The sequence below is a fragment of the Chlorocebus sabaeus genome, chromosome 16, assembly GCF_047675955.1.
Source record: "Chlorocebus sabaeus isolate Y175 chromosome 16, mChlSab1.0.hap1, whole genome shotgun sequence".
NCBI lineage: Eukaryota > Metazoa > Chordata > Mammalia > Primates > Cercopithecidae > Chlorocebus > Chlorocebus sabaeus.
The window spans coordinates 76,257,414-76,383,257 of NC_132919.1; the positions used below are offsets into that span (position 1 = coordinate 76,257,414).

At 46.6% G+C, this 125,844-nt stretch overlaps 1 protein-coding gene across 5 annotated transcripts; it reads right to left on the reverse strand.

Moving 5' to 3' along the window:
• Positions 1 to 10,742: 10,742 nt before the first annotated feature.
• On the reverse strand, positions 10,743 to 114,036 carry CYTH1 (cytohesin 1). 5 transcript variants are annotated; one of them, XM_008013113.3, is made up of 13 exons: positions 113,909 to 114,036; positions 43,900 to 43,982; positions 42,458 to 42,522; positions 37,103 to 37,169; positions 36,689 to 36,807; positions 36,250 to 36,330; positions 34,908 to 35,020; positions 33,353 to 33,501; positions 32,798 to 32,909; positions 26,969 to 27,045; positions 16,365 to 16,436; positions 15,590 to 15,744; positions 10,743 to 12,862 (listed from the first exon to the last, which is right to left on the reverse strand). In XM_008013113.3, the coding sequence occupies exons 1-13, from the start codon at positions 113,928 to 113,930 to the stop codon at positions 12,784 to 12,786; spliced, it is 1,194 nt and encodes a 397-aa protein (XP_008011304.1). In that variant the 5' UTR covers positions 113,931 to 114,036; the 3' UTR covers positions 10,743 to 12,783. The 5 variants fall into 5 exon arrangements, with proteins under 5 accessions (XP_008011304.1, XP_037849422.2, XP_008011302.1 ...); XM_037993494.2 differs by lacking the exon at positions 113,909 to 114,036 and adding an exon at positions 107,029 to 107,126; XM_008013111.3 differs by lacking the exon at positions 113,909 to 114,036 and adding an exon at positions 95,968 to 96,037 and having other exon boundaries at positions 26,969 to 27,047; positions 32,797 to 32,909.
• Positions 114,037 to 125,844: the final 11,808 nt, after the last annotated feature.

Genomic DNA, 125,844 nt, shown 5'->3' on the forward strand with positions numbered 1-125,844 from the left:
ACCAGCCTGGCCAATGTGAGAAACCCCGTCTCTACTGAAAATACAAAAATTAGTTGGGCATGGTGGCAGATGCCTGTAATCCCAGCTACTCGGGAGGCTGAGGCAGGAGAATCGCTTGAACCTGGGAGGCGGAGGTTGCAGTGCACTGGTATTTCAGGGAGGCGCCCACTCAAGTCTCCATAGTATCCCCTGGGCCCTGAACAGGGGGCTAACTTGTCTGCACCTTGCGTGAGGCCAATGGGCTCGGGCTGTGATGTGTGATGTCTGCTGTCACCGACGGTGCCCAGCACAAGGTGAGAACTTAGAGGTCTCCACCCCTTTTCCTGTGATCAAAAGGGTGCAGCAGATGCTATGGAGCAGACACACAAAAGTTGCCCTTGAACAAGGCAGCGTGCAAAGTTTAGAAACCAGTAGCACAAGCTTGGGGCGGGGGTGCTGCTCTGAGACATCATCAGCATGAACAGGGAAATACCTGACAGGTGTGAGTGGATTCGGTTCAGCGTGAGTTAATCGCTTCGCGTCACACAAGCACCTGGACAAAGCTGATGACATCAGGGGCTCTTGGGTGAAGGAAGCTGGGGTCCCGGTTTCAGGGGGATTCCTCCTCCAGGAACCCTGCCGGCGTCTCTCTTTGCCACCCAGCCCTGGCTTAGGAGGGAGGGCCCTAGGCGGGGTTCCTAAGGCCCTGGTGATTCCCTAAGGCGGCCGCCATCCTCACACATGCACACTTGTCTGTCTGCGGGCTGTGTAGAGCCCCTTGAACCCTCCCACGGGCCATCCTTATCTCTGTACCCACAGAGAGGGTGTGCATTAGAGCAGTGTTCCACCAACAAAGGAGAAGGCGCTTTGAAGAATTAGCAGGTGCTCCCCTGGCTGGGAGAGGGTGGGTGAGACCCAGAGCTGGGAATGGGCAGGGCTAAGGCAGCGGCATCCCAGGTCCCCTCAGTCCCATAGCTGGGCGGAGCTGTCAGTGGAGGCTGCAGAGATGGAACGGGGAGGCCAAAAGGGACTCCAGCCTGGGAGGTGCAGTCTCCCCCTCCTAAGGGGTTTGGGGCTACCCCATTATCGGGAAGGTATTTTGAGGGGTTTCCAGGAGGTGGCTGGTGGGACACAATCACTTTATCTGAGTCCCGAAAAGACCGTTGAACACCACGGGAGACTGGCTGGACGGAAACCAGTGTGGAGCCTACTGTGGTCCGGGGCAGGACAGCAGAGCCTCTCTGGGGTGTTTGAGGCTGTCTGTGGTGTCCAAGGCACCAGGGACAAGGCTACAGAAGGGGCACCTCTAGCTCATGGCGGCTGGTTCCGACACGGCAGCCGTCAGATGCGTTAAATCACGTAGGGCATGGACCGGGAAACATGAAATCCACCCTCAGCTTCAACTGTACCAGTAATTGTTTGTTAGCTCAGAAGGTTCGAGACGTTTGGAACAGGCCCAACGATGATGTCAACGTAGTTCCCGTCTCTGAGTCTGTGGTGGAGAAACCTGGACACTGGAAACAGGGTGGGTTTGGGGATCCGGCCGACCTGGGGCCCAATTCTGACTTCCCTGCTTCTGCAAGTCCCTGGATACGTATGTTTCTAAATATCTCTGAACCTCCGTTTTCTTGTCTTTGTCATTCGTGCATTCATTCATGACATCATCATTCATTCAACAAATGTGTATTGAGCGCCTACTATCTACCAGGCACTGTTCCAAGTACGGGGAATACAGGTGTGAAAAAAAGCTCCCACCCTCACTGACTTTACATCCTGGGACAAGGAGACGGAGGAGTGAGTCGTGATGCGCCATTGGGCAGGGAAGGGGCCAGGGAGAGCTGTGGGCGGCAGCGATCGTGGTAGCAATGAGCCCTGGCAGCACTGCTTTCCTCTCGGGGCTGCTGTGAGGACTGAGTTAGAGAACGGGTGTTAGAAGAGGGCTGGCCCATGCCCGGCTGGGCATATCATCCTGCACCAGCCTGGTGGGAAGGCTTGATTCCGTTCCCTTCAAGTATCAACAAGCATAGAAGCTAAATCTCGACCAGACCTCGCAAGGAGATTTAAAAGGAGAAAAGAAAAAAGGCATCATTCTGAATAATTATTGCTCAAAGCCGTCCCTGCGGTGTGCTGATAACCTATCAGGTCACATGTGGCAGTTTACTTTGAAGGCAAAGGGGCTTCCAAATGAACCTGCCCTGTGGGGAAGCTCTTGTCGTTGCTGGCGGCATCCCGTCCCCCAGTAGAGAATCTTATCATGACTTCCTCAGGTTGTTGACATTCTGATTAGTGTGCGGTCCACAGACATCAAAAAGGATGAGGACAGAGTCTGAAACCAGGAAGTTTTACTGACGGTCTTGTTCGCAGGCATTTTAGCCTGGAAGTTGTCATCTTCAACCAGTGACTGTAACCTCTGTATTGCACCCTCCAATGACAAGGACAGCTCCAGTCCGAGGAGTCCCCCTCTATACTCTCCTCTAAAAGCCTTCCAGCTTGGAGCAGGCCCCAAGACACACCCAGCTTTGCTGGCATGTTTGCTGTGGTTCATCCTCACTTCTGGTTTCCAATAAACCAGATCTCAGTATTTCTGCCTCGGCTACTCTCTGCCTCCGGGGTAACCCGGCTCTGTCAGAGCAGTCAAAAAAGAAAAAACATTGGAAAAACAATGTTACAACAAAAATACGATTTCTGCCTCAAGAGTCTTGATTTTGGTCAGCAGGAGGCTGCAGTGGGATAGCTGGGGGCACGTTTGGGGTGGTGTCAGGTGTCACCGTGGAGGGGGGTTGAACTTGATCCTCTGGATGTGGCACTGGCCGCTGGTCTGGGAGTGAGGGTGGAGAGACAGGCTGGTGGCTTGATTAGCGCCAGCAGCTCACTGCTGCACTCAGGTCAGAGCTGCCAGAGACAGCCCTCAAGGGCCCGTTGCTGGTTGAACACCCCAGAGAGTGCGTGTGGCCCCAGAGCAGCCGGGCCCCAGGGCCAGGTAACTTAGGGTATGTCTGCTACCTGAACCCTGAAGGCCAGGTGGTGAGCCCAGGCCATGGTGCCCAGCTGTATTCGTTCTTTTTCACTCTGCTGATAAAAACATACCCGAAGCTGGGCATTTACAAAAGAAAGAGGTTTAATTGGACTCACACTTCCACGTGGTTGGAGAGGCCTCACAATCATGGCTGAAGGCAAGGAAGAGCAAGTCACACCTTTCGTGGATGGCGGCAGGCAAAGAGAGAGCTCGTGCAGGACAACTCCCATCTTTTGAAACCATCAGATCTGGTGAAACCCATTTAAGAACAGCACAGGAAAGACCTGCCCCCATAATTCAATCATTTCCCACAACACGTGGGAATTATGGGAGCTACAAGATGCGTTTGGGTGTGGACACAGAGCCAAACAATATCACCAGCCAAGGAGCAGGTGTCCCTGAGAAACCAGACATCCCAGGGAGGCCCTGAGCCCTGGGGCTCCTTGCCCAGTCCAGGGCAGGATATGAGCAGGACCTTTCGACAGGGAGGCAGAGAAACGATTCCCGAGATCCTCAGAGGGTGGGCTTGGGAGGGGCAGCCAGAGCTCTTCCCCCTGGGCCACGGATTCGTGCATAGTTTGTGTCCTGCAGCTTTGCCAAATCCACTTATTACCTCTACCTGTTTTTTTGTGTGTGTGTGTGTGGAATCTTTAGGGTGTATATATATATATAGAAAATCATGGCATGGTGAACAGAGATCATTTGACTTTTTCCTTTCCAATTTGGAGACCTTCTTTTTCTTGCCTAATTGCTCTGGCTAGAACCTCCAGGACCGTGTTGAGTAGAAGTGGCAAAAACAGGCATCCTTGTCTTGATCCTGATCTTAGAGGAAAAGCTTCCAAACTCTCACCATTGAGTATGAGGTTTGCTGGGGGGTTTCCATAGATGGCCTTGTATTGTGACAGGTCCTCCACCAGGGTTACTTAAGGGCATATGTCTGTTGCCTGAACCCTGAAGGCCACGTGGTGAGCCCATGCCATGGTGCCCAGCCAAGGAGCAGGTGTCCCTGAGAACCCACACAGCCCAGAGAGGATCTGAGAACCCGCCAAGGAAAAGTCCCACGGCACACACACACAGTAGGCAAAGAGCCAGAAAATCAGCATAAAAGCAGCCTAGAGATGGGGGTGGCGTGGATCTCTAGAGCTGTTCTGCTGCCGTCCAGCAGTGCCCTGCGTGTGGGTCCTCATCAACTCTGCTACTCACCAGGCTGGACTTGCCCCAGTCCCTCTTCGGTCTCTCGGCGCCTTCCAGCTGGGGAAGGAGGGGACGATACTGTCTCAAGTGTGTCTGGCAGTAGGCCTTGCTTGTGTTCAGAGGGTTCCTTCTGCTCCTGCCCTGTTGGGTGTTTTTCCTGGTGAAGTGGAGTTTCATTTCGTCCAGTGCTTTTCCTGCATCCATGGAGATGATCACCCGGTTTTCTCCTTCATTCTGGTAACGGTGTAGATCACACTGGTAGATGTTTGTGGGTTTGTGGCAGGCCAGGCTCACTAACCCCGGCCTCCATAACAACTGTTTCAGCACTGACTGAGTGGTGAAGTTAAATATTAAAAGCTGGCCGGGCGCGGTGGCTCACACCTGTAATCTCAGCACTTTGGGAGGCCAAGGCGGGCAGATCACGAGGTCAAGAGATCGAGACCAGCCTGGTCAACGTGGCAAAACCCAGTCTCTACTAAAAACACAAAAATTAGCCGGGCGTGGTGCCACACACCTGTAATCCCAGCTACTCGGGAGGCTGAGGCAGGAGGATCGCTTGAACCTGAGAGGCAGAGGTTGCAGTGAGCCAAGATCATGCCACTGCACTCCAGCCTGGCGACACAGTAAGACTGTCTCAAAAAAAATAATAATAAAATAAAATAAAATAAAATAAAATAAAAAAAGCTGAGAGAGCCAGCCCCCTTATACAAAGGCTCGGATGTAACAAAAGCCCACCAAGAGTTTTGCCCAGGCCTTTCCTGGGCCTTAAAGCATGACAGAGTAACGAAGGAATTCTTAATATGACCTGTTCAGGGTTAAACAAGTTTTATGGAGGCCATGAACCATGAACCCTTCCCCAGGTGGGCCACTGGGAAGCCACAGGTCACCTGTAGGTGGTCACTCATCTTTCTGCAGAGCTCCCAACGTGACCAGCCAGCTCCCCACCTGCTGGCCATCATAATAGTCATCCTCATCTTGGCACCTCCAGAACAGAACCTGGATTTCCAGCCCAAACCTGTCCTTCTCGGCTGCCCAGGCCCAACCCTGAGGACTCATCCTGATGTCTCCTTTTCCCTCCATTTCTACCTCCAAGTTCTGCTGCTCTTCCCTTGAAGGCACATCATGAATTTTTAATTGTCCCCTACCTCTCTCACGGTTGTCCTGGTGCAATCCCCATCACCCCCAACTGAGTCAGGTCACAGCCTCGTGCTGGCACCCTCCTCCCCCAACAATCCTCCCTCCAGCAGCCAGAGTCCCTCCCCAGCCTCCATGCTCCACGCCGCCTCAGACATCCCCTACCCTGGCCCTGGCCCCGCTCCACCTGGCCCCTGCTGACCTCTCCTCCGCGTCTCCTGCCACCCCAGGCCTCATCCAACCCATCCCAGCAATTCCTTCAGGCTCCCTCCATCCCCCCACTAGCTACCCTACCCTAAGCGGCACCCCGCATCCTTGCCTGGTGGTCTCCTCCTCAGCTCAGCAACCTCTTCTCAGTGGGGCCTTTCCTCATCAGCCTGTTCAAGTTACCCCCTCTGCTTGCTCTTTCCAATAGTCACCCACCTATTTGCTCCTGGGGTTAGCCACCCACACCCTGGGATCACCTCACTCAACTTCCTCATCTGTCTCCTCTACCCAGACTGTGAGTGCCAGACACGGGCCCTCATCACTCCCACTCTCCACAGCCTTTCTGCTGACCTGGTATCCATTCTCCACCCTCTGCTTGCCAGCGTCCGGCCCACGGCACCCCAACTGTGTCTGTGGGACATGTGCCCAAACCCAGTGAGGCATCAAATGGGCCTAAGTGGAGGATTGGCCGAGAGGTGGAGACGAGACCCAGTGTGATGCTGAAACATAAGGACATGTCTGCAGGGAATCCGGGGGAAGACATTTCCTCCTTGATGAAGGAAGGCAAGTGTGGGGGACCCTGGCTGCCCGTCGCTCCCTGCTCCTCCCTCCGAGTGCCACTGCGTGAGGATGTGGCGTCCCCTCCTTATAACCGTGCCGTGACCGAGTCAACATGAGTGTTCCAGGAGAGCGGGGAGGAGGAAAGGTCCCGGGTTACAGAACGACCTGGAGCGCACACTTGGGACTTCCTGTTCTTATTTGTGTCCTCGAGTCACGTGCCCACTAGGTGAGTTCTCTGTGACGTGCAGCTCCACGTGCACTGATGGGCACGAAGCCCAGTGCTGGGCGCGTGGGACCTGTTCCATCAGGTTAGAAGCAGGGAACAAACGCCTCATGACTCCTGCTCCCAACACAACCACGGAGACAGGCATGTCCACGTGAGCCACCCCAGACCCGACTGGACTCACTGCTCAGGAGCACAGGGGCCCTTCAGCCTGGGGAAAAAGCTGGAAAGCTGGGCAAATCCAGGGCAACGTGAGGCTTCAAAGAATGAGAAGGTTTTGCACAAAGAGGCAGGCAGAGGAGATGGCAAAAGGAAGTCTCAGGAGCAAAGCTATCAGCTATTAAACGGTGGCTGTGGAGCAACAGCTTGGAACGCAGGGCAGGGAGGGCGCCGTGAAGGATGGACACAGCTAGAGATAAGGCAGAACAGAGCCTGAGGGAGAAGGCCCTGAGCGTCACGCAGATTCAGGTTCTCTTCTGCAAGGAAGGGGACAGGTTCTGTTTGCTTGTTTTGCTAAGTGGAGGAATGACATGATCAGTGGATCAAAATTCCACAGCCGCATCAATCACGGAGTAGAAGATGGCAAAGCTTAGAGGTCCGCACACCAGTGGGGAAGCCGCCCCAGCGGGCCGGGCCTGTGATGAAGGTCTGCCTCAGGGCAGCAACAGTGGCCATGCAGAGCCACTCCAGAGGTCCACAGGCAAGGCTTGGGGATGCCTGGGTGTAGGGAGAGAGGCAGAGACACATGAGAAAGGGCTCCAAGCCTAAACAGGCTCTCTGAGGGTGGCAGCAGAGGCCCCAGGACAAGGAGCAGTCTTGGGGCTATCGGCTGTGGACAGGCTGAGCTGGGGGGGCCCGGCAGCCACTCTGGGGGAGATGTCCCGCGAGCAGTCAGAGGTGGAGAGGGGAGCCTGGAAGGGGTCGGAATTGCACAAGCACACACACGGGTCCCCAGCAGGTAGCAGCAGGGTCAGTCACGGGACTGATTATCTGTCAGGGAAGAGGGCTTAGGAACACTGGGGACTAGAATCCTGGGGGATGTCCAGCAGCTGGTGGGTGGGAAGGGAGGAGAGGCCAGGGAAAGCATGCACAGGGAGCCGTCAGAGAGGTAGGGGAGCCCAGGTAGACTAATCCACCCGAGTCGAGAGGAGAGAGGACGGAGGCCCCTGGCTGAGGAGTGAACGAAAGTGAGGACGTAGATGCAACAAGGAACTGTCAGAATCCCTGTTAGAAATGCAAAATGTTTGTTCCCTGGTGTCACAAGGAAAAATTAGCATTTAGACAAAAAGTTCTCTCAGCAAGGCAATTTTTACTTGCGCAGAAAGGGTGTCTCTTGCAGATGGAACAATGGGGAGGGCACACACAGAATAAAGAGACACCAGAATATTTATTCCATACGCGTGAGCTCTCTGTTGCTGTGTCCTGTCTTCACTGACTGGAGCCAGACCTCACAAACTAAATTAAAACCCGACTGGCTAATAATTTATTCTCAAATAAAGAAGGGGCATAGGCTGTGAGCTGGAACATGCCTGTGAGCACGTCCAGCACAGATACCCTGGTTAAGGTACAAGGACATAAAATGTACTACGTGCCTTGAGCATGTCTAACAGCCACATAGGATAGGGCTTAACAAAGAGTTACTAGCACAAAGCAAGGAGGCTTGAAGGAAGTTCGTCTTTAAAAGAAACTCTTATTTCTAACACTTAGGATTTATTCTTTAATAAGAAGGGAAAGGTTGAAGAGCAACTTTTTACTTTTACTTTCTACAGTCCTGTAGCCACACAAACACCTGCGAGGAAGGCAGTGGCAGCAGGCCTCCTAACAGCCAAAAGGCAGGAACAGCCCAAATGCCCACTGATTAATGAATAACAATGTGGTCTCCATACAATGGAACATTATTTGGGCATAAAAGGGAATGAGGCTCTGACACACACTCCACCGGATGAGTCGTGTAAACATAACGCTAAGTGAAAGAAACCACGGCCGGGCACGGTAGCTCAAGCCTGTAATCCCAGCACTTTGGGAGGCCGAGACGGGCGGATCACGAGGTCAGGAGATCGAGACCATCCTGGCTAACACGGTGAAACCCCGTCTCTACTAAAAAAATACAAAAAACTAGCCGAGCGAGGTGGCGGGCGCCTGTAGTCCCAGCTACTTGGGAGGCTGAGGCAGGAGAATGGCGTAGACCCGGGAGGCGGAGCTTGCAGTGAGCTGAGATCCGGCCACTGCACTCCAGCCTGGGCAACAGAGCGAGACTCCGTCTCCAAAAAAAAAAAAAAAAAAAAGTGAAAGAAACCAGACACAAAGGCCCACGTAGTGTATGATTCCATTTGTATGAAATGCCCAGAAGAGGCAAGTGCATAGACGGAAACATTAGGGCTGGGGAAAGAGGAGGAGAGGCTGCCGACGAGTAGACAGGGTGTGCTTTGGGGTGATGAACTGTTCACTGTTCTAAAATGGATTCGATTGATGGTTTAATAACTTTGTGAACATATTACTATTACTGGACTTTTCCTTAGTTCAGCTAAACACCTCTTCAAGAGCCTACCTTTTAATATTGTTACAATGGCAGTTACACTTTTTTCTTTTTGGAGACAGAGTTTCGCTTTTGTCGCTCAGGCTGGAGTGCAATGGCGTGATCTCGGCTCACTGCAACCTCTGCCTCCCGGGTTCAAGCGATTCTCCTGCCTCGGCCTCCCGAGTAGCTGGGATTACAGGCATGCGCCACCACACCCGGCTTATTTTGTATTTTTAGTAGAGACAGCGTTTCTCCATGTGGGTCAGGCTGGTCTCGAACTCGTGACCTCAGGTGATCTGCCTGCCTCGGCCTCTCAAAGTGCTAGGATTACAGGTGTGAACCACAGCATCCGGCGGCAGTTACATTTCCACGAGTTTTGGAGGGAACAAATATTCACACTACAGCATTCTGCCGCAGGTTCCCCCAAACTCATCATTCTCAGCATAAAATGCATTCATTCCATCTCAACCACCCCGAAAGTCTTAACTTGCTCCAGCACCAATTCAAAAGTCCAAAGTCCAGAGTCTCCTCTAAATCAGATATGAGTGAGACTCAAGGCTCGATTCATCCTGAGGCAAATCCCCCTCCAGCTGAGAGCCTCTGAAATTTAACCAGTTGTGTGCTTCCGAAATACAGCGGTGGGGCAGGCACAAGATAGATATTCCCATTCCAAACGAGAGATGAGGGCAAGAAGAAAATAACCAATCCCAAGCAAGTCTGAATCCCAACAGGGCAGACAGTATGACATCGTAAGACTCCAGAATCATCTCTGACTCATCTTAATGGGGTCCCCCAAGGCCAGGAGAAGCCCCAACCCCTGTGCTGGCTCTGCCCACGCCGCAGCTCTCACAGGATGGCGTCTAGTGCCCACATACAGCTCTCCCGGCTGGGGCAGCAAGCTGGTGGCCCCAGTTCTGGAGCCTCGAGAGTGGCCCTGTTCTCGTGGCTCAGCTAGGCATTACAAAGTCATGTTACCAGCAAATACATGTAATCTTCCTTCTTCCTTTCCTAGCTGGATGCCTTTCATTTCTTGCCTAACTGCCCTGACTAGAACCTCCAGTACAATGCTGAATAGAAGTGGTAAGAGTGGACATCTCTGTCTTCTTCCTGAGCTTAGGGAGTTTTCAAATGGGATGGGCATTTCTGTGGTTTGAGGGAAAGAAATTAATGGGGAAAGAAACTGGGGATATGTACAAGACAGAGGATAATTGACAAGAGATGGATCCAGGGGAGACAGGAAAAAGGGAGGCCACTTCTTCCAGCGATGGGAGCGAACAAAAACAATTCAGGAGCGACTGACATGGAAAGCTAGGAATGCTGCTCTTCACACCTAACGGTCATCCCTTCTCAGTCAAGTGGGGCGGTCACCTGGGGGAATGGTCAGGGTAGACTGGGGGCTTGAAGCAACGAAGAAACATCAGACATGACTGCTGTGTGGAAGAATGCGGACCAGCCCGTGGAGACAGACGGACCCACAGAAGGGGCCAGTCTGGTGCTTTGCTGTCTGTTTGGTGCCAGTTCGCCAAGTGCCTTCCCCTGCTTCTGGGTTCTAGCCCACCGAGACTTTTCCCTGTTTATTCCCTGGCATTATGAAGTCATCTCTGGAAACTGAAATCATACTGAAAATGTATTGCATTGACTGAAGGCGTATTTCTTGATCTTAATTTAAAACTGACGTTTCATGTTTCTTCTTCTAAAAAAGCAGGAGCAGTGCAAAGGCTAAGTTTCTTATCTTTTCTGACTAGGCTCTTCTTAACAGAAGACAGAACCCTCCTCCCACTTTCAAGGTGTTTCGACTGAACTCAAGGTGCAGCTGGAGTGGCACCTTGTGCACAAGCGTCTGCTCAGCACTCCTTTCCTACCTTGAGGGCCCACCCCAGCCCAGAGACGCCACAAACAACAAAGATGGCTTGGGCAGATCTGGAGTTTATTTGCTGCAGTTCCTTGGCGCTAGTTTACAAGGCAAAAACAAATAAACAAAAACAATTAGAATAATTATAATTTCTTAAAAACCCTGTCAACAACTTTCAGTCATTTCTTTATATTTTCGTATTTTGACAAAACTTCTTTTAAACAAATACAAAATAATCTAAAAGGAGAAAAACTATACATAGATTATTTACACCTCTGATAAATAGACTAATACTGACCCATGTGCCTCTCTGTCTAGGAAACACTTGTGAGAACCAGGCCAGGGCCCGGGCCAGCTGGACAGGCTCCAGCGCCAGCCCAAACACGCCCAGACCTTGGCAGGCACCGCCTGGTCCTCCCACCAGAAAGTTCAGGTTTCCAGCCTGGACCCTCTTCTGTCACCCTCACAAGCTCCAGCACAAAAGTGCCTAAAGCCATTCTCTCCAGGTAGGATCTACACAAAGTGGCGGGGACGGGGAGGTGACAGACTGTCCCCCTCCATTCCTCCCACCACTCCTCTGCAAAAGCTATTTCCAGAGATGCTCGCCAGCCCTAAAGGATCAGAGGAGCCGTGGCGACCCGGCCCTGTGGAAACCCGCAGCTCCTCCACCTGCCTCCTCGCGGCCGCGCCCTGCACCGCCCTGGTCCAGGGTCCTGTGGAGGGGCGGGCCGAGACGGCCAGACAGCCAGCCACCTGCTCTGCCTGGACTGGCATGCTGGCCCTGGCGGAGTGGCAGGAGCTGCCCTGAGAGTCCCTGAGAGAACGGCAGGAAAATGCTGCATGTCATGGCTCCCTTCATACTGTAATGAGGAGCGGCAGGGCCAGCTCACACAGTGCCTGCAGGGGAAGACAGATGCGAGAGGCGGCCTGGTCACCCCCCTCACTCCAGTGCACCCCCCAGAGCAGATAAAGGCCCATCTTCCCCTTAGGGGGCCCACCACAAAACGCATCCAGAGTAGTCCAGTTAGGGCCGGTTTTGAGGCAGAAAAAGCTGAAGCCCTACGGGGATCGGGGAAGTCCTACTCCTTCCTCTAGAACGAGGACTGGAGCCTGGGGAAGAGGAAGAAAACCCAAAATGAAACAGGTTATCCGGAACCTCTGTCCCGATAACCTTCCTCACAGTTTTGGTTATTAGGTATTTAGCTCAAGGAAAATGCTGACTTTCTACTTTAAAGCCCAACAAGAACTTGGATTCTGGAGGAGGAAAATAACGTAAGCGTCCAGCCAGTTCTCTCCTCTCCTCGGCGCTCCGCAGGCACTTGGGATGGAAAAGCATCCGCGGGAGCTGCCGGACCGCACGCAGCTGCCGGCTGCGCCCCTGGCCAGGGCAGGCCCCCGAGTCTGACTGTGTCGTCTGAAGGCCCACTGAGCCTTTGCCCTCTGCGCCCTTGACCTCACCTGTCTCTCTCGCCCAGACAAGCACCAGGCAGCGAGCTCCCACAGCACAGGAGAGGTGGGCCAGGCCCTGCCGCGGGCCCAGGCTGATGCCCCTCGGCCACAGCCCCGGGTGCTCTTCTCCAGGGAGAAGCTCCCCAGCGCAGCCAGGGCAGAGTGCACCTGAACAGCACTACGTTCTCTCTTAAAAAAAAAAAAATAGATCTTTATAGTATGTGGCTTCTCTTCCTTTCCACCGTTTTTCTTAACATATAATAATATATGGATACATGTATTTATGGTGCAGGGTTTGAAGACTTCTTCACGGGGACAACCAAGAGGTAAACAGTTGGCTCCAAGCTCTGCTGCCAGAACACTGAGCAGAGAAACTGGCCAGGAGGCTGCCCTGCCGACAAGAGCTCTGCCCTGTGAGACAGGAAGGCTCAGGAGCCCATGCTGGACAGGCGGCCGGTCCTCTCTTCCCCAGTGATAATTGCCCACCCTTCTCCCACTTAAAAAAAATAGCAAAAGCTGAAGCTAGTCTCTAGGAATCCAGGGCGGGGCCTGGCAGAGGACGCTGTGCTCGGCAGCAGTGCACCCGTGGAGAAGCGGGAGAGGAGCGGGAGCTCCAAGGCCCACGCAGACCAACGCCCTCGGCTGCACGCTCAGTGTCGCTTCGTGGAGGAGACCTTCTTTTTCCGTGCTGCGAGCATTTCGTAGAAAGGGTCCCTGCTGATGGCCGCTCTGGAGCACAGAAAAGGGAGAAAACAGAGACGTGAGGGACAGAATCAGAAGAAACACACCTCCGGGCAGGGGCTTGCTCAGGGGCCCCTTGTGCCCCAGAACCCCTGTCCCACCCCACCATCACTGCAAAGGCCAAGTTAGTGCCGTCCACCCTTGCTGTGTCCACACAGTGACCTAAGGTGACACACTTCGAAAGAGACACAGGAACATGTGACAAGATAATTTTGGGGTTTTTACCTGTTTCAACATAATAATCAATTTACATGTAGGAACAGAATCATGCCACATTCTTGTGGCTATATTCTAATTCAGAGAAAAAAACTGGTGCTTGAGTTTCCATGATGACATCTGGTTTTGCTCTGCAGCAGCGAGTGCCACATCATCAAGCTGTGTCACAGGCGGTCCTCCGGCACGGGCTGTGTGACAGCTGGCGTGGTAAATGCAGTGGGGCCTTCCAAGCCCCCCATGTGCACCTGCTCAATAACTAAGGCTCCATGACTCTGCAGGCAGCACTGCCTGGCACGATGCTGCTGGTGGGGGGCCATGGACAGACCGGCTGGACCTGGCTGGGTCTCCGGTGCACAGGGAGGGGGCCCGAGCTCATGCTTGTGCTACAGCCTCAAAGACAGCAGCACAGGCCGTGCCGCGGGCTGGAGCACCTGCAGCAGACTGGCAACACCACAACCCTATGTCTGCCATTCTCGACTTTCAAGAAAGTTATGGTCTCAAAGTCCTGATACTTCATTTCTTTCCAGGGAAGCAGTATCCTCAGTGATGATTCTAAATGTGACTTTGAAAAATGCTTAGTTTTTCTGACTATAGAAGTAAAAACCGTATGAAAGACACGTGTACAAAACCAGCCAAAACTTTTTTGAAAGACCAGTGAGGGGAGGACAGGGAACCCGCCGGCCAGCACAGTCAGAGCACACCATGATGCTGCAGGGGGAGAGGCAGGCGGTGCTCACACTGGGAGGCACAGCGGAGCGGCAGGTGCATGCCGCGTGGCGGGGGAGCCGGGTACACTCTCAGAAGAGCACATTAAATCAGTGGGAGCGACGCAGATGAATCCATAAATGGCGTCTGCACCACCAGCTATTCATTCGTGAGAACAAACTTACAACCCTTCCTTCAAATCTTACACAAAAAATACATTTCATAATGATTCAAGAGTTTTTTTTTTTTTTTTTTTTCAGTATGTTAAAAAAAGGATACAGGTCCCCCACAACACTGCTGTTTTCTTCCCCAGAACACAGGACTGGTGCCATAACTGGCAGGGGACTCTGAAAGCACTGTGGCGCCGCGTCTGCTCAATGGAGGGTGGGCTGGCCCCTGCTCAGGCCCACACTTCCCGGGATGGCTGTCATGTCAGGGAAGCTGCCAAACCCCATGCCCACTACACGATCTCATTTAATCCTCAAAAGAACCCCGGGAGGCAGAAATGACCAGTATCACACGGAAGATAAGTTACCCGCCTACCAGGCACAGCGCTCAGAAAGACAGAGCGAGGACTCGGCACAGTGTGACCTGGCGCCAAATCCTTCCTCTCTTCAGCTGGTTCCTGTTTTCACTGCATGAATTTTCAGATTACTTTTGAGGGGATAAATCATCTATTCCTTTCCCTCCATCACATCATCTCCATCTTTAGTCAGTTTTTAGGTATTTAGCCTGGGTCAAAACCTACACTGGTCTGAGTAGAAATACCAAAATAAACGAAGGCTAGAGGATATTGCACTCCCTCGGGAACGGGGCTGGAGTCTGGGCGAGAGAAAGCCCGTCACACAGTACACAGAGGACTTACAGGGGCCTTGGCATGAACCTGTGGGTACATTCTCCCTGTTTTCCAGGTGAAGTTACAGGCAGCTGAAGAGTCTTTCTCAGGAAAACAGCTGGGTGTACGCTCATGGATGAAGCACCCAGGAGGGAGAGGACAAGGTTGTGCTCTTAGGAGAACAGATCACTGAGAGAAGGCACAGTCAGAATGCTCACTGCTGACCCTTGCACAGGGACTGGAGGGACAGCCAGGCGGACCAAGTCCCAGGGAACAACATTAAGCAAGAGAAGCCAACTGGCTTTAGAAAGCCATGTTTCCAGATACTTGCCACATCAGGAAATTTCCAGCCCTGTGATACACCTTACATGGCGTGGCCCAGTGGAGCCGACAGAGCCGAGACTCTGACTAGGAGTCACAGGCCTGGACTCGGGAGCTCCATTTCCTAGCTGTGGAACCCTGAGGAAGCTTCTTCCTCCTCCCAGACCTTGGATCACGGTATGTGACTTCCAGCAAATTTCTTAGCCTCTATGGGCCTCAGTTTCCTCATCTGTAACTAGGAAAATGGTGTCTCACAGGATTCACAAATTATAGAACATGACTACTATCTCCTCTGAGCTGTCACTGTGAGAATGAGAGCAGCTTTGTCAGACATGGAAAGACCAGTTGAGAAGATGGCATCTGTGCCGGTAGCTCACTCGCCTCTTCCTATTTTGGGTCTATGAGGACACCTGGGGAACGCAGATGGGACATGTTCTCTTACATATGCTGTAATAGCCAAGAATCCAAAGGCCTCCTGGGAAGTCGTCAGCTGGGAACCAGGACGAAGCTTCCCTAAGAATGTAACACTTGCAGCACAGAAGAGATGCGGGTGGCGTGTTTAACCACGAAGACGATGAATACCTGGTGAGGTGAGGGCCGCGTCAGGCGTGCACTTCCCTTTCTCAGTAGTCACTTACTTAATGCACTTAATCCACTCCTCCTTCTCCTCCGGCGTCGGAGCTGAGATCCGATAAACAGTGTGGTTCCCCTCCACCACCCGCCCGTCAGCCTCGGTCTTGCAGGCCTTGATAACTTGGTCTTTATTGTCGGGGATATAAAGCTCAAAGCAGTTCTGAGAATGAAAACAGAGAGGGAGACAGTGGAGCAAAGGAAGCTGCTGACTGAGAAACATGCTGATTTCTTTCCCCAAAGCCCCTTTATTCTGTGCTTCACAAAATACGAGCAATACATATTTTCCTGTGGAAAAGTGAAGCCTAGACGTGGAATTCTGGAGACTGTAAATTATATATAAATAAGTCTTGTTAGCAAGCATATCAGTCTGATATGTTAGCTCCACTTCCGATGCATGTAAAATATGCAGAGAACTGCAGGTTACTTAAGACTTTTTAAAGTCAAGCCAGTAATATCATGACAGTCCAAAACAAAGGAAAAATACACAGCAGGTGTCCCAAAGTTACAAGCGAACTAGCCCACTCAAGCATGCTTGCCGCTGCCACTGAAGGAGGGGCAGCTTCCACACCTCATGGGATATTCACCAAGTGAAACTATAAAGCGGACGGATGGCACAGGAAGTGATTTCGAGTCTCATCTTTGGCTTGAACAATATAATCAAAAATCAGACTAAATAAAAGCCTGATACGTGTTTCAGGTTTTTGGTTTTGAGTTTTAAAAAAAATCTTTGGAATGCCCATCCCCTTTCTCCCCTCAAAATATCCCAGCAAAAATACTCACTGGTTTTTTGGAGTCCTCCACTTCCCGGATACTCAGGTTCTCTAAAGGGATGATTCCACGGGGCTCCTTATCCTACAGAACAGGTGAAGAGAGGAAGTCTAAGATCACAGGTGAAGGACACACACTGCCAGATTCTTCCCTGGCAACTCATCCAACTCTCCTGCCTTCTCCCAGGACATGAAGTTCACAAATCAGCCTGAGGGAACTCCTTCTGTTCTAAACAAGAACAGCGACAAGAATGTGTGCGGATTGTCAGTATAACTGCAAGTCCTCTGTGAGTAGAAAGCCCAGAAGATTCAACAGACACCTCAAGAGTGTGGCCGGCGGTGACCCGGGCACGGTCCTCAAGCAGGGAGCGGGCCCTTTCCCTCTTCCCTTTGCCTGGCTCTCCCACTCTTCTCCAAAGCCTCAGTTTTGGGGCAACAACCCCAGGAAGTCTCTCCTAGGTTCACCCTAGTGCCCCTGGTGCCTGGGACTGCAGCTGTGGGTCAGAACATTAACCACTCACTGCCTCTGACCATCGCCTCACCGCCAGACAGTACAATCCTCAGAGACGCCACCAGCCTGACAACTCCACCTGCATTTCCAAAGGCACCTCAACTCCTGTCCAGAACAGAGCTGCACCCGCCAACTGGTCCCATCTCATCTGCAGAGGGCACGGCACCGCAGACACTTCTAGCACACGTCTGATGGCAGCCTCACAGTCCCCTGACATCCAGCCACCCCATGGCCAAGTCCTAGCACTGTTAAAAGTCTTTGCATTTGGCCAGAGTTACACATGCACCAACTGTTAAAAACAAAACAAAAACAAAAACAAAAACAAAACAAACAAAAAACAACCAGTTCTAGGAGTTCTCTAAAAGTGAAAAAGAGTCTTTCAGTCATTTCCCATCCTGAGTAGCAACCATTTCCAACTTCTTCAAGCCAACCTGCTTGGTCTTTACCTCTGTATCTCACCCATCTCCAAAATACCATGTTACAACTGCTGCCTTTTGAGTGCTCGATTTTAGATGTTATCTACAGAAGAGGACTGAGCTCCTCCTCTTACCTGGGCATATTCATATTCCCCATTCTCCTAAATAATGACCTGGTCATCTGAATTAGGGTTATACACAGTGTCTTCATTAATACCACATTTCTCTTCCAACCTGTGACATATATAATGAACTTCCCAATTTTTTCCTTCCTGAAAAGCTTCCTTCCCCACTGGAACCAAAATTAAGGAGGGTGGAGAAGTGGGCTGTTCCTTTGATTTTTATTTCTGTGTCCTTACCACCAAAACCAATTGCAAATGGTTAACCTCTTAGCAAAATCTCCTTCCTAATGCTAATTTGTATCAGGCATCCTGTTAATTTTAATTTCTTGAAGTAATTCTTCCTGGAGCCTCTGAAACCTGTTCCAGTCTGGACTGGTTGCCTTGATACCTGGTAAATTGCTTCATCCTTAAGCTCAGCACTCTCCATTCCAGAGTACTCTTCCCTCCTCTCTTGAAACAAGAGGTTTCAAGATCTCTGGTTTCCTATAGCCAAGGCTTTTGTCCTCCACCAGCATCCTGAGAAATGGTGTGTGGGTGGTAACATTTCTGAGATCTCACTTGACTAAGAATGTTTCTATTCGACCCTCACACCTGGCTGCTATCTGGCTGGGCCTAACAGTCTAGGCTGGACGTGACCCTCCTTTAGGACTGGGAAGCCCAGCATTCCTGCCTTCACCATTTAATATCACCCCGTACAAAGCTGTTCCAGTTGCTGGTGCTTTGCACACGACTGCAGTTCTCTGTGTCCTTGGTGTTCTGAGGCCCCTCACGAGGCAGCCTTGGGGTGCATTCATTTTCAGTCATCATGCAGGGTATTCGGTAAGCCTTCCAACCTGGAAACACATCCGTCATTTGGGGGAGGTTTTTAAAAATTATTTTGTCAAGGGTTACCTCCTCTTTGTTTTCTCAGCTTCTCTGGAACATGCTAGACTAGACCTCCTGGACTAGTTCTTCTTTGGGGAAAAAAAAGTGTTTCCTTTATTATTTTCCCTCTGCCTTTTTATTCTTTCTGGGAGATTTTCTTAATGCCTTTCTTCCAACTTTTCCATTGAGTTTTCACTTCTACCATGCTTTGAATTTCCAGGAGGGTTTAATTACTATTTTTGTTCCTTGGCTTCATACAGGATCCTGTTCTTGTTTCACAGCTGTAAAGTCACCTGAGATGACTGAGAGTCTCTTTATAGCCAGCAGTGAAGTCTTTCTTCTTCCTGGACTCCCTCTCTCATCCAAGTTGCTCTTTGGCTGTTGGGCTGCGTTGGTCTCTACTTGCTCTCAGGCTGCAGGAATCCTCAGGTATCTGGGATTCCTTGGTTGTGCCATTTGAAGAGTGGAAGACTAAGAGCTGACTGGGACTCCGAAGCCTGTGGACTGTGACCACCTACAAGGGCCCTCCCACTAGGCTGTCTGCTGGGGAATCTGACTAAATATCCTTACGCATCTCTTCTTGGGCAAAGAAGTTTCCCACTCTGTCTGCAAGCTACAGACCTGGCTACCTGTGGTTCTGAGAGCTGAGCGAGGAGAAGCTGGGGGTGGAAAAAGTCCTCAGCATTCAAGAAGCCTGAATTTACCCAACACTCCTGTCTGGGTAAAATGCCCCCACCTTCAACCAGGCCTAGGACCCCTCATCCAGAAACGCTTGGTGTCCATCTCTTCTGTGAGCGAGCACTCAGACTTCTGCCTGGGTGGCGGGGACAGGCCCTCAGGGACATGAGGTGAGGGAGACAACTGGTCTGTTTCCTAAACAGTTCTCAGTCAATTCTGCTTCTAGTTTTTACCCCCACCATTCTCACTTCTAGGGTTTAATTGGTGCCGGCACCTTTTGAGGATTCCGCTGGGTTAACTGGGTTGAGGCATCCCCAGGCGAGCGAGTGGGTGGTCTAAGAGTAATCACACTTTGGACCTCAGTAAGTATGTAACATAATGTATACTCTTTGACTGGTGAGGCCTGCGGCATCCACGTTACATATGCATGATGCATGTTCTCGATGTAAAATGATTTGAAACCAAGATGATGTACACCCATGGTCTTCGGTCTGGAGTGGGACCAGGTTATAAGAAGACCCTCCTGGTCACCGGGAGAACCCACTGGGGATTCTGGTATCTTTCCTGGCCCTGCCTCTTCCCTGCTCCATCCTGCACAGCGTGGCCCTCCTTGCTCTTCTCGGCACACTTATCCTGCCACTTGAGAACTGGCTCGAGTGAGCCAGCATCGCTGACTGGTGCTCACCCTATCCCTCAGTGCTGGGGTGAAAGAGAATGAGAACCTCTGGTGGAAACAACTAAACGTTAAGCTCCTGGGCAGCAATGTAAAAATCCCAAATATTAAAAAGACCCCTGTCTAGAACTTCACGTGGACTCTGGCAGGCCTAAGAATAGGCCGGCTGCACCCTCACTGATGACCCGTGTGTGCTCAATAATCGCCCACTTCCGCCGTGAAGAGGGAAATACCCGAGGGCAACGTCTTTGGCTTTTTAAATTTGTCTTTAAGAACACTCATTGTTTTTGCAAAAATAAGAATTGCTTTTCATAAATAACTAAATATTGTAGAAAAGAATACAGGTGAAAGGTTTAGAAATACTCCAAATCCAATCACTCCTAAATTATCATTGCTGACATTAGGTGAAGACGTGTTGTGTGTGTACATAGAGAGGGAAAGAAATAGGTTTTATGAAAATGGGATATTTCAAGTAGTATTATTTTCATAAAACACATTCTATTTTAATTGTTTATAATTTAACAGGGGGGAAAAAGGAAGCAGAAACTGAAGAAGTGTTGAACCTCAAAGTAAATGTTTCTTTACCACAAGAGTTCCTAAGATGACCTTATTCAAGTTAAGACAAAGATGTTTACGAAAATAATCCCAGCACTTTGGGAGGCCGAGGCGGGCGGATCACGAGGTCAGGAGTTCGAGACCAGCCTGACTAACATGGTGAAACCCCGTCTCTACTAAAAATACAAAAATTAGCTGGGTATGGTGGCACATGCCTGTAATCCCAGCCACTCAGGAGGCTGAGGCAGGAGAATCGCTTGAACCCGGCAGGTGGAGGTTGCAGTGAGACAAAATCACACCACTGCACTGCAGCCTGGGTGACACAGCAAGACTGTCTCAAAAAAAAAAGACTGTCTCAAAAAAAAAGAGGTTTTACTCATTCTCTTAAAAAAATACAACATGCTTCCATTTTAACATTTCTTGACTCTGCATTTTAAAAAGTACAAAATCTTCTAATTCTTCACATCGTTCCTCCTCCTACCTCCTGATTTTTATTATTTCACTTTTACATTGCCCAGGTTTATAACATTCATGGTCTGTCCTGCAGCCATAATTTCTAGTTAATTAGTATTAGTTTTATATTTGAGCATATTTTAGTATTAGCTCTATATTTAAGTTTATTTAGCTATTACTTCTATATGAGGTATATTTAGCTATTAGTTCTATACTTAAGTATATTTTGGTATTAGTTCCATACTTAAGTATATCTTGGTATTCTGTACTTAAGCGTATTTTACTATTGGTTGTATATTGAAGTATTCGCTCTGTATGTAAGTGAACAGTGGAATGCTCACTGCCAGGCTTTTACTTTCCGGGGCCTTTCTTATGATTCCGTTTCTTACTGGCTGGAGTTTTTTTTTTTTTAAGAAGTGTTCCAAAGTGCTGCGTTTCACATGTTTTCTTCATGAGAGTGCTGCTAGTTGTGCTTTACTTAAATGATAATGTGGCTGGACAAAGGGTCTTGGGTCATTCTTCTCTTCAAAACTGTGCAGACCTTGATACTTCCAATTTCTGGGACAAAAAGCTGCTGGAGATGATCTGCTTTTTCCAACAGAATGACCAGAGACTTGGCTCCAAGTGTAATGGTCTAAAGGGGCCAGGCTTTGGAGCCAGCCTTTCTGTAACAAAGTTTCCTGAAATACAGTGTACTCTGATTTGTAGATTCAGGGCCTTTTCCTCTTTCTCAGGGAAATAATCTCATGCCACATCATGTCTTTGATTTTGCAGGCACCAGTCACTCTGGTGTTGGGATCGTCTTCTGATCTCTGCATCCGCTAGCTTTTCTCTGTTTTAATACTTGTCTTTCTCAGACATAATCTTTGTGATTGGCTCAAGCATTTAGGACCAGGGCAGGGGAGGGAAGACGGTTTGGGATGATTTGAGCACATTACATTTATTATACACTTTATTTCTATTATTACACTGTAACATATAATGAAATAATTATACAACTCATCATAATGTAGAAATCAGTGGGAGCCCTGAGCTTGTTTTCCTGCAACTAGATAGTCCCATCTGGGGGTGATGGGAGACAGTGACACCCACAACGTGTTGCTTATGTCCAGGCTCCTCTGTGATCACTCTGTGGTCGCTGTCACTGCAGAAAACACTGCTTCACAAAGACAGGAGGCTGGGCATGGAAGCGGCTTTCAGTGCATCTGTGGCAACCTCAGGATATTCCGCCTTGACTTTCATCCAGAATGTATGGAGATCTGAAGTTGTCTCCAACATACTTTTAAGGCCACTGTCATTTGCGATCTCAAGCAGTCGATCCTCTTCTAGCACGGACAAAGTTGATTCACCTGGTTTACTCTCAAATGGGTCACAGATCCATTCCTTCCCAATTTGGGGGTCTTTTGTGGTTGGGAAGCTCAAGCTCCTCTGAAAGCTGAGGCAGGTGATCATGCGTCCACTGCAGGAAATAAGGCCCCGGCCCCGTCTCTTTCACAGTCTCGCTAATGTCTGAAACATATCAGGAATCCCAGGGTTCACTCGTCACCCCTGTAATTCCAGTTTGGCTTTGAATGTAGCCACTTGATCTGCCGACTGGAACACAGTTGCCACTCTCCCCTGCAGTGACGGATTGAGTTTGTGAGTAGGTTTAATCTGTCACACAAGTACACAAGTTTCCTGACCTATATTCTGTGTCACTGAAATGTGCTGCTAGTAGTGATGTTTTCTAAAAGAAATCTCTGAAGTGGCTGTCGTAACTCAGAAAGTCTGGCCAGTGATCTGCCTTTAGAAAGCATCTCACTCTGCATATCAGAGAAGCCGTGTGTGCTCTGCATCCAGCTCCTCACAGGGCTGCATGAACAGGTGTGAGTTAGGGCACCTACTTTAATGTGGTTGGTAATTTTAATCACATCCTGCATAAATGTTGTTAAATTCAGGTGACACTTTTTGGCTAGCCAGCACTTCTCTATGGATGACATACTGCATAGACTCACATTTAGAAGCGACCTCTTTGACCTGAGTAGTGAAACCAGAAAGCTGTCCAGTCATGGCAGCTGCTCTATCCATGCATAGACCAACACAAAACAGAACAGTTCCGTTTCCCTGATATGTAATAATTCAAAGACTTGAATAGCAGCCATGGTGTTGGTTGGCAACTAAAGCACACATAACATACCCTCATGGACATCCCCCTGAAAAATATGTCACAGAAAAACAAACATTGTTGTCTTGTTGTCAACAGCAGGAGACTCGTCAACCTGAATTGAGTACCACAGTGATTCATTAATCCTCTCGAACAACTGTGCCTCAGTGTCTGCTGCTACACCATCAATTCGTCTAGTTATGGTGCTGGCTGAAAGAGCAACACGTGCCACCTTTTCAACTACAGCCTCTCCTAAAAGCTCTTGGCAAATGTCCTTAGCAGCAGGCAGGATCAACTGCTCACCAACAGCCAGCCCTGGCTTTGGCAATGCGGTCAGACACTAAGAGTGATGCTTTCAGCGCAGATACATTCGATGAAGGGGTGGCCTTCAATAATTGCTTCTGTTCTTGATGTTTACGTTTTTTTCTTCTGAAAACTCCAAAGGCTTGTCTTTTAATGCAGGGTGCTGGGTCTCCATGCGGTGAAGCAGTTTTGAAGCTTTCATGGCTTTGCTGAGTAGTTGGTCACCACATATTCTACAAAGTGGACTTGGCGAATGTGACCACCTGCGGAAATGAACCTAGAATTGGAGTAGAACTCTAGGCATTTTCTTCACAGTGCAGCTTTCTTTTCGTTGGCAGTCTTGGCGTCTTCTGCTGTCTCATCAATGGGTCTCTCTCCCTTTTCACAGGAGCTCTCCGGTGACGTTTGATTTTTACTCATTTTGGCGAGGGTTGGCGGGTGGGTTTACCAAAACCGTGGCTGAGACAAGTACACAGTGTGGAAAGAGACGCGGATGGCAGTGGTAAATAAAATAACAGGCGGGCCATGCGCAGACTGAAGTAAGTGTTGGATTCTGACTTAAAGCCTGCCACCAGATACAGCTGTACAACTGAAGATCATCTGTTCACTTGCCACTACAAAGCCTGCCACCAGAGGCAGCCTAATTGTCACTTGCCACTCACTGATAGAGTTTTGATGAGTCTGCAAGCAACTGATGTATTATTATGGTCTCTGGGCAGTCAAACCTCTCTGCTAACATTCATCCGTATTTGCAGCCACTCCCCAGCACTAGCATCACCCCCTCAGCTCCATCTCAGATCATCAGGCATTAGATTCTCAGGAGGAGCACACAACCTAGATCTCCGGCCCACGCAGTTCACAGGAGGGTTCGCGCTCCTATGATAATCCAATGCCGCCACTGATCTGACGGGAGGTGGAGCTCAGGAGGTGACGTGAGTGACGGGCAGCAGCTGGCTGTCAATACAGATGAAGCTTCTGCGGCTCGCCTGCCACTCACCTCATGCTGTGTGGCCTGGCTAGTAACAGGCCACAGCCTGGTACTGTCCTATGGCCTGGGGTTGGGGACCCCTGTATTTGGAGATGGATATCATGCTCATGGGAGACCCCCCATGGACAGTCTTTCCCATTGAATATACAGCCCTGAGCCTTTACTTATGTCTGTAACGGCTGTTTTTTTCACTTTTCCCATTTCCCCAATGTCCACCCAGCAGGAGATTTTACTACTCCTTGATCAGGGAGGAAAAAATAACAAGTCCCATTCAGTTTGCTTCCTCCCAGACCTGAGAAACCAGCAAGACTGCCAGGTCTCGTCACATCCCAGGCCGTGAGGTAGAAACCTTGCACACTGCTTCTGACTGCTGCCACCGCCGCTGCTGCGCCCGCTGCTGCCCAGGGCTGAAGTTTACTGAATTCGTGATGCCCCTTCCCCTGCTTGGTTGCTATTTTTCCCTATTTATTTTTTACTAGTCTATTGTTCTGTTAGGTAATTCTGTGTGGAAGTTTCAATCTACTGTCTTAACTCTGACAGCTCCCTCTCTGTGTCTTAAGAAATTTATTTACTTTCTCAGCAAACTATCGCAAGGACAAAAAACCAAATACTGCATGTTCTCATTCATAGGTGGGAAGCAAACAATGAGAACACTTGGACACAGGAAGGGGAACATCACACACCAGGGCCTGTCATGGGGTGGGGGGCGGGGGAGGGATAGCATTAGGAGATATACCTAATGTAAATGATGAGTTAATGGGTGCAGCACACCAACATGGCACATGTGTACACATGTAACAAACCTGCAGGTTGTGCACATGTACCCTAGAACTTAAAATATAATTAAAAAAAAAAAAAAAAAAAGAAATGTATTTACTGCTGGGTGCTCACGCCTGTAATCCCAGCACTTTGGGAGGCTGAGGCAGGCGGATCACCTGAGGTTAGGAGTTCAAGACCAGCCTGGTCAACGTGGTGAAACCCCATCTCTACTTTAAAAAAAAAAAAAGAAAAAAAAAGCTGGATGTGGTGGCATATGCCTCTAGTCTCCCAGCTACTTGGGAAGCTGAGACAGGAGAATTGCTTGAACCCAGGAGGCAGAGGTTGCAGTGAGCCGAGATCACACCACCACTGCACTCCAGCCTGGGAGACAGAGCGAGACTCTGTCTCAAAAAAAAAAAAAAAAAAAAAGAAATGTATTTATCTCTGTATTTCCACTGCTTGATAAAATGCTACACTTTGCTGAATAAGTGTGGCTGAATTGAAATAAGGATTAAGGTGATACCACTATGGTGGGCATCATGAAAAACCACAAGATTCTAGACTCTCGTAGCATTGCTCTAGGATTGTCCAGGACTTAGGAGTACACCACTTAGATGCTTATGTATGTTTCATTTTGACTCAGAGAATAAAGAGACAAATTCAGAGAGGATGCTAAAGACATCATTAGTGTAGATGTCTTCAGAAAAAAGGCAAAATATGGGGCAGAAGGGTGAACAAAACAGAAAAAAATGTACCAAGATGTTCATGGTGGTACTTTGGGGGTGAAGCAGAAAGCAGCTTTCTTTTTATAATTCTGTAGATATTTGAAGTGTATTACTCTCATATGAAAAGACAGCGACAACAGAAAAGCAAAGCCAGTGCAGAACTTGCAGGGCATGAGTTGAGCCCCTACAACACACAAAATCCCGGCCAGAATTCCCTTCAAAGTGATGTGCTATCCTCAGTCACCAAACCACCAGAAGGAGCGGCTCTGGCCTGCAGCCTGCTGGGCTACGAAGTGCATTCCCTGGGTGAGAAGCTGCATGTGCATGATGTCCATGGGGATGGAGAACAATGCCAAGTGTTAGACACAACGGAAACCCATCTTCACGCCTCACAGCAGAAAATGCCAAGGCATGTACCTGTTTCTTGATCCTAAATGAGGACTGGTGAATACAGTCAGGATTTCAATGTTTTAAGCTCCATTTTGCTCTAAACTTATTTTAAAAAAATACTTCTGAGTTTTAATTTTCTCAGTGGGATCAATGACTTTTGCTCCATGAAGATATACTTGGAGAACAAAAGCAAAGCATTTTCAACTCAACGGCCTTGATTTAAGACAAAAGTTCAATGCCATGGCAGTATGCCCGCTTTGCTCTTACAAATGACCAAGAGAGGTGGCAGAAATGAAAAAGCACCCCATCGCCAGTCCGGTGGGCCACGGTCTCCACGCCAAGTGCTATCTTGCCAGGGTTCTGGGTATCTTGCTTAGAGGGAGCTCTGAAAAGAGCTAATTTATGGTTTTTATTCTCTTTGGTTATTATTACAAAAGGGATATACATATCTAAAACACAAATTTGCAGCTGTAAGTCTCTCCCACTGAATAAAACCAACAAAACTTCTTAAAACTCCAGATAATCTCAAATTAACTTTTCCCATTTTACTTCTTTTTCCCCCACCATATATTTTACCCCTTGGGCTGTTTCTTCTGAAATCATATTTCTGCTAACCCAGAATAGGTGAATTTTCTAAAATCATGATTATTTCCTTTTTCTTTTCATCTCCCTTTCAGTTAGGGCCACATATTCTTTCCTGGCAACCAATGCAAATTCATTCTTTCTAGCCCAGTTCCAAAACCCATTTCTAGTGCTGCTATTCCATGCTCCCCCTCCTCCAGGCCGGGTGTCTCCTGTCTCACCAGAACCAGATGCTGGCTCTGAGCCCCAGTGCCCTTGGAGGCACGCACATCCTCTCAGGAGGTTCCCCATTCCGAGATTTACCTCAGTTCTTCCACTTTGCTTAAACTCTCCCCCACCCCCCACAGATATAGAAGTGCAAATCCAATGGTCTCCTCAACCGTGTCTGATTAGAGCCACTTGGAACCGAAGGCCTTGTCCATCCCCGGTCTGGAGGCCGCCCAGCAGGTACTCACCGTGGTATACTCAAAGTAGTAAAGGCAGTTGTCAGTCAGAATGAACCAGCGCCTCTTCCAAGTCTTCACCCTGCCACCTGCAGAGCAAAAAGAGACGCACGTTCGACAAGAGACAACAGACAAGCGTAGGCTCCACGACACGCACGACACCCTCTCTTCTCAGAGAGAGTTGGGGGAGAGGCATCAGGAGAACGTGGAGCCCACAACACTGACATCAGTAACAAGACACAGAGCCGAAACAGAAGCGTCTTTGTCACAAAGTGAAAGCCTGTGGGTACAAGCAGAGCAAGCGCGTCTAGGTGACACCTGGAGATGGAATCAGGACGGCAGGATGAGCATGGGTTTGTGGAGGGAAAACCCAGGGGCAATAATGACATACAATGCAAATTTGCCAGAGTCAGCAAAAAGCCTATGTGGTAGAAATCGCCAAAGAACAGAAAAAGAAGGAAGGGTCAGCACCTAGTGCAGGCTACTCTGCTACGGACAAGTAGCCCGGCACATAAGGAGTGTTTCACTGGAAGTGAAGGGAGGAGGAAGCAGGAGGGGAGATGCTGGGAGCCTTCACAATCAAATCCACACTTTCCCTGGAACACGAAGTAAATCCCCGTGGTTCTACTCTCTTCCTCACCTTCATGATTATAGGGAGCTTCTACACTGGCTCTTAACCTTATGTGCTAGTGTCCTGAAAACAAAATCTCCCGAGTCCTGGGTGACAATCACAGCAGAATTCCTTTATCAAGGAAGAATCAACTTGTACTGAGAGGTTGCCTCAGGAGCCTTTTCCATTCTGGGCTTCTCACCTAGAGCTTATAACAGAAACAGCTGGCAAATATAGCCACGGCAAAACAAGCTCTGGTGGCGGTGGCTGGGAGGCTGGCAAGGGCCTCCCTTGGTTCTTTTTAGTATTTCTCAGCACAAAACACTGGGGTCATGGCCAGGCACAGGGGCTCACATCTATAATCCCAGCACTCTGGGAGGTCAAGGTGGGTGGGTCGCTTGAGGTTAGGAGTTCAAGACTAGCCGGCCAACATGGTGAATCCCCGTCTCTACTAAAAATACAAAAATTAGCCAGGGGTGGTAGCACATGCCTATAGTTCCAGCTACTTGGGAGGCTGAACCATGACAATCGCTTGAACTGGGAGGTGGACGTTGCAGTGAGCCAAGATTGCGCCACTGCACTCCAGCCTGGGTAACAGAGGGAGACTCCATCTCAAAAAAAAAAAAAAAAAAAAAGCTGGGGTTGGGGTGGTGAAGTTATGCTGAGACAGACATGAAGGAAGGGAAAATTTCCCCAGGCCTATCTGAACGAAGCTACACCTGCTGTCCAATTGGAACCACAGGCTCCCTTTTCCTCCACCCTCCTCTTATCAAGGGAACATTTTCTGAACATGAACCACTCAAAACTTATCCCTAAGGCCTTCACCTGTGAAGCTATGCATGGCATTCTGGAGACACTTCTCGCACCCTGCTCTTTGGCTAAGACTTAACCTACAGACAATATTGCTTCTCCAATCTTCCTACATGGCAAGAACCATGGGGCATAAATCTCATACCCCCGATCATGCTTTCTCTCTTGCCCTCATCACAAATAGCTGAGCAAAGAGGAGAAAGGTTTTACAGGGACTCTTTCTAACCGCCAGAACCCGCCTGCATGCTCACACCAGAGAAACCTAAGGGGAGTATGCAAACAATGTTATGGAAAGAAAATGTCCAGTGTAGGTCCTGGCAGACAAATAAAAGGACCACTAGGCTTTCAGGCCAGTTTTTAGCACCCCGCTTGGACGCTGTACTCTAGGCGGGCTTATGTGACTGATCATTAATTGCAAAGATTCCAAATGACACAGATCTAGGTTATGTGGGGGAATTTGCTGTAAGCAAGCACGTGCCATCTGCCTGCCCATCCTGTGCTGTGTCAAGCAAATTGAGACTCCCTCCCTCCAGTGACTTGTAAGTTTCATGTGAGCCCTTGCCGCTGGTCCCTAAAGGTTAGATGGCATGAATTAGAAGAAAACCATAAATGGATACTATGACATGCATGTGGAAAACAGGAAAGCCTGGGCAGAATTAAAAAAGGAGGATAAAGAAGACAAGGACTATATTCAGGACTAACGCCAATTTATTCTTAAAAAGGAACCCCCTCCACCAATTCAGAGCCTGAGAACTTTGGTCTTCCAGCCTGGCGGGCCATTGGTTGTCCCCAGAGGCTCGGCACAAAGGGAACATCAGCCCATGCTGGCCTCCCACGCGCTCCATCACAGGACAGTACCCGGGGAACCCTTGGGACTTAGGAGATCATGGAAGAAGCGAGTCAGATGCTAAAAGAAATACGATGGAAGGAAATCAAGGAGAAAAAGCAAAGCCGGAAGAAATTCTCTGCCTGATTACAAAAGCTTGGTTATTATCCCTGGACAATTTATTGCATTACAGAGACCTCTACCATAAAGCATCACTGTGGGCCCACGCGGAACATTTCCACGTGGAAAGAAAAGCAGACATGAAACAAGCAGACAGATCAATGCGTGCCTAGGACAGTCCCTGTGGAACTCACAGGACCACCTCCCACTGCACGGCTCCTCAGCCCTCCTGTGCCCTCCCCGAGATATCAAGGCTGGATGCCATCTTCCCCTACAGCTGAGATGCCATCTTCCCCTACCTGACAAGTTCCTGAAGCATCTGAGGAAGTGTGCATGTTTGGAGTTGTTCTTTTTAAGTGTAGCTACAGCTCAGGGAATGCTTTGGCACAAATCTGAGGTGTCTTGGGCTAGGAAAACATGTTTCCCCAAACCAGCAAATGGAGAGGAGACACCAAAAACATAACTAGGAGAGCAATTCAGGGCTTTAATGAGGACTCGCTGAAAAAGCGAGGGAGCGAAACAAAACATAAAAACAGAGCCCAGGCTGTAATGCCCTTCTCTCATCCCCACGAAATTAAACACGAGGACTTCAGGGAGGGTTTTTGGGTTTGGAGTTGTTTTTTCACCTTCACTCGGTGTCATTTTGAGTTTAGGACACGCCATTTCCCCTTTTTGTCCAAAGGTAAATGTCTTAAATATCGTCTAATTTAATTCTTTCCCTAGTTTGCTTTTCCATCATGGTAAATCAGAAGCTTTCCCTAGCTTTGGGAAGCCAAGACTTTGTTCTTTCTGGAAAAGTCTCAGCTTGAAAAAAGAAATACTTCCTTCTCTTCTTTCTCCTCTTCCCCACGTCAGAGATTAACTTTCAATCAGGCTGATTAATGGATGTCAAATTGAATATCAAACATAGTGCATGTCTTAGCCAATAATTCCAAGTGAAAATGTCGTGGAAACTTCCTCTGCTTTTACAAACCCACTCTTAGAATGTTTTCTTGCATTACTGCATTCAGTAATGAATATAACATATACTCCTCCAAAAAGGAAAAACAAAAATTGCTCCAAACCCCTGATCCTGACCAGTTCCCTAGGGACTGTACAATAAGTTAGAAGCAGCATTAACACTACAACCGGCAATTAAAAAACAAAATAACCAAAAATAACGAAATAAGAAAATGCTGCAGCAATGACAGTGGCCTATGCAGAGCGAGCGAGCAGGCTGAGGGGTTACATACCTCCTGGAGTTTGGGGCAAGGAAAAGGAGAGCCAAAATCATGGAAACATACAAATGAGGGAGAAAAGAAAATTAAAACAAATAAATTAAACCCGATTCCTTAATCTTAAAGTGCAATGTATCAGTCACATTCATGCCTGCCTGGGGAGAGAGCTGAACTAAAAACACTAAACGGGCAAATGATCCCACCACTGTCTAGCACGTGAACGAGGGGCTCTTACATTCCATGTCCCACCTCATCAAGGCAAGTTTTGGGGCACTACTGAAAACCTGGCCCCAAGGATGCCACAAATCAGCTTTTACAAAGCCAACGTTTATTAGTATATCCAGAATCAGAGCAAAGAAGGCTAAGATTATTTCAGGGAAAATTAAATGTCTTTCTTTAGATGGCTGTCACTTTTTAAAGTGTGTAAGAATGCACACACATATACCCATGAATACACATGTACATATGTGTATACACAAGAATACACATTCTTATGGCTATATGCATACACAGACATATACACACAGCTCCAGACGGCTGGAAGCCCTGCCTTCTGCAGCACATAAACACAAAGAGTGATGCTAAGTGTGCTACAATGAAAACACAATATTTGGAGTTTCGAAGGGTTTGATGGAGGTTTAGAAAAAGTAATGCAATGAGCTAAAACTGAGTCCCACACTTGGTAAAATTTCTTCTTTTTTAAAATCTGAAATGCCTCATGAATTTGCATGTCATCCTGGTGTAAGAACCAAGATAATCTTTGTACTGTTCTAATTTTAGTGTCTGGGCTGTCAAAGCTAACACTTAGTATTAGCATTTAAACAAATCTCGCTGGAGGGGAAAGTAAATCCAAACTTGGACACACTTTAAACATTTCCAGTAGGTTTTCTTTTAACTCCATCCACTTGGCAATAGGAATGTGGAAGGGAAGGTTGCCTATGGGGTTAGTAATTTTAGAGCCTTAACTTCAAAGATTCTGCTGGCTTAAATATACATAAAATGATGGCCAATTCAAGAGATATTTACAACTGATCGGTGAAGTGGTGCCATAAGGGGAATTTATGAATTAAGTCATTATGTATAAGCACAAGGACTTGGGATATGCCTTTAAAAGAAAATATAAAGGCTATTGCTATCTGACCTAGTCAGAAATAAAGGACTCCATTTTAGCCTTCCCAGATGTGTTGGTAATGACCAAGACAGTACTGACTTCTAATCACTGGGGCAAGTAGTTGGGCTGGTAGAGGATGAAACAGCCCCTGCTAATGTGAGAACCCAACTCATCAAATGTTAAGGCAGAAGGCAACAGAGGAAATACGCTGTTAGTGGCCCCCCCACCAAAAAAAAAAAAAAAAAAAAAAAGACATCATTATGTCCGGAGAGTCTAGAGCTCTCTCTATATTCTGAAACTATTAATAAAGTAAACACATGTGGACATGAATGTGTATGAAAACCCTACTAATGTTTTTCCTATTGATTATCCTGTCCCCTTCACGGCAAGGCATGACCACAAATCTCAGCAGTACAAGCTCATCACTTCTGGCAGAGGGAAGAGAAATGCATTTTTAGCTTTTCTAAATGAACAAAATAATTAATGTGGCTGATTCAGACTGAAAAGGAGGCGGGGGGGGAAGAAAAAAAAAAACCGCTGCCCAAGAATGAGTAAGAGTGCTGTGGATTGAGCTGCAGCCAAGGGCTCTAGGCTTGCCATGCACACTGCCTGTGGGGGAGCCAGATGCAGAAGGAAGTGACGATGCACTGGGGCGGGGGCAGGAGCGCCAGGTACAAATCTGTGTGATGGGAAGTAGAAAGATGGACAAGGTTGGCCACCCTCCCAATGGTTATGGGGACAGGGAAGGCAAACGGACCAGGTGCTCAGGGAGCTGCCTTGAAACAAAACCTGGTCAACCAATTCAAGAGTAAAAACGTGGAGCATGAACACATGTGGGCAGTATTTATGGTGGAGTAAAATCTGTCCCCAGCGGTCTGTGTCCCAGGGGGGCAATGACTATGAAGTCACTTCCTTTGTGGAAGCGGACCTTTGTTAGAACAGATCTCATACCAAAGTCTCTTTGAAGTCCCCTATAAGCCATCCCCTTTCCCACATGGTGTGTGTGTGTCCATGAATGTGCGTGAGCATGCATGCGCGTGCACGCACGCATGCACACATGCACGCACACACACGCACACGCACGCACGCACACAGCCTTTCTTCCTAAGTCTCAGCTTTGGGAGCCCTAACTCAGAAACGCACTTACCGAGTTTCAGTAGCCAGCCTTCTCGGTCTGGGTTGAAGAAAGTGTGAGTGAGGTCATTCCCGTCATCTTCTGGGATTTTAAAAGGTTCATTTTTTATGCTCTCATAGAGATTCTGGGATAAAAGATGACAATTTATGTCTCTGATTCTAGAAATATTTTTTCTTCCTCCCCTTTCTCTTCATTCATTCCACAAGCATTCATTATATGCCTATAGTAAGCCAAGCCTGCTGGGTGCTGAGACTAAAAGAATATGACCGTTTCTGCTTTCAGGCAGCTCACAGCGACAAAATAAATAAGACTTCCCCATTAGGAAAATAAAGACAGCAGCTGGACTTCTATTCAAGCTTTTAGTTTCATATTTACAAACCACTGTCCCCTTCCTGATTCTGTAGCTGGGCCTCACTACCAACTTCTTAATGAAATTCACATGGTTAAATAAATTAAAAGAGGAGGCCCTTGATAAACTGTATGTCTTTTCTTCCTTCCTACAAAAGACGATCCTGTTCCCAGTGAACTCTTTCTTGACTTGAATGAAGGCCACTCTTGCTTGCTTACCCGGAGTAGCTCTTCCGGCAGGTCTCCCCCATCATTGATGCCTCGGTTCATGGCAATGAACCTCTCCACAGTGGGCTTATCTTTGACATTGGGGTTGTGCAGACTGGTGTTCAACATGATGATGGCAAAGGAGAGGACATAACAAGTGTCTAAAGATGAGAGAAAAGCAAAGGGGAGCCGTTGTATGCTTAGATGACCAGAAACATCCTACTCACAAGAGCAAGAGATATCAGATGAAACCAGGAATAAAAAACCACGTTCTCAGCCGGGTGCGGCGGCTCACGCCTGTAATCCCAGCACTTTGGGAGGCTGAGGCGGGTGGATAATAAGGTCAGGAGTTCAAGCCTAGCCTGACCAACATGGTGAAACCCTGTCTCTACTAAAACAGAAAAATTAGCCAGGCATGGAGGCGTGCGCCTGCAATCCCAGTGACTCAGGAGGCTGAGGCAGCAGAATTGCTTGAATCTGGGAGGCAGAGGTTGCAGTGAGCTGAGATAACACCACTGCACTCCAGCCTCAGCGACAGAGTGAGACTCCATCTCAAAAAAAAAAAAAAAAGAAAAGAAAGAAAAGAAAAGAAAAAAAAAAACAAGAAAAACCATGTTCTCCAAAGAACGGGATGAATCCAGATGAACGGGTACACTCTAGGGCACACTGCTGTCTGAAAGGAGCAAGGCACGAAAAAGTATATAAAGTATTCAAGACTTAAAGCTGTTTATTTTTTCAGATTGGAAAGGAGAATACACACACTGTAGAAACTCTGAAAAGCACAAGGTATTTTTTTAAATATGACCTATAATGACCCATAATCCCACTATCTAGCAATAATTTATTTTGCTTTATTTCCTCTACGTAAATGTGTCTAGGTATAACTCATCACATATTTATCTCACAAACATATACTGCAACAAAATTGGAAACAAACGAATACATATATATGCTTTTCTGCTAATCTTACTATCATTCTCCTATGTCAATAAAAATTCTTTGTAACAACATGGGTTTTTTTAGTTTTTGTTTTTTGTTCTGAGACAGAGTCTCACTCTGTCACCCCGGCTGGAGTGCTGTGGTGCGATCATAGCTCGCTGCACGCCGTCTTAAACTCCTGGGCTCCAGAGATCCTCCTGCCTCAGCCTCACAAACAGCTGGGACTACAGGCACAAGCCACCACACCTGGTTAATTTAAAAAAATTTTTTTGGAGACAGGGTCTTATAATGTTGCTCAGGCTGGTCTCAAACTCCTAGCCTCAAGCAATCCTCTCACCTCGGCCTTCCACCCAAGGTGCTGACATGACAAGTGTGAGCCACTGCACACAGCTAAAATGTGGTTTTTAACAGTTGTGTATTTCATAGTTCAGAGGCACCACAATTTAAATTCACAGTGCCATACTGTCGGACTTTTGGATTATTTCCAACATTTTACTATTATAAGTGTCATTAAATAAATGTTCCTAGGCATGAATCTCAGCCCTTTTGTTTTAGAAATTATCTGGTGCCAAGAAAATAATCCAGTGTAAAATGCCCATCATAAACTAGGATAAATTATTGTATTTACCTGTGGACTGGAACACGCCATTATTGCACTGACAGTATCGCTGGGCAAACGCCTCCATCATCCGGTCAATCTTCTGGGCCTCTCCGGGTAGCCGGAAGCTCCACAGGAACTGCCTGAGTGGGTAAAGACAGAGTGCTCCAGAACTCGGGGAGGCGATTTACTTCTCTATCAATTGTTAAACTGCCAATGATTTTTTTTTTTCTTTCTTTTTGAGACAGAGTCTCACTCTGTTACCCAGGCTGGAGTGCAATGGCATGATCTCAACTCACTGCAACCTCCGCCTGCTGGATTCAAGCAATCTCCTGCCTCAGCCTCCCGAGTAGCTGGGACTACAGGCGCCCGCCGCCATGCCCGACTAATTTTTTATATTTTTAGTAGAAACAGGGTTTCACCATGCCAGCCAGGCTGGTCTCGAACTCCTGGCCTCAAGTGATCCACCCACCTCAGCCTCCCAAAATGCTGGCAGTACAGGCGTGAGCCACCACGCCTGGCCACGGACAATGACTTTTTAACATCAAAGTGCAAAGGGAGCCCTGCTGGGCTTCAGCCTTCGGTTCCTATAACTCTGAACAGATGCAAAGTTGCCATACACACCACTGTTATTTTAATCAAAAGTAAAATTTTTCTTAGGAAAAAGTGAAAAATTAGGAAGGAAGCCATTCCTACTGAGGAGTGGTTTCCCTCCTCAGAATAATATACAAGACTGAAACATAGATAATGCTCATTTTAAATAAACTCTATTTCCAGAAAACGAGATGGGTGACAGAAAAAGAGAAGACTGTCTTATCAAAGAATTAACAATTGATCCCTTTAAGTCAAAGAAAGACCCACAGCTAACAGGTTTAATTGTAGATTATTTCCATCCAGCTAAATGATAGCACAAAAGATGAAGTCATTACTTACACCTACAGCAGTGAAAATACAGAATGACAGTTTCTTAAAAGGCACAAGGTAACAAATTTAATAAAAAATTAAAGTTTACTTTTTCTCTTTCCAAAATGAAATGCATAACTACTTATTCCAGGGCAGGAAACTAAAGGATTTTCTAAACTTAAAAATTTAAAAATTTAAGTATTCATCAATTTCTAAAAAAAACCTCAAATGTAAGACTCAAGGAAGAGTGTTACAGAATCTGCCTCCGGAACGTAACAGAACTGAACTCCCCTTGACCATCCAGTCATTTCCAGTCAGAGACCAACAGATTTCTTCCCTCCAAAATACTCCAGAATATTCAAAATCATACCCAAAGATATAATTCCAAAAAAATGGCACCCAGAACAGACTCATGATCAAAGGCTGGCCTCCCACTCCTTCCAAAGCGGCTCACCTCAAGAATACTCACCGTAGTGCCTGAACGAGATTAAGATCAGTGAACTCATGCAGCTCCACAAATGCATGAAGAACCTGGATATTAAACTCATCTCTATCGAGAAAAGACAAAAAATGGGAGAGAAAGCAGGAGTCAGACACTGACACTGAGAATCTCCAGCCAGGCCACGTCTCCCACACTCCGTCCTGTGGCTGTCCAGACAGCTACTCTCGCACACTGTCAGCAAGAAGACTGGCTAGCTCTGCTGACTGGCTAAACAAGCTCGATGTCCCCACGACTCCGGGACAGAGCCATCACTATTCCCCAGAAAAGCCTCCCCTCAACACCAGTGTGGCCACAGATGCTTTAAGGCAAAAACCCCTCCAAGAACCTAAAGCGTATTTGGGAGTTTGTTTCTTTGTGTCATTCCTGAACAGCTTTCCCTAGCACACGCGCATCCCCAAGGCCTTGCCTCTCCCCTAGGTAGTCTCCGATGGCCGTCTTGTTGAGCCCTTCGCCTTTGTATAAGAACTGGGCGATGTCTTCACAAGTGTTCTTCAGCAGGTCATTCTCTATTAAGAACTGGATCCCCTAGAAAAAGACAATGAAAACGCCAATGATGCTTTGCTGGGAAACAGCTAAAAAGAAGAGGAAAGGGCACAGGAAGAAATGGGTGTGGGCGCACTGTAATATTTAATAAATAGTTGCTAACTGACCTAAAAAGCCGGAGAGTCACAGTTTAGGAACAAGGGCTTAGCGCATAACATTTGCTCTACAAAACGGCAACATGAACTGTAACACTTGGAAAGAAACGTTTTTAGGGTCTATCTGAGCACTATAAAAACCCCATCTAATATGGACCACTTCCCGCTTCTTTCTCACTTACCTTTTTAGGGTCCATATTAAATTTTTTCCTGCCCATGGCTACCTGTTTGTTCCTCTGCATGTTTTTCCTGTAAAACAACCATCACAGCCATTTTAGTACTTCAGGCCATTGGAAAGGCTTGAAAGACTAGTATCATTTCCACATGAGTCCACTGATGTACACAGATTTTTGAAAGATTTATGCAGGAAACCAACAGGCATAATCCGGTGGAACTATGAAAGGCCAACTGAAACCTGAAGCCTGAACCTGGCTTCAAGCTCATTTGCTCCTTCTACCCTGGATCAGAGGTGTTCTTTTTTTTTTTTTTTTTTGAGACAGGGTCTCTCTCTGTCCAAAGGCTGAAGTGCAGTGGCGCTATCTCGGCTCATTGCAACCTCTGTCTCCTGGGCTCAAGAGATCCTTCCACCTCAGCCTCCCAAGTAGCTGGGACCACAGGCGCATGCCACCATGCCCTGTTAATTTTTTTTTTTTTTGGTGGAGACAGGGTCTCACTGTGCTGCCCAGGCTGGTCTCAAACTCTTGCGCTTAAGCAATGTGCCCGCCTCGGCCTCCCAAAGTGCTGGAATTACAGGCATGAGCCGCTGTACCCGTCCAGTTTTCTTTTTTAACATGGTTTTTAAAAAAACTTTATCAGGGTATAATTTACTTATCATATTCCTACTGTAGGTACATATTTGAATTTTTAGTATACTAAGTTGTGCAACATCACCATAATCCAGTTTTAGAACATTTTCATCCTCCCTACGGAATTCCTCACATCTTTTTACAGTTAATCCTCACTTCTGCCTCCATCCCCAGGCAACTATTAATCTATTTTCTGTCTCCATAGATTTGCCTATTCTGGACATATCATACAAACAGAGTCATAAAATATGTAGATTTTCAGATCTGGCTTCTTTCATTAGCATAATGCCATCAAGGTCATCGTGCTGGAGTGTGGGCCAGTACCACATGCTTTCTTGCTGCTGTGTCATCTTCCACGGTATGGATAAACCACATCTGTTTATCCATTCACCAGATGATGGACACTCAGGCTGTTTGCAGTTTGGGACCATTATGCAGAAGGCTGCTATGAGCATTTGTGTACAAGCCTTTGTGTGGAAACATGTTTTCATTTCCCCTGGGTAGATATCCAGGGCTGGACACTGCTGGGTCATATGGTACATCTATATTTAACTTTTTAAGAAGCTGCTAAATAATAGGTGGTTTTCTCGACTGTATCAGAATGAAAAATGCAGATTCACAGACCATGCTTCTCACAGTCTGATCCACCAACCAGCAGCCTTGGGAGCATGTCCAACATGAAGACGCTCTGCTCGTTTATACGTACGCACCACCTGGGGCCTCATCAAAACAGATTCTATGTCTGAGAAGGGGCCTGTGCTTCTGTATGTTTAACATGATCCCATGTGTGGAGTCTGAGTAGCAAGGCTCTGGACTGGCTGAGTCACTCAAAGTACAAGGGGCAGAACCTAGGAATTTGAATTTTTAAAATCTTCTGCAGTAATTCTGGTGTGCACCCAAATTTAAGAACCACTGCCCATCAATGTCAATAGTAATTTTATAATCTCTGAGAGCAAAAGAGTTGCCCAGAAACAAAATCATAACATGTTATTGCCTTGAAGAACACAGGTATTCGCTAGCTAAATCCTTGGAGGGAAGAACATCTTCCTAAGTGTTTTGAGAGTTGGTGTTTTTTATTGTTTTTATTCTAGGCAGGGTCTTGCTGTGTCGCCCAGGCTGGAGTACAGTGGTGAGACTGTGGCTCACTGCAACTTTTAACTCCTGAGCTCAAGTGATCCTCAGGCCCCAGCCTCCTGAGTAACTAGACTACAGGCAGGTGCCACCACAACTGGCTACTTCTTAAAACATTTTGTAGAGACAGGGTCTTCCTATGTAGCCCAGGCTGGTCTTAAACTCCTGGCCTCAAGCAATCTTCCCACCTTAGCCTCCCAAAATGCTGGTATTATAGGCGTGAGCCATCACATCCAGCCTGTTTTGACCTTTTGAAAGGAACACCTGAAAACTGTGAGTAGTATCAGAACTTCCAGGTGTAAGATAATCTGGGATCCCCTGTGAACAGCTGCCTGAAGAAACCAAGTCACAGGGGAAACACCATTTAATTTCAGCCAGAATGAAGGGTTATGACCAGATATCTAGAAATTCCTATTTAACTAAAATGATCATCTAATCATTTTTTTCTAAATCCGGTAAGATTACTTTGATCAGTATTTCCAAACAAATACCACAAGGAAAGGCCTGTTTCATGGTTTCCAGTGTAAGTGGCGAGGCAGTGTCAGAGGTGCCCACAGAAGCAAGGAGTGAAACTACAGGGAATACTCAACTTCCTGGGCCTCAGTCCGGTCCTTCACCAAAGGCTTTCCTGCAGCCACCAGAACGCACACTCCCAGATCTCTGCCAGCCACAATCTGTGCCACATGACTGCCCAGGACACACAGCAAAGATGGCGCCCTCATTTCACTAGCTAGCCAGCTCACTTCTCCATCTGCTCCACTTGGAGCCCCTATAGCTCCAGGCCCTAGGCAGCTACCTCTCTAAGGGGCCTTCCTCAGTCTACACAGGTCTGACACCCTAGTAAGGTATCCAAAGCAAAACAGCTGTTCCTGCTACTGGATCGCCTTAGTTAACTGACGCGTACACATTTCAGAAAGTGAAATCTTATACTCCATGAGTATATTATTTTTGCTTGATTAAATAGTATTTAGGATAATTTCTACATAATGCTGGCATCAGGTCATTGATGAGAAACATGAATTCTCTCCTGTGGGAAAGTCCCAGCAAATGTAATGCGTGCTTGAGAAACAAATGCAGGGTGAGCCTGAGTACCCGTATGGATGGATCCTCGGGGATCTGCAGAATCACTTCCCACTTGGTGCTTTCAATACTGGAAAACCATTTTAAGTTCCAGATTAAAAAACAGTAATAACCTAAAAAACCACTCCCTGACTCACAACTTCAGATGCAGTTCATGAATTACAAGTCTTCCCAAATTCACTGGCTGAGTACTTTGAATGCACTCACATTCCCGGTGTCTGCATTTCCTTGCTGTTCTATGGTAACTGACAGAGAATTAATCAAGAGAAAAAAACAAAGGGCACACGGAATTCTGAGTATGTGTGTGCGGACACCAGAATATACAGAAAGGAAACATACCAAAATATGAATTCTGATTATCTCTGGGATAAGTGTTTATGAGAAATTTGTTTTTTATACTTTTTTGTGTTTTACCAATTTTCTGCAATAAAGGTATATTACCTTTATAACCAGAAAAAAAGCCATTTTTTTACATTTTTAACATCGAGGTAAAATTTACATTTAACAAAATGCGCACATCTTAAGTGTACAGTTCAATTTGTTTTGATGAGTGTATATACCCTTGAAGCACCACTCAGATTAATACACAATATTCCTGTCATCCCTGCAAGTTCCCTATGGCCCTTCCTAGTCAACCCCACCCCAGCCTACCCCAGCAACCACCTCGGAGGCAGCCACTGCTATGATTTCTGCCAGCACAGCTTAGTTTGTGTGTTCTAGATGCTCATGCATGGAAGCACACGGTGCCCACAGTTTCTTTTACTCATCACAATGTTTGTGAGATTTATCTGTGCTGCTGCATGCTAGCAGTTCATTCCTTCACACTGCTGAGTAATAGTCTCTTACCTCGACCTGTTTATCCAGTCACCTGCTGGCAGGCATTCAGGGTACTTCCAGCTTTGGTTATTTTATATAAGAATGCTATAGATATTCTAGTACAAGTCTTTGTATGGACATGTGTTCATTTCTCTTAAGTGACTAGGAGTTGAATTGCTGGTGAAACTGCCAAACTTCTTTCCCAAATGGTTATATTTTATTCTCGCTAGCACTTGCCAACATGAGGTGCCATCCATCTTTTAAATTCTAGCCATCCTAGTGGATGTGAAATACCGTTTCATTGGGGTTTTAATTGCACCCCCTTACAACTAATGATGTTAAGCATTTTTCATGTGTCAACTATATATAAGGCTTCTTTTGTAAAGTGTCCAAGAGTTTTGCCCATTTTTTTATTTGGGCTGTCTTTCTATCACATATTCCAGATATGAGTCCCTTTTCAGATATATTTGTTGCAAATATTTACTTCTAATCTGTTGCCTGTTCATTTCTTTTAATAGTTTTATCTTTTATAAAAGTAGAAGCTTTACATTTTTATGAACTCCAACGTATCCATTTCATTTAAGCTACAAGTATTTAACATGGAAAGAGGAGAAACTAATCCAAAATACCAAATGGACAATACAGAGACTGGCCGTGATGAGCTGGCTGCCTTCTGTGGAGTACTCAGCCTCACTACACCTTGGTGGCACTGCCCACAGAAGTCTAAAACAACAAATCAAACAGTCCTATGAAGCCAGACAGGAAGACTTAGGCTTAGAAAAATACAGACATGTAGTGAATTGGAAACAGCCATTTATTGCCTTAAGCAGTCAGAAAACGGTCTGGGAACCCCATTCAAAACTAGACTCTCAAAGTCACTAACATTTCATGTAAATAAAAGAAAAAAAAAGCAAAGAGTCCTTGTCCTTTTATACTATAATTGCATTTCTACATTTTCTTCCCTTAAGCATTAGGAAGGTACAAATAAGCTTGCGATTATACTCAGACATGACTGGGCACTCCAGCCCTTAGAAATTGTATCAGCAGCATTCATTAAGCTTTTCCTTTACACAAAGGAAAAACAGAAACTTTAAAATGTACACACACAGTGGACAACAGAGGGGAGTACTTCACATAAAAATTCAGGAGCAGTTTAAGGCTTTCTGGGGCCTTTGACGTTCTCCAGTTCAATTTTTTTTTTCTTTTTTGAGACGGAGTCTCGCTCTGTCGCCAGGCTGGAGTGCAGTGGTGTGATCTCAGCTCACTGCAACCTCCGCCTCCCAGGTTCAAGCGATTCTCCTGCCTCAGCCTCCCAAGTAGCTGGGACTACAGGTGCACACCACCCACGCCCAGCTAATTTTTGTATTTGTAGTAGAGACAAGGTTTTACCATGTTGGCCAGGATGGTCTCAATCTCTTGACCTCATGATCCGCCCACCTCGGCCTCCCAAAGTGCTGGGATTACAGCTGTGAGCCACCACGCCTGGCCTCCAGTTCAATTTTTCAACAATGGAAGAACCTCCTATGTTCAGGAGGCCTTGTGGTGAAGGATGAAAGGCAGAAATGATGGGTGTATATGTGCTTGCTAGAACTAGAAAGACACAAAGCTGACTTTTTCCTTCAATCTGCCACGTAAGCGTAATTAAGGCCTGGGAGCTTCAGAAACTACAACCACGAAAGTCACCCAGCAGCAGGGCAGACTCACCTTTCCTCTGTGGATCCCAGGTTTTCAATTTCATTAGCTACTTCTGCTATCTCATCCTTCAGCCTCTGTAAAACAGACAGTCCAGAGTTAGCAGGAAAGGGAAATGCAGATCAAATTAAAACTTCTAAAATCTCACCTAACTCCCTCCAACCAAAGACAAAATAAAATAAAGCAAAATGAAACAAAATACCACAAAAATACAAAAAAGTAAATTAGGAAAATTCATCTGTTTCAGAAATATTTATTGAGTGCCTACCAAGTAGTAAGCATTCCAGAAAATACCAAGGTAGAAAAGGATACAGTCTCTGACCTCAAAGAGTTTACGGTCTAGGAAAGTTTATAAGAATATATGCTATGTAAAAAAAACTGGTTGCCTCATCACAATCTTTCAGAACAAATCTGCAGCTAACTAAATACAAGTGTGCCAGAAAATTCAGAGGACAAAGTCTCCTACCCAAATCCCAGGCTGCAGAGACAGCAGTAGCTGTGCCAGGGCAACACTGCCACCAAGTGGCTGGCAAAGGGAATGTCTGATCAAATCGATTGCATCCACATCCACCCTCCTCATTCCAGCACACCCTTGGTCAGAATGGATGGGCTCTCACGTGGAAGCCGGGCTTCAGTGGAGAGCTGCTCATCTTTCTCAGGATCTACCAGTGAAGCAGGAGTCAAAGGATCAGGGAGAACTATCAAAATATACTTAACTCCAGAGCAAGTCAAGTCTTTCCTCATTTTGCTTCTTTGGGCAAACAGGATTCCCTCCTTAACCCCACTCCTAATGTTTTACAAAGAATTCTAAAAGAATAACATTTACTGCCTTAGGGTGAAAATAATCCAACTATTGGCTTCTAGACTTATTTCCTACAAAGCTTGATAGTTATGGAAAGGAACTTGGAAAAATAGTAAAATTGCTATCATGAAGTACATCTAGAGGGACCAGAAATTATGCTGTCTTTTATGCTAAGTCCTTACAAGTGTGTAGTAGGTGTTGTCATGATCTGACAGATGAAGAAACTGAAGTTCAAGGAACCAGAACTCTCTTGTCTCAAATCATTCAGCTAGTAAGCAGCAGAGCCAGGGCCGGGGTGTGGGCCGAGCTTCGCCTGAAGCCCACGTTCTCATTGCCTCTCCCCATCCACTCTGCTCCACAAGGGCAAACACAGCAGAGAGGACTACTCAGGAGACAGGAGTCCTGCAGGGTGTCTCCAGCTCTGACAACCGACCAGCTGGGTGAACCTGGACAAGCCACTCAAGCTCTCTGACACTCCATCTCCTGAGCTGTAGAGGAAAGGTGATTATCAACACCTACACTTTGTGCAGAGCTGTAGTGAGGGCAGGTCAAAAGTGTCCTGAGGAGACACGCTGCAAAGGACACCCTTTTATACAAATGGGACTGTCACTGCGGTTCTTAGGCTGGTGAAACCACCATGCCACTCTCCTACCTGAATGTCAGCCAGCAGCTCCTGTTTTCTGCGTCGGATGTTCTCCAGTTCTTGACGCTCCTCTGCGGTCAGGTCACTGGGAACTACGAAAATGGAGGGCAGTGTTACTAAGAAAGCTTTTATCTCGCCAAAAATCAAGGAAGATCCAGAGGCCACGAAAGGAGAAGGATACCAAGAAAGAAACTAGAAGCCAGTTTCAGAAGCCAGACTGAGTGACAGAAATAGTTATGGCTCCAATTCTTATCAGATTTTCTAAAGAAAGGAAGGCCCTTAAATCACACAGAAAAGCTCTAAGAAAGGAACTCTTGGAAGGAAAACCAAGAGAGAAGAGATTACTGAAGGTTAAATTAGGGTGGCTATGAATGAAAAAGGATGAATATGAGCTGAGTGCCTGGCCACTTTCATCCCTTCCAGCTGGGAGACTTCAGGCTGATGTTTAATTAATCTCTCTGGGCCTCAGCCCCCTCACGGTCAAACACAGAGCAGGACCGCCTCGCTGAGTTGAGCTCCCACATGGAAAGACGTCCGTGACCCCAAGGTGGGGAGGGGAGGCAAGAGGCAAAGCAACATGTACGAACAATTTTGTGCCATCTCTGGGAGGGGTCTGGAGAAAGAGACTATGTATACACTGAGAACTAATAGAAGTCTAGAATATAGACCTAAAATCGTGCTTAACTCTGGGAACACGGATTATGGGACTTCCTCTTTCTGCTTCATACCTTTCTTCATTGTTTGGATGTTTTATAATGTGCTCTTATCATCAGAACAAGGTTACTTAATTCCCGGATCACAGCTCTTACCACAATATCCTTCTGCAATCCTCCAATGGCTCAATCTCCCCCACCTATACAAACAGGAGATTTGGACAGACACCCTCTAAAATGACCCTTCAAGCATACTGTGGGAAGCTATGTGGGCCAATGAGAAGAACAAGCATTAGAATCAAGCAAACCAGGTTCAAATCCTAACTCCAATCTACCAAATATCAAATTAGGTCACTTCAGACAAGTTATATAACCTATTTGGGCCACACTTCATCATCAATAAAGTGGCCCCACCATCACCCACTTGATAAGGATGATGTAGAGTAAATTAAGGTGCCTTAAACCCTGCCTGGTGCTGAGCAGAAGCTCAGCTCTTGTTCCCTCCGTGGCACAGCAAAGGGCACCCACACTCCCAAGGGTAGGGGTGGTGTGAGTGTCCTTCTATCCTCAGTGGGTGCCTATGTGAGCCTGAGCTGCGCTGTACAATATGGTGGCCAGGAGCCCCAAGTGACATTAACCACTTGAAATGTGACTACCCAGTTTGAGATGTGCAGTATGTATAAAATATACACTGAGGCCGGGCGCGGTGGCTCACGCCTGGAATCCCAGCACTTTGGGAGGCCAAGGTGGGCAGATCACGAGTTCGGGAGATCAAGACCATCCTGGCTAACATGGTGAAACCCTGTCTCTACCAAAAATGCAAAAAATTACTTGGGTGTGGTGGCAGGTGCCTGTAGTCCCAGCTACTCGGGAGGCTGAGGCAAGAGAATGGCATGAACCCGGGAGGCGGAGCTTGCAGTGAGCTGAGATCGCGCCACTGCACTCCAGCCTGGGCAACAGTGCAAGACTCCAACCCAAAAAAAATAAATAAATAAATACATATATATACACACACACACACACGCACACCCCAAACTTTCTATAAAAACAAAGAAAATTTACTTTTTAATATTTTATATTGATTGCACATTGATATAACTTAATAAAATGTATTATTTTAATTGATCTCAAAGGAACTAGTAGGAAATAAATGTGCATCTATGGCTCATGTTATATTTCTAGACAGCACAGAGTTGGAATAACATCTCTACTTGAGAGCATAGTTAGGTTACACATAACTTCCTTCTGCCCATGGCATTAAAACTTAATCTACTACATTCAGAGAACAGTTATTTTCACAAATATTTCATAAAAATCACAATAAGAAGGTAGAAGCAATAGACTACAGTGAAGCCTACAGAGTGGGTTAATTAGTTACATTAGAAAAGCCAAATTTTTCCTTTTTTTTTTTTTTAACCTAGTTTTTCGCCGTCCTTCTCTAAAAAAGTGTGTTTTTTAAACATCTCAAAATCCAAAAGAAGAAATGCATTTTAGTCCAGGCCTGGTGGCTCACACCTGTAATCCCAGTACTTTGGGAGGCCAAAGCGGGCAGACTGCTTGAGCCCAGAAGTTTGAGACCAGCTTGGGCAACATGGTGAAACCCTGTCTTTACTTAAAAAACACAAAAATTTGACAGGCATGGTGGCACGCGCCTGTAGTTCCAGCTACTCGGGGGGGCTGAGGTAGGATTGCTTGAGCCTGGGGTGCAGAAGTTGCGGTGAGCCAAGATCACACCACTGCACTCCAGCCTGGGCAACAGAGCCAGACCCGGTTTGAAGAAAAAAAAGAGAGAGAGAGAGAGAGAGAAAAGAAAGAAAAAGAAAAGAAATGCATTTTGTCTCATGACCCAATCTCCACCACACATAAAAGTATCAAAAATAATACCTCACCATGTGAAATGCATTGATATTAACAGTGGCTTAGTCCAGTAAACTGATTTTATGGCTGCGTGTGGTAGTTCACACCTGTAATCCCAACACTTTGGGAGGCTGAGGTGGGTGGATCACCTGAGGTAAAGAGTTCGAGACCAGCATGGCCAACATGGTGAAACCGCATCTCTACTAAAAATACAAAAAATTAGCCAGGCGTGGTGGTGAACACCTGTAATCCCAGCTACTCGGGAGGCTGAGGCAGAAGAATCGCTTGAAGCCGGGAGGTGAAGGTTGCAGTGAGCCAAGATCGTGCCATTGCACTCCAGCCTAGGCAATAAGAGCAAAACTCTGTCTCCAAAAAAATAATAATTAAAAATTTTAAAAAATTATTTCATAATCAATTAGGTAATTGTAAAATTACCTAATATACTGAGTCCTGTGGTTTGAAAAACACTCTTCCTTTAGAGGCTGGAAGAGACAGCCACTCTCAAGATCCCAACAGACCAACTAAATCCAACTCAGGTCACCTTCACAAGAGTGGGCTTTATACTGCGTCCCTGAGAACTCAAGGGTGATCACTCAGGTGTGTGTATTGGAGGATGGAGCCTTAAATAAGATCACCTACACGCCTGCTCTCCAGTCCCATTCCTGTGTCAAGACCCAGGTTTTCAGCTCAGCAATCCATCAGCATTATACGGATTCTAACTCTGTACTGTCCCCCCACAAACCCACCACCCCACATGTTTCTTCCCAGGCTGAACAGTTCTCCTAACATTTAAAAAAAATTATTAAAATGGCTGCTTCAGGAAAAAGCTAGACAAATAAGTGAGCTCTGGTTAAAACAAAAGCCGTTTTGAAAAACAACATCAACTCTACTGATACGTACACCATTCTAGAGAAAAGCATGCCTAAAACAGTCCATTCCAATTGTTCTGTGCTTCACCGACCAGAAAGATTTCTAGTCCAAGTAGAAGACCCCTTAAGAAATTAATCTCCTCAGGTTCTAGAAGATACATATTCATTCCAATATAACATGGTTTTGAAATTAAGGCAACATTCATTTTTTAAAAACAGCTGCTCCACAAGAGGCTCAATAATTGGGATTTGATTTTGAAGCTACAGAGCTGGCTTAACCAGATCATCAATATATCTCTACTCAACAGAAGGAAGACTAAATCCAAGGTCCATATAATGAGGCTGATGAAAAACAGAGCAATCGTATAAAAAAATTCCTCTCTCAGGACTGCTATATACCCTGAGAAGACAACTTTTATCATTCTAAACTGGCAACTCTTAATCGTTGCTTTCTTTTCAGAATCTGAGCACTCGACCTTTCTGGGTTTAATATTCACACATGACAAGTTTTCCGGAAGAACACAATCTAGCTTCTGTATTATAAATTCAAAAAGCCCTTCTAGTCCTCTGCCTTCCAAGATATTATTTTAAAATAGTAAAGGAATAGGCCAGGCGCAGTGGCCCACGCTTGTAATCCGAGCACTTTGGGAGGCTGAGAAGGGCGGATCACCTGAGGTCAGGAGTTCGAGACCAGCCTGACCAACAAGGTTAAACCCCATCTCTACTAAAATACAAAAATTAGCTGGGCATGGTGGTACGTACCTGTAATCCCAGCTACTTGGGAGGCTGAGGCAGAAGAATTGCTTGAACTCGGGAGGCGGAGATTGCAGTGAGCCAAGATGGCAACACTGCACTCCAGCCTGGGCGACAGAGCAGGACTCCATCTCAACAAAATAAAAAAATTTAAAAAAAAAGGGAAAGGAATTAAAAAAAAATCCATAAACCTACAATATCAAAGAGTACACAGAGAAGGGCCAACAGAAGAGATTTCAACAAATTTTCAGAACAGAGAAAGGAAAGAAACAGTGCTAAGTGCTAATATCTTCTAGAATAAAAACTCCACAAAGGCAGGGACACTGCATGCCTTGTACACTGTTGTTTGTGGCACCCAGCACAGGGCCTAGCACGCTAGGGATTTCACACACACGCGTGGGCGCACGTGCGAACACAGCCGACTTTCTCATGAGCAGACAAGCGTGGAGTTGGTGTCTAGGGTAAAGCCTCCATACGTGGACAGCGGAGACCTAAGAGGACCCTACCCCCAAGCAGGCTCTTGCCCACTCGCCCTGAAGCCAAGCCTCTCTGCCCACAAGGCCCAGCCATGCACAGAGCTTCCGCTTAACACATCTACTGCTTCACTCTTACACTTACAGAGATAACCACACCTACGCCAGGAGTGAGAGAGGACAAGACAGGGAACAGAAAACTCACCCTAGAGCAAACAGAGATAATTAGGGGGAAAAAAGAAAGAAAGAAAAAAAAACCTTTAAAAGAACAGAGAACTCTGAAAAAGGGACAATTACAGGAAAAGAACACAGCCTTGCAAATTAAACATACTTTTGTCCCCCACATCAAAAAAGTCAACAAAGGATTAAAAGATAAAGTTGGGGCATTCTTGTAGAACAAAGAGGCTTGAAAATATAAGCAAACCTGGAAATAAAAGCAAAAAAATCAACTCGGTCGAATAAAAATATTTTTAAATCCCACGGAGAAATACTCATAGGAAAAATTCAGAAGTTCCAGGAATAAAGACGATCCTAAAACCTCCATGGGGGTTAAGGAGAGTGATTAATCAGACCACCCACGAGCGAAGATCTCGCTGGTGTCAGAATAAGAGCCTGCACACTAAAGACAGTGTAGTGGAGCTTTCAAAATTCTAAATGAAAATTATCTGAACCCCAAATTCTCAGTCAAGTAGGAGGGTAAAAGAGACTCATTTCAGATACATAAGGATCAGAAAGTTTGCCTCCTGTGCACCCCTTCTGAAGAAGCTACTTCAGGAGCAAGACGTGGGTCAAGGAACGGGACTGACTCAGGAGCCTGAGGACAGCAAGGGCCATCACCTGTGATGGACACACAGCCATCAGACCGGGCCAGAGCAGGAAGCCAAGGGGCTGCCAGAGGAATGCCCTTACAGAGAATGAAATCAGACTCGAAACCAGAGAAAGAAGGAGAAAGCAGCTGAGAACTGTGTGGGGTATCAACAGGCATCATTCGGTTTCCCCTCAAGAGAATAAAAAGGACTGGGAAACAGGAAAAACTAAACTACAGGAAATCACAGAAGAAATGAAACAAGCCCCTGAGTGGTGTCCTCTGGGCCATCAGGGGTGCTAGGAACAGCTCCCTTTGAGTGTGCACCTGGCTCTAGGGTGGGTGGTATCTACATTCCTGTCATGGTGCTGATTGCTGGTGGTGAACTTTCAGAGTCACCCTGTAGACAAAGCAGGAAAGACCAACCCGGGCTGGAGAAGCAAAGCTATCTGTTTCGGAGGTGAAGGAAGAGCTGTTTGAGGGAAGCAATGTGGAGACAGCAGCAGGGTCCCAAACGGTCCCCACAGCTTCCTCCTACAACACTGGTGACCAGAGGCATGGACAAGGATCATGAACAAGAAACCCACACTGTAAATATGCCAGGAGTATAATTGTGATAAACTACCGAAAATGGACAGTGAGAGAAGGAAGGAACAGAATGGTGTGAACTGCATCCTCATCCATCATCGGTGGAAGGCAGGAGATAATCTTTGATTTTGACAAAATAATCACCAATTTAAGAACTTGCAGCACCCACTAGAAGACCTAAAACATAAAAAAGTGAATGAATAGTGGCTGCTTTGGGGAGTGGGTCTGGGAACACAGAGACGGGACATAGAAGCCCCTGAATACTTGCTTTAAAATACATACACATATGTACTACGACAATTTGGAAAAAAAAGACTAAAAATGTTCAACTACGGTCACTAGAAAAGATAGCTCTTCTGTGTGCTTGGAGTCAGACAGCAAACGCTTCTGGCCAATTTGTAGCTAGAATAAATAAGACATTTATCTACATTTATTTTGATCCAATCTCCTGACATTTGCCACATGACTGCTAAATTCCTTCTCCATTCCATACTTACTAACTTTAAATCACAATGCTGCTTCCCTTCTGGCTCAACAAATCATTTAAGAACTTTACTTTAAAAAGCTGATCTAGACCTCATTTTTCTAGTGGAATTTTATTCTGAGATGAGGCAAAATCTAACATTTTAATAAAAGTGTTTTCCTCTGCACAAACTTAATGACATCAAATCTTTAATTCAAGCCTTCATTCTCATGCTGCCCCAGAGAGAAAAAACATCCAAAGACAAAAAGCTTAATTTCATTTAGCAGCATAAAGAATCAGCACTACTGCTGGAGAGCTGGAGGTGCGATTGATTCCTACAGTCTTGGCTAGTGTCTTCAGGATGCTGTGAAGGCCACAGCTGCAACAAGAAAGGTGGTGGTCAGAAATACCCATGTCTACCTCACACCCGGGAGTTTCTGCAAAAGCACTGTCCGCACCCTGGGAAACCCGTGTATTCATGCCGCTTCTCTCCTGTGTAGCCATTAGGGTTAAACTGCAAAAGAACGGCTCAGATGGGCCAGATGGCAGCACAACAAACAGCTCCTCCCTCCCCCAACTGCCACGTGCTGCAGCCATGCTTATGTGCCAGGGAGGCGGCTGAACCCCTTGCTCTTTAAAAGAATGGCCACTGGGGAGGGCAGCAGGTTGTCCCTGCCAGCAGCCTGAGCACAATGGAGACAAACCAGAGGGGGAGCTGCCCTGACACACCACCCGCTCGTTTGCCCTCCTCGCCCATCGCCAGAGGGGCACCCAGAATCCATGCCCACAAAGGTTAATCCGCAAGGTGTCCGCTGGCAGTCAGGGGGACGGTCCAGCATCAGCCCCATCACCATTCCTTTCCAGGGTTCCAATTTAATGAAGGGGATTAAAGTGACAAAAACAACAAGGCGCTATTGTGCTTGGCTGTGAATAGGAAAGCCACACAAGGGAAGCTTTCATTTATTTATTTATTTAAATGTTGCTTTGCAGATTTTAACAGTCGGCAGAAACCCAGAGCTGAAATGGGTTCCAGCCAGTGCATACAAAGGAGAACTGTCTTAAAGGGACAGAGCCCTCTTTCCAAGCCAGAGGACGATACATGAGCACATGGCGGGCTTTAGTCTAAAACCCTGCAACTCGTGCTCCACCGGCCACAGGCAGATGCCTGGGGATACGCCACAAAGTTCCATGGAAAACGCAGCTCTCTGACAGCAGGTTCTGCTTGGCAGACACATAGCAGCTGCCAGGACCACACTGTCCTAAATCCCCGTGGGTACCGTCAAATGAACGTGTCCAAGGCATGCTTTAGGACCGAGATGGCTCTCTTTGAGGTCATCCAGCTACCACCAGATCCCTCTGCCTAGCTTTAAAATACTTCACTTGCCTTATTTTTTTTCCACCATAATTATTAACCGCCATCCTTCTTATAGCCTCTGCCTTTCAATGGATAAAAAGGTCCATATTTAAACCAACAATGCAGGGAAACATGTTATAAAGTAATTAAGCAGTGAGCCCTCACTTGCGGAGAAGGTAAATATACAAAAGATAACTACCTCAGTCAGAGCTGCTCTCAGGCCAAGGAGGTCACTGCCATTTCCCTTTCATCCCCTCCCGCTGGCCTGCTGCCAACAGGTGCCTTCCTGCTAATCACGGCCACATCACTTTACAGACCTGGAAGTTTCATAAACACTGAACACACACACACACACACACACACTCACTCTCTCTCTCTCTCTCTCTCTCTCTCTCTCTCTCTCTCTCTCTCTCTCTCTCCCACACACACACAACCTTAAGCTCTGCCTAAAACAGCAGTGGCAGTAGTGAAATAAAACACCCAGCTTTTCTACAGCCTCTACAGAAACTGCCACCTGCTCAGAGGAGAACAACTGGCTATTTACAAACCAGGCTTTGGGATCAAAAGCACACATCTGGGAAACCACCTTGTTCCTCCAACCTCCAAAGATACAGTGATCACAGTGTGAGGGGTAAGAAACTCCAAATGTCCTGAGCACTGGGTCCAGTATTCAGCACTTACTCGCCACATACCTGTGTCAATCCTACTAGTTAGACCCTAAACAAAACAGCGTGTTCACCTCCCTCTGCACTACCCTATGGGTGTAAGTCACTTTGTCTCCCAGAAAATTCCGGTGACTTATAATTTGAAAAACTTCAAAATACTGGAAAGAACTCAGGCTTTGGAGACATACCAATGTTCAACAAACTGCTCATCTCTTTGGGCCTCGGTTCTGTCCATCTGTAAAATGGTGCTGCAGTTAACACAGCTGTGCTACTGTTAGCATTGCTGTTAGGAACGTGTGATGGGAAAGATAAAACAGCAACCAGAAGTAGGTGCCCAACAAATGCCAATGTCTTTCCTTTATCTGTGGACCCAATTAATCTTCCTCTTTCGCTTCTTTCTAACCATGTCATCATTGACTCATTCAGCCTACATTTACTGCTTGCCTGCTAGGTGGAAGGCAGCGGGGGCACAACACTGAAGAGACAGATCTGGCGCCTTCCGGCAGGAGCAGCAGTCCCTGGAAGCATCCACTGAGAAGGTGATGACTTTAGGTGTGTGTGTTAACGAGGGCTCATGCACAAGGCTGTATGAATCCACAGCATGGGTGCCTCACCCAACTTCTGGGATGGATCTGTGGACTGCCACTCCACAGGTAGTGGTGGCCTTGGGTCCTAAAGCTAGCTTGGGGCCACACTCACCAGGTGGATGACCCTGGGCAAGTTACTTTGGCTATCTGTGCCTCAAAGCAAACAGCAAGCTAAGAGGTTGCTTCCAGAGCAGGATACTGTTTAAAATAACTACAGCTTTTATATCACATGGGGACACACAAATAACCCACAATAATACAAAATCTGGTAAGTTAAAAACTATAGGGTAAGAAGGCAGTGCTGTGAGGCATGGCTAACAACTGCAGGTAAGGCAGCAAACAAGAAAAACAACAGTTGAGGAGTCAAAGATAAAGTTCTTACAGATCATTACTACAAGTGGAGAAAGGGTTGGTTTAGGGGAATTTTTTTCCCCTCACTGAGAAAGGCAATTTTCAACTTTCACAAAACTCCATGCTGACATTACAAATATGTGGGGTCAGATCTTTAAAGTAGGGATAAGAATGCAACCAAAATTCAGTGTATCTTTCAGGTAAAATATAACAGAAGAGGGATGTAACAGTTGTAATGATACTAGGGTTTTACTGGAAGCCGGAAATTTCGGGACAGTCCTCAGGATAACTGTTAGAATCAGGGGATGAAGAAAGATGGATGTAGCAAAGGGGAGTGACTAGAGCAGGAGGCCCAGGTGACACTTTCTGCCAATAATACACTGAAGAGTTCACACCTTCACACAGTCTATCTACTTTGGGAAACCAATTAAGTTTCCCACCCACTGAGTCAGAAACACAGTAACACTTTTCAAACTCAGTACCTTAAAAAGGAAGGAAATTCTAATGTATGCTACAACATGGATGAACCTGGAGGACATTAAGCCAGTCACAAAAGGGCAAATACTGAAGGATTGCACTGATAAGAGGCCCCTGGAGTAGTCAAACTACCATAGAGACAGACAGTGGGATGGATACTGCTAGGGGCTGGGGAGAGGGGGAATGGGAGAGTGAGGGTTTAATGCTGGGTTTCAGTTTTGCATGATGATAAAGTTCTAGAGATTCGGTTGCACAATAATGTGAACGTATGAATGTACTACTGAACTTAACATGCTGAAGATGGTACATTTTTTGTTATATGTATTTTACCACCATTAAAAATAAAGGCCTGGCATGGTGGCTCATGCCTATAATACCCCCAGCAGTTTGATTTTATTTTTATTTTTATTTTTTTTTGAGATGGAGTCTTGCTCTGTAGTCCAGGCTGGAGTGCACTGGCGCAATCTCAGCTCACTGCAACCTCTGCCTCCCAGGTTTATACAATTTTCTTGCTTCAGCCTCTGCAGTAGCTGGGACTATAGGCCCCCGTCACCACGCCCAGCTAATTTTTGTATTTTTAGTAGAGACGGGGTTTCATCATGTTGGTCAGGCTGGTCTCAAACTCCTGACCTCAGGGCATCAATCTGCCTCAGCCTCCCAGAGTGCTGGAATTACAGACGTGAGCCATTGCGCCTGGCCATCCCCAGCACTTTGAGAGGCTGAGGGAGGGAGATGGCTTGAGCTCAGGAGTTTGAGACCAGCCAGGGTGACATGGCAAAACCCCGTCTCTACAAAAAATACAAAAGTTAGCCAGGTATAGTGGCACGCACTTGTAGTCCCAGCTACTTAGGAGGCTGAGGTGCAAGGATTGCGTAAGCCCTGGAATGTGGAGGTTGCAGTGAGCCCAGATTGTACCACTGCATCCAGCCTGGGTGACAGAGTAAGACCCTCTCTCAAAAAAACAAAAATATAAAATAAACAAAAATTTCACAGCAATATTCTAACTTCCCTGTCTGCTTACCTTAGTCCCTTTCCAAAGAAACTATGATTTGACTTTTGTGTAGTGCATTTTACAATAAGTATCTCACCATCAACTTGCAGCCTAAGAGATTTTTAAAAGAATTTACAGCCGGGCGCAGTGGCTCACACCTGGAATCCCAGCACTGTGGGAGGCCAAGGCAGCTGGATCACCTGAGGTCAGGAGTTCGAGACCAGCCTGGCCAACATGGTAAAACCCTGTCTCTACTAAAAATACAAAAATTAGCCAGCATGGTGGCATGCACCTGTAGTTCCAGCTACTCGGGAGGCTGGGGCAGGAAAATCGCTTGACTTTGGGAGGCGGAGGTTGCAATGAGCCGAGATGGCGCCATTGAACTCCAGCTCAGGTGACAGAGCAAAACTCCGTCTCAAAAAATATAAATAAAAATACAATTTATACACACTACCCAGGACCAAAAGAGTTAAATTAGCAAGCAGCTAGCAGAAATGGTATTCAACATAAAGGCAGAGGTTGCCTTCTAGCAAATTGCCGATATGAGTATTTAGACTATTCTAATTTAAATTCCCTCCATGCAAAAACTACCCAGTTTCCCCACTAACAGTAAGTCTATTAAAGATTCTTAAAGGCCAGGCATGGTGGCTCATGCCTGTAATCCCAGTACTTTGGGAGGCTGAGGCGGGTGGATCACAAGGTCAGGAGATCAAGACCATCCTGGCCAACACAGTGAAACCCTGTCTCTACTAAAAATATAAAAAGTTAGTCAGGCGTGGTGGCGGTGCCTGTAGTCCCAGCTACTTAGGAGGCTGAGGCAGGAGAATGATGTGAACCCGGGAGGTGGAGGCTGCAGTGAGCCGAGATCATGCCACTGCACTCCAGCCTGGGCGACAGAAAGACTCCATCTCAAAAAAAAAAAAAAAAAAATTTTTATTACCACATTCTGCATTTTTAGGGAAGACTCCATTCAGTCCTATTCTCAGTCTTGGAGACACCTCACCTAACAGCTCCCCACTTTCAGAGGAGATGCTGCCTGGGCTTTCCCTCATTGCTTTGTGACCTGGAGCAAACAATGACCTCTTTCAGCCTCAGTTTCCTCACTTATGTAATGAGAATGTCCTTCTCAACTACCTTATAAAAGGAAGTTATTGGCTGGGTGCAGTGGCTCACACCTGTAATCCCAGCACTTTGGGAGGCTGAGGCTGGTGGATCACCTGAGGTAAGGAGTTCGAGATCAGCCTGCAACACGTTTAAACTCGGTCTCTACTTAAAAAAGACAAAATTAGCCAGGCGTGGTAGCACACGCCTGTTATCCCAGCTACCTGGGAGGCTGGGGCAGGAGAATCGCTTGAACCTGGGAGGCGGAGGTTACAGTGAGCCGAGATCGCGCCATTGCACTCCAGCCTGGGCAACAAAAGCAAAACTCCATCTCAAAAAACAAAAAAGGTATCAAAAATTTTAATTTAATAAATCCTAGAACTCAAAGACTTCGTTTGCATTTCAAGGTAGTAACAGAACCTAAGTGACAAAATTTTATCCTAAGAATTTGGTTTAGAAAAATAAAGTTAACATGAGCTTTCAATAAAAGATAAAAACTAGAAAACAACCATTTTAAGAAACTTAACCTTTTCTAAAAGCTCACAGTGACAACATCTGATATAGCTGGGGTTTCCCAGCAGCTTCTTTCTGGCACTCCACTGCTGTTTCAAAAGGATCCTAGGGACCGGACGCAGAGCTCCACAAGGAAGAACCATTTTCTACCCCCAGCCTCCTTGAGCCAAGCGGCGTGCTCCTTCACTCCCCAGGGAAAGCCTGGAGTTCCCTCTTCCTCCAAATAAGCCAAATCAGCTTGCTTGCCCCTCCTCCCAAGGGGGCAGGCTCCTGTCCCCTGGGCGAAGCTGCCACTCCCCGTGCCTGCCAGCTGCAACCACTGCCAGCTTGCACAGCTGGGCCACCACACCCCTTCCGTGTCCAAAATAGAGGCTTAGTGGCTTGAAAGTCAATTCTCTCTCACTTCACCCTCAGTGCCTAAAACCTATTTGTTTGCTAGCCCTTTGTAATGCTCTGGATTTTTCTGTACATTGAAATATTCTCCCTCAGTCTGACAGCTGGCAAGGACCCCTAGCATTAAATGCGATGTACAATTCCAACTCCTTTTCTATGTGTATCGATGGGAAGAGGGCGACTCGTGCCCAGGAAAGGTTCCCAAGTCCTTAATGAGTAAAACAGAAACTCCGTGGACGGCGGGCATAGAGGGGAGATCACCCTGAATCTGTCCCTCTGCTTTCTGCCCCCCTATTTCAAACCTCATGGAAGCTGGACCAAGGAAATTGACTACTGGCGTGTTTCTAAGTCTCAGGCCTAGAAGAAACTACACTGAATGCCTGGATACCTATCCAAAGGTGTAGCGGAAAAATCCTCAGAGAAGAGCACAGAATGCAGACCCAAAGGACAGACATGCAGAGAGACGGCCACGCACACATCAGCTCCTACTGCTGGCTGCTGGGTGGGAGAGGCAGGCAGGCAGCAACGCATAATGGGGAATCTGCTGACGGGGCTCCACACGCCATCCGCCAGCCTCTTACCCACGGTGAGTCCCCTCTCCTGCGGCCCCAGTGTCCTGGCCAGCCCTGGGCAGCAACATCAAAGCCTCGGCAGGTCACAGCTCTCCGCGTCAGAGGCCATGGTGGCTCCGTGCAGCGACCCCACAGTCCCAGGCTGCCGGGAGCTCCCACAGCTGTAGGTGCAGGGAGAGCCGGAGCAAGGACAGCATGTGTGCGCCAGCACAGCAGGGGCAGAGAAGAAGGTTTCCAGAGAAAACAAAAGCTGAGAGCACCGGCCCTGCAGGTGGAAAGGCGCCGGGCCGGGTGGGGAAGGCTGGTGCGGAGCGCAGAGATGGACGCGCAGAGCTGCAGCCCTAGCTGACGATCCAAGTGTGTGCTGCTCCACTCCTCCAGGCTCATTTCCATGAATGCAGTCACAGCCAGCCCCTCCTACTACCCCCCATTCCCGGCCTCCCGGGGGGAGGGGAGGCACGGCCAGCATTTGCACACAGGCTGCACTTGCTTTCCTCTCTCCCTCAGAAGCAAAAGCCTGATGCTGCTTTCACTGCAAGAATGCTAGCCTTACTCCAGATGCCCTCTCCTTACTGCATGGATAAACAAGAGACTGGATTAGGGGGTGGATGTTCTGTCACCCTAAAGGCACAAGCCTAGTCCTTCCCACTGCCCGGCATCAGGTCAGCAGGCACAGTGGCACTGACCAGACTGCTCCAGCACCGTCCTGGAGGGGCTTCAGGAGGAGTATCCTTTGCTCCCTTCCTCCAGGGATCCCATGCCCTCCACTTCCACGCGGGACACTCCAGCCTTTTTACCAAGAAGGACTCGCCTCCTGCCCAGTACACTTGCAGCCACCAACGGTTCTTTCTTCACCAGAGGCTGCTGCATCGCCTTTGAGGACACTTGCCTAATATCGGGTTGGAATATTAGGCAAGTGAAACTTGGGGATGATAATACAAGATGGCTGGTGACAAGAAATATGGCTACAGCCCGAGGATAGCAGCTCTCAAACCTCAGAGGGCACGAGAATCACCAAGGGCGCTTGTTAAACATGTGGATTTGGGACCCCAGTCCCAAAACCATGAACTCCAGAGACCCAGGCCCCTAAGTGACACAGAATACAAGGTTACTGCAGACCACACACAGCTTTTGACTAAGAAGGGAGGAGGTATTTTTTAAACAACTAGAAAGTAAAAGGGAAATCACTGTGCTAGAGCGGGCTTCCTCAGTCTGGGCATCACTGGCATAGGGAGCAGGTCACTCTTTGTGGCAGGGCTTCCCTGTGCATTGCAGGGTGCTTAGCTGTGTCCCTGGCCTCTACCCACCAGGTGCCAGCAGCACCCCCATCCTGCTTCCCCACAACCAGGTGTGATAACCAAAAAGGTCTCCAGGCATTGCTGAATGTCCCCCCTGGGGCAAAACTGCCCTGGTTAAGAATCATTGCTCTAGATAAACAATGGGAGAAGGAGTGGGAATCCTAAAAACACTCCCATACCCTCCCTCCCTTCCAGTCTCCTGCCATTAGGAAATCATCGTGGAAGGCACCCACCCCTCTGCAAGCCCTGCCTCCACTGCCATGCATGGGGGTTGGGCTGGCTGGGGAATGCGGACAGACGTCCTCATCACCAGGCAGTGCCACCAGGCCTGACCCAAATACCCTGGCTCTGCGTTGCAGCCTGTCTTTTAAGAAACAGCCATAGTGTGGACAATTTTCTTTTAGTGTCAAGAGAGTAGTACTCATTTTAAAGAATCATACTAAGTCCATGAAAAACAAATTCTAAAATTCTACAAAATGTAGATTGAGAGTCCCAGTGCAACATGTCCCTGGGCCCCCGTCTTCCTCCTGCTCGCTGTCTAGTAAGCCATCCCACCTCTCCTCCTGGTCCTAGGAAGACTCCACTTTCCCTGGATCCACCAGAGTGCTCAGTTATGTCTCTTTGCTTCTTTCCTCATCCTCGCCATCCATCGAGTCTTACCTCCTACAGGGAGAACTCCGATTCCTCTAGCCATGCTCCCTGCTCAGTTCACATGTATTAACCATCACCTGATGACCTTCTTTATCACTTGGTAAATAACCAGGTGATAAATTACATGATACAAACACACTCGGAGAAGACAGCCTGGACTATCCACACTGGTTATCTACTACCATGTTTCCCAGGGATTTCACATGTATGTGGAATTAAGCTCTTGCTTTTCAGTAATATCTTGTACTGTAAATATTCTCATAGCACTTTTCATAGTCCTAAGGGCTGTCTTATTTTGAGGTGACGTCACTGGTTTTTACACAGATACACATACACACATACACACTCTCTTCGGGGACTGAAAGAGCCCAGCAGGTGAGTTCTGACCCGTCACTCTCTACAGAAGGCTCAGTCATCATGTGCCAGGCTCACTATGGCTCTCCCTTTAACATGGCCAGCTTCCACTACGCTGACAGAGTGGATCACAGCCGGGGTTTACCTGCAGTGTGTGAACCTAGGCAAAGGCTTTAGCTTGACCCAGGCCAGAGACTGCAGGTGGCAAAAACCTGCACTTTCAGTTAATTCTAGGCACAGACAACATGAGAAAAGGATGTCAGCCGACAAAGAAGTTACAAAAAAAGCTGCAACCAAGAAGTGTGCAGTGTGGCCCTCCTCATATCTGAAGAAAACAGATGCCACAATATATACTCTGCACAATCCAGCTTATGAAACAAACCACAGCCATCAGAGAGAATCACAGGAAACGACTGGCCACAGAACAGGCATCTCAGGAATCCCAACAGAGAAAATGAACGTTTTAAAAAATAATTTCTCAGACTCATAATTCAACAATTTTTTTAAAAGTTCACTGCATGGAAACGAGGCCCCCTGTCAGTTACTGTGGAAGACACAATGCTGGAAAGACATGGTTTCGGCCCTCAAAGGGCTCATGTGTTACTATTCTTTTTAAAGAAAAAAGAAACGGGCAGCCCGTAAATGCCAAATAAATGCTGTCTGCAAGGCGCTATGCAGAGTGGGGATCAGAGAAGAGCAGGGCCCAGGTTAGTCCAAGACGGCTCCACGCGAAAGCCTGGGAGAGGGCAGTCCAGACAGAGGTGGAAAGGGCGGCACAAGGGACAGAGCCTGGAAAAGCAAGCTCCAGGCAGACTGTGGTGCCTTTGAATTTGACACTGAGATAGTTGGATTCCATTCTGTTGTTGAGTTGGGACAAGAGATAAAGAAAGAAATTCTTCTGGAAGAGCAAGCAGCAGCAGCTAGGTGCCATGAGAAAGAAAAGGAACTGGAAGCTTTGCAGTAGTCTTCACTGCACCGCGGTCTGCACTTCCATTCAGAAGTGGTAGCAAAGAAGTAAGTGTTTTCTCGCCCTACTCCAGCTCATAGCTTCAACTACCATCCTTATCCAGCACTAATTCCCCAAACCGCTACTGACTTCCCATCCTCTTTCCAGTTCTGTGTCTCTGGTTCTGTGTCTGGAACCAGAAAGCGACCCTCTGACAAGTGTGCAAGGGAAATGTACACCAATCGCTTTATTTCTAAAGCGGAAAATGAGGCACGAGGAATACATTCAAATCTCAACAGTTTCATCAGCATCCCAAACCCACGAATTCACAATGCTGCTCAAAGGTCCTCTCTGCCCATGAGGCGTCCCCAAACCCCAAATCACCTGGGCCACAGGCTCCAAGCACCACAGACATGATAAGCATAAAGCTCTTAGGCAAGTCAGGATTCTCAATCTCCCCTCCTTCTGTGTCCCATGAAAACAGAGGCCTGGAGTTATTTGATTTTTTTCTTTAAACTCTGTTCCACTCCCTATACTTAAAAATGCCTCATTATTCTTCAGTAAATGCTAAGAGCATAAAATTCTTGTTCAAAGAAGCAAAAACTGGCATCTGTTCCTGCTCTGAGAAGGGCCTGAAGATCTCTTGAGAGGGAGGTCATTTCTACCTTCACCTCAGAATAGGAACAAACCGGCTCCCTGTTCCAGACATCACCCTTACCAGAGTTTCCCAGAGTCCGGGTGTGCAAAAGTTTGGGAGAAGTGTAAGAAGGAGCTGATGAGGGCACCAGCCTTCCAAGTCACGGGCAGGCCCGCGGTACTGGCCCCCTGCCTCCACCTACCAGCAGGGCAAGGCTGGTACAGGCACGGCCTCCTGGCCAGTGCATTCTTCCGGTGCCAACTCAGTGTGTTAGGAGGGCAGGCTTCTTCTCCATCTCGGCTGCTGTCATGAGGCTGCTCTTGGACCATCCCCTATCTCCTGCCCATGCAGCGGGCAGAACTTTAGGAGGAAGAAAGAGGAGACCTGTGGCAGGGGCAGCCAAGGAGAGCAATGAGGAGGGGCAGAAGGCAGGCCAAGCTCTGCACCTTTGAGACCCAGGTCAGCACACCTGCTCCAGAACTAGCTCAAGAGGTGCTGACCCATGAAGAGAGCAGTGAGTCCCTGATACCATGAAGGTGTCCTATGGTCTCCCTCCATGACAAACGGATGCCCACCTCTAGATGGCATGATATAGTTGGTTTCTCTGGACAAACTCTATTTTACCCCAAACACTGGTAAATCCTCCCCAGGCCAGGCTGGCTCCTGCAGCAGGGCCAGCCTCCCTAGACAGGAAAAAGAAACATGGAAAACAAAGGGGACCTGAGCAAAGGTAGAAAGACCCCAATAATGAAAGTTCTCGTACGTATACCACGATGTTTAAAAATATTCTTTACGCCAGGCGTGGTAGCTCATGCCTGTAATTCCAACACTTTGGAAGGTCGAGGTGGGCAGATCATCTGAGGTCAGGAGTTCAAGACCAGCCTGACCAACATGGTGAAACCCCATCTCTACTAAAAATACAAAATTAGCTGGGTGTGGTGGCACATGCCTGTAATCCCAGCTACTTGGGAGGCTGAGGCAGAAGAATCACTTGAACCCAGGACACAGAGGTTGCAGTGAGCCAAGACCGTGCCATTGCACTCCAGCCTGGGCAATGACAGTGAAACTCTGTCTCAAAAAAAATTATTTACTTTACCAACATGATGTTTACAGAAGTATAATAAAAAGGATATTAAACTTCACATGGGAAAACATATAATAGTCAGAAAAACATGAAGGGGAGAAAGGGTAATGTGAGGGTGCAGCTACCAGAGATTAAAGCACGTGAGGCTTCGGTAATTGAAACCGCAGGAGAAGAAAAAGACCAGAAAACAAACTCAAGAAATACTGAAACACACAGGTAGCACTTTGAATCGGTAAAGAAAAATAGGATTATTCAGTCAAGGGTGCTGGGCAAATAAATAGCCAGCCAGCCATTTGGGATAAAACTAAGCTGAAATGAATTCTAGCTTAATCAAAGATGTTAATGTAAAATAAAACCTGAGTAATTCTAGAATAGAGCATGAATTAATATAGTCATAATATTGGTGAGTCTGTTCATTTGCGACATGAAAATGAAAAGCTTCTGAGTGAAAAATAATATCCCATAAGCCAAAAGGTAAATAACTAGGACAATAAATTCACAAAACATACGACAAAGGGTTAATATCTTTTAAAAAAATTAATTAACTTATTATTTTCAGAGAGAAGGTCTCACTCTGTACCCAGGCTGGAGTGCAGTGGTGTGATCATAGCTCACTGCAGCCTCAGACTCCTGGCCTCAAGCGATACTCCCATCTCAGCCTCCAGAATGGCTGGGACTATAGGCGTGTGCCACCACACCTGGCTAGGGTTAGCTTCTTTAAGTCACAAAGAAAGCAGCATAAAAATTAGTAAAACAAAGATGAATACAATGAGCAAAGCATATAAAAGGCAGATTGCAAAAAGAGAAATACAAATGGTCACACAGAAAAAGATGCTCACAGTCACTATGTGTTTCACGCAAATTAAAACACGAATAACACACCATTTTCCATTAGTCTGGCAGGAGTCAGAACGCCAGAGGACACAGAATACTGTCAGGGGAGTGGGCTATACAGGTAGTCTCCCGTGCTGCTGGGAGAGTGTAAACTGGTGCGACCTTTGGCACGAGCAAAACATACACAGCACATACCTTTTGATTTGATTTGAATCAAACTTAGGAATTTGATTCTTAAATTCCATTTAAGAATGGCTATGCGCCCCAAATTCCCAAAATTTTAAACTACCTAAGCACTATTTGGTAATTTAAAAGAATGAGGTGATTTGTAAATGCCAATATGAAAAGATCGCTAAGACACATCTGGTGAAACAGGATGGCACTGAACACCTTCTCACAGGTAACACCTATGCTTGCTAAACACACAGGGAGCTTCTGAGAAGGACGTACCTGAAACTGCCAGCAGGAATCACCTTTCAAAGCAAGGACTGTGGAAGGAGAGTGGGGGAGGCTTGGACTCTTCCTTTTCTGCCTGTCTGTGTATCTGGATCCACAACTAACCCAAAATTTGATGTTGAAGTTTTTATTCAAAGAAAATACAGAAATGCCCCTAGCCACTTATCATTTGCTCAGACTGGCCCAATATTTCTATTATAGAAGAAACATCCTTGGATGCTGTTCTAATGCCCATGACGTGCCTGTCGTAACTACACCCATTCTGCTGTGATTTCATATGAATTCTGTGACTCAGAATCCTGACTCTTCACAGAAAATACAAACGGAAAGAGGCTTTAGACACCAGAAGGAAAGGCATCAATAATCACTGACTAGGCCGGGCGCGGTGGCTCACGCCTGTAATCCCAGCACTTCGGGAGGCCGAGGCGGGCGGATCACGAGGTCAGGAGATCAAGACCATCCTGGCTAACACAGTGAAACCTCGTCTCTACTAAAAATACAAAAAAAAATTAGCTGGGTGTGGTGGCGGGCGCCTGTAGTCCCAGCTATTCTGGAGGCTGAGGCAGAAGAATTTCGTGAACCCGGGAGGCGGAGCTTTCAGTGAGCCGAGATCGCGCCACTGCACTCCAGCCTGAGCGACAGAGCGAGACTCCATCTCAAAAAAAAAAAAAAAAAAAACAGTCACTGACTCAAAAAAGAAATTCACTGCATCTTTTTTTAGGTCAGAAGTTGAGCTTCCACGATTCCTCTGTAGAGGATGGAAGAACATGATACAAGTTACGAAATTATTTTCTTTTTTTGTTGTTTTTTTGGTTTTTTTGAGACGGAGTCTCGCTCTGTGGCCCAGGCTGGAGTGCAGTGGCATGACCTCGGCTTACTGCAAGCTCTGCCTCCTGGGTTTAAGTGATTCTCTGTCTCAGCCTCCCGAGTAGCTGGGACTACAGGCGCCCGCCACCTCGCCCGGCTTATTTTTTGTATTTTTAGTAGAGATGGGTTTCACCATGTTAGCCAGGAAGGTCTCGATCTCCTGACCTTGTGATCCGCCAGCCTCGGCCTCCCAAAGTGCTGGGATTACAGGTGTGAGCCACTGCGCTCGGCACAAAATTATTTTCTTAAGGAAGAAATGAATGTGTCTGGGCGAGTCCTCACATACCAGCTGATCTACAGGACAGCAGAATTTGACTTTTCTGTCTCCATTTTTCCCCTAGTGTATTACCTAGGTCTACAGAATCAAACACATCATGTAGTCAGGAGAAAAACAAAAAGGTAACTAGGAATATATGAAGGCATGAGATCATCAAAACTCAACAGTGGCTGTTAAAACTTAAAATCCTGGCTGATTTGGGCTCAGTTTTCAGAGTCCTTCCCAGGAGCCACAGCAATGGCTTTCATTGACTGAACTGACCAGGGCTAGACTAGATAACTTCTAAGGCACCTCATGGCTTTAAGAGTCTGTGATTACACAACTGTTAGTGACTCTGTCCCAGTTAATTACTTAATGGCTCCAGATGTAACACAAAACCCACAGGAATTCCCCATAAGTTGAAGTTCTTCAGAAGGTAAACAGGAGAAGATGGTGGCAGTTTTAAAGAGTCCTTTTCTAAAAAGGAAATCTCAGCTGGGCTGAAAACAGAAAGAAAGGCAGAGACAAGAACACTATAAATTCAGTAAAGTTGCCTTTGCAGGATTGTCAAAATCCAAGGGAAAAATGAGAGATGGATACTATTAAAAATTTCCAGGAAGTCTAGCCCTCCATCTCTGATTTAACCAGCAGTAACCTGCTTGCAGGTTCTGTCAGCCTGCAGCCACACACATTCCCGCGAACCCTCCTGAAGCACAGGGAGGGGTGGATGAAAACGGGAATCTCTCCTGTTTCCTAGGGCCACTCCTGCACCAACTCTGCTTCCTATCTGCATCTACGGTCCCTGACTCTGTCCTCCCTTCGGCTGACCACACTGCAGGCTAATAAAGCTCTTAATGCCCAGACCTGTGCCTACCAAGACCTATGATAACCTGCCTTTTCTCTCCACCGATACTGACTTCTTAGAAAATTCCACCTGCTGCCTTCCACATTCCCTCCTGTCTAATCAGACTTTGGGTTTTGACCCCCCACAGCCAGTCCTGTGCTTTCATATTCCATAATGAAGAGAGAACTTGAGAGGCTACAGAAAGACTCAGACAATGGGTCAGGGTCAGCTTTCTTCAAAGGGGCAGAATCCAAGCCCTTGTTTATATTCACCTTCATTAAGAAGAAAGTGCAGTTCTCATCCTCTGTCTAATACCATGAGCATTCATCTCTGGTGTACTCAACAGGAAAGCCTATAAAATTCAAACCAGAGTGAATCCTCTTCAAAACTTGTCACAGCAGATGGTGATACAGGTTTCTTGCTATGATGTATGCTTTGTACAATGCCAAACATGCTCCTGCTTAAAAATAAAGATGTAACCATTTTTGATTCTGCAAAATACAAAATCCATAAGGAAGGGAGTGAGAAATATCTAGAAGGATATGAATTGATAGTTACAGCACCTCAGGTCTTCCTGCAAACACCTCAACCTAAGCAACTTGTCCAACTAGAGACTACCACAATCCCATGGCACACATTAAAACATGGGATAACTGCTGGGTGTGGTGGCTCACGCCTGTAATCCCAGTACTTTGGGAGGCCGAGGCGGGTGGATCATGAGGTCAAGAGACAGAGGCCATCCTGGCCAACATGGTGAAACCCTGTCTCTACTAAAAATACAAAAATTAGCCGGACGTGGTGGCATGTTCCTGTAGTCCCAGCTACTCGGGAGGCTGAGGCAGGAGAATCGCTTGAACCTGGGAGGCAGAGGTTGCAGTGAACCAAGATCACACCACTGCACTCCAGCCTGGCAACAGAGTATAAGACTCCATCTTTTAAAAAAAAAAAAAAAAAAAAAGGATAACATGGAAAGTTCATCAAGGACAACATTTTAGATGCAATCTGAAAATCCAGTGTCCCACTGAGGAAGCCTATACTTTATACTATTTGGCATAGTTTCCTACAAATAATACTAGTTTATACGCACATGCTATCTTACAGCTTAAACATTTTCTCATTTCCACTTTTTTTAACTTTTCAACAAAGTTCAACTGTAACTCTGCTTATTTCCTGACAATGAACTATACACTGTTCTCATCAGTTTACAGGTAAGATAAAGACTCACTGAGTACAAATAATCTACCTCAGGTACACTACTCATAGAGCCCAATTCACACTCAGGTCACCGGCTGCATCCTCAGCTCTCGTTTTTCTCCTGCTGAAATACACAGATTCACTTCAGCTCAGCATTCACTAAGCGTCTGCCATAGACGCAGCCTGTGCTTGGAGCTGGGATTTAAACAGCTCCAGTCCCTGGCCTGCACAGAAAGTGAAGGCCAGCGGGGAGAGCCATGTAAGCCCGTAGCAGCAGCACACCCCGCCACAGCGGCCAAGTGCGGCAAGTACTCACAGAATTCCAGGCGATGCCAAGAGGCTTCAGAGGGGCCAGCCTATGAGCCAGAACTTGAAGGACCAATGGATTCCCCAGAAGGAGAGAGAATGGTGTATACCAAGCAAGATAAAGCGTATGGGAGTGACGGAGGCCAGAAACAATGGGCACACCACAGGGCAGGGCCCAGGACACAGCAGGCCTGAACTGCCACCGGGAAAGGGGCTTAGCATCTGCCTATGAAGGGTCTCAGGTCCCACACCAAAGATTTTGGATTCTATCCCAAAGAGATGCCAAAGAGAGGGTTCAAAGGCAAATCAAGGCTGGGCACAGTGGCTCACACCTATAATCCCAGCACTTTGGGAGGCCGAGGTGGGTGGATCACATGAGGTCAGGAGTTCAGGACAAGCCTGGCCAACATGGCAAAACCTCGTCTCTACAAAAATTACAAAAATTAGCTGGGCATGGTGGCGGGCACCTGCAGTCCCAGCTACTCAGGAGGCTGAGGCAGGAGAATCGCTTGAACCTGGGAGGCAGAGGTTGCAGTGAGCCAAGAGTGCACCACTGCACTCCAGCCTGGGCCACAGAGCGAGACTCTTGTCTCAAAAAAAAAAGGCAAATCAAGGGTGACTAGCCATTAACAAGATTAAATAGTTAAAAATAATAGTAATTTATGGTAGTTAAGAAAATAGTGCCCAATTAATTACACTGGTTAATTCTCACAAACACACATATACAGAATGAAAACTGATGTATGTACCAGTGTACCAGGTAAGAAAGGCAGAAAGCATTTTTTTTTTTTTTTTTTTTTTTTTGGAGACAAAGTCTCACTCTGTCACCCAGGCTGGAGTGCAGTGGTATGATTTTAGCTCACTGTAACCTCGGCCTCCCGGGTTCAAGCTATTCTCCTGCCTCGGCCTCCAAGTAGCTGGTATTACAGGCTCCTGTCACCACACTCGGCTAATTTTTGTATTTTTAGTAGAGACAGAGTTTCACCATGTTGGCTAGATTGGTCTCGAACTCCTGACCTCAGGTGATCTGCCTGCCTTGGCCTCCCAAAGTGCTGGGATTACTGGCATGAGCCATTGCACCCAGCCAGAAAGCAATATTTTTAACCTAAAAATTGTGGGTTTGAGATTAATATAGCAGAAGAGTCTGACTTCTTTAAAGAATATTTTCAAAAACCCCCACATACCCTTTCTTAGGCGTGTTCTTTAGGGCATTAAGTCTAGTTAAAAGCAGCTCTGTGGAAAGCATAACCAACTCTTAACTTCTGCCCTCCCCTGGGATTTCAGGGACCTGCCAGAGGAAACTCCATTTGTTCCCCCCCTTTTACACCTACCTAAATGCCACTCTGTCTCTCATGGCAATGTCTAAGGGCATCTATTTTAGCGGTGGTTTAAAGGGCAACGCTGCCTTCAGTCCCAGGTGACAACACAAGGAAACGCCATGGGAGGGGGTGAGGGAAGCGGAGAAGCACCAGTTCTTTAAGGTTACTTGGTCAAAGCAAAGCTGTTCACTAATTCGACCTCTAAGCTCCCGGTCCCTAACCCCATGCTCCGCCCCCCTCACTCCCACTGTTTAATAGGGTAGTTTATGTTGACTTTTAAAGCCTCCAGGATAAAAAGTGACTATTACACTGCACCTCAGGTGGGTCTGAAGCTAGGCTCACCCACAGTAACCAGCAGCCAGTAAGCATGAGGGACCACGGCCGGGCCCCGCTCACTCCCGCTGTTCCAGCATAGTCACTAGTGTCCTCTTCCACTCTCAAAAGTGTTCCCTTTGGAACTAGACCTTGGCTAGCGTGGACTCACCTTTCAGTTACAAAAGCACCAATCAGGCAGTTCAGTCCTGGCCTGGCACTGCCCCTCACTATTGTCCCCTCTTCAGATACAGAAGTATCGTTATGGACACCTGTGCGTGCTTCTCTCCCAGCGTCCCCGACACGTGCTGCAGTTTTCAGTGTTGCCCGTGGACACTGTCCAGGATCATTTGCACTTAGAGGTGGGGCTTTAAAATATGTGCTTTATCGTGAATCAGAGTGGGAAAAGCCTAAAGAGGACCCCCAAATTTTATTACAACTTTCACAAAATCCACTTTGAAACACAGCCAAATATTTATTCCAAATTTAAATATATCATACATTACCAGCTACAAAGCAGTACACATTTTACTATTTTGTCTTACAGCATTACAACATCACCATCTGATAAACGTGGCACAATAAAATACAATAAAACACACACATGTCCACAAACACAACTCCTGTGCTGACCCAGGGCTTTAAGACACAGCTCTTCGGCAGAATCTCTTGGGATTTAGAAGCCACAACTCGTCATGCCATTACTCATAGCTCCACTGTTTACAGTACGGGTGTGGAGCAGATGAAGGAAGTTCTACAGACCCTGTCCTCCCAGGCTTCAAACAGTCCTCACCTAACAACCAAAGGGAGAAGACCACATTAATTGTCTTTTCCCTTAGATACATTTTATTTAATAAAACAAGTATTATTTATCCTGAATCTCACTGGTTCTTTCAATCTGATCTCTAATGTCTTTACTTTTCAGCATCAGATTCTTTCTGGATATCTGTGGAATTCCCAGAAGTTCTGACCAACTGTTATTTCGATACAGGAAGTAGATACAGTCAACAAGTATGAAGTGGAACCTACCAAGAAACACCCAACGCAGAACTCTAACGGAAGCAAAGATTGGAGGGGAACCTCTTTGGTTTAAAAACACTGAGTTACCTTTCTCTCTCTCTCTCTCTCTCTTCTCTCTCTCACTCACACACACACACACACACACACACACACACACACACACCCCCCCCCAAGAGAGCCTCAGCTTCCTAACTACTAAGAGACTATGCAGTCTTTCTCCTGAAAACAGTAAGATAAAAACCAGAGTCTAGGTTGGTCCTTAACTCCTCCCCAAAAGGCTCAGTAAACTATCCTCAGAGGATTTCACATACTAATCAAAAGAGATACAGAAAACTCCACTCCATATACCCCAAGCTGTGTAGTCCCGGCTGGGGGCGGCAGCTGTGACTCACCATCCTCTTCTTCGGTTTTAAGGACCATCTTGTTTCCTTACAGCTGGACACGAAAAGTCCGCTCTGTCCTTTAAGGAGAGCGGTAACTTACTGAGAGCCAAGTTTTCCTGTGGGGTCTGACTGGGAGGGGCCGGGGATACCTGTGAAGCTGCCCAGCCACTAGGACAGCTCAGAGCTGCTTCCTGAACACAGGCAATGGCTGGCTGCACGCCTGGGCCAATCAGCCTCCAGCCTCCAAAGAAGCGGCACTCCCAGTCAGTGCCACCACCCAGTTCCTGAAGTCAAGCTCAAGCACCTTCCGAGTGTGTTAACCATCTGCTTCCCTGAAAGCAATCTTACACTGGAGTCAAACCAGTTTAGTAGCCACACTTCTAGTCTCTTCTCAAACCCAACCAAAGTCATAGCCAGGGCTCGCCGCTGTTTTTCTCTTCACTTTCCAGTATCGTTGTCCCTTGGTATCCAAGGGGGACTGGTGCCAGGAACCCCCATGGACACCAAAACCCACGGATGCTTGAGTCCTTAATTATTTGCACATAAGCTACATACATCTACTCATATGCTTTAAATCATCTCTAGATTACTTCTAATACCAAATACAATGTAACTGCTATGTAAACAGTTGTTATGCTATATTGTTTAGAGAAAATGAAAAGAAAAAAGTCTGTATGTGTTCAGTACAGGTATGACCTTTTTTTATTTTCCAAATATTTTCCATCCACAATAGGTTAAATCCATGGATGGGGAGCCCATGGAAAGCTGACTACATTTCTTAAAATGGATCATTAAAATCCCTGGTCCCCTTACGATGAGATAATAGCCCATTTCCCAAGACAGTGACTAAGAGATCGTAATCATTACAGCGTGTTATGAGGTCACAGGCTAAAAGCAGAAAGCAGATATTAGAGGCAAAATAATAATAATAAAAAAAAAATCCAAGGGCCAAACTCCCAATCTAAGTTCAGTTTTATCCTCATTATAATTTGTAATATGCCGCACCCAAGATTCTTTCCTGCATAGTCCTATTATGTTCATGACACATATTCATTGTTGAAAATTAGAAAATAGTAACAAGGGGAAAAAAAACACCTTAATCCTATCACCAGGAGATAACCAATGATGACATTTTGGTAGACATTTTCCAGACTTTTGTTATAAGTATTATATATATTCTCTCTCTTTTATAGACACACACACACACACACACGATATTTTATGTTGTTTTATAGCCACCTACTTTTACTTATAACAAACATTTTTTCACTCCTGTAAATGGACATCTATCACATTTATTATTCTTCTCAGTCTAGACATAATGTTTAACCAGCCCCATATTGTTAGACTTCTAAGTGATTTCCAATTTTTCTATGCATCTCAATACACGTGTGCACACGTTTTGGCACATCTTTTTAATTATCTTCATAGAAAAAACTTCTCACAAGAAGAACTGCTGGCTCCAGATATAGCTTCCCACTGCATCATCACAGTAGGTAACTAACATTTATCACGTGCTTACTCTTTGCCTAGCTTGATGTGACTTAACTCATCTAATCCTGAAAACATCCCATGGGGCGAGTGTCCTCGCCATCCCCAGATCACAGATGAGGATGCTAGCACCCAGAGAGGTTACACAGCTTGCCAAAGCACGAGACCTGGCTGCAGAGCCCCCACTCCACACCCTGCTCTCTGCTGGACTCCCAAACCCCTCCCTATTAGTCTTGGTTGTAAATGCAAACTCGTGCAGCAGCTTTGCAGGAAGTGCTAGACTTTGGTCAGTTCTCATAGGAGAGTTGGAAACACACACATCTATAGCAAGACAACAGGGCGCTGTCTCCAGTCAGACTCTGAAGGTGACCACAGGTGTTGACATGACTCCAGGGCAGAGACTTCATCACATTCTCTTCTTTCTTGCCTAATAACAGTTGAATAAATACATATGCATGTATTTAAAAAAAAAAAAAAAACAACACTTAGTTTTGTAGCGGCAACTAATATAAACCCAACATGTCACCTTTTGGTTTAGTATGTCAAAATCACAGTTTTAAGTCCCACCCTGCACCATTTCAAAACCTATGTTTATTGATTCCCAAACAGCATTTCTATCTTCTGGTATCAGGTCTGATTCACAGCCAGTGATCCCAACTTAAAAGAGGACAGGTCACTTCTATTTTCTCCCTACCGTCAAATGGTATAGCATTTCTCTGGAATAGACACCCAGATAGACCAGCAGAAAAGCTGGTCATGAGGCCTGAGTACTTAAAGCCTTCACAGATGCTGCCAAAGTGCTTTTGCCACGTCCCTGATGGGACCAAGCCTAACTCCTGCCAGGCAGACAGTGGGAAACGGTTTCTCATTGTTGGTGGTCACTTGCACTGACCTGATTTTACTGATGAGGCTGATTACCTTTTTCATAAGTTTGAGGTATTTCCCCTTTCGTGAATTGCTTTTTCAAAGTCTTTGCCCACTTTTCCATTGCTTATCATTTTTAAAATCATTTGTAGATTACAAATCCTTTGTATTAAAAGTTACAAATATTTTGTCATAACCTGTCACTTGTTTTTAAAAAGTTTTTACAAAGCTAGTTGTATCATTTGTGTTTCATTCAACATTCACTGAGCACACTAAGTGCCAGCCACTAGTGAGACATCAGAGGACCAAAGAGACAAAAATGCCTGCCCTCATGGTGTCTCCACTCTGTCGAGATGGGAAAGGTAGGGAAACAAGTAAGTAAAATATGCAGTATGTCAGATGGTAATAAGTACTGCGGAGTGGGGGAAGTGGAAGTGCAGTCAGGGAAGGCCTCTGCTGAGAAGGGCCAGGAGGCTACTGTGGCCGGAGCAGGAAGAACAGTGTAGGGAGGAGTGGAAGATATGGTCGCAGAGGTGAGGAGGGCAGTGGGCGAACTGCATGGGGCCTTGGTGGCTATTTTAAGGACTCTGGTTTCCATTCTGGGTGAGATGCATAGCTGCTGCCAGGGTTCGGAGCAACACAGCATTTTGTGGCTTCCTTTGTAACAAGACCACTCTGGCTATGGGGAAGAACAGACTAGAGACAGCCAGCACAGGAGCTGGAGACCAGCTGGGGGCTGCTATAGTCATCCAGGTGAGACGGGTTGGCGGCTTACTTGATAGAAGTGGCCATATTCTTGCCATATTTACTTTCAGGGTACAGCCAAGGATGTGTCAATGGAGTCCATGTGAGGTGTAAAAGAGAGAATTCAAGGGTGATTCCAAGCCTTCCGGCCTGGCAAATGAAAGAATGGAACTGCTATCTTCTTCTTTTTTTTTTTTTTTTGAGACCAAGTCTCGCTCTGTCGCCCAGGCTGAAGAGCAGCGGCGCGATCTCGGCTCACTGCAGCCTCTGCCTCTGGGGTTCAAGCGATTCTCCTGCCTCAGCCTCCTGAGTGGCTGGGATTATAGGTGCCTGCCACCATGCTCAGCTAATTTTTGTATTTTTAGTAGTGACGGGGTTTCACCATGTTAGGCAGGCTGGTCTCAAACTCCTAACCTCAAATGATCTACCCTCCTCAGCCTACCAAAGTGCTGGGATTACAGGCGTGAGCCACTGCACCAGGCCTGGAGCTACTATCTTCTGATAGGCTGCCAACCGGGTCCCCCTCTCCACTCCCCACAACCTCTGCCTCACAGGCCCCATCATTCCTTCCACCCACCCATGGCCTCCCAGGTCCCCTGCTCCTCCAGGCCTCGCGACTTTTAGCTTCTGTTCCCACGATTCAATGCCTCGTTCTTGTTATACTTCCACTTCACATTCGCAAAAGAGGGACTCTGACTGGCTCATGTAATAGCCATCATCCCTACTGGGCACAGCAGGCCACCTCATAGGCTCCTGGCCAGGCAGCGTCCCTTAAAGCTGGAAGCATGGCAAGGCGTACCTGGCTCGACATCACACTGTCATCTCTAGTACAACAACTAACACTGTTAAAAAAGAAAATAATGAATCTCATGTCTCCAATTCCTTAAAACAGACATTTAACCATTGCATCACCAAACTATGTTTCGCTCACTTGTAAGTGACCATATAATTTATCATCCATATTGAGATATTTTTGAGGTTGCAAATGGGCACTATTAATAATTACATCAGTCAGTCAGCATAAACTGGGATTGCCTCTGAGAGACTAACACATATAATAACCCAACTCATAAGGCATATCTATAGTATCAATCCCAAACAGAGTGTTAGATTACAATGTATTTATTTAAATGGAAACTTTTTAGAAGTTTCAAAGTACACTTTAAAATAACTAAAAAAATAATGGCACATTACAAAACCAGAACAATAATCTAGGGCCTCGGAGCAGTGTCTGAACAAATGATATCGGAAACATTCAGGAGCTAGCACAGGCCCTGTGAAAAGCAATAAACCAACAGAGTAGAAGAAAACACTCGTGGCCATTCATATGACAAATCACACATAGGGCACTCTGATGCAAGCGCTGTTGATTCAAGACATTCTATATTTTTAATTAATAAATCCCTTAAATAGACTTTAGCCTCACCCCCTCCAGCAACAGATTAAGTGGGAATACACAAGCATATAATAGTTTAAAATGTTTTTTTCGTTTTTTTTTTTTTGAGATGGAGTCTCCCTCTGTCACCCAGGCTGGAGTGCAGTGGCCGGATCTCAGCTCACTGCAAGCTCCGCCTCCCGGGTTTACGCCATTCTCCTGCCTCAGCCTCCCGAGTAGCTGGGACTACAGGCGCCTGCCACCTCGCCCGGCTAGTTTTTTGTATTTTTTAGTGGAGATGGGGTTTCACCATGTTAGCCAGGATGGTCTCGATCTCCTGACCTCGTGATCCGCCTGTCTCGGCCTCCCAAAGTGCTGGGATTACAGGCTTGAGCCACCATGCCCGGCCTAAAATGTTTTAAAACTAGGCTGGGAGTTGTGGTTCACGTCTGTAATCCCAGCACTTTGGGAGGCCAAGGTGGGAGGACTGCTTGAAGCCAGGAGTTCAAGACCAACCTGAAGCCAGGAGTTCAAGACCAAGATCCTATTTCTACAAAGAAATTAAATAAATGACACTAGAAAAAAATTACATGAATATTTATGTAATATTATAGGGAAGGTTTGTTTTTTGAAAGCATAATACCCATATCAATCACAATCCCAGAGACAGAAACATTCCTAGAGTGGGAGTGTGGAGAAAGGTAAGATAGGCAGAGTGAGGGCAGAGTTTAGAGAGAACATCAAGGAGTAACAAAGCTCCCTGGATTAGCAACAGGGGCAGCCCCCATCACTGCTAAGTCAGACGGGGTGCGAGGGCACCATACTGCTGCTACAAGTGGCAAATGGGAGCTCTCTGGCAAGAGCGTTGGCAGAGGATTCAGCAAGCCTTAGTCACCAGCAGGACAGATTCACCTTGACCTCACTCTTCCCTCACCCTCCCATCTCCTGGTCAAACCCAACCAGGAACCAGAGAGTACAAGAGCCTGAAAACATACTCCCTCCAGGACAGCCTCAGGCAGAGAGCAGGATGGGATCGGACAGGAAGTAGAGCTGGGGGCAAAAGGAAGGTGTCGAGTGCGACCCTCAAGCCAGATCATGGGGACCAGGTTTCCTACTGTCAGGAAAAGGAATTTGGAAACATGAAAAGGGGGAAGGCTAGAAAGAACCCTAAGGCTGGAAGGGAATTGAAGGAGCCGGTATGTTTAATGGTTGCATTACGTATATGTTGTAACTTACTTAACCAGTTCTACTGTTGGCATTAATCTTTTTCTTTCCTTACATCCTGTAAAATGCTGCAACATCCTTGTAACCTTTGCCTCCTCAGCTCCTACTAGTTCCTTGGGCTAAATTTCTATAAGTGGGCTTAAGGGTTGGTCAAAAGATAGGAACTACTTTAAGGCTCACTATACACTGCTATAAAACTGATTTCCAAAATAACTGTTTTTATTTACCAGCTGCCTTCTAACATGCTGGCCTGCTGGGCCAGTGGCTCATGCCTACAATCCCAGCCCTCTGGGAGGCTGAGGTGAGAGGACTGATTGAGCCCAGGAGTTTGAGACCAGCCTGGGAGAGAAGGTGAGACTCTGTCTCTATAAAAAATGTAAAAATTAGCTGGGCGTGGTGGCACATGTCTGTGGTCCCAGCTACTTGGGAGGGTGACGCAGGAAGATCGCTTGAATCTGCAAGGTTGAAGCTACAGTGAGCTATGATTGTGCCATCGCACTCCAGCCTGGGCAAGAGTGAGACCCTGTCTCAAAAATAAATAGGCCAGGTGTGGTGGCTCACACCTGTAATTCCAGCACTTTGAGAGGACGATGCGGGTGGATCACTTCAAGTCAGGAGTTCGAGGCCAGCCTAGCCAACATGGTGAAACCCTGTCTCTACTAAAAATACAGACATTAGCTTGGCATGGTGGTGGGCGCACCTGTAATCCCAGCTACTCGGGAGGCTGAGGCAGGAAAATCACTTGAACCTGGGAGGCAGAGGTTGCAGTGAGCTGAGATCGTGCCACTGCGCTCCAGCCTGGGAGACAGAGCAAGACTCCGTCTCAATAAATAAATAAATAAATAAATAAATAAATAAAATAAAGTGCTAGCCTAGCCACAGCTAAATACACAGTGTGGATTATCATTTAAAACACATGCCAACTAGACAGACATAATGTAGTATTTTAATGTCTATGCTTCTGTGGTGTAGTGATGTCAGAGCTTCTGTTGTATTTATTTAGTGTGGGCATTTGTCCTGCAAGTTACTTAAAAGTATTCCATGGCACTTAAAAAAAGGAATTGGAAAATGTTGCATAACTATTTTTGTAGAGACAGAAAGATGTCTATGTTATACTGTTAAATGAAAAAATCATGTAACAAAAATGCATAGACTATAAAAATGAAAAAGGAAATAAGCCAGGAAGAATATATACTTAACACATTAACAATCATTATCTCTGGGCTGTGGGATTGTGGAGAATTCTCCCATCATCTCCGTCCACTCACCAGCCCCTCCTTCTCTGTCCTCGTCCACAGTGCACCAGACCCCACACTGGTCTCCAGCTTTGCTCCCGTGTCATGGCCTCTGAAGCTGTCTACCTAACACAAACCCAAAATCTGAAATCCCTGAAACGTGCCCAAATCCTACATGTTGTGAGTGCCAACACGACACTCAAAGGAAATGCTCACTGGATCATTTTGGATTTCTAGTTTTCAGATTAGGGATGCTCTGGCAAGTACAGTGCAGGTACTCCAAAATCCAAAAAGTTCTGAAATCTAGAACATGTCTGGTTCCAAGCATTTCAGATAAGAAAGACTCAACCCACAGTCCTTTTTGATAGCAGCCTATTCTTGTTTCATTAATTTAATATCTGAGACTCTTAAGTATATAGTTTGTAAAGCTTTCTTCTAATGTCCCATGACCCGTTTCCTTAAACTTCTATTTGCTCTTCTGCTTGCTAACACTGAAGGTTTTCCTTAAGTCTCTAGCAAGCATAGTCTATTTCTCCTCATTTAAGAGTGACACACTAATAACCTGGTTAAAAGCTGTGTGGTAGGCATGCCCTACAGATGGATGCATGGCAATGTAACATGATAAGGCAGTAATGTGTAGAGACCCCACATGTAGGGCTCTGTAGTTTATTTTTGCTTGGACTAGTTACCCAAAGAAGTATTCTCCAATCCCCTACCTGGGTTGTATGGAGTATAAAACTGACCACCAGTATTTGGGGGGCTACAATGAGGGAGAAAGGATGGGGATCTCACAATTAAGTATACAGACTTTTTCGGTGCTGCTTCTTGGTTGGTATTTCTTTTAATAAATATAGATTTTCACTCGCTCTCTGTATCTTCACAGCCTTCTTCAGAAATTAAACCTTCATGGTTTACCAGAAGGGCAAGAGAAACTGCCTTGCTGCCGGAGGTAGAGAGGAGACCTGGGAATCTTAAACTGCCACAATGAACACCTTCAAACCACCCTCGTTTCCCTATCTCCATTCTCAGAGGTCCTGGGTACCTTGAAGCCTTTCTGGAATTTGGGGGTGAATCATTTTGCTTCCTGGTGTTCTCTCTCTGCAGCTTAGATCTTTCCTAACGAGCTGCCAATGGGAGACAGCTTAGGGCATACAATCATGCGAGTGTCCTCCAAAGTCCCGAAGAACATCTGCAAGGTGGGGTGGAGCATAACAAAGACTTGGCCAGTCTCTGCAGGCAGAAATCCAGACACCTGGACACACTGCACAATTCTTTCAAAGGTTCCTTCTACTTTGGTTACCTAAAAAACATAGATGTACACTAGTTTTGTTTATAGACATAAATGCAACTGTTAGACCTCGGGGGAAAAAAGAGTTGATGACAAAGGATATATGTAATGTGTCACCAAGAATTCAAAGAACTTGCCATTCCTTGACATAGGCTTACCTTGTACCTAGCAAAGCAAGCTACGGGATTTCTGATCATATTTGCTAGTACATACCTTTATGAAACAGACTTGTCAGCACTTTTGTTATCAAAGAAAAACTCAAAACCGATTAGATGTCAAAAAAAAAAAAAAAAAAAAGGAAGAAAACCTAAACCGTATCCTTTGTTTTATGTACACAATTTGCATTTACTTCAATTTTTGCCTAAGGACCAGTAACTCTTGCAAGAAAAAAAATAAGAGAGGTATGCATCACAAAGACTGATCTTACTTAGTTTCTATCCAGAAAATCCATGATCAGTTCCATGACTTGCCACAAAACTGAAAAACTGTGTGGTTTTGAGTATTTACATGTTGGGGATTTTTCTTTCTGAGAAGGGGGTCAAAAGCGTTTGGTCAGATGCTCAGAGAGGATCCTCGAGCCGGGGCTGCGGTCTTCTGTGCACCGCGGAGCCTGAGAGCACTGGGAAGACCTCGAAGAACTCTGGTTCAAGTAACTGCCACTTTCTGGGGGCAAAAGAACAGTGCCCCTTCAGGACCCACCATCGCCAACCTCACCATAGCCCTTGGCGGCATTTGGAAATGTGTCAAAAAGACTTTGGAAAGTATTAATTTGACATATTCATGACGATAAAGTAAACAGAAACATCTTTCTCCATAAAGACGATGCAGAAACAGCCCAATTCACAAGTGAGAAAGAATAAGAATAAACCTGAAATTGAAATAAACTTCACACTACTCCTAGAAGTGGTTGCTACAGTAGTTTTAAACGTCCTTTAAAATAAAGTCAAAAATATTGAACGTGGTAAATTCCATCTGTGCTGCCCTCTGCTGGCTACATGAAAAGATTGTTAAAAGATTGACAGACATAGCACCAAAAAATTCCATTACCTGGCCGGGTGCGGTGGCTTACCCCTGTAATCCCAGCACTTTGGGAGGCCAAGACGGGTGGATCACAAGGTCAAGAGATCGAGATCATCCTGGCCAACATGCTGAAACCCCATCTCTACTGAAAATATGAAAATTAGCCGGGCGTGACAGCACGGACCTGTAGTCCCAGCTATTCTGGAGGCTGAGGCAGAATTGCTTGAATCTGGGAGGTGGAGGTTGCAGTGAGCCGAGATCGCGCCACTGCACTCCAGCCTGCCAAAAGAGCGAGACTCCGTCTCAAAAAAAGAAAAAAAAAAATTCCACTACCTTTTAAACATATACAGGGAGAGGAGAGGCAATTCATGTTCTATCCAGCATATGTGCCAGTTCCTGTGTGCATATTCACCAGTACTTATTTCCTGAAAGGGCTTTGTTAATATCAACATTGGTTTGCCCTTTGTCCACACACTGGCTAATTTGAGGGACAGTGATAATAGGCTTGTACTATATAGGCAAAAAACTATATACTCAACAAATAATAAGTAACATGCTAGAAAGTGATGGGTGCTATGGGGAAAAGAGAAGTATGTGGCAGGGGGTGGGATCAGTTATTGTTAAGTTTTAAATAAGATGGTCAGAACAGGTATCCCTGCAAAGATAAAATTTAAACCTCAGTTACTTCTTCCTCAACCCCTCCAAAAAACCATATTCAGGATTCTCTTTTCTAAAATTCTGAGGTATACAAAATACATTTATATTTTTCTCTGAACCTCCTCTATTCCTCACCATGTAGACTAATGAAATTATACAACATCTGCAAGATTTGATTACAAAGACCATTTTCCCACAAGGAGACCTGAGCTCCAAGACCCACAGTGACAGTGTGGCAACCAAGTTTCCTACTTCTTCTGTCTTCTTAGGATAAAGTATCACTACACGGTAACCTGAGATTCTCTTACTTTCCATCTGAAAGAGCCTAACACATTTAGAATGCCTATACTCCCATTTTCCAGGTGCTCTTCACATATTTATTTACTCATCAGAGTAATAATTTAAAAGGCCAGGCATGATGGCTCATGCCTACAATCTCAGCACTTTGGAAGGCCGAGGTGGGAGGATCACTTGAGCCCAGGAGTTCGAGACCAGCCTAGGCAACATAAAGAGACTCTGTCTCTACAGAAAACTAAAAAATTAGCTGGGTGTGGTGGCACTTGCCTGTAGGTCTCAGCTACTTCAGAGGGCGAGGCGGGTGATGACCACCTGCAGTGAGCTGTTACCACCTCACTGCACTCCAGCCTCGGCGACAGAACCAGACTTTGTCTCAAAAAAAAAAAAATTAATAATAATAAAAGTGTACACTGATTTATTCAAAAAAGATTTGACTCTTTCCCATGTGTTCATTCTAAATGATGTCTGTTGAATTGTGCTAAGCACTATGTTAGCCAAGAGCTAGACCTACAAAGGTCATGAGAACAAAGTATCTCCCCCTTCAAAACACAACAGTCCATTGGATGACACAGGTAATGGCAGCGCTAAAACAAAAACAAAAACAAAAACAACCTACATTACATGGCATGCTAAGGATGATCAGGCTCTGAAGGCCCAGAGTATTCCAGGCTGGTAGAGGAAGAATAGAAAAAGTCCCTGGGAGCGGTGGAAAGATAGTGGCACAGGTATACTATCGAGGGGAGTGACTTTTAAGAAAATGCACACTCTCAGCAGCATTCTCTGGAATTTAGTAGAGATCTGGGGAGACTCAAATACTGCACTGCGGAACCAATCTTGAAGGATCTAGAGGTCAACATTTGAGGGGAGGAGGCACTGTCTGGGAGAGGGAGGACATTTTTAGACAATACAACTCAGCGATTTTTCATATATTCACAAAGTTTTGCAACCACCACCACTATCTAATTCTAGAACATTTTCATCATCCCCAAAAGAAAACCCCATACCCCACAGGGGTCACCCCGATTCCCGCATCCCCAAACCCCTGACAACCACTAATCTACTTTCCATCTCTACAGATTTGCCTAACGCATGGCCTTGTGTGACTGGCTTCGTTCTCTTGGCACAATGTTTTCTGTGCTCAGCCATGTTGCAGTGTGTGTCCGAACTTCACTCCTTTTTATGACTAAAGAATCTTCCCTTGTAGCGATGGACTTCATCTTCTTTACCCACTCATGAGCTGATGGACAGCTGGCTGTCTCCACTGTGGGGTTCTTATGAAAAATGCTGCTATAAGCATGTCCATTTTTGTGCTGTATAGGATCTTTAAAACTATACCTATGTTCTACTTTGATTAAAATAAATTTCACAATTTATTTTGGCCCTTGAGCCCCTATGCTTGGGTCCACTGTCACACGGTGGAGTGTACTTTCATTTTCAATAAATCTCTGTTTTTGTTGCTTCATTCAAAAAAATAAAATACAATAAATTTCACAATATTTTCTACTTTTCTGAATCCCACCCATTATTCAAAGCCCAGCTCCGGAGCTTCCTCCCATCCCATGGCTCTCTCACTGTCCTCCACCGCACCCCACACAAAGGAAACAAACTAAAGATGCTGACCAACATCTGTGGTTAAGTTTCACCTCTAAACATTCTCTGATTCTGAGAGCTATGAGTCCTATCATCAAAAATGAAAACTGTTCATGGAACCAGCTTGACGTGGTTTTATGGGATCACTGAGTATTCATGCCAGGTGTCCCATCAGCTGGTGTAAGCACTGATCATCCTGCTGTGTGATTAACAAATGGTTTCAACACAGTCCCAGGTCAAAGAAAATGTTTAAACATCCAACAGGCCCAGGTTATTGTCGGGGACAACAATGCCTAGGTTATCAGGAAAGCTCACTGTTTAAGTGGATTAAAGGAATAAAAATTATAAGCCCCAGCCATTTAATGATAAATACAGTTAATCTTTCTAGAACTTTTATTACTTGGGAGAATACAGGAGAACTGTCTGGAGAAGGGGGTAAGGGAGATTATTCAATTAATTCATTGGGTTTTCTGTATACTTCTAAACCAAATTCAACTAGGAATTTTTACCAAAAAATTCCAGCCTTATTTCAAGGATTGTTTATGCAAGCAAAGTTCTCTGATCAAATAAGAGTAAGTAAAAAGTGGGGTGGGCCGGAGAAGTGTGCTTGCCTTTGCCCTTTTTTGCTTTGGAGATCTACTTTGATACAGGAGCATTGCAGATCCCCTTCCTGTTTCCTTTGCTCTCCTGCCTTACTGATTATATATCACCCCTTCCTTGCAAAACCACAAGACCAAATGTTACAAGTTACAAAATCAGTATACTCCACCCATCCTTTACTCAGCTGACATAGAGCAAACTGAACCAGCACAGTCCTGCCACAGCCCTAAAGACAGAACCGTCACATGAGAGAGGAGTTCACGAGGAGGTCCCAGCACACCCACATACTGTGTGGGGCAGAGCAAAGGTGGCAACAGATAGGACCACCAAGGTCAGCCAGTCCAAACTTCTTGATATCTGTTACTGATTTAAAAACAAACTAGGCCAGCCATGGTGGCTCAGATCTGTAATCCTAGCACTTTGGGAGGCCAAGGTGGGAGGATCACTTGAGCCCAAAAGTCTGAGACCAGCCAGCACTTTGGGAGGCCAAGGCGGGCAGATCACCTGAGGTCAGGAGTTCAAGACCAGCCTGGTCAACATGGCGAAACCCCGTCTCCACTAAAAATACAAAAATTAGCCAGGCGTGGTGGTGGGCACCTGTAATTCCAACTACTCGGGAGGCTAAGACAGGAGAATTGCTTGAACCCAGGAGTCAGAGAGAGCACAGATCAGGCCATTGTACTCCGGTCTGGGTGACAGATTGGGACTCAATCCCTGTTACCCTAAGGAGGCAGAAACCATTGTTTAAAATCTAATTGTCTTGCTTTAGAGGGCAGGTGGTTTCAGAAAAAAAGAACTCTAAAACAATCTATTTTTGAAGTGTTTTTTTTTCCAAGAATTTCTCCAAGCTTTTACTTAATACATTGTTCAGCTGTTTATCTGCCGTAAAAAAAATTCCCTTGCAGTTCAAAAAATAATCCTAACAGGTTTAGAAGCAGTCCTCAAATTGCAGAAGCTACTATTACCCAAAGAAATACCAAGTGCTCCTAAAATAATACCGCATACTGAATCCACAAACTATTTCTTAGCCTGCTCCCTCTGGGTCTGAAAAGGACAGCAAATCAATGGCCAGGGGGTGAGAATATGGTTCTCCACGTGCCCAGAAGGGAGAGAACATGATATGGGTGCACCCACTGGCATCAACTATGGGAAGCTCATGTGGCATCCAGGCAAGTAATTCGGCGGCCTCCACTAGCACTTTAGCGGCAGAGATGCAGAAAAACAGATGACTTCAAGATGCGTTTGGAAGTAGAATAAACAGTACTACTAATGAACCGGATAGGGAAAACAAGAGAAAGGGAGGGCTGATATCAAAACATTCAAAATATTTGATGGGAACACCTATGTGAGTGGATATGCTATTTCTTAGGTGGGGTGAATTGAGAGGGGCACAGCACCAGGGGCTCTGCTGTGGCCATGCCAGCTGTGAGAGACCATGCCAGCTGTAGGTATCCCCTGGGAGATGTCAAATGTGGCACTGGGATGTTTCACTCTGTCACCCAGGCTGGAGTCCAGTGGTGCATCCTGGCTGACTGCAACCTCCACCTCCCAGACTCAAGCAATCCTCCCAACTTAGCCACCTGAGTAGCTGGGACCACAGGCGCACACCACCACACCTGGCTAATTTTTTGTATTTTTAGTAGAGACAAGGTTTCCTCGTGTTGTCCAGGCTGGTCTCGAACTCCAGCAATCCACCTGCCTCAGCCTCCCACAGTGCTGGCATTACAGATGTGAGCCACCATGCTCAGCCAGTGGTCGATTCATTAACGTTGAACTCATGGCCAATAGCACTGTAACTCATTCCTGAGCAAAGTTTTGCTAACATACTGTATTTTCTCCATAAGGCACATCATGGCCTCTTGTACTTAGGAACACTAGACAGAAATTCAGCATCATGATCAGGGGCCATTTTAAAGAGCAAAGTCACCAGCAAAGGCACAAAAATACAGAAAAAAATAAAAATAAACAATGTAATGCTAAATAGACCACATAAAGGTCATTTGTTTACAGTACGAAGGCTGAAACAAGAAATCAGTCACCTTGTTTCACAGTGACTGGAAATGTGTACACGGAGCAAACTGCATTTTTCACTGCTCTGTGAATGTCCAGAAATGACTACGAAAGCACCACCTTTGGACTGATTTACAAATAAACATTAGTGAGTAGGAAAATTCATGAATACAAAATCCACAAATAACAAGGATTGACTGCATAAATGTAGAAGGAATCAGAGTACAGGTATCTCTCTGCTATTGGTTATATCAAATGATAATTTCATCTTTTTTTTTTTTTTTGAGACGGAGTCTCGCTGTGTCACCAAGGCTGGAGTGCAGTGGCATGATCTTGCCTCACTGCAACCTCCGCCTCCTGGGTTCAACCCATTCTCCTGCCTCAGCCTACTGAGTAGCTGGGATTACAGGCACCTGCCACCATGCCCAGCTAATTGTTTTGCACTTTTAGTAGAGACAGGGTTTCACCATGTTGGCCAGGCTGGTTTCGAACTCCTAACCTCTAGTGATCTGCCCGCCATGGCCTCCCAAAGTGCTGGGATTACAGGCATGAGCCACTGCATCTGGCCTCAAATGATAATTTCAAATAGTCTAGTTCAAAGATCCTATTACTGCAGAGAAATTTAACCTATTTTACCAATTTGCAACATATTTCCTAGATGTTTGAAATGAGGACTCCTCCATCTCCCTCTCTTCACCAGTTACAAGGCCGATCATATGATCTCCACTTTCAGATTTCTTTTTCTATTTCTAGTAGGTTCAGAGCTTGGGAGGAAAAAAAGGAAATGTTATTTATTACTCTTTTCCACTGTGAAGGAGTTTTTTAATACGCATTTTTATAGAGATTTTCACAGAAATTACCTTTAAAAAGTACCTAATTGGAGTAAAATCTCTACTATCAATAAGAGTACCAGGGTTACAGGGATAAACAATGCTGCTGACCACCTCAGACAGGACAGAGAACTTTTTTTTTTTTTTTTTTTTTTGGAGACGGAGTCTTACTCTGTTGCCCAGGCTGGAGTGCAGTGGTGCAGTCTCAGCTCACCATAACCTCTGCCTCCTGGGTTCAAATGATTCTCCTGCCTCAGCTTCCCAAGCATTTGGGACTACAGGCGCCTGCCACCATGCCTGGCTAATGTTTGTATTTTTAGTAGAGACGGGGTTTCACTATGTTGGCCAGGCTGGTCGCAAACTCCTGACCTCATGATCCACCCGCCTCGGCCTCCCAATGTGCTGGGATTACAGGCGTGAGCCACTGCACCCGGCCAAGACAGAGAACTTCAACAACGTATTTCAGTTTGTAATCTTAACCATGTAAATATAAGTAAGGTCACACACCTCATATCACAATGTGATTATACATATTAAATATGATACTGAAAATGTTAAAATGCCTAATTAAATACAAAACCATAGGTAGTACTGTAACACATGAATTTTTTTGTTGTTGTTTAGTTCAAGACTAGTCCTGCCAAGACATCCATAATTTTGGGAAACAGGACACACAAGAACACATAAAGCAAGAAAAAGTACACTCAGGATTACCAAATCTCCCCCAAAGGTTTAAAAGTCTTAAGGCACATGTATGAGTGAGTGTAGGGCAGGGTGGGAGAGGGGCACCAGAGTCACCAGAAGCATGAGGACAATCGGAGGCAAGCTTCTCATGCCACCCCAGCACAGCTAACAGACTGTCACTAAATGGTTACTAGGCTGGGCGTGGTGGCTCATGCCTTCAATCCTAGCACTTTGGGAGGAGGTGGGAGGATCGCTTGAGGCCAGGAGTTCTAGACTAGCCTGGGCAATATAGTGAGACCCTATCTCTAATTTAATTATAAGGAAAAAAAGGAAGAAAAAATAAAAACAAGACACAAGGCCGGTGCCACAAGCAAGTGCCAAACCTCCCCAGAAGACTCATGCTCTTGACCAGGCAGTGGCTCATGCCTGTTATCTCAACACTTTTGGGAGGATCACTTGAGCCCAGGAGTTCGAGACCAGCCTGAGCAACATGGTGAGACTTTGTCTCTACTTAATAAATAAATAAATAAATAAAGATAACAACAAAAGGTCAGAGGGCTGCTGAATCCCTAATTACATGGGCTTTGCACACTGCCCTTAGGGAATCTAACAGCAGATCATAAACATTAACTGAGCAGTAATAACAATTAGGACAGAAGATAGCGTATACTAAGGTAGTAAACAGACTAAACAGGTGATTTGCCATACTCCAATTATGAAAACACCAACTTCTGCAAACTTTAATTACTTTTAACTCCTGCCATCTACCTCATATGGGGACATAATCACTGATACTTTAGTGTAACCTTTAATTAAATTCTTAGTTCCAAAGTATGTTGTCTAGCCTAGTACTTCAAACACCCAAACACCCTTGCAGAATTGTTCTAAAATGATTTTTTAAATAATCCCTTTAAAAATATATGGAGTCCCCCATATCACTCTCCCCCCTTTTTTTTTTTTTGAGACGGAGTCTTGCTGTGTCACCAAGGCTGGAGTGCAGTGGCGCGATCTCTGCTCACTGCAACCTTCGCCTCCCAGGTTCAAGCGATTCTTCTGCCTCAGCCTCCTGAGTAGCTGGGACTACAGGCACGTGCCACCATGCCCAGCTAATTATTGTATTTTTAGTAGAGACAGGGTTTCACTATATTGGCCAGGCTGGTCTCGAACTCCTGACCTTATGATCCACCTGCCTTGGCCTCCCAAAGTGCTAGGATTACAGGCGTGAGCCACCGTGCCCGGCCTTACCCCTTTTGTAAAATGATTCACACATCATTCTGAGTAAAAGCCAGACATGTCTGATGTTGGCTATGGGTTTGTTTTTTTTTTAAAAAAAAAGGAAAGAAAGTGAGACACAGAATACACATTGTAACATTGTATGATTTCACTTACATAAAATTCTAGGAAATACAAGCTAATCTGTTGTCACAAAAAGCAGATCAGTGGTTGCCTGGGGCCAGGGGTAGAGGGAAGAATGGACTGCAAAAGGACATGAAGCGGACAGGCTCGGTGGCAGCACTTTGGGAGGCTAAGACAGGGGAACTGCTTAAGCCCAGAAACTCAAGGCCAGCCTGGGCAACATAAATAAAAAATTAGGTGGGCGTGGTGGTGCGTGCCTGTGGTCCCAGCTACTCGGGAGGCTGAGGTGGAAGGACTGCTTGAGCCCAGGAGGCTGAGGTTGCAGTGAGCCGTGTTCACGCCACCACACTCCAGCCTGGGAGACAGAGCAAGATACTGTCCAAAAAAACAAAACAGAAAAGAAAAACAAAACAAAAAGGGCCATGAAGCATCTTTTTCAGGTCAAGAAAATGTTGTGTCTTTATTGTGATAGTGGTTTCACTGGTGTACAAAACTTTGAATATATCCCATCAAATTGTGTACCATTGATTGATTGATTGATTGATTGAGACAGTCTTGCTCTGTCACCTAGGCTGGAATGCAGTGGCGTGATCTCAGCTCACTGCAACCACTGCCTCCTGGGTTCAAGCGATTCTTGTGGCATTGCCACCCAAGTAGCTGGGATTACAGGCACCCACCACCACACCCAGCTAATTTTTGTATCTTTAGTAGAGACAGGGTTTCACCATGTTGGCCAGGCTGGACTCGAACGCCTGACATCAAGGGATCCACTCGCCTCAGCCTCCCGAAGTGCTGGGATTACAGGCATGAGCCACCGCACCCGGACAAACTGTACAAGTTAGATGGATACAGTTTATTCTATGTAAATTATACCTCAATAATTTTTTTAAAACAAGAGGAAGGAACCTAAACAGTCTGCAGCAAACAGATCAATGAAAATGAATGTGCTCATCATCACCAATAAAAGGTGCTGAAAATGTCAGTTAGTACCCCTAGTGTGCCACTGAGGCTATTTGAAGTCCTTCAGAAAACTGAGTGACACAGTGACACCCCATCTAAAAAAAAAAAAAAAGAATTTAAAAATCTGTCTATTCAGAACTAAATCATTATTTGAGTGGACTCATCTTCAAAAGTCTTTAACACATTTTGGGGACACAGATGTCTATTAGAAAATACCATTGGGGTGGGAGGATCACTTGAGCCAAGGAAGTCAAGGCTGCAGTGAGCTATGATCATGCCACTGCACTCCAGCCTGGGTGACAGAGAAAGATCCCATTTTAAAAAAAAGCTTTCACAGTCACCAAGAGACACAAGGATACTGAGAGGTTAGGAACACAAAGTTCAACCACTGGACTATAGTCCAATAAATACAGCAAAAATTAGACTAAGATTATTCACAAGGTGAAATTTCATGGTTTGAATTTTCTTTTTTTTTTTTTTTTTGAGATGGAGTCTCGCTCTTGTTGCCCAGGCTTCCTGGGTTCATGCCATTCTCCTGCCTCAGCCTCCCAAGTAGCTGGGACTACAGGCACCTGCCACCATGCCCAGCTAATTTCTTTGTATTTTTAGTAGAGACAAGGTTTCACTGTGTTAGCCAGGATGGTCTCGATCTCCTGACCTCGTGATCCGCCTGCCTCTGGCCTCCCAAAGTGCTGGGATTACAGGAGTGAGCCACCGCGCCCGGCCTCAAGGTTTGAATTTTCACCATAACTTAAGAAACCCTCATCCTTTGGGGGAATGACAGTGAATGCAGTTTTAAAAAAAGAGGCCAGGCGCAGTGGCTCACGCCTGTAATCCCAGCACTTTGGGAGGCCAGAGGTGGGCGGATCACGAGGTCAGGAGATCGAGACCATCCTGGCTAACATATTGAAATCCTGTCTCTACTAAAATTCAAAAAATTAGCCTGGTGTGGTAGTGGGTGCCTACATTCCCAGCTACTCAGGAGGCTGAGACAGGAGAATGGCGTGAATCTGGGAGGTGGAGCTTGCAGTGAGCCAAGATCGCGCCACTGCACTCCAGCCTGGGCAACAAAGCGAGACTCCATCTCAAAAAAAAAAAAAAAAAAAAAGAAAAGAAAAAGAAACCCTACTATGAATTAAACAGGTCTTCGTTAGAGATCAAAGTTCTCCTTCTGATTAGAATATAAGGTACCTGAGAACTCTATTTATGTCTAAATTGCAAGGCCCATAGAGTGCCCAGCTCATAATAGGTGTTCAATAAATATCTGTTGAATAGATGAATAAAAAACAACCTGGGAAAGAAGCTGCTATAATTTTCCCATTCTAATACACGTAAACACTAGCCAAGGTTCTTAGAACAAAGTTCATCCTGCCAACACTGACAGAGGCAGGAAAAAACTGTAATTATATTAACAACTCAAATGATTAAAAAAAAAATTCAGCCTGGCGCAGTGACTCACGCCTATAATCCCAGCACTTTGGGAGGCTGAAGCGGGTGGACTGCCTGAGGTCAGGAGTTCAAGACCAGTCTGGCCAACATGGTGAAACCCCTTCTCTACTAAAAATATAAAAAAATTCGCTGGGCGTGGCTACTTGTGAGGCTGAGGCAGGGGAATTGCTTGAACCAGAGAGGTGGAGATTGCCGTGAGCCAAGATTGTGCCACTGCACTCCAACCTGGGCGACAGAGCGAGACTTTGCCTTAAAAAAAAAAAAAAAAAAAAAAAAAAAGTTTAAAAAAAATTTCAAAAAAAAGTTAAAAAAATAATAATTCTATATCAAGAAGGATAAATTAACAAGTATCATCATATACTGGTGTGAGGTGTAAACTGATTCACACTTTCTGAAAACCCATTTGGCAGTACATATCAAGAGACTTTAAACTCTCTAACTCAGTTAAGTCCACTTACAGGAATCTAGCCTAAGAAAATCACTGGAAATGTGAGCAAAACTTTATCTACAAGAATGTTACAGGATTCTTTCTTATAGGAACAAACTGGAAACTTCTAAATAATAAGACAGGATGATTAATTAAACTAGGGTCCATCTATATCATGCTGCCTTTGGCCGAGGCCCCAAGCATCCCTGCATGCCCTTGCTGAGAGTGCCAAACTGCTGGGTCTGTCTTCTTGTAGCTGGCGACACGAAGTTGGTTCAAGGAGACTGTAGTATGATATGCTCCCTCCCAGCGGAAGAGGCCTGGCCTGTCTACCACTTGCTATGAAAAGTGCTAAGCCCAGGCCAGGCGCGGTGGCTCATGCCTGTAATCCCAGCACTTTGGGAGGCCAAGGTAGGCAGATCACCTGAGGTCAGGAGTTCGAGACCAGCCTGACAAACGTGGAGAAACCCCATCTCTACTAAAAATTAAAAAATTAGCCGGGCATGGTGGTGCATGCCTGTAATCCCAGCTACTCGGTAGGCTGAGGCGGGAGAACTGCTTTGAACCCTGGAGGCAGAGGTTGCAGTGGGCCGAGATCGCACCATTGTACTCCAGCCCGGACAACAAAAGTGAAACTCCATCTCAAAAAAACAAAAAAGAAAGAGAGAAAGAAAGGAAGGAAAGTGCTAAGCACGTGGTGGTCCTTGGTTTCTCCGTTGTAGACAAACCCAATTCATGCATAGCCATCATCTGGGCCCATCGTGTCACCCCGTGAGACTTGAAGTCAGGGGTACCAGCACTCTCCTGCTGATGTTCCTGCGATGTGTACTACTCTGTCTCATTCTGATCCAGTAGGTCTCATTATCTGCTTTCAGCATGCATGGAGTTATGGCATGTGCTTGTAGCCCTAGCTACTCAGGAGGCTGAGGTGGGAGGACTGCTTAAGCACAGGAGATGGAGGTTGCAGTGGACTATGACACCACTGTACTCCAGCCTGCTCAACAGAGTGAGATCCTGTCTCAAAACAGAAAGAAAATTTCCATAATAGTAATTTTTTCCATGTTTGCCAAAATGCTAAAGTAAGAAGGGCACAATTCTAGCCAATTGAAGCCCACTGCCTGAGGTGGCTTCATTTTCAGACTATATGCCAACTGCCCCTGAGGAAGGACTAAAAGATACTCTCCAAAGACGCTTTGGGTAAGTGGGTGCAGCCTCAGTTCTCCATAGGTCCTGTGCGCCTAGCACTCTACGTCCCAGTGCCAAGCCCCTCTCTCATCCAACAGGGATAGGCAAAGGGATCTTTTTAGGTCACCTCCTCACTGTTGCACAGATCAGGACTCTCAAACTGGCACCTGGCCAGTGGCTGCCTAGCAACAGCTGCAACATAAAGAGAAGGTATCTCTTAAAACGAACAAAACAGAGAAAACCACACAAAGACACGTGGGGAAGCTAAAGTGGGTAGGTAGCTATATACTTGGTAGCTATAATAAAGGAGTAAAAAAAAAAAAAAATCCAAGGTTGGTTATTTTTGCTTCTTTCATCTGTTGAGCCTCTTCTTAAAAACCTCTGTAAGTTCAAAACCCTCCAAGCAGAATACGGAATGGCTTAAAGCAAAACCACATAAATTAGATAGTTACGGCTGAGGAAATGCATTCAACACTCAGCCATCCCTTCCTACAATCATGGATGCACAAATTCTTGTGAAATCATTTTATACACTCAACATGGGAAATGAAGGGAACCATCTCTGGCTGGGCCAACTCAAGCCAGAGCCTGCTTGTGCGACGTGACCTTGATGAGAACAATTTGAGGTTCCGAAGCGTGGGTTTCCACACCTGGGGTCCCGAAATTTAGGAGCATTAAAAGTGTATTTGTGTGCATGTGTGTGTACAAGCGTGTGCATGTATGTACATATTCATTCATTCACTCATTCCTGGATCCGACCCTGGGGGATCCTGGTAGAGTTGGTATGGCTAGAGTAAGGACCCAGAATAAATGGTTTTGAAAAATTCCTCCAGGGATTCTGAAGGTTAGTCAAGTATGGGAACCACCATTCTAACCTAAATTTACTAGATTATGAACTTTAAAAGGGTAGGCTAAACAAACCACTTCTGCATGTTCATCTGCCTAGGACATCTGACTACCACAATTGCAAAAGGTGCCCAGGTGGAACAGAAAATACATGGTTGAATTTTACAAATTTAGACGTATAAAGCTAAAAACTCAAGAAACACTGAATTCCCTCTTTTGACTACTGATGTTTTAATTCTGGCCTCTATCCAAATAGCTAGGGTTTTTTGTTTTTTTCTTTTTATATATGTTCAAAAGAAAGCAACAACATTTTACTATCTTAAAACCCTCTTTTCTAAACACAAGAAAATCAAAAATCCCATTACAACAGACCTCAAGATTTTTAAATAGAAGTGAAAAGTAATTTTACACAAAAAGCATCATATACTTATCTTTCTAAAAGTAACAGATATCAAGTAAGTCTGATGACATCACTTCTCAAAACCAAAATATACCCCAGATGCTCCTCAACTTACAGTGGGGTTACTTTCCAATAAACCCATCGTAAAGTCAACCATCATAAGTCAGAGATGGTCTGTATATATTTTCTTGATAAACAGGATACCCGCCTCCCGGGTTCAAGCGATTCTCCTGCCTCAGCCTCCTGAGTAGCTGGGACTACAGGCATGCATCACCACACCTGGCTAATTTTTGTATTTTTAGCAGAGACAGGGTTTCACCATGTTGGTCAGGCTGGTCTTGAACTCCTGACCTCATGATCTACCTGCCTTGGCCTCCCAGAGTGCTGGGATTAACGGTGTGAGCCACTGCGCCCAGCCTCGCGATTTCCAAGTTTTCAGTCACATAGCAATGATACAATAAACACCCTTGTGCACATATTCTGGTACACATGAGCAGTTCCCCACCTTTTGAGTCAAAACTCAAGAGGTTCTTGTTTTCTCCAAGGTTCAGATCTCCAAAGGGAACTAATTCTCACAGGAACTGTTTTTTCCTTGTCCTTCTGCTCTAGGCTGGAATGGGGTGATATGTAACCTATTTCCGTGTTAAAATCAATTGACCTTGGGAATGTGACAATATAGGGAACTAAAAGCACTCACACTACTCAAAGCTTATTAAAACCTCTTTAAAAATCAAAAGAGGCTGGGCTTAGTGGCTCATGCCTGTAATCCCAACACTTTGGGAGGCCAAGGTGGGAGGACTGCTAGAGGCCAGGGGTTTGAGATCAGCCTGAGCAACACAGCGAGACGCTATCTCTACAAAAAATGAAAAAACAACTAGTCGGGCACAACGGCATACATATGGTCCTGTTACACGTAGTCCTGTACAGGCACGAGCGGGTCAGGAGAGGGATCCCCGTGCCCCCACCCACCAGGAATACTGGCGATCATCAAGTGATAGGTCAGCAGTTATCACACTCCCTCTCTAAACATGATAACTGACTGGGCATGGTGGCTCACGCCTGTAATCCTAGCACTTTGGGAGAATGAGGCGGGCAGATGACGTAAGCTCACAAGTCTGGGCAACATGGCAAAACGCCATCTCTACAAAAAATACAAAAATTAGCCAGGCATGGTGATGCACACCTGTAGTCCCAGCTACTGACGAGGCTGAGGTGGGAGGATGGCTTGAGTCTCCGGGGCAGAGGGTGCAGTGAGCCAAGATTGTGTCACTGCACTCCAGCCTGGGCAACAGACCCAGACCCTGCCTCAAAAAATAAAAAATAACGCCCAGCGCGGTGCCTCAGGCCTGTAATCCCAGCACTCTGAGAAGCTGGTGGGGGGGGGGGGGGTGTGGATCACCTGAGATCAGGAGTTCGAGACAAGACTGACCAACATGGTGAAACCCCGTCTCTACTAAAAATACAAAAATTAGCCGGGCGTGGTGCCACATGCCTGTAATCCGAGCTACTCAGGAGGCTGAGGCGGGAGAATCGCTTGAACCCGGGAGGCGGAGTTTGCAGTGAGCCAAGATGGCACCACAGCACGCCAGCCTGGGCAACAAGAGCGAAACTCTGTCTCATAAATAAATAAATAAATAAAATAATAACTAATTGGCAGCCAGCACCAAGGAGCGGTAATTCCTTGATGGTCCACAGTTGTTACACTAAAGTGATAACTGACAGCTGGCGCCAGGGAGCAGCAATTTCCCAAATAGATACTAACACTTGAAATTGGTAATCAGCTTCCAACAAAATCTCAGGAATTGGACGAGAGAGCTCGAGCATGCGCATTAAGAGACAAAATGGTGGAGTATGACCTTCTGGGGGCATTCCACCGGAAAGGGAAGACAGTCTGACAGGCACCGCGCTGGTGCGCCGCTCACCCTTACGGAAGCATGAAGGCAAAGCGGCTCAAGACGCCGGCCACGGCCAGCACATAAAATCATAGGATCGGCCGGGCGCGGTGGCTCACACCTGTAATCCCAGCACTTTGGGAGGCCGAGACGGACGGATCACGAGGTCAGGAGATCAAGACCATCCTGGCTAACACAGTGAAACCCCGTCTCTATTAAAAAATACAAAAAAACTAGTTGGGCGAGGTGGCGGGCGCCTGTAGTCCCAGCTACTCAGGAGGCTGAGGCAGGAGAATGGCGTAAATCCGGGAGGCGGAGCTTGCAGTGAGCCGAGCTCTCGCCACTGCACTCCAGCCTGGGCAACAGAGCAAGATTCCGTCTCAAAAAAAAAAAAAAAAAAAAAAATCCTAGGATCAAGGTTGAATGGGGCACATGTCCTTTAAGTTGCCTACTTAGGTCTCTTCCAAGTGTACTTTCCTTTCTTTCCTGCTCTAAAGCTTTTTAATAAACTTATACTCCTGCGCTAATACTTGCCTAGGTCTCTTTTTCTGCCTTCTGCCCCTCAGTCTAATTCTTTCTTCTGAGGAAGAACTGAGGTTGCCGCAGACTGGGCGGTAATTCAGATATCTGTCGCTCGCACCCCTCACAGTTCCAGCTGTTCAGAAGGCCGCGGTTGAAAGGATCAAGAGGCTCATTTAAGCCCAGGAGATTGAGGCTGCAGTGAGCCATGATCATGCCACTGCACTCCAGCCTCGGGGATAAAGTGGGACCCAGTCTCAAAAAAAAAAAGATTTTAACTGTATGCTTTTCTCCATCCATTAATTTCTACTATTAAAAGTGTTATTTTGGCCGGGCGCAGTGGCTCACGCCTGTAATCCCAGCACTTTGGGAGGCCGAGGCAGGCGGATCACGAGGTCAGGAGATCGAGACCATCCTGGCTAACACGGTGAAACCCCGTCTCTACTAAAAATACAAAAAATTAGCCGGGCGTGGCAGCGGGCGCCTGTAGTCCCAGCTACTCGGGAGGCTGAGGCAGGAGAATGGTGTGAACCTGGGAAGAGGAGCTTGCAGTGAGCCGAGATCACCACTGCACTCCAGCCTGGGGGACACAGCGAGACTCTGTCTCAAAAAAAAAAAAAAAATGTTACTTTAAAGAACTTTTTAAAGCTTAAATTCCTCTTATTAGAATGTTATACACACACATTTGTACGTTTGAGAAAACAGGAGTCTAAAGCAAGAGCTGGAAAAGAACAGTAGTAGTCAGCTAGACATTTGGTTTTGTATCTATTCCGAGTGGAAATTAAATCAAATGAGCCTTTAACATATACATGTGAAAGAGTAATAGCATCTGGCCTGCTTCCTCCACACAATGAGGTGTCCATCATGTGACATGGGGGAAAACAGCAGATTTCTGGGAAAATAATTACCAAATAATGTTGTGCCAACATCTTCTTCTAGAATAATAAACTTCTTTTTCCTATCAAGGTCCATTGTTCAGTGACATTTCCATTACCTGACAACAGGAAAAATTATCTTTACTCTCAGAGTACAAAAACATTCCTAAGAACAGAGAGCAACAACATAACCTTCTGACTCAAGATAGTCTCTGTTCCAGTAATTTGATGACAAATAGTGTTGCTGATCAGCAGAATATAGAGTGGAAGGGGCGGCTTTTTGGCACATGCCTTCCCCTACCTTTCAATTAGGAGCACTCTTTTAAAACTAGAAATGTTTCAAAAAGTCAGACAAAGTCTACAAAGTACTACAAATTACTGCAATAATACCCATGAGGCACACTTCCATAAGAAGAAAATGATATGCAGGAAGGATTAAACTGCCCATCCACACAAGAAACATTTCATGGGCAAAGGCACTAAGGTAGATGTAGTCAACACAATAATGGTCCCAAAGATATACATGTCCTAATCACTGGAACCTGTGACTATGTTAAATTCCATGGCAAAAGGGGATTAAGTTTGCAGATTGAATTAAATTTCCTAATCAGCCAACTTAGAAGAGGGAGATTATCCTAGATCATTCAGGTGAGCACATGGATTCTTCCAAATGGAAGAGGGAGGCAGGGCAGTCAGTGTCAGAGTTATGAAAGGGGAGACTCAACCAGCCACTGCTGGCTTTGAAGATGCCGGGAGGAGCTAAGAGCCAAGGAGTGTGGGCAGCCTCTAGAAGCTGGAAAGGTAAGGAGGCAGATCTTTCCCTAGAGCCTCCAGAAAGAAACATAACCCTGCTGAAACACGATTTTAGCCCAGTGAGACCCATTCCAGACTTCTGGCCTCCAAACTATAAGATAATAATGTATATTGTCTTAAGCCACTAAATTTGTGATAATTTGTCATGGCAGCAACAGGAAACTAATACAATGGAAATGTCCATCTGGCTGCTTTCTGGATGTTTTTAACCTCAAAAAAAGACTTTGGCCAGGCACAGTGGCTCACGCCTATAATCCCAGCACTTCGGGAGGAAGAGGCAGGTGGATCACCTAAGGTCAGGGGTTCGAGACCAGCCTTCCCAATGTGGTGAAACCCTGTCTCTACTAAAAATACAAAATTAGCCAGGAATGGTGGCACATGCCTGTAATCCCAGCTACCTGGGAGGCTGAGGCAGGAGAATCGCTTAAACCTAGGAGACGGAGGTTGCAGTGAGCTGGGATCGCACCACTGCATTCCAGCCTGGGTGACAGAGTGAGACTCCCATCTCCAAAAAAAAAAAAAAAGTAATGCCATTCTAGAGGAGATAAAGTAAAAAAAAACGTAATCCTCATTCTAGAGGAGATAAGCATGAAGTGGGCTATTCAGAAGTCCAAGAGGGTTTCAATGCCAAGCAAGACAACTGGTGAGCCCTCAAAAGCTGTATCTGACTCTATTGTCAGGTTGCTGTCCTGACTAAAAGAATGATGGTCCCTGGCCGGGCGCGGTGGCTCAAGCCTGTAATCCCAGCACTTTGGGAGGCCGAGACGGGCGGATCACGAGGTCAGGAGATCGAGACCATCCTGGCTAACACGGTGAAACCCCGTCTCTACTAAAAAGTACAAAAAAAAAAACCTAGCCGGGTGAGGTGGCGGGCGCCTGTAGTCCCAGCTACTCGGGAGGCTGAGGCAGGAGAATGGCGTAAACCCGGGAGGCGGAGCTTGCAGTGAGCTGAGATCCGGCCACTGCACTCCAGCCTGGGCGACAGAGCAAGACTCCATCTCCAAAAAAAAAAAAAAAAAAAGAATGATGGTCCCTCAGAAGACAAAAACCAAGAGGTGTCACAGCACAAGACAATAGTGTTTCCAGGGGTCCCTGGATGTGCTCCCCAAGAACCAGAGTCCACAGATGAGCTGAGAGCAGGCAAACGATCACAACTTGATTTTTTAAAAATCCTGCAAGAGCATGAATAAACTGGCATAAATCCAAGTCCCAAAGTCTATTTTTGAACCTGTAAAGCTAGAGGATCTTGTCTTGAGATCCTTGGTGACCCTACCACAGTACTCATGTTCCAATGAGGCCCTGTCAAAAACCAGCCTTAGGCTGTGCACGGTGGCTCACACCTGTAATCCTAGCACTTTGGGAGGTGGGAGGATCGTCGGAGCCCAGGAGTTTGAGACCAGCCTGGGCAACATAGTGAGACCCCATCTCTACAGAAAAAAAAAAAAAAAACCGCCAGCCCCTCCTCTAGCAGAAGACAAAAGCTTCCAAGTCAAGGCTTCGGGCAGGAAGACTCTGGGAGGTGCTCTGTAACTCCTTGGAAGAAACGCCATTCTGCTAGTGTTCTCCTGTCTCACTGTTAAACGAGTTCTTTCAGCAGCCTTTTTATTTAGTCAAAAAGGGCAGAAGGGCAAAGAGAAGCCATGAAAAGGCCCCTGGAAATGGCTGAGAGACAAGCTCAGTAAGATTTGTTAACCTTTACCTGGTTACCTGGATTTCTCATAAACTCTAGTGGCCCAACCACAAAACATGTTCTGGCTCTAGGGAATCATCAAAGGCCAGGCTGCGTAATTCTTGTTGCCACAACGTCAAACCCAGTTTACCACAGTCCCTGGGAGGAAACAGCAGCCCCTAAACTGAATGCTACCCGGAGGATTAGGGAAAAATATACTGCCTTTACTGCATGAACCTACAAACTCCTCAAATTTCAACCCTAAGATTAACAATGGCTCTTTCAACATAAATGTGTGTAATAACCAGCAACACAGGCTTAAACAAAACTCTCTACAAACTATATCAAGATATAAAACTCTGTATCCCACTCCCAGGAGAAAGAAAGTTTAGAAAGTACATAAATTCATCTCTGAGAGGTCTGAGAAAAACAAAAAAAAACAAAGAAAATACACAAATAGCATATAAGGTATGTAAAAGTGCAAGGACATAAAAATGAGGAGGGGGTGTGAATGAGCAGTCAGTATAGAAAAAGCCCATTCAAAGCACGATCTTTGCATGGAGCCTGAGAAATGCAGCTTGCGGTGCCAGCTCAGCCACTCATCAGCTATGTCCCTTTAGAATCTCTCTACGTCTCCATTTCCTCACCTATAAAATCAGTACATTATTTGTTCCCACCCACAGGGTAACTGTGAGGATTAAAGGAGAACTTACGAAAAATGTTCGGCAATGAACTTCATGTGCAGCAAGCTGTGAACTCCTAGTGTGGGAGTAGTGAAAGCAGTGACACCTACTCTGGCATGTTCCCATCTCATTTCATCCCAGGAGGTAACTGCCTGGGTAGACCCCAAAGTCTAGGTTGTAATCCCTAATTCTTTTGGGATATTATAAACCCATAAAATAAATATTTCAATTCTAATTCTAAAAATCTTTTTAGAATTTAATTTCCTCCATGCTTTGTCACTGCAGTCTGGACACAGAGAAATCGTAGAAGTCTTTGTCAAAGTTAGAGAACAAGTTGAAGAAGTCTCCATCTTCAATACATTAGTAAAAGTCAATGTAGTCTGTAATCTGGTAGTCTGTAATCCCAGCACTTTGGGAGTCCGAGATGGGAAGACTGCTTGAGGCCAGGAATTCAAGACCAGCCTGGTCAACATAGTAAGACCCCATGTCTAAATTTTTTTAAACAATTTGTTTTAAGTACGTCTCACTCAGAACACAGTGAAAGCTGAAAGTCCCCAGGCTCCCATAGCATTTGTTGGTATCTCCACCATAGCAAATTTCCATGTGAACCGCCCTACACTGTGAGCTTCTGGAAAGCAGGGCCTGTATCTTAAAATTCTTCACAGCCTGAGCATCAAGCAAATACCCTGACACAAATAATTTAAAAGGTCTGAACAAATGGATGAATAGATGAACAAATGGATGAATAGATGAACAAATGGATGAATAGATGAACAAATGGATGGTTGGATAGATGGAAAACAATTTAAATGGCAAGAAACAGAAAAGAATCTAGTGTTTTTTTCAAGCCTGAATGATTGGAGTGACAAGTAAACGGTGATAAAAGTTCAAAAACTCAGGGAAGTCTAGAGGAAACACCAGAATAAAAGGGCCAGGAGCAAGCCTTGGACACGCTACATCTCGGACAATGATGGAATATCCATGGGGAATGAGCAGGAAGCACTTGAAAATGCCAGAATAGAGCTAAAATTCAAATTCTCTTAATTTCAATCATTAGGGCTGTTGGAAATAATATTTCAGGGAATTAGAGAACACAAAAGAAAGTAACTTAAGATAAACAGGTTTCAAAAACACATATAGTCTGCAGCTGCTGTGTACAGAAGCCAGAACAGACAAAATGAAATGTGAGACCGATCATCCTGGAGCTTTACAACACAGCACATATGAATGCTTTCATTGAAGACTAGCTCAGAATCATCGCCCAAAGGTATAAAAAAGAGTCTATAAATAGTCTTAATATCCCCCAGGTAAAAACAAAAAGCTCTCCACTCTGCATCAACTTTCAGCTCCTGCCCTTTCTCGCTTTCCATTTACCATCTAGTTACCCAAAGAGTTATATACTTCTGCCTTCAAAGTCTCCTTTTCAGATCGCTTCCTCTACCCAGCCCTTCAGTGGTGGTATTCCAAAACAACATCCTTGCACTTCTCAATCAGCCTGCGGCATCACCCACTCCCTAGGTTCCACTCCCACTCATGCATTGATCACCTCTGGAGTTCCAGGTCCCAATTCAGCTATTGAAATGGGTCTCTCAAAGTGGACACTGTAAAAGTACCACAAAACTCGACAGAATACGCCCAAAACCGAAGCCTGTTCTGAGTATGGAAACTCTCCAAGCAGTCATCCAGACAGAAACCTGGCACTCACTTTCGTCACTCTGTCTCCCTTGTCTCCTTTCAATGCTGTCCCTCGCAAACACTGGCAACCAAATCCATCAATTTCATGTCCTTCACCAGTCCTGTATTTACTGTCTCCTACCTCCTACTCCCACAGCCTGAATTCAAGCCCTCATCACCTAGCTCACCTATCTCCATAAGTTCCTTAAGGGTCTCTCCACTGCCAATCTGAGCCACACTAAGTCAGAAGAATCTTTCTAAAATGCAATATAATGCTCTGCTTTTCCCTCTCCTTTCCTCCACCTGCTTCCTTTCTCCCTCCCTTCCCCTCTTGGCAAAAATAGAAAATAAAAATTAAAAAAAGAGCAGGCACAGTGGCTCACACCAGCACCTTGGGAGATGGAGGTTGGCAAATCACTTGAGGCCAGGAAATCAAGACCAGCCTGGCCAACATGGCAAAACCCCGTTTCTACTAAAAATACAAAAATTGGCCGGGTGTGGTGGCATGTGCCTGTAATCCCAGCTACTCAGGAGGTTGAGGCACGAAAATCACTTGAACCCAGGAGGCGGAAGTTGCAGTGAGCTGAGATCACGCCAGTGAACTCCAGCCTGGGCAACACAGCAAGACTATGTCTCAAAACAAAAAGCAAAATAATCATCATAAAATACTCCTGGTTTAAACCCTATGATAGCTCCATGTCCCAGAGAATAAGTCCTGGGTAACAACACATACTGAAGCGCCCCCATAACTATCCCCCATTTCTTCGAACCCTGCCTCTGGCCTCCTCCCTCTGCTCAGAGCCAGCTCTCCAGGCACAAAGAACCACTTGTAGCTCCCCAAGTGGCCAAACTGCTTCACACCTCCTGTCCTCTCATTCTCTTTGCTTGATACATATTTCTCTGCAATGTTTTCCTACTTGGCACTAACTCATCTTTCACAATCCAGCCCAAGGGCCAGCTCCTCTATAAACTCCCCTGGCCAGTCCAGTGTCATCCCAACGCCGGTGGAACTGGCACTGCTCTCCTTGGTTTACCTACGTTTTTCATGCACACACCTGCCACATCTACTGTAACATGCTCCTTCACAGCTTGCTGCCATGTTTGTCTCCTCCTTCTAGACTCAAAGCATCGGTGACAACAGGGACTACATAGTATGAAATGATCACTCATGCTTGTTGATTGGATAAACAATTACAAACTGCTCACAGAAACAAACCTGTGAGCCGGATGCGGTGGCTCACACCTGTAATTCCGACACTTTGGGAGGCCGAGGCAGGTGGATCCCCTGAGGTCAGGAGTTTGAAACCAGCGTGGCCAACATGGTGAAACCCCGTCTCTACTAAAAATACAAAAATTGGCCAGGCGCAGTGGCTCATGCCTGTAATCCCAGCACTTTGGGGGGCCGAGGTGGGCAGATTACAAGGTCAGTAGATAGATACCATCCTGGCCAACATGGTGAAACCCCATCTGTACTAAACATACAAAACTTAGCCGGGTGTGGTGGCACGTACCTGTAATCCCAGTTACTCGGGAGGCTGAGGCAGGAGAATCATTTGAGCCAGGGAGTCAGAGGTTGCAGTGAGCCGAGATCGCACCACTGCACTCCAACCTGGCGACAGAGCAAGACTTTGTCTCAAAAAAAAAAGAAAAAAAAGAAAAAAACAAAAATTAGCCAAGCATGGTGGTGGGTTTCTATAGTCCCAACTGCTTGGGAGGCTGAGGCAGGAGAATTGCTTAAACCCCGGACGTGGAGGATGCAGTGAGCTGAAATCGTGCCACTGCACTCCAGCCTGGGCAACAAGAGCGAAACTCCATCTCAAAAAAAAAAAAAAAAAAAAAGGAAAAAAAAAACCAAATCTGTGACATTACTAGACAATAGGTGTTTTTTTTGTTTTGTTTTTGCTTTTTTGAGACAGAGTCTCACTGTTGCCCAGGCTGGAGTGCAGCGGTGCGACCTCGGCTCACTGCAATCTCCACTTCCCGGGTTCAAGCGATTCTCCTGGCTCAGCCTCCCAAGTAGCTGGGACTACAGACGTGCACTACCACGCCTGGCTAGTTTTTATATTTTTAGTAGAGACGGGGTTTCACCATGTTGGCTGGATGGTCTCAATCTCTTGACTTCATGATCTTCCTGCCTTGGCCTGGGATTACAGGCGTGAGCCACAGCGCCCGACCGAAAATAGGCTTTTTTAATAGCCTTATGCCAATTCCATCATTCATACCTAACACTACTAATTACAACATAGATTTAACAATGCCAGGTAAGGGCATGCTTCTGAAACAGAAGCCTTGAAGACTCAAGAAAAGGTAGAAAATGGCCAAGAGCAGGAGTTCACACCTGCAATCCCAGCACTTCGGGAGGCCAAGGCAGGCAGATTGTTTGAGCTCAGAGGTTCAAGACCAGCATGGCCAACATGGTGAAACACTGACTCTCCTAAAAATACAAAAACTGGCCAGGTGCAGTAGCTCACATCAGTAATCCCAGCACTTTGGGAGGCCAAGGTGGGCAAATCACATGAGGCCAGGAGTTTGACACCAGCCTGCCCAACATGGCAAAATCCCATCTCTACTAAAAATACATAAATTAGCCAGGCGTGGTGGTGTCCACCTATAATCCCAGCTACTCAGGAGGCTGAGGCAGGTGAACTGCCTGAACCTGGGAGGCAGAGGTTACAGTTAGTGAAGATCACGCCACTGCACTCCAGCCTGGGCAACAGAGCAAGGCCTCGTCTGAAAAATAAAATAAAATAAAAATACAAAAATTAGCCAGGTGCAGTGGCGCATGCCTGTAATCCCAGCTACTCAGGTGGATGAAGCATGAGAAATGCCTGAACCCAGGAGGCAGAGGTTGCAGTGAGCCGAGATCACACCACTGCCCTCCAACCGGGATGACAGAGCAAGACCGTCTCAAAGAAAAAAAATGGCTGGGTACAGTGGCTCACACCTGAATCCTAGCACTTTGGGAGGCCGAGGCGGGCAGATCATGAGGTCAGGAGATAAGACACCATCCTGGCCAACATGGTGAAACCCTGTCCCTACTAATAATACAAAAATTAGCTGGGCGTGGTGGCATGAGCCTGTAGTCCCAGCTGCTTGGGAGATTGAGGCAGGAGAATAGCTTGAACCAGGGAGTTGGAGGTTGCAGTGAGCCGAGATTGCGCCACTGCACTCCAGCCTGGCGACAGAACAAGACTCCATCTCAAAAAAAAAAAAAAAAGGTGGAAAATATAAAAAGACTTGGATAAGGAAGGTATTATCCTGGCCCTTGTTATAAAATTCAGTCACTAAAGAAAGCAGCTAATAACCATCTCATTACCATAAGAGCAGAAATATACAATGTCACGCTATCCTGGATAATGACCAGTCATAGAAATCCCCTACATACCCTTCACTGCTTTTGTGTTTTTCTGAAGTTAATGCAAACAGAGAAGCAAAACAACATTAGCAGCAGTTTCAGAGGATGTGGGATTCACTTCTTGATCATTTCTAAATAATTTTCCACCTCCTCCATGCCTCTATTATTGCAACTGAAACTAAATTGCAACAATACTTAGAGACAATCAAGAAGTAGTGTGGCAATGGAGCAAATGAACAGGTTCAGGCAAAGTACTTTTCTTTAGAAACCCACTCTGAAGACTTTCATCTTGGAGAAGAGAGCAGGAAAGGGGTGGAACAATAACAGGAAAGCAGACTCAACCGGCTACACGGCTCTCAAGCTGAAGTCTACCAACGGTCCAGCACAAAACACAGAGAGATGTTTCATCCCTCCTGTTCCAAATGACCTACGATGTATGCCCCCATACTTGAAATAAGAAGGCAATCTCCTAATTCTTACTATAGAGTAAGTGTCCTAACTGATTGCCAATGCAAGAAATATAGAAGAAAAAATCTGTTTGACGAAATCTCTTTTGATTAACCCACGGAATATTTAGAAGGAGCAGGTATGATCCATAAGATTCCAGAAACTGAACTGTTTTGTTTTATTTTTATTTTTTGAGATGGAGTCTCACTCTGTTGCCAGGCTGGAGTGCAGTGGCGTGATCTCGGCTCACTACGACCTCCGCCTCCCAGGTTCAAGTGATTCTCCTCCCTCAGCCTCCTGAGTAGCTGGGACTACAGGCACGTACCACCACGCCCAGCTGATTTTTGTATTTTTATTAGAGACAGGGTTTCACCATGTTGGCCAGGATGGTCTCGATCTCTTGACCTCGTGATCCGCCCGCCTCGGCCTCCCAAAGTGCTGGGATTACAGGTGTGAGCCACTGCATCTGGCCTATCTGGCCTGTTTTGTTTTTTGTTTTTTTTTTTGAGATGGAGTCTTGCTCTGTCGCCCAGGCTGGAGTGCAGTGGCCGGATCTCAGCTCACTGCAAGCTCCGCCTCCCGGGTTTACGCCATTCTCCTGTCTCAGCCTCCCGAGTAGCTGGGACTACAGGCGCCCGCCATCTCACCCGGCTAGTTTTTTTTTGTATTTTTTAGTAGAGACGGGGTTTCACCGTGTTAGCCAGGATGGTCTCGATCTCCTGACCTCGTGATCCGCCCGTCTCGGCCTCCCAAAGTGCTGGGATTACAGGCTTGAGCCACCGCGCCCGGCCCCTGTTTTGTTTTTGAGACATAGTCTCACTCTGTTGCCCAGGCAGGAGTGCAGTGGCATGATCTCAGCTCACTGCAACCTCTGCCTCCCAGGTTCAAGTGATTCTAGTGATTCAGCCTCCTGAGTAGCTGGGATTACAGGCGAGCACCACCATGCCCGGCTAATTTTTTGTTTTGTTTTGTATTTTAGTAGAGATGGGGTTTCACCATGTTGCCCAAGCTGCTCTTGAACTCCTGAGCTTAAGCAATCTGCCCACCTCAACCTCCCAAAGTGCTGGGATTACAAGCATGAGCCACCATGCCCAGCCCGAAACTGAATGGTTTATCATTAAAACCCAGACCAATAACATCTATTTAATTCACAGCAAGGTATGGTGGCTCATGCCTGTAATCCTAGCACTTTAGGAAGCCAAGGCAGGAGAATCACTTGAGGCCAGGAGTTCAAGACCAGCCTGGAACATAGTGAGACCCTGCTCTATTTAATTAAAAGAAAAATTATAGTTTCGGGGAAAAAAAAAAAATCTATTGGCCGGGAGCAGTGGCTCACACCTGTAATCCCAGCACTTTGGGAGGCGGAGGCAGGCAGATCACCTGAGGTTAGGAGTTCGAGGCCAGCCTTACCAACATGGTGAAACCACATCTCTACTAAAAATAAAAAAATCAGCAGGGCACGGGTAATTCCAGCTACTCAAGAGGCTGAAGCACGAGAACTGCTTGAACCCAGGAGGCAGAGCTTGCAGTGAGCTGAGATTGTGCCACTGCACTCCAGCCTGGGCAACAGAGCAAGACTCCATCTCAAAAAAAGAAAAAAAAAGAAAATTAAATTTTAAAAATATCTATGTAATTCACAATTTCTCCTCGTAAGGAAACATTCTGTAGTTGGCCAGAAGACAATATATGGGTTGAGAGATCGTCCATGTTTAAAAGAAAAATTAAAAGAAAGGTAAACGACTGTTGGAGTTAGCCAAAATCTAAACTAGACCCCAGTCAAAACTGATATACATTTTCCCCATGCTTAAAACATCAGAATGACAAAAACCTGTAAATCACCTTATTTGATAGAGAAGAGTTAACCTCAGTTAAGTAAATAAATCATCATTCCTTATGACATAGCCAGTTCATAATACACAAATATGCAAAAAAAAATTTCAATCTAGCTAGTAATCAGTAGATTTAATGAGTCACCATTTGTAACTACCAAATTCAGTTTGTTTGTTTGTTTAAAAAAAAAAACCTTGAAACCTGTTGATCCTCACCGGGGGCACATTTGCACTGTTCCAAGTGCGTGTACTGATACATTGCTAAGAACAGAGTAAACTGGTACAGCCCTTTTGGAAAAAGTTGGTACCAGACATCAAGAATTCCAAAAATGTTTATACTCTCTGACCTGTTCATGTCACCTGAGAATATATCTTAAAGACCACAAAGTGTGTATAATTATGGCAACCTTATGTTCCAGATTTTCTAAGAAAGTGTTCACTGCAAGTAATTGTGTTCTTTTCAATAAAGGCAAATCAGTAAGTTAGTAACTAAGTTTGAGAACAATGGAAGTCATCCATATCACAGAAAAACAAAGAAAATGGGTTCTGCATGGGGTCAAACATGTATAGAAGTGTTCTGGTTTCTGTTTGAAATGGAGAGTTGAGGAAAAAACTCAAACTCACCATATATTAACTTTTTACGAGATGGAACTTGGTTCAATCCATTATTCCCTCCACAGTTGCTGAGCTGCCTCTGTAGCATCCCAGGCACCATGCCTATTCTGGAGACATGGTGATGAAAAGGTAAATCTTTCTTAAATGCAACCGGCTCCTCTCCCCAGCCCACAGCAGCACCCAGACGCGCCACTTGCCCAGACCTTATTTTTCTTGTTGAATCTTTTCACCACCCACACACAGGTCTCCATGGTACAGTATGATAGCTCTTCCTGTAATTCCAACATAAATCCTCCTTTTATCCAGTCTTTGGTCACAAACCGTAATACACACATGTGAAATGTTCCCAAATTTCCCATGGTACACACTCAAGATTATGCCTGCGATACAACTCCTTTCCATTAAAACACAGAAGAAACTACTCTCTTTTCTTATTAAACCCCCGAAGTACCTACCAGAGCATTCGGCATGGGAAATCGGGTTAGAACTGCCACGAGGCACTGCTCCCTCAGACAGCCCGCCATCTGTGGCTGGCATAACAGCCCTCGACTTGCTCCTGCTTTCCCTCTGTGCCACTAGGCACCCACCCCTGCAGTGACCCCAGCTCCCGAGGCATCACACCATCCACAGACCACGGGGTTAGTCCTCCTGAGGTCCTCCTGTGCGTCATGACACCACACCTAACCAGGCACAGAAACCAGGCTGAACACCCTGACAGCCTCCAGTGGCCCATGAGGCTTGGGGGGAACAATGGGGGTAGGCGAAGGGGAGAGATGGACAGAAGTTACTGATTAAAAGTGATCTTGAAAGCCTCGGGTGCTAGGGGTCTTTTTTCTTTTTACCCCTGCCCTGAGTATTCCCTCATATCCTTCCCTCAAAGGCCAAAGCCAGAGACAGTAGATACGTTTTTATGCAACTGCACCTCAATGCTTCCTGAAATATGCAAATGAACAATTTTCTTGAATGTCTTACCCCACCACTCTTCCTCTACACAGAAAGTGAAACCTAGTGTTTTTAACTCTTGCTGAAAACACTGATATTTTAACTTAAAATTAGTTCTATCTTTCTTGCTTTAGATAATGAATTAGTTCCACCTTTCCTGCTTTAGATAATCAATCTGGGAACTCAATATAAAAATTACATCAAAGGCAAATAAAAAGTAAGGTATTTCAGAAGCTGAATAAGTAAAGGACATTTGCAGACCTCGCTTCATTTGAAAACTCACCTAAAAATTATTTTAAAAATCTCTGTTGACAACTTCCCTAATTGAAGCTAACTTCTTGAAAGGAACAAAAATAAGACATGCATTTGCTATAATGAACATGATAGACTCCAGCAACTTTCATTTTAAATGTTTATATAGAAATTATGCTTAAAGGCTGGGCACAGTGGCTCATGCCTGTAATCCCAGCACTTTGGGAGGCTGAGGCGGGCAGATCACCTGAGGTGATCAGACCGGCCTGGTCAACGTGTAGGCCCTGTCTCTACTAAAAATACAAAAATTAGCCGGGTGTGGTGGCACGCACCTGTAATCCCAGCCACTTGGGAAGCTGAGACAGGAGAATCGCGTGAACCCAGGAGGCAGAAGTTGCAGTGAGCCAAGATCACGCCACTGCACTCCAGCCTGGGCAACAGAGTAAGACTCTGTCTCAACAACAACAAAAAAAGAAATTATGCTTAAAAAGGAAGTTCATAAATGAATCACAGCAACTGCAGTCATTAGCCCCAAAATGATGACCATTACAGAGCAGCAGGATTAACATACTCTCTGGAAAATCCCTCAAATACCCCCTTAAAGTGCATTATATGTGGCTTTCTGTTTACAACCCTGAACATTATTACACAGAAATATATACCGGTAACAGCACACACAAGCCAGGCGCAGTGGCTCACACCTGTAATCCTGGCACTTTGGGAGGCTGAGGTGGGCAGATCACTTGAGGCCAGGAGTTCGAGAACAGCCTGGCCAACACGGTGAAACCCCACCTCTACTAAAAATACAAAAAAATTAGCCAAGCATGGTGGCACATGCCTGTAGTCCCTGTTACTCAGGAGGCTAAGCCACGAGAATCGTTTGAACCCGGGAGGCAGAGGTTGCAGTGAGTCAAGATCGTGCCACTGGACTCCAGCCTGGACAACAGAGTGAGACTCTGTCTAAAAAAAAAAAAAAAAAAAAAGGACACATAGTATGCATGTTATAAAGAGAATGTATGCAAAATTTAATTTTTACAATTTTTTTTCTTTTTCCTGAGCACAACAGTATTTCCTGTAAGTTAATGGTTTAATGTTTAATGCCATAAACAGTTTGTTTTTTTAAAAAGAAACCAGTAGGCCGGGTGTGGTGGCTCTTGCCTGTAATCCCAGCACTTTGGGAGGCTTAGGCAGGCAAATCACCTGAGGTCGGGAGTTTAAGACCAGCCTGACCAACATGGAGAAACCCTGTCTCTACTAAAAATATACAATTAGCCAGGCGTGGTGGCACATGCCTGTAATCCCAGCTACTTGGGAGGCTGAGGCAGGAGAATTGCTTGAACCCAGGAGGTGGAAGCTGCAGTGAGCTGAGATTGTGCCACTGCACTCCAGCCTGGGAGGCAGAGCAAGACTGTCTCGAAAAAAGAAAAAAAAGAAAAGAAAAGAAGAGAAAAGAAAAGAAAAGAGAAGAGAAGAGAAGAGAAGAGAAGAAAATTAAGGTTTAAAAAGTTTATTTAGGGCCGGGAGTGATGGCTCACGCCTATAATCCCAGCACTTTGGGAGGCCAAGGCAGTCAGATCACTTGAGGTCAGGAGTTTAAGACCAGCCTGGCCAACATGGTGAAAACCCATTTCTACTAAAAAACACAAAAATCAGCCAGGTGTGGTGGCAGGTGCCTGTAATCCCAGCTACTCAGGAGGCCAGGTAGGAGAATCACTTGAACCCAGGAGGCAGAGGTTGCAGTGAACCAAGATTGCATTACTGCACTCCAGCCTGGGCAACAGAGTGAGACTCCATCTCAAAAAAAAAACAAAAAGAAAGAAAAAGAAAAAGAAGTTTAATTAGGCCTGGCACAGTGGCTCATGCCTATAATCCCAACACTTTCAGAGACTGAGGCGGGAGGATGGTTTTAGAACAGCCTATGCAACATAGTGAGACTCTGCATCTATTTTAAAAAATAAAAATAAAAAGTTTGTTTAGAAGAAAACAATGATGCCGGGCGCGGTGGCTCAAGCCTGTAATCCCAGCACTTTGGGAGGCCAAGACGGGCGGATCACGAGGTCATAAGATCAAGACCATCCTGGCTAACACAGTGAAACCCCGTCTCTACTAAAAAATACAAAAAAAACTAGCTGGGCGAGGTGGCGGGCGCCTGTAGTCCCAGTTACTCGGGAGGCTGAGGCAGGAGAATGGCATAAACCCAGGAGGCGGAGCTTGCAGTGAGCTGAGATCTGGCCACTGCACTCCAGCCTGGGCGACAGAGCAAGACTCCGTCTCAAAAAAAAAAAAAAAAAAAAAGAAGAAAACAATGGAAGTTCTGAGGTGACGTCTGAACATGTCATGCTATATGCTTTAAAAATCCATCACACACATTTCCTTTTACAATGTGGGATTTGGTCAAGGTAAATTCTTTGTGAAACCTATGAGGGAAATGGACAGTTCTGGAGACTAACACAAACCTTAAAGGACTCGGGAGTCTTATTCTTCATATGACCATCTTACACCATCAGGTACTTTTTGTGTGGTGACCCTATGGATGGGGAATCTCCTTTAATTCAATCTTTTTAGTTCCTCCAAAATAAAAGGATGATATTTAAAACTAGAAAGGGGAATAGGCCGGGCGTAGTGGCTCATGCCTGTAATCCCAGCACTTTGGGAGGCCTAGGCAGGGGGATCACCTGAGGTCAGGAGTTTGCGACCAGCCTGACCAACATGGAGAAACCCTGTCTCTACTAAAAATACAACATTAGCCGGGCGTGGTGGCACATGCCTGTAATCCCAGGTACTCAGGAGGCTGAGGCAGGAGAATCGCTTGAACCTGGGAGGCAGAGGCTGCAGTGAGCCGAGACTGCGCCATTGCACTCCAGCCTGGGCAACAAGAATGAAACTGTCTCAAAAAAAAAAAAAAAAGAAAGGGGAAGAATAAACTTATAAACTTTCTCATCTTGGTGTGTGGCAGACAGAATAATAGCCCCTAAAGATGTCCAGGTCCTAATCCCCAGAACTTGTGAATAGGTTACCTCACTTGGCAGAAGGGGAATTAAGGTAACAGATGGAATTAAGGTTGCTAATCCTCATCCTTGATTATCCAGGTGGGTCCACTGCAATCACAAGGATCTTAATAAGAAGGAGTTAGGAGGTTGAGAGAAATGAGAAGATGCTACCTGCTGGCCTTGAAGATGCAAAGGGGTACTATGAACCATGGAACACAGGTGGCCTCTAGAAGCTGGAAAAGGTAAGGAAACGGGTTCTCCCCTGAGCCTCCAGAAAGAACCAGCCTGGTCGACACCTTGGTTTTAGCACAGTGAGACCTATCTTGGACTTCTGACCTGCAGAACCCTGAAACAAATGTATGTTGTTTTGAGCCACCAGGCTTGTGGTAATATAACAGGTTTAGGAAACTAACACACCCTGCTTCCATTCACCTCTTTCAAGTACAAGTGCAAAATGTCATGCCTGGTGGCAAAGCACTCACTGTATGAAAAGCAACCAGACCAAGAGCTTCCTGCCCACTGCAGCAGGCAAGAACACAAGAGAGGCCACGAACGCCTGGTAGGCAGGACACTGGGATCTGAGGGAAATTAAATGGCAAGAGGAGGCAGAGAAAAGAGCAGCAGGCAAAACTGCTGCCGGCTTCTCAGCAGTGGGCAGGAGTGAAATCTGGAGGGGCTGAACAATCTTTTGGGGCCAACCAGTGGGTGATTTTTCTTTTAATCACAAAAGGAGGCTGGGAGCAGTGGCTCATGCCTGTAATCCCAACACTTTGGGAGGCCAAGATAGGAACTGGAGTTCACACCAGCCTAGGCAACATAGGGAGACCTCCCTCTCTACAAAACAAATAAAAATAATTAGCAGGGCGTGGTAGCCCGGGCCTGTAGTCCAGGTTGCTGGAGGGGCTGAGAAGGGAAGTGAGAGGATTGCTTGAGGCCAAGAAGCAGAGCGTGCAGTGAGCTATGATAGCTCCCCTGCACTCCAGCCTGCGCAAGAGAGCTAGACCCTGTCTCAAAAACAAAACAAAACAAACAACAACAAAAAAGCCGCACACGCTGCTTTTACTTGTTTACTTAGAAGGTAACAAGTGGGCCGGGTATAGTGGCTCACGCCTGTAATCCCAGCACTGTGGCAGGCAGAGGTGGGAGGATTGCTTGGGCCTAGGAGTTCAAGACCAGCTTGGGTAACATGGCAAGACCCTATCTTTTAAAAAAATAGAAAATTAGGGCTGGGCGCGGTGGCTCACGCCTGTAATCCCAGCACTTTGGGAGGCCGAGGCGGGTGGATCACCTGAGGTCAGAAGTTCAAGACTAGTCTGGCCAACATGGCGAAACCCAGTCTCTACTAAAAATACAACAATTAGCCAGGCGTGGTGGCACGCGCCTGTAGTCCCAGCTACTCAGGAGCCTGAAGCAGAACAGCTCAGCTCGCCTGGGAGGCAGAGGTTGCAGTGAGCCGAGATGGCGCCACTGCACTCCAGCCTGGGCGACAGAGTAAGGCTCTGTCTCAAAAATTAAAATAAAATAAAATAAAATAAAAATAATAAAATAATAAAATAAAATAAAATATTAAGCTGGGCATGGTGGCGTGCGTGTGGTTCCAGCCACTCAGGAGACTGACTTGAGCTACGATCACGCTACTATGCTCCAGCCTGGGTGACAGAGCGAGATCCCGTCTCTTAAAAAAAAGAAAGAAAAATGTTCCATTAGTTATTAAACTAGAATTGGGTTCCATTTGGCTACACAGTTCTGCTTTCTTTGTACTTTGCTACCAAACCACAAAAGTTCACCACTTGTTCTATTTGCCATTCTTTCTTTTAATTCCTTATGAACAAACTTAACATTAATTACCTACAGCATATCAAACAACCTTTTGCAACCCCTACAATTTCAAACTCTTGGAGGGAGGCACCCCTGGCTGGGGCCAGCAGCCTCAGTGCGCGGGAGCGAGGGGAGCGGGACAGCGGCTCCGCCTGTCAAGTCTCCAGTCGACGGCGGAGCGGCGTCCCCACCGCGGGCCCCCTCGGGCTCCACACCCGCGTCTCGGCAGGCGGCGACGCACGGGACCAGCGGCGGCCGGGCCCAGACACCCGCGGGCAGGGCCGTCCCGGAGCCCGCGCCTCGCCGGCGGCGCCGCTCCCCGTTCTCATTTCTGAACAAAGACATGGACCGGGCACAACTCGCTGACGCCAGGAGCGGCCGGAAACTGCGGGGAACCGGGCCCGGCCATCCGCGCGTCCGCTCCGAGCCCCGCAGAGGGGCGGCAGGGTCAGCAACCCCCACCCCTCGGCGCCCCTGGACCCAGACTGCGACCCCTGCCCCGGGGACCCCAGTGACCCCAACGACTCTCATCCCTCAGAGCCCCCGCGATCCTGCCCAGAGACCCCAACAACTCTCATTCCTCAGAGCTCGCGGCGACCCCCGGCCCCGCGAGACCGCGAGCCCGGCCTGTGACCCCCGCCCCGGCCACCTACATCCCTCAGCGCCGCCGGCGACCCCGGCCCCGGCGACCCTCATCCCTCAAAATCCCCTGCGACCCCTGCCCCGTGGGGGCCCCCTGCACCGCTCGCCCGCCGGTCGCCCCGGGCTCCGCGTCCCGCACCAGTGTCCCCGGGAAACGCCAGCCGCCGCAGGCGCTGCCGGACGGCCGGGCCCGGAGGAGACTGGGGGCAGCGAGGGCGACGCGTCCGCCGCCGGGGCGCACTGACCGTAGCTGTCGTCCTCCTCCATGGTGCGGGCGCCGGGCTCCGAGCCCCGGCTCTCCGCTCGCGTCCCGCCGCGCCACCCGCGCCCCCGCTCGCCTCAGCCCGGCTCGAAGCCACGCCCGCCTCAGCCCGGCTCGGAGCCCCGCCCCCTGCGCCGCGCGCCCCGCGCCCCGCCCGCCCTCGCCTGCGCCTGCGCCCGCCCCCTGCCCCCGGCCCGAGGCCCCGCCCCTCGCCCGAGGCCCCGCCTTCCTCCCGCGCGCGCCGCACCCCGGGTACCCGGCCACCTCCCGAGGCTCCAGTCTGCGCACGCGCGCCCACCCGAGGCACCTCCCCTGCCCGGCCGCTGGCCCCGCCTCTAGACCACGCCCCCATCCCGAGGACCCTCCCCGTCCGCCTCCGCGGGGCGGCGAGCAGGTTTCGGTTTCGCAAGGGCGGTGCAGGTACCCAGGGTGGCGGAGTTGGCCTGGCCGCACGAAAGCCCAAGGTCGTGTCCGGCCACTGAAGGGCAGGGTGGTCCTTGCTGACGCCAACCTCGAAGGTCAGACCCGGCCCCAGCTTGCCAGGGAGGGCCCGGTCCTTGGCGAAAGGCCAGAAAAGCTATTTGAATTCATTTACTCTTGTGTTCAGAACTTTTACATATTGCATGTCGTAAGTTTACTGCTTCTACTTCCTTTTATTTGTCCTGAAGTTACCTGGGTCAAGATTGAAAGGAGGGCACTTCAAGTCCCAGCGTTTTGGATTTTATTCATTTATTTATTTACTTTTTGGAGACGAGTTTCGCTCTTGTTGCCCAGGCTGGAGTGCAGTTGTTGCCCAGGCTGGAGTGCAGTGGCGCGATCTCGGCTCACTGCAGCCTCCGCCTCCCGGGTTCAAGAGATTCTCCTGCCCCAGCCTCCTGAGTAGCTGTGATTACAGGCATGTGCCACCACGCCCAACTGATTTTTGTATTTTTAGTAGAGACGGGGTTTCGCTTTGTTGGCCAGGCTGGTCTCGAACTCCTGACCTCAAATGATCGGCCCGCCACGGCCTGCCAAAGTGCTGGGATTACAGGCATGAGCCACCACACTTGGCCTTCTGTTTCTTTATGACAGAGGAGAAACCCAAGGCTGCAGAATGCCAGCCCCAGAACCCGGCTTTCCCGCTGCAGTCACTTGTGGCTCCTGCACCCTACACAGAACACTCACTGAGAACTCCACAGAGATCCCTGGACTGCTGGGAATTTTTGGATCAACCAAAAAACGGGAGTAAAAGCCACAGAACTCTTTCCTTGTGGGCCCTCCTGTCCTGAGTTTTACTATTTTTCTTTTTTCTTTTTCTTTTTTTTTTGAGACAGGGTCTCACTCGTGTTGCTCAGGCTAGAGTACAGTTGGCACCATGATGACTCCCTGCACCCTCTGCTTCCCGGGCTCAAGCAGTTCTCCCACCTCAGCCTCCTGAGTAGCTGGGACTACAGTCACAGGCCACCACACCTAAGGTTAATTTTTGTGTTTTTTGTAGAGATGGAGGTTGCTAGGTTTCCCAGGTTGGTCTCAAATTCCTGGGCTCAAGCGATCCTTTCTCCTTGGCCTCCCAAAGTACTGGGATTACAGGTGTGAGCCACCATGCCTGGCTGGATTCATGATCTTAACCTTCATTGATTTTACCAGATTGTCCAGTTTTACTGGTGACCTTAGAGTAGGGAGTCACATTTTGACCCTAATGTGCCCTTGGGCTTAGGCGTGTTAGGTCAGAGACCCAGCTGCATTTTGTTCCTCTTGGCCTAGACTTAGGACACTTTTAGAATTGACCCCACATTGACCTGGCAAATCTTCTCAAACCGTCCATCACATGGGGTAATGGAGCACTGAGCCTCTCCCCCAGCATGTGCCATCCTCTCCGGTTCATTCCCTACCTCACTTCTAACCCGAGACTCACCAGAAGGTTCAAGGTATATTTGAGCTGGGTTTCTTCCGTTAACAGTATGCAGGTCTCAGACCACCTCAGCTCTTGCTCAATGACCAGAACTCCAGAAGAAAAGCGATTCAGATGGTATGTTAATTCTTGCTATCAGCACTCTAGACCTCTTAGCTGAATTCACCAACTGAATAATTTGGAGAGGGAGGGATACTGGTATCACTGCTAATCACAGATTAGCAGAGAACGTAACTGTTTACAGATTCTGTTCCCTTACATTGTTCCATTAGATTGGTGTTTTTCAGCTGGGTGAAGTGGTTCATGCCTACAACTCCAGTACTTTGGGAGGCCAAGCTAGGAAAACTGCTTCAGGGCAGGAATTCAAGACCAGCCCAAGTAACATAGAGCGACCCTGTCTCTACAAAAAATTAAAAATTGTCGAGCATAGTGGCACATGCCTGTAGTTCTAGCCACTTGGGAAGCTGAGGTGGGAGGGATTCCTTGAGCCTGGGAGGTTGAGGCTGCAGTAAGCTATGATTGCACCACTGTGCTCCAGCCTGGGGGACACAGTGAGACCCTGTTACAAAAAAAAAAAAAAAAAAAAGAGAAGTGTTTTTCAAACAGCAGGTCATGACTCTTAATGACTATGAAACAAATACTTATTAGATGAAAAGAAAATAGAATTTTTAAATAATTGTAGTCTATCACACGTAATACAGAGACTGTTTGTTCTGGTTGCAAATGAATGCATGCATGTGTTCACTGGGCAGGGCTGTCCCTGACCATGGATCACTGTCAAAGAAACACAGAAGCTACTCCATTAGATCACATTCATGATCAGAGATTTTTTTTTTTTTCTTTGAGATAGGGTCTCACTGTGTCATCCAGGCTGGAGTGAAGCTGCACATCTCGGCTCACTGCAGCCTCCACGTAGCTGGGATTACCGCCATGCGCCACCACGCCCAGCTACTTTTTTTGTTTTTAGTAGAGACGGGGTTTCGCCATGTTGGTCAGGCTGGTCTCGACTCCTGACCTCAGGTGATCCGCCCACCACTGCCTCACAAAGCACTGGGATTACAGGCGTGAGCCACCACGCCCAGCCAGAGAGGTCCTTTAGTTGTTATCTTTGCATGACATTTGGAAGCGGAGGCTTCAAAAGGAAGTGTCCCTGCAAGCAGGAGTCAAGTCAGTTTCACTCTTGTATCTTGAATTTGCGTCCCCAGCCCCTGGAGCATAATGAGAAGGAGCCGGTGGCAGGGAGACAGGAACCACGGGACTCCACTCCAGCTGTGGATTCTAACCCAGACCTCTTCCCCCACATCCACTGGTTCTTCAGAGAACCTTTAAAATGGGTTTGGGCTCCCTGCTAGTTTTGCTGTGTTTGTAAGTCCTTAGTGGTTGATCCACTTGACAACTAATTTTTTTAAGTTGGTACCTTCCTGTGGTGTTTTACAGTTTTTGGTTTTGTTTCGTTTTTGAGACAGGGTCTAGCTCTGTTGGCCAGATTAGAGTGCAGTGGCTCATGGCTCACTGCAGCCCCCACCTCCCAGGCTCCATTGATCTTCCCACCTCAGCCTCCTGAGTAGCTGGGACTACAGTTGCATGCCACCACACCCAGCTAATATTTTATTTTTATTTTTTTTTAGAGACAGGGTCTTGCCATGTTGTCCAGGCTGGTCACGAAATCCTGGGCTCAAGCGATCCACCCACCTTGGTCTCCCAAAGTGCTGGGATTACAGGCATGAGCTGCTGCTCCTGGCCACCCTCTGGTATTTTCCACTGTTCCTGGCTTGTACCTCCCTAAGCTCTTGTTACAGTCTTTTGTTATAATGTTGGCTTAGGCCTCAGGAAACAATCTCTCTGGCCTTCTCTTGTTCTTTCACCCGCCCCAAGGCAGGACTTTAATTTTGCCCACCTTTTGATTGTGGGTCTTAAGACCCTCCCCAGAAAGGGTCCTGCTCTGTGCCCTGGGGAATGGAAGCTTCCATAAAAACCCAAAATGACTGGGCCAGGATAGCTGAACATGTGGAGGTTCTTGGAGGGTGGTGCCTAGGGAGGGCTTGGAAGCCCTGTGCCCCTTCCCCATCTCTACATCTGTATCCTTTGCAATATCCTTTCTAATAAACCACTACCTGGCTGGGTGCGGCAGCTGACACCTATAATTCCAGCACTCTGGGAGGCGAGTGGATCACCTGAGGTCAGGAGTTCGAGACCAGCCTGGCCAGCATGGTGAAACCTGTCTCTACTAAAAATACCAAAACTAGCCTGGCGTGGTGGCGGGCACCTGTACTCCCAGCTACTCGGGGGGCTGAGGTGGGAGAATCGCTTGAACCCGGGATGTGGAGGTTGCAGTGAGCCAAGATCACTCCATCACACTCCAGCCTGGGGGACAAGAATAAGTCTTTGTCTCAAAAAAAAAAAAAAAAAAAAAAAAACCCACGAAATGTTAAGTGTTTCCTTAAGTTCTGTGAGTGGCTCCAGCAAATTAATCAAACCCAAAGAGGGGGAATCATAGAAATCCCAAGTTTAAGCTGGTCGCTCAGAACTTCCAGAGGCCCAGACTTGTGACTGGTGTCACAAGTGCAGTCTTGGGGACTGAGCCCTCAACCTGTGAGATCTGAGCTCACTCCAGATAGTCTGAATTGCACTGGATTAGAGGATCCCCAGGTGGTGTCCACTGCTTAATATGTGGGGATAGACCCCCATGCCTCTGGGCAGAGCAGTCTTTTATGAGGATGGTTGTAAGGTGAGAACAGACCATAGTTTGAGAGTTTTTCCCAAAACATTCCCCCTTCAGCTTCCCTGCCTTGCCTAATCTCAAAAAGAATTAGAAAGGTTTTAAGCAGAGGTAACCCAAAATACATTTTTCCTATGCTTATACCACGGTTTTATTTATTTATTTATTTATTTATTTATTTATTTATTTATTGAGACAGAGTCTTGCTCTGTCGCCCAGGCTGAAGTGCAGTGGCTCGATCTCAGCTCACTGCAAGCTCCACCTCCCGGGTTCACGCCATTCTCCTGCCTCAGCCTCCTGAGTAGCTGGGACTACAGGCGCCTGCCACCAAGCCCAGCTAAGCTTTTCTATTTTTAGTAGAGACGGGGTTTCACCGTGTTAGCCAGGATTAGTCTCCATCTCCTGACCTCGTGATCCGCCTGCCTCAGCCTCCCAAAGTGCTGGGATTACAGGCGTGAGCCACTGCACCTGACCAGATTCATTATTTTAATTTTCACAGTAAACTTTTAGAGCTGTTTACCATATAGATACTATACTTCACTGTACCTTCCAATTCTTCCGAATGCCCACATTTTATCTGGTTCCTTTTTCTTTTCTTTTCTTTTTTTTTTTTTTTTTGAGACAGAGTCTCACTCTGTCGCCAGGCTGGAGTGCAGTGGTGCGATCTCGGCTCACTGCAAGCTCCGCCTCCCAGGTTCAAGCGATTCTCCTGCCTCAGCCTCCCGAGTAGCTGGAGGTGGCGCACGCCACCACACCCAGTTAATTTTTGTATTTTTAGTAGAGACGGAGTTTCATCATGTTGGCCAGGATGGTCTCGATCTCCTGACCTCATGATCTGCCCGCCTCAGCCTCCCAAAGTGCTGGGATTACAGGCGTGAGACACTGCGCCTGGCCCTGGTTCCTTTTTCTAAAACAAGTAATTCTATTTCATTACCTTTATGTTCTCCCAGCTGGTTGAGTGGGGCAGTAGGGGTGCCCAGCTTCCAGAAAGTGCAAGCTGGAGGATCTCAGAAGAAAGGCAGGACTGATGCCCACCCCGACCCTGTGTGCTACAGGAACAACAGACAGCTCACCCCCATCTGCTAGAAGGCATGAAGGAAGGAAGGGCCAAGGACGAGATGTGGAGAGACTCACGTCCATGGGGTAGGTATTGCTGAGGCCATCAGAACACCAGACACCAGGTCGGGCATGGTGGCTCACACCTGTAATCCCACCACTTTGGGAGACAGAGGCAGGCAAATCACGAGGTCAGGAGTTCGAGACCAACCTGGCCAACATGGTAAAATCCCGTCTCTACTAAAAATACAAAAAAGTAGCCAGGCGTGGTGGCGGGCGCCTGTAATCCCAGCTACTCGGGAGGCTGAGGCAGGAGAATCTCTTGAACCTGGGAGGCAGAGATTGCAGTGAGCCGAGATTGCGCCACTGTTGCCCAGGTGACAGTGCAAGACTCTGTCTCAAAAAAAAACCAAACCAAACCAAACAAAAAAAAAAACACCACCAGACACCAGGACATCATCTATGGCCTCCCCTCCACCAAGGGGAGAACTGTCAGCCACTACCTGATGTCATTCCCCTCTGCCAAGACCAGAATGCTGCCTATTGCCAGAGATCGGGACAGGAGGGACACTGAGGGCTGAGATGTCTGGGGACAACACTGGCTTCATGAAAGAGATATGAGGCTGGGTGTGGTGGCTCATGCCTGTAATCCCAGCACTTTGGGAGGCCGAGGCGGGCAGATCACGAGGTCAGGAGTTCGAGACCAGCCTGGTCTATATGGCGAAACCCCATCTCTATTAAAAGTACAAAAATTAGCCAGGCGTGATGGCATGCACCTGTAGTCCCAGCTACTTGGGAGGCTGAGGCAGAATAATCACTTGAATCTGGGAGGTGGAGGTTGCAGTAAGCTGAGATTGCACCATTACACTCCAGCCTGGGCAACAAGAGCGAAACTCGGTCTCAAAAAAAAAAAAAAAGAGAGATGAGGCTCAACTGGGCATGCCAGCCTTCACTTGCCCAATCACTGTGTAAGTGATCTGTACCCTCTGAGACCAAGTGAAAGAGAGGACCTCGAGGTAGCAGCTTTTCTAGAAGTCAGCCTCTGACACCTCCCATCCAGGAGTAGGCTGAACAGTGGTTAGACAGGCCTTTAATTCAGGTGTCTTCAAAAAGTGAATAAATAGAAGACAGAGGACTCAGCAGCTCTGCCAAGGAGCAAGCCTCCTGGACTTGCTAATTCTGCAGCATAGACCTTGCAGGGAAGGTGGAGCACTGGTGAAGAAGGGGTGTTAATCCCTGCAAGAGGCTGCAAAGCGAACTACTCACACAGGCTTGGATTGGGACATTGTCTTGCTTTGAAAACCCCCAGATTTTATTTTGCTAAAGCTTGCAATTTCTTCTGTGTGTAAATGGCACTTAAAATCTGTTTGTAATGGAACTTGATTGTATCCAGCTGTCACCAACTGTTCCTGTGCCACCCAAAAGACAGCTGGCCACGTGCCATGGTTTGGGCGTTCACTTCAAATAGAGGAGTTGGTGCTCTAGTTCCTGCTAGACTTCACCAAAATGTTTTCACTCACGCAGAAAAACAAAGGGGGTGCGGGTAGGGCTCGGGGAAGGCAATGTGAAGGGGAATTAGTGCAGTGTAGACTGTGGAGCCACTGACTTTGAAGGAGGGTGGACTGGCTGTTTTCTGAGCAGGGTCCGAATGCACAGTCACAAAGCGTGCTGCCTTCAGCAGCTGCTCCAGTTCACTCATTCAACAAATATTTACTGGGTGACTGGTAAGTGCTGGGCCTTGCCAAGAGAACTGTGTAGCCACATAAGACAGAAAATGGCAGAATAATACCTTCTTTTTTTTTTTTTTTTTTTTTTTTTTTTTTTTTGAGACAAAGCCTCACTCTGTCATCCAGGTTGGAGTGCAACAGCACGATCTCGGCTCACTGCAACCTCCACTTTCCAGGTTCAAGTGACTCCCCTGCCTCAGCCTCCCTGAGTAGCTGGATTACAGGCACCCACCACCACACCTGGCTAATTTTTGTATTTTAGTAGAGACTGGGTTTCTTTTTCTTTTCTTTTTTTTTTTTTTTTTAAAGACGGAGTCTCACTCTGTCACCCAGGCTGGAGCGTAATGGTGCGGTCTCGGCTCACTGCAACTTCCGCCTCCCGGGTTCAAGTGATTCTCCTGCCTCAGCCTCCCGAGTAGCTGGGACTATAGGTGCCCACCACCACACCCGGTTAATTTTTGTATTTTTAGTAGAGTTTCACTATGATGGCCAGGCTGGTCTTGAACTCCTGACCTCATGATTCGCCTGCCTCGGCCTCCCAAAGTGCTGGGATTACAGGTGCGAGCCACCATGCCTGGCATTATTATTATTATTATTATTTTTTTTTGAGATGGAGTCTTGTTCTCTCGCCCAGGCTGGAGTGCAGTGGCACGATCTTGGCTCACTGAAACCTCCGCCTCCCAGGTTCAAGCAATTCTCCCTGCCTCAGCCTCCTGAGTAGCTGGGATTACAGGCGTGCGCCACCAGGCATGGCTAAGTTTTGTATTTTCAGTAGAGATGGGGGTTTTGCCATGTTGGCCAGGCTGGTCTTGAACTCCTGACCTCAGGTGATCCACCCGCCTCAGCCTCCCAAAGTGGTAGGATTACATGCCTGAGCCACCACACCCAGCCAGAATAATACATTTTAAAGGGGGAGGGGAAGTACATTAAACACTCATCATTTGTAACATAGTAACAACAAAAAACTACATGAGGTACATTTTAACAATCTCAACTCTTCCCATGGGATAATAAAGGTTGACACATTCATTTTATTTTTATTTCTTTTAAATTTTTTGTAGAAGCTAGGCGTGGTGGCTCACGCCTGTAATCCCAGCACTTTGGGAGGCCGAAGCGGGTGGATCACAAGGTCAGGAGATCGAGACCATCCTGGCTAACATGGTGAAACCCCATCTCTACTAAAAATACAAAAAATTAGCCAGGCGTGGTGGCGAGCGCCTGTAGTCCCAGCTACTTGGGAGGCTGAGGCAGGAGAATGACGTGAGCCCGGGAGACGGAGGTTGCAGTGAGTCGAGATCGCGCCACTGCACTCCAGCCTGGGCGACAGAGCGAGATTCTATCTATCTCAAATAATAATAATTATTATTATTATTATTTTGTAGAGACAGGCTCTCACTACGTTTCCCAGGCTGGTCTCAAACTCTTGGGCTCAAGCAATCTTCTCACCTCAGCCTCCTAAGGTGCTGGGATTACAGGCATGAGCCACTGTGCCTGGCCAACACATTCATTTTAAAACGGCCTTAAAAAAAATCATTGGTTTATGTAAAATAACTTGAATTCCCTACACACATTTCACAGCAAGTATTTGCCATGTTCTTAGACCGTGTGTTGAAATCTGGTCTCATGATGGTAAGAAGCTACCTAAATAACTAGATCCTACTTAAGGGACTGGCAATCTTGTGACCAGTTTCACTCAATGTCTAATGGATATTTGGCAGCCGTGTCCTATTGCTCCTCTAATCAACACCCTCCTAAATGAAGCAGACAGGGAGAAAACCAATGAAAACACACATGCAGGACATGTATCGTGAGAGTGACAGCTGACAGTCATGATCTGAATCTAATCTGCATTTTAGAGGAGAAAAGCAAATTCATGATGCTAACTCATGGCAGACCCCTTAGAACACAAGTCTTGATTCCCAATCTGGCCTTCTTCCTTTTCTTTTTTTTTTAAGCTGGAGTTTCACTCTTGTTGCCCAGGCTGGAGTGCAATGGTGTGATCTCAGCTCACCGCAACCTCCACCTCCCGGGTTCAAGTAATTCTCCTGCCTCAGCCTCCCAAGTAGCTGGGATTACAGGCATGCGCTCACGACACCCGGCTAATTTTGTATTTTTAGTAGACACGGGGTTTCTCCATGTTGTGTCATGCTGGTCTCGAACTCCTGACCTCAGGTGATCTGCCTGCGTAAGCCTTCCAAAGTGCTGGGACTACAGGCATGAGCCATCGCGCCTGGCCCTGGCCGTCTTTCTATAGGAAGTCATGATTCAAACCTGAGTCCAGCCTGGTCCTACTTTAATCCCTTTAAAGCAGGAAAAATATACAGCAGTTTCCCCTTGAGAAAGCAACTTGCATAAGCAACAATTCAGGACAGATTCTGCTAAGAACAAGCACATTTTAAATCTCAGGCCCCTCTCATGGGGCAATTTCCTCAGTGCCTGGAGTGCTTTCTGAGATCCCAGAACAACAGGCCGGACAGCTGCCCAGAGGCCTCCAGGGGGCCGTGGAAGGCTGAAGAGGCAGGGGGATCTGGATCGAAAAATAGAGGAAACTAATTCTCTGAACAGGAGTGGGAAACCTTATGTCGGGAATGATTGGATTCTGGTTTCTTGCCTTAAAAGATTGTCCTTGAGGCCGGGCACAGTGGCTCACACCTGTAATCCCAATGCTTTGGGAGGCCAAGGCCAGAGGATTATTTGAGGCCAGGATCCTATACGGAGGGGGCACCACTTTTGAGTGTCTACAGTAGAGATCCCGACACAGGGTGGATCGGTCGACTGTTCAGTGGGATGTGTTGACTGGATCAGTTGATTCTGGGCTTGATCTAGAGTGTGCATCAAATGCAACCGACTCACATCTTAGAGGAGCTCTCCGGGGTGCGGAGGTGAACAGTGTCAAATCGTGGCAAGAAGTCGGTGGCAAGTGTGGGAATTAGGTCACTGAAGAGTGATGATGGCAGAAGCTAGACTAAGAACCACGGAGAGTCAACACAGAGCAAACTGAATGTCGACTAAGGGAGAGGGTGGCTGAGAGGGGACACAAGGAAACGCAGGCTTTTTAGGATGGGAGACGCCTGAACATGTTCCTAAGGGAAGGGAAGAGTGAGACACTGAAGCAGACAGGGTAATTAATGGAGCAAGGTCCCCAGGGTGGAAGAGGTTGGCCTCAAGGGCACAGGTGGGGTGCCAGCATACACAGAGGGGGCATGTCATCCAGCATCTCCAGTAGAGGTCCCCAGAGGATGGAGGAACACCCCTGTACTACACTTCCTTCCAACTCTCCCACACCAACCACCCAGCCCCTCTGGGAGGCATCAGATCAGAACAGTGGGTCTGCCCAGCAGCAGCCCTGGGGACTATTGGACACGCACATTCTCACGCCTCATCCCAGATGTGCTGAATCAGAATGCCGGGGAAGGAGCCCAGAAACTGGTGTGTTAAGAAGCCCTGGCAATTCTGGTGCTCACTGGAGTTTGAGACCAGGGACCAGGACCGCAACTCTCAACTCTGCTGCTCACTACGATCCCCCTGAGGAGGTTTTAAATGCTGATGCCCAAGCCTCACCCATAGATTCTGATTCTACTTCTGTCAGTATCGAATGCCTCTCCCCAGGTGCTCCTGCTGCCCCATGAACACTGAGAACCCTGAGGTAAGAAGGAGAAGGGAACAGAGGGAGAGGAGTTGGCTTTAGCTTTGGTTTTCCCATGTTGTTTAATTCTGGGGTAGGATAAGAATTCTTGAGGTAGCTTCGGAAGTCACTTACCAAGAGTAGTGGGCACATACACAATGAGACAGCAAAACAGTTTGCAGGGATCACTGAAAAGAATGGGAGAGAGAGGAAGGAGTTGCCTGAAGACCAAGGGCAGAAATCCCAAAAGGCAGGCAGAGCCTAATGAAGAAGGGCAGCCAGACAGCCCTGAAAGCCAAATCCATGGCACCCGGATGATCTTCTCCAAGGGTCATCCCCAGTCCAGATGTGGAAGGAGCAGGGGGCCAAGCCAAGCCGGGATCTGCATGAAGCAGCAGCAGGGCCACTTGCAGGCAAGAGTGTGAGCTCCTGGGAGTCAGCTCAGGTGATAAGAAACAGAAAGCTGCCCCTCTGCATGTCACGTGACCTGTGTGCCCACAGTTCTTTACCACCACCCCCTCGGTGTACTCACATCCTCATCTGCACTGAGGTTGTCCAAGCTACCAAGACTCGAGGCAGCAATTCTCACAGCACCATCCAGTGTTAAAGTGGCCTGAAGGTCACTGTCACAGTTAAAATGAGCCCTAATAGTGTGTTAGAGACAAATGGATGCCCACCTAATTGCCCAGTGTCCAGACACCTGGGCTTTTTCCTAACTGGAAGACTCGGAGCTCACCCACTGCCTAATTCCCATGCCTAGGATTCTCCCTGGGTTCCATTCTGGTAACATGCCAACACATCAACTGTGTCAGATTGAATCTCACCACCTGAAGGCCTTCCTGAAACCATCAGTGAGCCACCTGCTTCCCTGGCTACCACTTGGCCTCTAAACCCAACTAAC

What these genes read in the sequence shown, in the direction of transcription:
- CYTH1 (XM_037993494.2), bottom strand. Translation starts at nt 107,119, where the DNA reads ATGGTGCCTGGGATGCTACAGAGGCAGCTCAGCAACTGTGGAGGGAAT. An exon ending in TCGTAAAAAGTTAATATATG is followed by an intron (nt 43,983 to 107,028) that starts GTGAGTTTGAGT and finishes CCATTTTCGTAG; the next exon opens with TTCCCAGTGACCTGACCGCA. An exon ending in GAGTGGATTAAGTGCATTAA is followed by an intron (nt 12,863 to 15,589) that starts GTAAGTGACTAC and finishes TCTGTGCTCCAG; the next exon opens with AGCGGCCATCAGCAGGGACC.